General features: G+C 41.5%; 1 protein-coding gene across 8 annotated transcripts; it reads right to left on the bottom strand.

Moving 5' to 3' along the window:
• Positions 1 to 35,750: 35,750 nt before the first annotated feature.
• Positions 35,751 to 120,098, bottom strand: VRK1 (VRK serine/threonine kinase 1). 8 transcript variants are annotated; one of them, XM_023628357.2, is made up of 14 exons: positions 119,922 to 120,085; positions 85,796 to 85,960; positions 81,184 to 81,239; positions 72,490 to 72,559; positions 71,495 to 71,582; positions 66,446 to 66,554; positions 66,234 to 66,326; positions 64,076 to 64,208; positions 63,177 to 63,297; positions 62,823 to 62,881; positions 59,017 to 59,195; positions 40,937 to 41,024; positions 39,583 to 39,654; positions 35,751 to 35,916 (listed from the first exon to the last, which is right to left on the bottom strand). In XM_023628357.2, the coding sequence occupies exons 2-14, from the start codon at positions 85,953 to 85,955 to the stop codon at positions 35,885 to 35,887; spliced, it is 1,260 nt and encodes a 419-aa protein (XP_023484125.2). In that variant the 5' UTR covers positions 85,956 to 85,960; positions 119,922 to 120,085; the 3' UTR covers positions 35,751 to 35,884. The 8 variants fall into 8 exon arrangements, with proteins under 8 accessions (XP_023484125.2, XP_023484124.2, XP_070106438.1 ...); XM_023628356.2 differs by having other exon boundaries at positions 40,937 to 41,027; positions 119,922 to 120,047; XM_070250337.1 differs by lacking the exon at positions 119,922 to 120,085 and adding an exon at positions 119,502 to 119,646.
• Between the last annotated feature and the right edge of the window lie 24,081 nt (positions 120,099 to 144,179).

Genomic DNA, 144,179 nt, shown 5'->3' with positions numbered 1-144,179 from the left:
CAGACAGTGGGAAGAGCCACTCCCACGGGGACATGGCCTTGCCCTCCAGCCCCAGCAGGACAGGAGCCTCAGAACCACCCAACAGTTGGACATTTGGCCTGGGTGCGAATACATGACGACTTCCACAGGAGGCTCCTTCCAGGTCAGCGGCAGCATGGCGAGGAGCAGGCAGGCACACGGGACAGACCAGGGCAGAGCTAGAAATCCTGGGACTCTCTGAGTACGCTTGCCAAACTCAACCCTGGCAGGGGTGAGATTCCAACCGAGAGAGGCTTGTGAAGGCTCCGGTCCACCTAATTAATTTCAAGTGTTTGGGGAAATCAGAGAAAATTTGCTGAAGACAAATCCCAGACCTCCAATTGGACAACTGCTCCCGCTGCTCATTCTCCCTTAAGTCTAGTTCTCATGCAAATATAGCCCCAGCCAGCCCATCGCCTCCTGTCAGGGGTGCCCCCCCCCCCCCACCGACCCCGCTCAACCTCCCTGCCTGCCGCCTGCCCTCCGCTGGAGGAAGTCCCCCTGCCAGGCCTCAGACATGGAAAGTGCGGAGGCCCCAGGCTCCCAGGCCTCCTCCTCAGCAACAAGTGAGTCTGCATGTTTCCTTTGTGTGACTGGGTGTGGATGGGACTCATTGACCTGGAAGCTGAGACCCTCCGGGTGCAATTGCGGGGGTCCCGGTTGGGGGAAGCTGTTGCAGGGGCACAGGGCAAATACTGACTACGTGATGGGCACCGTTCTGGGCACGGGGGAAAGAGCAGAGACCAGACTAAATGGTCCCAGGCTCTGAGCTGGCGGAAGAGACACACCATGCAAAACAAGTAGACACGCAAGACTGATAAAGAGAACGATGACCAGCTTGAACACACAGAACCCTGGAGTCCCTGGGGGAGCTGCAGAAGCTGGTCACTGAGGCAGGGGCAGGGGTGAACTCCCTGAGGAGGTGGCCCGAGGGCAGAGGGAGCGGGCAGGGGACCTCTACACAGGCCATAGCTGCAGATGAAAATGAGCTGGAGTGTTGAGACACAGGAGAAACTCAGAGCAGCTGGGGCAGAGGGCGCCAGGAGGAGGGAGGGACCCAAGAGGCTGGAGAGGTGAAGGGGCCGGGGTGGGAATTTACTCTGATGCCAGTGGAAGCCATTGGGGGTGTTAGCACAGGGACAACCGGATCACTGGGGCAAGTGTGGGAGGAGGAACTCACGCTTTATTCACATCTAAAATTTCCAATTACCAAACAGTGAACAGGCAAACCACACATTGGGAGAGGACGTATAACCTGGTATAACCGCTGGGGAGATGAACCAGAACATGTGTAAAGAACGTCCACGAATCAGTGGGAAAAAGGCAGAAACAATCCGAGAGGATTGACTGTGAACAGAATTTTCACAGAAGAACCGCCAAGAGGCCACAGGCACATAAAAAGAGGCTCTGCCTCGCCATCACTGGGAGATGCAAATTTGATGCCCGTGGGTACCAGAAGATGTGCAGGGCCCAGCGGGGTCACACATCCCATAAGGAAGCATTTGTGGTTATTTAAAAATAAAATAAGAATATGTTTTTTCAATTTGTATGTATTTCTTTCGTGTGGCTGCTAAGTCATTAGGACGTGAATATGTATGAGGTTGTTTGGTCCTAATACTTAACAAGCGGAACTGTTAGGTGTTTCTTTTCATTGAGGACTGTATGGAAAAATTCCCGAGACACTACGGGTGCCGTGAACTGAGGACATTTGTGGGTGTCTGGGTTAGAGATGATGGGACTGTCCTGGAACAAGTCTAAGAGGCTGCCCCCCAGGATCCCGAGGGTGGGAGAAGGCAGGAGTGGACAAAGCAGGGGCGGTGAGGGAAGAACGAACAGTCTTCTTCCTCGGTGGCCATACAGGGCCTCTAAATAGTTCCTGTCAAACCGCTTCTCGCCCCTGTCTCAGGAGGGGATGGGCACAGGAGGCCTGACACAGCTCAGAGGCAATGAATGGTCCAAGCCCTGTATAGTGGGTTGAATTGTGTCCCCCAAAAAAGATACGTCCAAGTCCTGACCGCAGGACTCTGTGAAAGGGAACTTACTTAGAATTAAGGGTCTTCAAAGATATATTTAATTTGAGAATCTTGATATGAGATCATCCTGGATGTTGGGTGGGCCCTAAACTCATGACTGGTGTCCTCATAGGAGAAAGGCAGAGGGAGATTTGAGCCCCAGACAGGCACAGGGAGACGGATGACGTGCAGACAAAGACAGAGACTGGGGTGACGCTGCCACAAGCCGAGGGGCGCTCCGGAGCCACCAGATGCTGGAAGAGACAAGGGAGACCCTCCCCAGAGCCTTCGGAGGCCACACAGCCCTGCGGACGCCTCGACTTTGGAGTCTGGCCTCCAGAGCTGCGAGAGGACAAATTCCCATTGTTTTAAGTCACCCAGATTGTGGTAATTTGTGGTGGCAGCCCCAGGAAATTAGTACACCCTGTTTAGCCACTGCAGAGGGCCAGCAACACCCAGATCCAGCCACCACCCAGAAGTGGGGAGTCGGCTTTGCTCAGAATTCCAGGTGGGGCTGTCACATCACAACTGCAAACAAACCGACCAGATGGATCCAGCCGTGGCTTGCACACCGTACGCCACTCTGGGTCTTGGCATGATGGCTCACTTATTTTCCCCAAGGCCAACAGTTTATCTGGGGGAAGTAATGGGCATACACGCAGCCTTGTTAGGCACGAGGAGACAAGGCAGCAGTGGGGGAGCCCCGTGTTGGTTCTCATTCCAGTTCCACCATTCTGTGCTGTGTGGTCATGGGTCTGTCATTTCCCCTTCTGGGCGCCTGTTGAGCATGTGCCAGTGGCCGTGTGAGAAATGAGTTATCAATCGGATCTTTAAAACCATCTGCCAAGGCCCTAGTTTGTGTCGTTAGCTGTAGACAGCTCTGAGTCCGGTGGGGGCGCTTCCTGGATGTATTAGCTATCTGGGGCTGCCATCACGAAGGCCCACACCCTAGGGGGCTTGAGCAACGGAAATGTTTTGTCTCACAGTTCTGGAGCCCAGAAGTCTGAGCTCAAGTCATCTGCAGGGTTGGCTCATGGGTGCCGTGAAGGAGAACCTGTTCGTGCCTCTCCCCCAGCTTCTGGAATCCTCGAGCCTCCTTGGCTTGTCGGTGGCTGTCTTCTCCTTGTGTCTTCACATGTCTTCCCTCTGTGGGTATCTCTGGGTCCCAATTTCCCCCTTTTGTAAGGACACCAGTCACTTGCATTAGGGTCCACCCTGACGACCTCGTTTCAACTCAGTTACCTCTGTAAAGACCGACTCTCCGAATAAGGCGACATTTGGCGGTACTAGAGAACTTCGGCAGATCTTTTGTTGGGGGGGCAAAATTCATCCTGTAACCCTGGAACAGCAACAAGATGTGTTGACCCAGCTCCTCCTCACTTCTAACCAACTAGAGGGCATGGATCCTTCCAGAAGTCAGTCAACCGTCTATTGCTGGGGAGGTGGAGAGAGTGGCGTTTGTTGAACCCTCGTGGTGAGAGGTCAAGTGCGTGACCTCACTGCCTGGGTTTGAATCCCCAGCTTTGTTCTTTACTAACTCTGTGTTCTTAGGCAATTTTCTTCAACCCTGTAAGCCACAGCTTCTTCTTCTATAAAATGAGTATAAAACCGCAGTCCCTGTCCCATAGGGTGATTGTGAGAATTGGAGATGAGGACGCATCTAAACGCCCAGTACGGCGCCAGCACACGGTCAGCCCTCAAGAAACAATAATTGTTATTACTGTCTTCTGTCCCAGTTTCTGGCCTACTGTGGGGGTTTAATTCATTGGTGGGGAGTAAATGAGTGAATCGGAGAATACATAAATAGAAACCAACAAGCTGGCGTAATTTTTACAGGCTTAGAGATGACCACTAGTCTTCCTTGCTGAGGGGAAGAGCAGAGGCGCTGGGAGAGTTGAGAAGGTTGCTGACGACATTGCGTGTTTCCCCCGGGCGGGCTCCTCCGTGGGAGAAAACGGCTTCACGGTTTCTCCCACTGTAGAGACTGGTAAATGTTTTATACTTATTTACAAGGCAGAGCAATTATGTGTAATTATTCCGTAATGCAAACACATTATGAATACTTACGGCACCATTTTTCCCCTCCTCCTAGAGAATCTGGCTGAATTGTGCGTTGAAGATGGTTGTGCAATTGAAATTTGGCACAGGTGTAGGAAGGGAACAAGCGCCCCCCTGACCGGGGTGAAGGAAACCGCAATAAGCTCTCTTGTTAAAATAGGAAAGCTATTCTAGGAAGGATCGAGAAGGGCTCTGTCGTGGAAGAATCCCGAATATGAGAGCATCAGACACAGGTGTTCCGAGGACTCAAGGGCTGCAGTGCGAGGTCCACACACCCCTGGGCCTCTGATACAGCACCTTTCTATTCCTGTACAGCACGTGCTCCCGGAAAATCTCTTCATTTCTTAGCTTGGTCCTGGCCCACCTCCCCGCTAGAAGGGGACAATTTTGGGCTTGTGAACCAGCGTGCCCTGCAGCCACAGCACCCAGATGAGGGCCAGGCACACAGTAGGCATTCAATAAATACTTGCTGAATAAGCAAGTGAATCAATGAATAAGTCACCCCCTGGAGGCAAGGAGCAAGAGGGAAAGGAATTAGTGTTAAACGACACTTACCCTATGGGACCGTCACACCACAGGGTTGAACCCTCATGAACACTCTTGGGGTTTGGTATGTCACCCCCCCATGCACCGGTGGTGAGACTGAGGCTCAGAGACATGAAGTGGTGAGCCCAGACCACACAGGGCCGAGCTGTGGAGACGAGGTTCTCACTCAGTCCGCTGCACCCGGCCCGGCTTCTGCATGGAACCCCCATGCTTGAGAGAAGGAGCATTCCGTATGGGCGGCCTGAGCATCATAAATCACCCAAGGGAACAATCCTACAGGGATCAAGAAGGAGCCATCAGATACGAGAGCTGTTATCAGAGAGGAAAAGGGGATCCGAGTGGCCGGGGGGTGCCATCCATCAGGGGAGCTCATGTTCCCGACAGCTGAATGGAAACTTGAACTGCAGCCTCTCACCCTGAACTTCGACTTGGCCCAAGTCCGTATCGGGTGACAGCAGTTTGCCATCTGTCCTGGGTCTGGCCCGTGGAGGACCTCAAAGGGCAGATCTGATCTCCCTCGCTTGGCCTTGACATACAAATCCTATCTATTCCCAGTTACGAAACAATAACAGCATTTATTCCCCAGCTCCTCACAGATGGCTGCACAGTCGCCTGCTCCCCTGTCTGCCCCTCCATCTGAGAGAGTCAGGGGTGGGGACGGTCACCTTAAAGTGAGGGCAAGGCTGACAAAAGCCCGCATAGACAGAGGGCATTTTGATCAGGGCATGACAGATGAAACTCACACATCTCTGCCCTAAGTGTCGACTCGAGGAGCCACATGGGGAGAATACGGACTTGGGGGTCAGACAGTGGCTTGGATCCTGGCTCCCTCACATACGAGGTGTGTGACGTTGGACAAGTCACTTTACTTCTCTGTGCAGCTGTCTCGGCTATAGATAGAGCCCCTTCCCCATGGAGTTCCTGTGAAGACTTCATTCCATGGGATAAGGTGTGTAAATCACCTCAGATCTGACACAGCAGCGGCTTCTCAAACAGCAGGGTTGTTAGTAACAGATGACGTGGACCCTCAGCACGTGTCTCTGACCAAAGAAGGCTCCAGCAATATGGCTGCAAATCTTCTTCTCTGTGGAACGAACCTCTTCCCATAATTCGTCCAGAAGTTCAGTTCATCACCGGCCATGAGAGACCTTGGAGGTCATGGGATCCACCTGCTTACAGATGGGGACACCAAGGCCCAGAGAGGGGAAAAGAGTTGGCCAAGGCCACCCAGTGAGACAATGGCAGAGCCAGGAGTAGAAGTCCAGGTGCCCGAGTTTTCGCTCTGACTTCCCGGGCTCCATACATTCTGCACCAGTTACCTTTGCTGCATAACACATGTCACCACAGCTGAGTGGTTTAAAACAGCAGTCATCGTGTTCTTCGCTGTGGTCGTTTGCTGGGGCCGCCATTACAAAATACCACAGACTGGGGCTTAAGCAACAGACGCTTATTTTCTCCCAGTTCTGGAGGATGGAAGTCCAAGGTCAAGGTGTCGGCAGGTTTGGTTTCTCCTGCTGGGCCCCTCTCCTTGGCTTGCAGATAGCCACCTTCTCTCTGTGTCCTCACATGGCCTTCCTCTGTGCACCCACATCCCTGATGTCTCTTCCTCTTCTTATAAGAACACCAGTCATGTTGAATGAGGGCCCCACACTCAGGACCTCATTGAACCCTAACCACCTCTCTTTTTTTTTGGTGAAGAAGACTGGCCCCGAGCTAACGACTATTGCCAATCTTCCTGTGTTTGTTTGAGGAGGATTGTTACTGAGCTGACATCTGTGCCCATCTTCCTCTATTTTGTAAGTGGGTTGCCACCACCGCAGGGCTTGAGGAGCAGTGTAGGTCCACACCCAGGATCTGAACCCACAAACCTCAGGCCACCAAAGCGGAACACATGAACCCAACCACCAAGCCACTTGACTGGCACATCCTAACTGCCTCTTTAAAGGCCCTATCTCCAAATACAGTCGCATTCTAAGGTACTACGGGTTAGAGCTTCAACATATGAATTTGCTAGAGGGGGACACAGTTCAGCCTGTGACGTTCTCTCACTGTTCTTGCAGGTTAGGAATTTGGGAGGGCTCGGCTGCACGTTCTGGCTAAGGGTCCCTGATGCTGTTGTGGTCAGATGGTGACTGGAGATGGAATGGCAGGGGGCCCGAGCATCGGGGGGCTGGCCGGGCGTTTCCTTCTCTCCACATAGTCTCCGGGTTTCTCCAGGCAGTCCCTCCACGGGGACCAGCTTGGGCTTACTTGGGCCACAGGGCTGTGTACAGGCTCCAACACAAGTGATCCGGCCAGCAAGCCGGCGGACATGCAGCCAGGCAGGCGCCTCACTCCTCCTCCTTCTGCTGTTACAAGTCCCGAGCTGTACTGGGTTGAAGAGCGTCCCCCCAAAATCCATGTACACCCAGAACCTCACGATGTCACCTTATTCGGAAATCGGGCCTTTGCAGATGTAACTAGTCAAAATGAGGTCATACCAGAGTAGGGTGGGACCGGTGTCCTTGTAAGTAAAAAGAGATTCAGACACAGAGACCCAGAGGAGCCTCAGGGAGGCCATGCGATCACAGAGGCAGAGACTGGAGCGACGCAGCCACAAGCCAAAGACTGCTGGCAGCCACCAGCAACGAAGAAGATGCCAGAAAGACCCTCCCCTAGAGCCTTCAGAAGGAGCCCAGCCCTGCGGACGCCTTCGTTTCGGCTTCTGGCCCCCAGAACCGTGAGAGAATAAATTCCCGTTGTTTTTAGTCAGCTAGTTTCTGGTAATTTGCTACAGCAGCCACAAGAAACTAACACACGATCCACCCAGATTCAAAGGGAAGGGAATTAGACTCCACTTCTGGAAGGAAAGTTCTAGAAGAGCACATGAAATACTGCAGGGACCACCTTGAGAATACAGTCTGCTGCAAACTCCGAGTTGATTAGAGGAGTGACTGTAAGTCACAGGCCTCCGGACCCCTCTGAGCCAACCTGAGCTCTCTGGGTTGACCACCCCCAGCCTGGAGAGCTCCTGAGGGTGTCAGATGGCAGCCGGACCTGGGGCAGGAATGGGGGTTGGTTCAGGCGGCCTGAGAAGCTAGACAGGGATGTCCTGGATCAGCATGAAGCAAACCAACACCCCACGGCCCTTGAGGCCTGAATGGGGACGTTTACAAGGCAACACCAGGACTCTGTCTGAGTTGTAGGGAACTCTCATCTTCTCAAGGCCACTGAGGTCTGAGGGGAGGGTCCCTCTGCTTCTAGAGGCACTCTGCCAGCTGCTCTAGGCTGCCCGGCCCAAGCCCGCTGTCCTGCCCTCTTACCCCCTGTGCCCTTCACTGGGGCCAGAGGGAATTGCATTTCGCATTTCAAAAGCCAACTGGACTCCGAGGGTTAGGGTTGGGGTGGAAGGACGGTGAGGAAGACCTCCAGTTGCCCAGGGCTGCTTGCTGAGGCCACTCGTCAGAGGTCTTAACAGTGAATCCCAACAGTTTAATCAGCTGGGATGCTAAAGGCGGTGAGAACCAGAAGCTCTGCCTTGAGCTGCCTTGATCTCAAAGGAAGGGTTTGCCTCCTGCAAGTGCAGACCGGAAGTAGGGTAAACCGCAGGCACAGCGCGTCAGAGAAAGAACCCCAGCAGCAAGCACAAGTTAATGGCTCCGAGCACAGTGAGGTTTATTTCTCGTTTGTGTAAAGCCGGAAGCAGGGTTCTGACTGGCAGGTGTCTCTTCTCCACGCTGTGGTTCAGGGACCCAGGCTCCTTCCACCCCATGGCTTCTCTCTCTTCAAGATGTGCTTCCCGCGTCTCCACACTCCACACAAAGGAAAAAGCAAAGATGATGGGCTAGGGGCCATGGTCCGTCTACTTCCTGTCTCCCTGACAAGAAGGCAAGTCCCATGGGGGGAGAAAGTGGAGTCGATCGTATTCCCTAACGTATCACCAACTCCACGAACAATGCTCAGAACACGGCAGACCCTCATTGAGTCTTGGTTGGACCAATGAATAAAAGGGCTCCCAGGGCAATCAGGATTCTATGCCTCCCGACTCAAAGGACAAGAAGGGATTAAAAAAAAAATGTTCCTCCAGCCATGAAATATAGGCCCTCCTTTTCTGGCTCTTGAATTGACCAGGCCAATTTAGGGGGCATGTCACCCCCAGAGTAGGACACACCATCCTCACTGAGTTAGCTCTTGTTTTCAGGCTTATCCCTCAGGGTTGCAAGATGGCTGCCATAGCCCCAAGCATTGCATCTTCACTCTGTAGCATCCACAGCAAGAAACAAAAAGGGGAACTTCTAGCAAAAGGAACTGCCCATATACACCTCTCTCTTCTTGTCAGAGAGGAAAATCTTTCCCAGAAGCTTTGCCATGCATCTCATAATCCAAAATTGGAACACATGACCACCCCTAGCTGCAAGGGAGTGTGGCAAAGGGAATATCAGGATTTTTGAGGCTCCAGTGTGAAGGTGGGCAGGGGTGAGGGAAGTCTGGAATAGGCGCTGGGAAGACAGCCAGTTGGGTTTGCCACGCAGCTGACTCAAGACCAGCTCAGAAGTGGGCACTCCAGAGGCTGCCTGGTGGAGATGCCCAGGCCAACCAGGGAGAAGTGCCGGGTGAGGCCAGAAGGGCTCGAGCCGCACAGATCTCTAGCTACCCAGAGCAGAGACGGACCCCGCACCCAAGTCTTCTGTGGCCCAGGCCGTCGTCAGCCCCCTGCAGTAGCCCCAGTCCATGGGAAGTGAGCAGGAAGGTCCTGGAAACAGCCCCTGAGTAGAGTCAGAGGTGCTCTCCTCCCATAAGCAGAAGTGCAAGGAGGGCAATAAAACATCTGGCTGACAATAATAATCGCCCCTTTTGATGACCCCCTGCATTTCTGCAATGGCTCCTCTCTGAAGTGGGCAGCGCCCTGATGAAGGCAGAAACACCCAACATCACCGTCCACCCACCCACCACACACCTAAGTCCTCCCAACGCGGTTTCCTCTTAGTTAATGTCCCCCTTTTTTGGCCACTTGATAAAATATGGTACAATCTTTTTTTTCCTGGAAAGGACAGCGACCTTATCAGTATCACAAAGCACCTTCAGTTTGAACTCAACTCGTAACCACAGCCGAAGACTATTTTGCTGTTAGTTGCTATTGTGTGCAATGTTATTCATTACTTTTTTTTCTAGCAATATGTTTTCTATCAGTGTGCATCTTTTGTAATTTTTTTTCACATGAATGAATTTTTCTCTACTGCAATATTACACGAGGAGACAGCGGGCAAACTAAACTCCAGCGTGTCTTTGACTTCTTGGAAAGGAAAAGCACAACAGGACTGAATTAAATCTCTTCCTCCTGGGCGCATCCGACTTCCCCCATGCTCACCCGCCTACTGGGGCCAGGGCTCCGTGGGGCCCACAGGGCAGGCTCAGTCTTCCTGGTTATCCCAGGCTTTGCAGCTCAGTGGGCTGGACAAGCCCGAGGATAGAGAGGAGACTGGGGACTCTGGACACTCAGTCCCATGTGGGAGAAGGCCCCCTGAGGCCAAGGAAGCAGTTACATACAAGAGCAGCATTGGCGGGAAGGACAGTCAGGGGCTGGGTGTGGAGCACCATTTTCTGAGTGGGCGACCTTGGGGAAGTCACAGGCCCACTAAGCCCCGCCTGGTGAGCCTCAGTGGCCGTCTCTGCAAAGTGGGGTCATCCCCTAGTGCTGTGTGAGGGTGGCAGCCTCTCCTTGTCACCGTGCGTGGCCACCTCTGAAGGGCGGGGCTCTCTGCATGAGAGTCATAGTTGGAAGCAGAAGCCCCGACATAATCACTGCCCCTAGGACCTTACAGTCTGGACAGGAAGAAAGGCAAGAAATGCTTCTTATCCTCAAAGTCCCCTTCCAATGCCGCTTCCTCCAGGAAGCCTTCCCGAGCCGGCCACCCCGGCTCTGCGCCCTGTGAGCACGTGGCGAGTAGACTGTCTCACATTAGGCTTTGTGGGTCTGGGTGCCTCTGCCACGTCTGAGCTTCCCTTGCTCATCTCTGAAAGCCCAGAGCCTGATTTCTACTCAGTGCTCAGAAACCACTAGCTGACTTGCTTGAGCCACCCGGGGGCGCAGACACTGGTAACCATGAAGTTCAGACGCACCAGCCCCTGCAGCTGCAGGTGGGTCTGTGAGCAGCGTGAGAGCTCCCTCAAAACGCAGCTCCTTGAAGACCTGATTCAGAGGCAGGCGAGGCACGGGGAAGGGCCAGAGCAGGGCCAAGTGAGTGTGGTCATTTCCACATCTCATGGAGAGCCTGTAATGAACCAGCATCCAGAAGGCACATCACGGTTTGCAAAGAGTTCAGGGGAACAGAAAGGAAAAATATATGTGAAACATCTAAGCTAGCAATGGGTTAGCATCTAGAACGTGCAAGAAACTCCTGCAAATCAGTAAGAAAAAGAGCAGACCTAATAGAAAAAGGGACAAAAAAAAAAAAAAAAGAGCCACAACTTAGAGGAAAAGAATGAGAGGACCAACAAGTACGTGAAGAGATGCTCCAGCACATTAGTAATAGAGAAACATTTGAAACAAAGATGGCATGTTAGACCTATTAGCCTGGCGAAAATTAGAAAGCCGAGTTTTGCCAAGTGTTGGTAAGGATATGAGCCAAAGAATCACTTAGTCAAATTAGATGCCCCGTGACTGGAACAATCTCACTTCTGAGTTTACGGCCCAAAGCAATTCCCCCTGACCCACAGGGGGAACGTGAGGGCGTTCCCAGCAGCATCACAGTGGTTCACCGAAGCAAAGCCTCACTCCATTGTGAGAAGCACCAATATTTTATGGATGTCCAAGAAAGGAAAAAAAATGCTGCCAAGGAAACAATGACGAAGTGCTTCCTTATCGCTTAGAATTTTTATCCTCATTGAAAGGGCTCTTTTAGACTTGCTTAGACATAGCTCTCTTTTAGAAATCATTTTTTACTCTTAGGCACATATAAAAAAGAAAATATATGTGAGACGAATGGAATGACGTCTTCCCAGCACTTCTTCACATCCAGGGCCCAGCTCTTCTGAACCAGCTTTTGACCCAGAGCCGGCAGAGTCCATCTTGTCCCAAATTGCGCCACCTTCACAGTGGGAATCATGAGGTGCTCCCTGGAAGACTCAGCATCTCCCAACGTTCTCTTAGGCTGCAGTTGTCCTTGCACGAGTCCAACACAGGGACTGATAACGTGGGCGGGAGGGGCAATGACATCACTACAGCCAATAGCAAGCATAAGAGGCTACCCCATTTCAGAGACATTAAAACAACCAAAAACTTGCATCTCAGGATCCCTGAGATACAGTGCCTGTGGATTTGGAGGCCGGCTGGGAACCACGGGAGCATGAGGAGCAGACGCCGGGGAGAAATATGCAGCAGCTGGAAGCCTGGACGGGATGCACACACACGATTGTTTGTGTCAATCACAACAAGAATTCTCCTGAAACTGTTGGAATGGTTGTCTATGTGGAGGGAAGGATAAAGGAGAGGGGATGGGAAGAAAGGGGAATAATTAACTAAAGTCATTAACAATAGGAGCAGTCGTGATGAAAACAAGAGAGGGGTCTTGAAAATACCAGGAGGGGTCACATGCTCAGCTCATTTAATCTTCATTACTCTGACCATCCCCAGTTCACAGGTGGTGAAACTGAGGATCTAAGAGGGAGGGACAGAGAACTGGGTCCAGGGGAGAGAACTACCTCTTATTGAGCACCCACTGTGTGCCAGGTGCTCATTTAACCTCATAACAATCCACCAAGGCAGGCATGATTGCCCTCACTTTAAGATGGGGAAACTGAGGCTCAGAGAGGGAAGCTCTCTTGCCTGGGGACACACAGCTTAGAAGGACCAGGCTGAGATTTGAGCCTGGGCATGAGACTCCAAAAGTCAGTCTCCCCACAATTTGCCTATTTCCTCATGTGCCCACAAAAGGCTCAGGCCAGGAGAGGGAGGCGGAAGACATGGTAAGGAATTGGAAGCCCAGGCCATACCTGCAGGGAGTAGAAAGCCTCTACACGTTGGGAGAGGATGGCGAGGGGAGTGCCAGCCAGTGGAGGAGACACAGCCCATCTCACACCGTGAGACAACGCGGCCATCAGGCGGCTTCACTCACCGAGAGGTAAACATGCGGACAAACAGGAGTGGCCAAGGACAGCCGCTGCCACAGGGGCCGGCTTGGTGGACAGACCACTGCAGGCGTCTCTGCCACATCCACCCACTGCCCTGACCTCCAGGCAAGGCTCAGAGCATCTGTGCCTGAGCCCCTGTCTGTCCTTCCTAGAAACATCTAGAAACATGTATGTGCGCAGTCTGGGGGAAGAAGACTGATGCCCCAAAGATGGTTCTGATACATCAGGGTTGCTGTTAAATTACATGCCAGTTGGGAGCCAAGGAGGCTTCTCAGGAGACGCGATCACTGCACTGGTGGAAAGAAGGCCAGCAGCACCTCGCCAAGGTGGGGAGGACCCCTCACGGAGTGTGAACCCCAGATGCTGTACCCGTGCTTTGACACCCACGACCATCCTGTGCCATGGGGAGTTTCCCTGATGAGAGGTCTGAGTCTCAGAGACGTATAAAAACCCGCTCGGGTCTGGCTAACCTCAAAACCTACACCCCTTCTGCTAAGCCACGATGCCCCGCAGAGAGTCAAGGACAGACAACCTCTGGGGCCAAGATGGCTGTCGAAAAGCAAGGCCGGCTGGGGGAACGTGGAATAGCTCCATGGAACTGGAGCAGAGGGGCCAAGTGGAGAAGGTGGGACTGAGACGGGTGGGAGGGCAGGGGCTCTGTTCAAAGCTCTGACGAGTCCACCCTGACCCGCTACATAAAACGCAGCCCCATCTCCCATCCTAGCATCCCCCTTTCCATTCCAGCCTGTGAGGTGGATAAACCCCAACTCACGCGGTGAAACGACCCAGCAGTCAGGCAGCTCACTTCCCCTCGGAATTTCTGTCCTTCCAACGTCCTATTTATTTTACTTATTTCCTTGCGCACTCTGCTTCCCCCCAGTAGACTGCAGCCTCAAGGAGGGCAGGGATTTTTGTCTGCTTTCTTCTCTGCAGCCCCAGTGTCTACCACAGCGTTTGCATAGCGCAGCTCTCAGTAAAAGCTCGAGCGAATGCATGAAATTCAGAACGTGTTACATACACACTAAGGAGTGTGGTAGCTTCTTTCCCCAGGCACTGGAGCAGCCACCGGAGGGGTCTGAGCAGGGTTGGGACATGCTCAGATCTGCAGGAGAGCAGCAGAAGGAGTAACGGTTAGGAGAGGAGATGCTGGAGCCAGGCGGCCAGGGTGTGGCTCCTTGCCTGCAACACACCAGCCTTGTCATCTGATGCAAGTCACTTAACCTCAGCTTCCTCCTGTGTACCATGAGGATGGACAATAATACCTCCTTCATCCAGTTTTGTGAGGATGAAACGAATTAATACATGTGTTTAATACAATGCCTGGCACATAGATGCTATCTAAGCATTAGCCATGTATCAGTTAGTGTTTGCTGTGTAACAAACTCACCAAAATCAGTGGCTTCAAACAGCAATCACTTATTTAACTCACAATTCTGTCACTTTTCAATTTGGGTGGACACCAATGATGAGGCTCTTCTCCTGGTCTTGGTGGGGCTCGCTCGTGCGTGTGCTGGCAATCTGTGACCTCGGATAGTCAGCTGGATGCAGCTGGGGCTCCAGGGCTGTCTGGGCCATGTGTCTCTCCCATCTCCCAGCAGGCCACCCCAGGCTTGTTCACGTGGCGGCAGTCACAGGGATCCCAAGAGCAGACAGAGAAGGTAAGGCTTTCCAAGCTTCCGCTTGCATCATTTTGCCAATATCCTGCTGAGCCAAAGCAGGTCACATGGCCAACCTAACTCCAGGGAGTAGAAAAACAGACTCCACCTCTTGATGGGAGGGGAGGAATTTGTGGCTACTTTCACAATCTAACGCTGCCCTTATTTTTTCAGAAATGACAAAGGCATCTAAAGAGAATTCAGAAAGCCTTTGCCAATGGCTAGACGTGATGGAAGCCTGGAAGCCCTCATAGGCGTGAGAAATGGGAAACCAGCCTGTCCCATCTCTTATTCCTACTTTCAGTCCACTATGATAAAACCAGTTATTTTGAGCGCTAAGTGAGCTAATACAAGACATTGATTTCTGCTCTGTCTCAAATGGCCCTTAATCTTTCAGGGATGGAGATGCAGCACACGCTTAGAGCTCTCTGCCTGAGGCATCCTTCTGAGGGCGGGTTCCCACCCCTCAGCCTCCACAGTCCAGGCTGTAAGAGCCTGATCTCACGTACCACCTCCTCAACCATCATTTGAAATCAACGAATTCTGCTCTGATGCGCTCCTCCCCTGTGATTACCGAGCTCTAGACATGGGAAACAGACATTTCTCCACTGAGCTCTCCATCGCTGATTACCATTATTGCATAATTGGGGACATCAGAAGCAACAGAGTGCGGTGGGCTGCCAGGCCCAAGCTCCCGCTCAAGTGACACTGCGAGTTCAGCCGCCGGAAGACGGGTAAACGCAGCTAATTGAGGCTAAAGACTGTGCTGAGTAGCTTTCTAATTTTCCACTGTTAGTTCCTTTTTGTTCTGCAGTGGTATCCTTTTGGTAATTGACTTTCAAATACTACTTGTTACATATCACACTGAAATGGGAGTATTTCTGGCAGGGTTGAGCTGCACGAAGGATCTAGAAGTGGATTTCATCAGGGGAACCAGCTCTACAGATCTGGGGCACCCCCAACAGGGCCCGCCACACACGGATGCTCAAGAAACCAAGCCCACGAAACACGTTGACACAGTCATCAGAGTACAGAAATCACGTATCATCTATGTGTACTTAGAGCAAGAACACACACGATCACAGAATTCTCACATCTTTTCTCTCACAAGTTTAGAAGGACCGGTGATAATGAAGAAACGGAGGCTCATCAAAGTTGGATCGGTCATTCACGATGCACTTTATTGCACACCCGCTATATGCCAAGCGTTGGAAATACAGATACGAAAAAGGCAACTCCTGCCTTCAAGATGTTCCCAGTGTAGGGGGCGGGGATGGGGGACATAAAAAGCAAACCAATTGTAATAATGCAGTGGGAACGTCTACATAACAGAGATTTATACAAATGCAAAGTGAGGCAGAGAGGAGAGTAACTCTGTGAGGACTGAGGAAGTGAAAGTCAAGTTGAGTCCTGAGATCAAGCACGAGGAGAGGTTAAGTCCCTGGCCTCCACTCAGCATCCATGGCTTTTTGTGGTTGGGTGCTATCCAATTGTTTGGCAAATAACCCCACTTCCATGCTGGCATGGAACATTTCATAATATCCCCTGGGGAAGCCACATCCTCATTTCACTGGGGCTGTCATCGCTCCAACCTCATTTGGATTCTCATCTTAGAGTTGCCACTGGAGTCCATTTGTAAACCATATAATGGGTTTGTTTTTATAGTAATACATTGTTTTTGATCCCAAGTGCTATATTCCTCAGTACAACTATCCATTTTATTTCTAGATTTGGCTCCAAAGAATTTGGAACGATCTCCAAAGATTAAATCTATCCTTAAAAGTTGACGATGTCCTCCGCACCGAGCATGTTCAAAGACATATGTCCTTGTGGGCAGGCGTACCTCAGTCCGCCACCTTCTTCACCTCTGCCCAAGGGAAAGGAACCTCCATCTGATCAGTTAGCCGCCAGGACACTAACTGGACTACTCTGGGCAGGGAACCTGGTGCCCAAAGGCCAAGGACCCTGAGTGTCCATAGGTGGCACTTGTCCTTCATTCAGCCTTGTCCCCACCTCCACCTTAGGGGTTCACCCAACTTATTCGCTCTTGTCTAAATATGCTCATTTTCACTTCAGATTCTTGTAACAGAAGGTCAGCCAGAGGAGCCTGAGACCCCAAGATTTGGACTCGGGGTTAGAAGACTACAGGAGGCTCTGCCTACTTTGACAGACAACATACTCACTAAGATACACACAACGTGGACGTTTGTTTCAGAAAGTCTGATGGCTCAGTAAAAGCCACACCTTGTATGCAGACAGTCCCGGGGAGAGTAACAAAGCCCTTCCCATTAAAAACGGTGGCAAATTCTTTTTCAAGGCAACACGATTCTGAACCCAGATACATGATACATACAAAGAACCCCTTTCTAGGCCAGCATGCCAGTCTCAAGATGCTCCTCCTGTCTTCATGCGCCTCCCCCTAGGCTGGGGTGTCAGCCCCTGGCCCAGAACCATCACCTCAAAGAGGCCACTGCGGGTGAGAACGCGCACCTTGGCTCTGGACATTACATGCTGAGAACTATTGAAAATAAGCCCCCGGGACTGCACAGGGCATCCGAAAGAAGAACTGGCATTTCCGGGCTGCGAATTAGATTGAGGCTCCTCGGGCGGGCTCTGCGGTTCCTGCTCCTGAGGGTGACCAGGGCGGCTGGCTGCCCTGCTTTCCACGGGAGCTGGCGAGCACTGTGACACCGTCACTCACCAGGAAAAGTTCATTTCCCAAAATACCACACGCTGCAGGTAAACGGGAGAAAGGTCAGAATGATGTAGGTGTGCGTGTTATAAACCATCTCGTACATAAAAATTGCCTAATTACTGGGAAGATATGGAAGAGCATATATTACTCTGAGCAGCTAACCCTCGGGGCTGTAGACGAGGGGAGCACAGCTCGGGGCTGCGGAGAGCCACCAGACCTCAGCACTGCTCCAGTTGCAGAGAAAATGTCAAAATTCTTTATGCCCCCGCCCCCGCCACATTATTACATATAAAGCAATGTCTGTACAAACAGCATGAAAACGTCATATATATGTGAATCTTTTGTATTCATTTCATACTTAAATAATGTGACTAATCATTGCTTTTTATTCTTTGCTTCTGAATTTTCATTATGAAGATTCAAAAGGTATAAATTTCACCCATTAGGTTTGGAAGCATGCATAGTACATTATTTGAATGAATTAAATTTTGTTGACTTCTGTCTATTTCAATCAGATTTTGAAATAAGATGGGTGAACCTCATGTCCTCCACCATCTCATATCTTCAATCTGTCTGTACCCCAAACTCTGTGAATAGGGGTTTTTTGTCATTCAAAGATCAAAGCCCTTTTGAAGCAATACAATTCTTTTTAAAAAAAAATAACTTCGTAATCCATTTATCCCACAAAAAAATACCATTTCTTGAGTGTGTCTTCTGTTCTAGACATTGGACATCAAGGATTAAGTCAGCAGACAATTATCATTCCAGTATTTCTGTAAGTTTTTCAGAACAAGACAACATATAAATATTTAACCATAAAAATAGTGTTTATAAATGTAAAACAGGAAGCAAACAGGAGGGATAGCTAAGCCAGATTGATGGGATCACGGAAGGCTTCCTGGAGGAAGTGAAGGCAGACTCTTGAAAAACTAATAGGAACGAGTTGAATGTAAAACAGGAGAGTGGGCTTTTGGGCAGAGCGAGTGCCACGTGCAGGGACACAGAAGCTTCACAGAGCAGTTCATTTGAAGAAATGCAAGTCATTCCTTTAAGACGCGTCAACGTGAAGTGTGAGCGGCAAGACCTTTATTTCCAATCGGTTTTTCTGCCCAATAAATAGAGCACCTTCTTGAATCTCCCTTCCTTTTCCCCCTTGGGGAGTGATCGTGAATCAATGTCATAAGTCTATCCCCATAGCAAATATCAGAGAGCATACCTAAGCCAGGGCAACAGCAATTTCTGGAGACGGGTGGGAACCGGAGGACCGGGAGGCAGTAAGGTTCTTGGCGAAGGCTTGGTGATGCGAGCACCCAGAGGCCACACAGGAAGTCACTCTGACCATCACGGGAGAAATGGCAGATGCAAAATCAACCACTACAAGGGGCTGGATTCTGCCATCCCATCTCCCCATTTGCATACCTGCGCGCACACACACACAAAACTAGGGGACATCTGAGATGGTTCTCAGGTCATTTATTCAGGTCGGGGGTTGAACAGACCAGCAACAGTGCTCGCATGTCCTGGAGAAGAAATCCGAGAAATCAGGGCTACTTCGTCAGAAAGGAATAATGGCAGATGAGACACTGAGTTGTGTACATACCAGGAATCACCAGGATGCTAGTCACAGAATGGAAGGCACCCCCAGGATCCCGCCTGTCCACTCAGGAAAGAAAGTGTCTGTGACTATGCTGGAGGGCAACGACTCTGACCTCTTGAGGTCTTCCAGAAATGCTGCTTCCTTGTGGTGCCCATCCACGTAACGCGGAATGCAAATATCATCCAGGGCTTCCCGTTCACTGGAATCCTTAACCTGGGAGTAACTTCAAACTATTTTCTTAATTTCCAATATTCCCATTTTCCCAGAGAAAAGGGAAATACAACCCAGAACTCTTCTGAAAAGTCGGTTTACCCAAAGGAAACTCCTTATCAAATGCACTGATGATGCTAATCCGCTAGCTCCCTACTCCGTCAATCTCTCTTACTGGTGAACAACAGCCAGGCTAGCTGCTCTGTGGATCACAGGAGAAAGAGAGGGCGTGGGCCCAGTGCAAATGAACTCATAATCCCAGGTGGGGGAATGAGATCTCACATAGGAAATAACAGATCACAACAGCATGCAGGCAAGAGCCGGAAACGTGTGCTGAACTGGAGCGTCAGTCACCAGATCTTTACTGAACATTCATTCAATCACTGGTTCATCCATCTATCCATTATCAGATGTTTGCCAAGCACCTTCCAGGTGCCAAGAACCATGGGGAATACAGGGGTGAAGCAGAAGCAACGTGTTTCTTGCTGATGAAGAGCACGAAGTGAGGATAAGACATGACTGTCATGTGAGATTGCAGCTTACCAGGGCTGCACCTATGGTGCTTTGGGAATTCAGAGGAAGAAGAGCACCCCACCTACCCACCCATGGAGCACCACCAGGCAGCCTATATCTAATGGCAGGTCCATATGGGAGGAGAGTGTACAAAGGTTCAGCCCCTCAACTCAATCTGGGACCACCCCGAAGGGCCATCCCAGCCTCCCTGGGATTGCAGAGGACTCGACTGTGACTGCAGCACAGTTTCACGTCCCCCTCAGCCTGGTCCTGTTTCCCTCTCTCCCCTCAGGCAGAGGTGGGCTGGAGCCGGCTGCCACCACTTGTGGAGCCGATTCTGAGCATCCTTCCCAACTCTGCATTCAGTCACATCAGGTTGGTAGCTAGAAATCGGCCATGGTGGGAGAATTTACACCATGGAAATTGGCAAACTATGAATCAGGACTCCTCCTGCTCAGAAAATGGTTATTAAACATTTACCAGCACACTGCTGCCCACGCTGTCAATCCCAAGGCAGGCCTCAGTAAACTCCCTGAGCGCAACACCTCTCCATCTCAGGGTCAGTTTCCTGGAGACTTGATTTAAGACTCTAGGTGACCATAGGCGGGGCACCTCTGCAAGCCAAGGCAACCCCCAGGACCTTGGGCATTTCACCTAATCTCACTGAGCCTTAGTTTCCCCACCTCAAATGAGAGGCTTGGCCAACATCTGTGAGTTTTTGGCTGTGTTGCGTGGAGCGCTAGATGCCCAGGTTGTCTGTAAGGTCATGGAAAGGATGTCAAGTCCCAGGGAGGCCTAGAATCCTTGTGTATAAAATGGGACAAGTCTCTCAGGATATTATGAGGATTAGATGAGACCAGTGAAAACCTCCCAGGGCAGTGCTCTGCCTGGGACCACCTCTCGGCCAGTCAATGAAAGGCTCCTAGACTCTCCTGGGCAGTGCTCCTGGACTGTGGTCCCCTGAGAGCAGGATTCATTTCTCACCCAGAACTAGTGGCTCAAAAATGTGTCAGATGATTAGATGAAATGAATTGCTATCCGTTACACAGGAACACACAGCATGGAAAGAAATGATAAGCAGCCAATCCAAATGTAAGGTTTCCACTCACATTTTTTCCTCTCTGTTGCCACCATAAACAGAAGACAATTAGAGAATTCTAGGGGAGGCTTTTAATGGCCAAATAGATAAATTAAACCACCTCTTTAGAACACTCCGTTTCGCTTCCCGCTATTAGGTTACTGTCTAGGGCGCTGGAAAGGGTCTGCCTTGGGTTTTGGCATCACACACTTACTTCCTAGAAGAGATTCATTTTACCCTTTCTGCTTTTGTCCAGCTACGGCTGAGGGCTAATTGTCACCACAGAGCGTCTGCTGCTGCCGTTCTCTCCTTGTGGAGGGCAATCGAGAGGATTTCTAGTAACCCAAGACGCAGAACCATGCCTTTCTTGGAAGCAGATGAAAGCCACTTGTCTTTAACATTCTGGCATCCACCTTACCGATTCCCAAATTACATGTTCGGGAACACAATCTGAGACGTGGCTTCCATGTAGCTGTTTGGCAATGTGCTTTCCTGGGCTCTCTCTCGTGTATTTGAGCATGAGCAGCAGTTGCATTTCAGGTGAGGTTTAGCGAGTAGAAATACAGGACGCCCAGTCACATTTGAATTTCAGATAAATAAATCATTTCTTAGTAGGAACATGTCCCAAATATTGCCTGAGACATGCTTATCCTAAAAACATTACTCATTATTTATCTGAAACTCAAATGTAACTGGGAATTCTGTATTTCATCTGGCAACCCTAATTTTAGGGAACTTTCAGAAATCAAAAAAGAGTGAGAGAAATCTATGAAGTTCAACTTGAAGCAGCCGCAGCCAGCTTTCTGATCTGTGTCACGGGAGATGCTATGTAGTGGCTAGTGGAGGGCCATCCGTGAGGGGAGATGGGGTATGGCAATGTTCTCATGACTTGAGATTAGAACTTCCCAGCTTTGAAACATCGTGAGTTTTAGAGGTATTGCTGGAGTAGTGAGGAAAAATCAGGGGAAAACGTTTCCCCAAACTCTACACACATCAGACAGAGCTTCCGTCGTCTGGAACATCTTGTAATTGATCTCGAATACTGTCCCATGAGTAGGTCCTGCCACTTTGCCCATCATCTCCATATTCTTCTGAAAACGGAGGGAATCTATGAGTCAAGATAAGAACCTCTGCCTTTTTACAAGTTACTTTATTTCTGGATTTGGTGTCTGACTTTTCAAAAAAGGACAGGGAACTATGTTATACTTGGACCAGGGGGAGAGATCTGGAACTGTGTGCAGCACAGGACTTGCCTGGCTGTAGACGGAAGATGCTTGATGGATTCCCACCTGCGTTCCTGGACCAATGCCCAAAGAAAGGGGTGGGGTGGGGCTGCCAGGTGGTGTAGTGGTTAAATTTGCACGCTCCACTTTGGTGCCCCGGGGTTCGAGGATTCAGATCCTGGGTGTGGATCTATGCACCGCTCATCAAGCCATGCTATGGCAGCATCCCACATACAAAATAGAGGAAGATGTGCACCAATGTTAGCTCAGGTCTAATCTTCCTCACCAAAAAAAAAGAAGATGAAAAAAAAGAAAGGGATGGGTGCATCTGAAAGTTTCCACACTCCTGTTAACTATAGCAGCAGTGCTGTCATGGCTCACTTTCACCATCGAGGCCTGCACGCCAGGCTGTTGTGAATGAGAAAGTCCTCACGGTCCTTGGCAATTACAGAACAAGGTCTCCTTCTCTAAGCTATAAGGGAATTCGAGTCTCGTTACTTAACATTCATGTCATTTATGTCATGATCTGACACCAATAATTTATTGTTATTTTTAACTTCCTATTGCATGGGTGTGAAAGCCATTCATGTTGGTCACCAAATATTTCCAGTTCTCCTTCTCGGTGCAGCCTGGGTCATGGAACATGGAAAAGAAGCAAATCTCTGTGGCTGTGGTTTTTAAGCCACTGCGATTTGAGAATTCTTCGTTACTGCAGCATGACCTAGCCTACACTGACTAATACAGTCAGGGCTGAAGATATTTGGGGTGGTGCAAGGGCCAGGTTGCAATGGCTGAGCATGGTATCAAGTTACTCACAGAGGTTGTGGCCATGGGAGACAGTAGCAAAAAGGGTGGCTCTGGAGCTAGACAAGTTTGGGCTCAGATCTCATTTACAACTCACTAACTATGTGACTTTGGGCAAGTCACTTGCCCTCTCTAAGTATTAGATTCCTGGAAACTCATAGCACCATTGTCACAGGGTCACTGTGAAGATTAAATGAGATAATGCATATAAAAGAGCACAGTGCCTGAAACACAGTAACTTCTAGTGCCTGGAACTTTCACTTAATGAAAGTTAGTTAATCTTATTAACTAACTAATGAACTATAATTAATTAATATAATTAATGTATTAGTTATTATTACAAGATGGCGGTTCTAGTATAAGAATCCCCTCAACAATATATTTAGCAGTCTCTGCTTGAGGTTTCCAGAGATGAGGAGTTCACTGCCTCACAGGGCTGCTGCTTCCACCTGGCCTTAAATAACTATCAGTCACTTCTCGGTATCGGCCACCTCCCTTTAGCTTCCACCTCATTAGGCCTGTTCTGTCTTCTCCAGTGACTCAAAGAAGCCTTACTCTTTCCCAGGACAGATTTTCAAATATTTGTGGACACTGACCTTCACCGCCTCACTCCCATGACCAGTTCTGTCTTCTTCTCCAGACTAAATAGTCCCACAATTCCAATTTTCCCTGTGTGGCATGGTTTCTTAACCATTCTCCATCCTTCCCATCCTCATTTGGAAGCAGCTAAATTTGTCTAGGTCCATGCAAATGGGGGCACCAAGATGTGGTCTATTGGGTGCCAAGTACAGTGAGTCGGCCACACAGCCTCCAACAGGCATTACCCTCCTGTTGACCCGGCCCAGGAGATGGGCATTAACTAAAGCTTCCAGCCCCTCCCCATGACCTGATGCGGGGTCATGTCTCCTTCATCCTGTTCTTGGGTAACTGATATTTTTTACTTCCTATAAATGCTTGGCAAATTAATTTCCTTGTCTTCCAACCATTCTTTCATTCGTTCAGCAAATATTTATCCCACATCAACCATGGGCCACTGCTTAGTACTGAGGCTGCAAAGACCAAGATCACAAGAAGTTCACAGACTGCTGGGGAAACCGGTAATTGGAAAGACTGTCCAGACTCTTCCGACTGTTGATATCATCCCAAGTATACATTGCTACTCTTAGTAAATCGTTTCATCTGTAAACATGATAAGCAGATTTCTAAGTCTTCATGTAAAAGATGATTAAAATGTGGAAGGACGGACTGAGCATCAGAGCCGGGCAGGCAGACTCCTCTGGGCGAGCTGTCAGCCAGCTCTGCCACGACTCCACCTGACCGTACCACGCCAATAGTCTGCACTTTTCCTACTTTTCCCAGGACCCTTTGCCTTGCTAAAATAAAGTTTCACTCTTTTTATTCCTCCTAACTTTTGGCAAAGTAAATATACAAGAAGAAAGCAAGCAAGGAGGGAGAGAGGGACAAAAAGAAAAGAAAACTTTAAAAATGAAGAAAAGAAAAGAAAAAGATTTAGGTTAGCATCATCTGTTTAAATAACTAAATCCAGAATACGGTGTGGCGCTGACGTGTGAAGATTTGCCCATTGCAGGTCTCTGGCATCTTTTACTTTTTCCACGAGTACTCAAGAAACACCAGCAGTGTTTCTGCCAGCACACGCTAGCTGTCCCCTAGCATGCCGCAGGCCAGTGCTTGGACACTTGGACTCATTTGAAGTCTGTGACTCTTCCTGCTGACTCCGCACTTCTCTTGAGCTTTGAGCAGCCCTTGGAAGTATTTTCCTTTATTAGGAAAACTGAAACAAATTAACAGGTAAATAGTTCTGCTGGCCCTTTCATCTGGCAACATTAACACAGTGCCTGGCAGATAGTGGGTGCCCAATAAGCATTTGTCAAATAAGTGAATTTTTTGAAGAGAGGAGAGGGTGGAGGCAGAGGAAGGCCCTGGAGGACCCCCTGGGCAGCACAGGACCCCAGGTTCCTTGGGGAGCTGGGGACAGGGGCAGGGCCGAACACGAGGGAGCTCGTTGGGACCCTCGCCTCCCTTCCCACTCAGCATGGCCTAGCAGCTCCAGAAATTTCAAAGACATCTCCAAAGATGTGGAAGGATACAATGAAGAAAACCTCTCAAAAACTGGAATGAAAAAATAGGAGAAAGGTCCAAGAAGTAACTGCCAAGAGGTCCAGAACCGTCAGCGAAGTTGGAGGGGAGGACATAATCAAACACAGGAATGCTTCCCACAACTGACAAAGTCCTCTGGCCTGAACGGGCTGCCAAGGCAATTCAGCGGAGGAAGGACAGTCTTTCCAAAACATGGTCCTGGAACAGCCAGACATCTAGAGCAAAAAACTGAACCTTGACTTAGAGTTCAGAACTCACACAAAAATTAACTCAATGGATGACAGACAAATGTAAAACCCCAAACTATAAAACTTTTAGGAAAAACAGAAAATCTTTGGAATCTGAGTTCGTAGACTTGACATCAAATCACAATCCAGACAAGGCAAAGTCAATACACTGGGTGAGTGCTATGGACTGGATGTCTGTGGCCCTCCCCAGTCATATGTTGCACCCTACCACTAAATATGATGATATCGGGAGCTGGGGCCTTTGCAGGCAACTAGGATTAGAGGAAGTCATGAGGATGGAGCCCTCAGGAATGAGATTACAGCAGTCCCCCCTTATCCATGGGGGGATTTATTCCAAGACCCCCGGAGGATGCCTGAAACCACGGATAGTACTGAACCCTAGACACACTTGTTTTTTCCTATTCATACATACCTTCCAGCCTCCAGAACTTCAAGAAATAAATTTATGTTGTTTATAACCCAGTCTATGGTATCTTTGTTATAACACAATGGAGTTCTCTTAACTTTAGCATTCATAATTCAACCTTTGGGCAAAGGAAGCTTCTCTAGGGAAGTCAACGAGTCCAAAAGGAAAGACCTGAGGATAACTACATGGCAGTGCGTGGGGTACCTCTTGTGCATTGCTTCAAATCCTCTCTCACTCCAGCCCAGGCCACAGTGACTAACTCCACACAGGCCTTCACCAGCTCCTGAGCGTAACCTGAGGGCCCCTCCTGTTTCCTCTCTGGGATTTGCATGGGATGCCTGCCAGGAACAGTGGACATTCCACAGGTGCGACTCAGGAGTGTGGGAAAGCTGGCAGCCAAAGAAAGGGAGATGGGATGGAGACTGGGAGATGCATTTCACTGGGCTCCTTGGAAGGTCCTGCAACACGTGAGTGCTGGCTGCTCTCAGTTGTAGCCAACTTGATGACACACCCTGTCACTGTGCTCCCCTCTGCCGTTTCCATTCCCTTGTCTCTCACATCTCCTCTCCGGGATCACCTTCACAGATTAACTTCTTGCACACAAGCCTTTGCTCAGGCTCCATTTTCTGAAGACCCCAGGTAAAGAGATGGGGTTCTTCTAAAAACAACCCACCCAAGTCACTCCACAGGGGAGCCAAAAAATGGTAGGTCCAAACCCCTCCCCCTCACACACGGACTCAGAACTCCCAGTCACCTTTTTGGTGGCTCCTGCTTGTATATGAACAGACAGCCAAGGAGTGCCAGACATTTGAGAAAACCATCAAAAATGAAGGACAAAGACCAAACAAACAGGATGAGGAAATGGGAACGTAACTTGGAGAAACAGACTACGCAGGAAAAGCTTCCAAATATTATAATTTAAATCCTCAGAGATATAAGAAGATCCTGCACCCATGAACTAAGACCAAGATATTGAAAAAAAAAAGAAAAACAAAAGAAAAAAAAGAACACTTGAAGAACAAAGAGCTCTTGGAAATTAAAAACATGACTGTGGAAATTCTAAAAAGTCAGAAGACAGAAGAACATATTGAGGAAATTTCCCAGGAAGTAGAGGGAAAAAGACAGACAAAAGTAGGTGATGAGGAGAAGGAAAAACGGCTTAGAAGATCAGCCTATGATTCCCAACATCTGAATAATATGTTTCAGAGAGAACAGAAAGACTCAAGTGTGCCCAACAGCAACGCTGGAACCTAGAAGGTATCAGAGTAACGCCTTCAAAACACCGAAGGGAAATTATTACTGACCTATAATTCTCTCTGAGTCAAACCATCAGTCAAGAGGAAAGGTGGAACAAGGACACTTTCAGATACAAAAGATTTCAAAACATTTACCTCCCACATAGCTTCTTCTCAGGCAACTAACGAAGGATGTGCTCCACCAGATAGGAGGAGTAAATCAAGAAAGAGGGACACTGGACGAGGAAACAGGTGATCCCCACAGGAGAGATGCTGAGGGAACCCGAGCAGTGGAGAAGGAGCGACCCTGGAAGACTGCTGTGCAGACGGGCGAGGCTTGGAAAATCTGCGCCCGACGACGGCGCTGGGCTCCAGAGTCACTTGTCTCCAGCGGGGAGAGGCGAGGCCTAAGTCTCTCCTATTGACGGAATCAAGAGATCCCAAAGACGATGACGTAAAACTGAGACTGAATGATGAGACAACATATTCCCTAACATCATGAGTAGTTACATTAAAATTTGGTATTTGACCCTGTAGCTTGGCTAGAGCCCTTATCCCAACAAATGGCAATACAAAAAAAATAGCTTTCATTCTCTTTCGCCCTCTCTCTCTCTCTCTCTCACACACACACACACACACACACAGACACACACACACACACACAAACGGATACCCATATTGTGGCTTTGGAAGGCTATCCAAACCTGTAACAGTTGTTATTTCTGGAGAGGGGAAGTATGACTGGGAAAAGGGAAAAGGAAACGTTCTCCATTTGTTTACCATAGATTCTTTCGATTTTTAATGCAACAAATAAAAACAGGATTATTGTCTATCTAGATTCCTTGGAGGCCCATGATCTGCAATCTAAGACTTTTCACTATTTACCTATATTCCTATTGACTTTTGTATCAGGTACCATTTAAATGTATTACCTATTTGAAAAATGAGTATTTCCTAAAAATTAGTTTAAAATGCTGTCCAGGTAGGGGAGGGCCAATATACAATGCATTCACTTAAAGCCCACAAAGGTCGTCCATCAGCAGCTGGTGGGCTCCCTGTTCCTGCCTTCGGTCTTCCAGGGGAGAAGCCGTCAATTCCCGACCTTAGAGAACCTGTGATGTGACTTTCAAAGCCAGTTCTATTTTTATCAAAGGCCAATTAGTTACATATACATTTTTAAGTATATGAATTTTACTGCATATAACCTAACACTGGATAAAACGGCCCCTCTTGCCCTCTTTCATCAGCTTCGGGCAGAGAAGAGAAATCACCAAAGAGGCCCTCCAGCATTTCTGCTCCTTTGCTAAGGCAGGGGAAGCTCTGCGCCTTTGTCAAGGAGGCCACACTTGCATCACTTGCATTGATGGCGCCTTTGCCATCTAGCCAAAGCCTGGAGAAGCAAATCCGGATGAAGGATCCCATGTGAATGTGGGCTTCTAACCATATTTAAAAAGGACATAGAATAAATGCCTGGGTTTCACTAGAATTTGTCAGGCAGGTGGCCTTCGGTAGGGAAGACAGCACCATCAAAGCTGAAGCCTGACAGCACGTCTGAGGGTGTAAGAGAAAGTAACTAGGTGGGCAGACACTGGGGAATGGAAAGCGTTCAAACCCACTTACTGCTTTAAAGATTGAAGATTAAACTACAATTCCTAATATCTCCTGAAGGGAGAAAGTGAAAAAGCCACCATTTGGAGTTTTTAAAAATCTGTGTATTTTTGAAGTAGAAAAACTATTCACTTCAAAACAAGACACTGGCAAAATTGGCAGGGTGGGGGCGAGTAACTGCTTCGGATGCACTCGGCTGAGTCAAGGTGACAAGACCCACTTGCCTACTGGTTTCTCTCCACGTCTTCATTCCCAGGGTTCTAATGATTCAGAGATGAAATGTCAACTGAACACACCCTGTACTCGTCTAATTTCTTTTGACAGCCTGCTTCACAAATTGTAAAAATTTTTGAAATTCAGTATCTTTGAAAATGTGAAACAGACCCACTGTCCCAATCTGGAGGGAGGAAGACGAAATGCAGAAAGTAAAATCAGGATAAACTAATTTGCAAAGGGTGGTGGGGGTTACTGTTAGAAGCGGTCTTCCACATGTAAAAAATAACAACAATGGAGACCATCAATCAGGAATCAGGCAGCGAGTGCTCAGAGCCTATGTGCTGGCTCAGCTACAATTTTTTTTTTTTTTTAATGTCTGGCAGAATGTTTTACAAACTAAACCCAGCAAGACTACAATTCTACCAGAAGGTGCCTCAGATGGTTTTGCTAATAATTTCGATCAGCTGAAATGGAGAAAAACATCATTTCAATTATTCACTTTTCAAAAATCGTCAATTTCATGTTGGAATATTAAATGCCCCTTTCATCCTCCCTCCATCAACACCAACCAACTAAAACCAAACCCCGAAAGAACCCTCACAAAAGGAAAGGGGGTAGGCAGTGACATTTGTGAATATGTTAAGGTCCTAAAAATCTTGTCAACATTAATTTCTTGTCACTGGGAAGCAGAGTCCAGCTTTTGTGTAACTTTGTTCAAGGAAAGCAAGTTCCTTTAAAGAACTCGGGGGAGGCTGGCATTGTGACTGCTGCAAAGATGTAAGTGCAAACCACCATATATTGGCTTTTGTTTTAATAGCCTTTTAACCAACTTTGTTAATGGACTGAATGCAATTTAGATATGGAACTTGGCTAAAACGTAGCTTCAATTGGCTATTAAAATTTAAGAGCCAACTAAGATAGCTAATTACAAAAAAAGCTCCAGTGATAATGCTAAGCAGAATTAGTAATAGCAAATGACAGTCTGTCTAGTCTTATTCCCATAGGGAAAGAAACTCTTAACTGAGAAGTCAACCAGACAATGTGCAGCAAACCGAATTGCATTACTGGTATGATGGCATACAAATCTGGCAGCTCACTGGGACAAAACACAGAGTAGAGTCTGTCAAACTCGAGTCAGAAAGCAACTGACCATCCTTTACATACCAGTCAGAGCAGATTCCAGGAAATTTTATCTTTATTCACAGTTGGGGTAAGTGCTATTTCATGGAGGGACATTTCGCAAAACCCTAGTGGGGACTGAGGAATGAGGATGGAAGGGACAGACCCTCCAAAAAGCACAGATCTAGGGTAAAGATCCTTCGCCTATACAGAAGTAGATTCTCCCTTTAGATACTTAGGTCTGAAAAGGACAACCATAAATATCTGACTGCTAAAAAGTTGAGCTTAGAGGGAAAAAAAGGCTCTCCCTTCTTTGCTTCATTACAGATACCCTCATTACCGCATCAGCTGAAGTGCAGACTTGCTCTCCTGTGAAGATTTATCATGTGTGGTGGCCACTTTGAATCGGAGGTACTGGAGTCTTTAACATTCCCTAGTCAAGTGTCTCCCTGCTGTGCCTGTAAATGTCAGTCCAGTTTTTTCACGGCTGTGCGCACAGATTAGAAACAGCGGGAGAGCTCGGGAGTATGACTACAATACCAGTAAGGACACTTGTCTTCGTGGCACCGCTCAAGTGATTCTTGGAATGCAGGACCCCGCTGTTTTCTAATATTTACACACAACTGGAGTCATCAAGAGCAGTAAATGCAGTCTAAAGGCAGCTTGCTTCTTTTGTTAGGGACTTTACATTCAAATAGGGGTATCAACAATAACACCAAAAAGGAAAAAATCCACCATTTAAAAAAGTTTATTTCTCCCAATTTTGCTGCTAGAAGACCAACCAGGTATTATCCTGACTGTTCACTTAGCTCGAGCCTCCCCTCCAAACATTTTCTGTGTGCATCACACAGTTCATTGGGAACAGCAGGTGTTCAGGATTTTTGACCTCGAATCGTGTCTTTGCAGGCTGTGGTTTCTCTGACCTCTACAGAACAGATGGGGCCTTGGAAACCATTCTGATGTAATTTCAGCCACCTTTGCTTTCTGAACACTTTGCATGACATATCAACGACTTATTTGGGGGCTGTGGCATCTGGAATACAGACTTCTTTCAAAAGCCTAGTTAGGAACTTAAAAGCCCACTGTGACTGTATGTGTATCTTAAGAAAACTTGAAATGATCCTTCTTTAAATTATAAACGGTAGGGTAAATTACATATTTTTGTCATAAGCTTTTAATTATCTCCCAATCGTCTGTTTGGACTAGAAACTTGAGGGGGCTAGCGAGCGGAGTGTTGCACAGGGACTAGACCACATACCTTTGCAACCACAGCCTCAAACAGATCAGGATGTGCGCCAGACTTCTCCAGCTGAACTGACGCATGCACCAAACCTTCTAGACAAGTTAATGAAGTAAATGAAGACAAAAGAGTAAAGCTTTTTCTGGGGGGGGGTGGGGACACTAAAATGCCCAGAACACAAAGGTCTTCTCAAGGATCTTGAAGGCACATTTCTGTATCTAGAAAAGTTCAAGAGTAAACTTCTACTCTCTTCCCTCTTCACCAGGCACCCCAACAGGTTCAGTACGTACTTCCCAGCTGTTAACTTTCCCAGTGAGATGTGCCCCAGAACTTTCCAGCGTTCAAGACCAGTGGACCCTTTAGTTGCTTTATTCTCATTTTTAATACTAACATACATTGGACCCTCATAAGGAAAGTTTGAGAAAATGTGTAGGGGCATCTCTCACACAAGAATTACACCAAGAAGGACCATAGTGAACTTCTGTACTAAGATTTGTGTGTCAAGGTAAGAAAACATTGAAGATGGCAACTTTTCAGTTTTTAAACAAACTGTAGCCCAGGCGTTACAAAGTGTTCATTTACCTAATTGTGATCATTTTTCACTTGCTTCTAAAAAGATATCAGAAGCAGAAAGACAACCTACAGAAAAATAGGAACAGGTTTCAGACTACTACGCCCCCTTCTCTTCCCTCCAAACTCTGGATTCACAACTTTAAAGCTCCGGGCACAAAGATTATCTTGCAGGTCATCTCCACTCATACTCTTGGTAATTCAGACTTCTAACAAATGTTGGACTTGAGGTCGAAAACAGGAGAGTTTCTCGATCATTCACAGTGGTTCATAAATAAAACTGTAATTTGCTAAATGCAGAAATTTTTCAGGTAACTTCATGATGAGCCAAAATCAGAAAAATTCAGAACTACTACTAAGTTTCAAAATGCTACTGCCATAATAAAAGAAAAATCATCATTATATGAATAACGCATCTTTAGCACAGTGGAAATGGTACGCAGTTTATTTGTGAAATAACACCTTATTGACAGAGTTGCCGAACCATCTGGTCAGCGGTCTACTGCACAGAATCAGTAACACAAGGTGTGAGCCTGTATTTACCTAAAGACCCTTTTCTAATATTATTTCTTCAGTGTGTCCTGCACACTTTATACTAGTAGAACTTAATGAATGAGGGGGTACAGAATAACCTGCAGAACTTTAAAAAAATGAAAACCACAAAACTTTACGCAACCGTTATAACCACAAAAAATTATGCAGGCATGAAACAGGACTAAAAGATAACACAGCCAAAGGACAGGAGTTTGAATTTTGTACTGGTGGTGAGATTGTAAGTGAATTTTTTCTTTCATTTTGATTTCTGTTCATGTGGTTTGGGCAATAAGTAAGTTAAATGGCGTTAATTAAATCAGTGTGGTGCAGACAAAAGAACACACAGACATATCAATGAAATGGAAGGCACAGTCCAGAAACAGACCCTGGTGTAAGAAGTGATAAGTAATAAAGCAGGCACCACAAACAAACCCAGGTGGAAGGGTGTGGGGAAGAGAATTTATCTAACAAACGGTACTGGAGCCACCAGTTAGCTATTTGGAAGAAAATCCATTGTGATCCTTACAGGGCATACATACACCAAAATAAATCTCACGTGGATTAAAATCTAGAAGCATTAAAACAAAAAACCTAGAAAAAGCCAAGGTAAATATTTCTGATTCCAGGATGGGGAATATTTTAAAGCAGTGATGGAAATTACAATGAAAACGATCAACAGAGTAACACGATAAAAATTAAACTTTATAAAAATAAAAAATATATCAACAAAAATAAACTGAAAAAGTCAGCAACAAACATGACAGGGTTAACATTGTTAGAAACAGTACAAACAAATACATCAAGGAGAACACAGAACGATTAGTTTACAAATAAAAATTTCTCAGCTTCACTAGTGATTAAAAAAATTACCTTATCAAATTATAAAAATTAGTAATACTCAAGGATGACAAAAATGTAAGTTGAGCACTTTGATTCACTAGGAAAAGTGTTAACGGACAGATTTTTCAAGGCAAGTTGATGATATGCACAATAATCTTCCATTTTTATAGTCTTTGACCCAGTGGTTCCTTTTCAAAAATCTATGGAAATAGGGGCTGGCCCCGTGGCCGAGTGGTTAAGTTCGCGCGCTCCGCTGCAGGCGGCCCAGTGTTTCGGCGGTTCGAATCCTGGGCGCAGACATGGCACTGCTCGTCAGACCACGCTGAGGCAGCGTCCCACATGCCACAACTAGAGGAACCCACAACGAAGAATACACAACTATGTACCGGGGGGCTTTGGGGAGAAAAAGGAAAAAATAAAATCTTTAAAAAAAAAAAAAAAAAAAAAAAAAAAAATCTATGGAAATATTTGTACACGTAGACCCAAGATTTCTGCCCAGTTTTATTCAAGAATATTGTTTATAATATCCTGATACTTAAAACAAATGTCCAATATTAAGGAAATGGTCACAAAAGTACCATAAACCCATAAGAAAAAATATAATGGAAACAAAAATTATATTTATGAAGTATCTGTAATAACATGGAAAGTATTTAATGTTAGCTTTAAAAGTAAAATATAAAGCTTTATACAAAAAGTATGATAATTATTCAAAGATAAAAATGCACAGAAAAGACTGGAAGAAAATGTGTCAAAACATTAACAGTGGTTGCCGGTGGGGGTAGTAATATGGCTAGTTTGTCTTTTGACACTTTATTCTAAATTTTCTACAATGACCACGTATTACTAATACACCTTGATAACTAGAATACAGAACACTAAAAATAGAATTTTAAAGAATAAATAAGCATATCATGCTCAATTATATATACGCAGACATATAAATACATATAATTTATTTATATTTCCATGACTAATTTATTGCTGAGCAACTAACGTCTTTATACACACATTCAATTTAGTAATTCAAAGAAATAACTGGGGTTTTGTAGCTCTGGCCTATTAACGTTTTATTTGTCTTAAGAGATCACTATTGAAGAACACCTAGAAGCTATTTCACTTTCGGGCTTAGTTGGTTACCAAAGATTGTCCCTTTCTGGAAATGCAGACCACACACAGCTCCTGTTGCGTGAAGGACAAGGACTTGGCACAGGAGTCGATCCTCAGTACACCAGAACACCTCGGCTCGCCGAGGACCTCAGACAGTGACAGAGGAGGCCGGACAAAATGGTGCTGGGAATATGTGGAGAGGGAAGTTGGACTGTGAAGGGAGAACACAGACCGCCAGAACCCACTGAATGCAGGGATTGGAAAGAAAATAAAAATGACACAAAATTAAAACAGTAACTATAGAACTGAAAAAGGAAAGGAAAAGAATCCTGACTCCGAATAACAAGGAGGTTATTTAACAGAGAAGAGCAGAACAAGGGGGCAGATGACGCATCCAACTGGCTACTATGGCTACTAGTTTCCCATCCTGCAGTCCTGCCAATAAAGTAACATTCGAGAAAACGCCAGCACTTGTTACAAACAATATGTGAGGAAATATTTGTTTTCTTAATATTTAACCAACAGGTTTGGCTATGTTTTTTTGCTTTGAAAAATAAAAAAGGCTTAGGCATATACACAAAAACACACCACACACATTTCATCCTATTTTAAGCGTCAAATGTGTTTGAAACAGAACTTGAGAGTTGATTTAGGTGTTGCAAATAAACTTGGGACCGTTACACTGATGAGCACTAAATCCAACGTTCTACGGAAAATAGGAGGAGTGTCTGCCCCAAACCTACTTCTCGATTCTGTACACACACAGCCCCAGAACGTCAGGAGCGTTTGCAGGATGGACCTTCAAAGGCCCGCAGGTCTGCTCTGCGTGCTTCAGCATCTGACCACTGTGGGGACAGTGCTTCCCGAGACGACGCCACACCCAGGTCAGGGCCCAAAGGCACAGCCTGGTGTTGCTTCTGAGCTGCTCACACTCGGGAGAAGCTTGACAATTTTTGATACGTCTGCATCCCACCTGTACTATTATTTATGTAATATTTTCTTCAAATCAACTTGCTTCTTTAAACACTGAAATACCTACTTTGGGCTTGTCCTAAACAGTAGAGAAATCAGCAGTTTAACGTCTACTTCTATTTTGAATACACATTAAAATAAATGCTTAAATACTTGAATAAAAGTGTGTCTCTACACCATCTAAAACATGGTACATGCTACAAGCGGTAAGGTGTACCACCCTTTAGAAAATACAATCCAATCTCAATTTCGCTAACAAAGTAAATCTTGAAATTGTCCATAAATGTTTAAATTCCAAGCTTTTGTTCCCAAGGCAAGTATAAAAAGTTCACATTTAAAAATTTTTAATCACTAAAACTCTAAAGTGCTTGGTTTATTGTACAAATATTATATACTACAAAAAATTAAACTTGTAAGAAAAATAACCTGTAAATGACAATAAGATACATATTTTTCCCCCATAGGACTTCCTTAAAGGAAGTCAGTCCATAAAATCTTTGATCATGCCACCACTTGATAATTTATCATCTGTTTTCTTATCATATAGTTTGCATACTTACATAATTCTTATGTAATCTAACTTCCAAATACATACATTTTATCTCTCACAGATATACTTATTACTCCGCTTTTTCTTTCATAATCCTTTCCCTTCCTTGTACTTCTTGTTTCATAAAGCAAGTGCTTAATAAATGCTTGCTGAACTGAACAAAATTAATAGAAACCAAATCTTAGGGCCACAATAATTTGTGTATTTGTATCAAGCATAAAGAGATCTTTATTTTAAGTTCTGTATTTCCTTAAAAGCACTTTGTCAAACATTTTATATATTTTGGGAAATATACAATTATTAGAAAATAAAGCTACATGTCATACTAACTTTTCTTATATATACTCCAGAACCTCAAACACACACAGCATGGGACACCTTAAAGAATATAACCTAAAGATTTTGAAATTTGATAAATTAGCCTCGAAAAAACTGTACAAAGTATTTATTTCAATAAAAAAGTATGTTTTTCAAAGACATAGGTACTTTATTGTTACTCCCACCCCACAAGACTCACATGAAAAAAAAACACATAAAACAGAAAAAAAGGAAAAAATCAAATGAAAGGAAGAAAAGAAAAACTGGTTCACAGCTTTTGATCTACTTCTGGACTCTCTTTCTGGTTTTTGAACCTTAAAGAGAAAACAAAGAAATTTAAATCACTAATTATTAATTTACAAAAGCAAAAGAAGAACAGAAATATAAGTATTTCCATGTATTATTATTAATATTAAAAATCTAATTGATTATGATGATTTGTGGAGATGAAATTCATACACAAAGACATAACTGTTAGTACCCTGAAAATCTTAGGAAATTCTGTCAATTTTTTACGATGTCAAAAAATATGCTAACAAAGACTCCCAGTCTTACATTACATCAGCACTCTCGCACTGGTCAAACAGACCCGATTTACACTGGTACTGAAATCTCTCTCCCTCTAATTTTTAGTGTACAATTTAAAGCGTTAACTCCTAATGTAAACTACAGCAGCAAGATAAGTATTCATCCCTTGGGGGAAGTGACGAGGTTATGCATATTATGAAAAGCAAGAAATTTTAATCTAAATGTGTCACTTTTTAAAGCCTGTTACCTATAGTCTGTAGGCTGGAGAGCACTGGGCTATTCCAAAACGCAGTGTTTTCCACTAGGAGTTAAACAGATCCCAACTGAGCAGCCTTCCAGAAAAGCATCACATCTGATATTGGTCTATCTTATGACAGTTCCTATCCAACTACTCCTGAGTCGGAATAAATCAGTGATTCTTTCTTGGGGGCATGGGAGTTCCGCTTCACCAAGGAGATTCCATTCCCAACCACCATCCCCAACTCCACCTCCACCTCCACCTCGAGCACAGCAGAGTCAGGTGGACACAATGAAGACTGATCACGACTGCCTAGCGCTGGCAAAGGAAGTGTGCCTTCCCAGTGCCTCACGCTTCCGTCTGCCAGGAATGAGCAACGGTACCAGTGTGAGGGGCAGCACGGAGCCCCTAACTAATCAATGAAGGCACGAAACAACAGAGATCAATACTTCTTGTCTGAAATGTACAAAACATTCTTAGAATCTAGGACAAAATATCTACCACATACCTAATAATAAACAGTTTCTAAAGGTTTTCTGATTACAGGTTTATTTAGTTCCTTAATTGGAAGATCTGTTTAAAAATTAGTTTTTTATTTTTCCAAGTTCAATTCAATTGCCATACACTTCAATTAAAGCAAACTTCAAACTTATATGAATATCTTTTTTCTTCTGCCATTCATGATCCACGGCCTATGTATACTATGGTTGGCATGCATTATGCATACTATGGTTGGTTTAAACTTCTGAGTTTTTTCTTCAATTTGTGTGATATAGCCTTCTTGTAAAAATATCCCATGATAGATTTTCAGGTTTTTATTTTAAGAATTTCAAAATTAATTTTGCAGAGAAAACTGAGAATATTGTGATCGTCTGAGACTGGCATAATGGAATATCACATAACCAAGGTCAATAATCAAAATTAGAGCACCTTTCCCTTTCGATAAATCTTGAATCTACAGTCACATTACGAAGGACACTAAAGTTAACAATTTAGGTATATTCAAGTAGCATTATTCTCATTAACATCCTAATTTGACATTTTACTCTTAAATACCATTGCTGCTTATCCCATCCAATCTAGAGTTAAAGCTTCTCACTGCAACTAAAAATGTTATCACCCCCGGAATTTATTATATAATCGGTATTAGGCAACTCTGAGACTTTGCTGGATGTATCAACTCAATATTTTCCCTAATAATCAATTCTGATTGTTGTAGAAAAAAATCTATTTCTCTTCTCATCTCTTCAAAAAATATACTCATTTTCATAATATACTATTATTGGTAAAAGGTCCAATCATAAGACTAATATTTAAAATTTAATACTTGAAAAATAAAATATACACGTTTGGGATATTCTTCTGTGATTTTATACTGCAGAAGGAAAAAAGACAAGTGGGAAATTTCTCGGTAGGTTGCCCTTAAAAAAATCTCTTTCTTGGGGCTGGCCCAGTGGCACAGCTGTTAAGTGCACACATTCCACTTTGGTGGCCCTGGCTTCACCAGTTCGGATCCCGGGTGCAAACCAACACACTGATTACCAATGCCATGTTGTGGCAGGCATCCCACATATAAAATAGAGGAAGGTGAGCACGGATGTTAGCTCAAGGCCAATCTTCCTCAGCAAAAAGCAGAGGATCGGGGGTGGATGTTAGCTCAGGACTAATCTTCCTCAAAAACAAAACAAAACAAAAACAAAAACCTCTTTCTTGACTAGACCATAGATATTCAAGAGCTAAAGATAAATCATGTTTTCTTCAAAGAATCCTCAAGAATGGTACAAAATCCAAGGTACTTCAAAAATAACACCAACAGGAGTAGGCTGTTGAGTACTGCCCATTTTATGAACAGAAGGGACAAAGTACACTAGCCATAAATATCATGGCTACGTTAACTAATTTTTAGTACAATTCTGAAATATTGGCATGGTTTTGAAGTGCCAGAATATGCATGGTTTTTTAAGGCTTATCATTTTGTGGGGGAAAAAATTACTTGCAGCAAACAACCAAATTTTCTCAATTGGTAAAAATTACGCCTTGCATAAAAATAAAAGGATTAGAGGTCTCTGTTCTTCTTGAAAACCACCCCGTCACCCCCTCTCTTTCTTTGAGAAAACCTACACAATACACATTTTGAAAGCTTTCAGAATGTGTTCTTACACAATAGACCCCCAACTAGTCAAAATGAGTTTAGGTGTATCAAGAAAATTATACACGTTTTTAAAATGGTCTAAATAGATATTAAAGGAAAGTTGCTCCCATTTTGCTAGGCACAGCATTCTGAAAGATCACACAGTGAGAAAAATCTCTCACCATATTGTAAACCATAAATTGTGTTTGAAAATAAAATTGTTAATGAAGAAACTGACATTTCTAAAGCTGCTGTTAGAGGTAACCATTATTGAAACACGTTCATGACACAAAATCTTAAAGCTCTAAAACACAGAATTCACTGAATTATACTATATATTTCTTTAAAAAAAAATCAATATAATAATGTACCTTCTCCTTCAAGTTATTTTCAACTGATGAACACAAGTACATACATTTTCATGAACCTTTGTTTTTGTTTTTTCTTTTTTTGCTAGAAGCAATAACATTTTACCATCTCAGGTAATCATGTACTATTTCTCCCATTTTTGAATATTTAGATAGTAAAATAGCTTAACTGGACTCCTGCTTTAGGGAAGAAGTGAATTACAGCAGAAAATCAACAGTGTGAAGTAAAGCGATTCGGCGTTTGCATGACTAAGGCAGACTGTGATTGTTCTTTCACTTTTTTTATGTAAAAACAATCGGGATTGTTCTCCTTAAATTAGCAATGAAGCCTGTTCTCTTGCCATTACAAAAACATAGACTAATATATTTTCTCACAGTAAAAACCATCAGTATAAGGACCTCAAATTAAAATTTTAGGTAAAAAAACATTTCTCATAATTATAGTGGAATTTAAAATCATTTATGTATCAACACAAATACCTCTGCTGCTCATTAAGGAAAGTTCATGTAACAAATGGCCTCCGAGCAGGCAAGAGAGGCGTGAGTGGTCGCCACGCCCAGCTGTGAATTTGCTGTGGTCTGAATGGGGATTGAGCTTACTCAAACAGTGCGGGACCTTTCCTAAACTAACACCGCTGGTTTTAAAATTTAAGGGATTTTTCTTTTAAGTAAGCATATTACTCTATAAATGCTCCTTAATTTTGCTCCCACTCACTGTCACAGCTGCTGCTGCTAGCCTCTGGCTCAGACATGCCTCCATGTACTGCTCCTCGGGACTCCTCACTTCCTAATAACAAAATGAACAAGACAGGAGAGGAGGACAAAAAGAGAAAAGAGGAGGGAATGGAAGACGGCAGCCGCAAAGAGAGAGGAACTACTTCAAACCCGGTAGCCTCCAGAACGAAGCGACACACTCCCTCTGCAAATGACCCAAGTATTCTCTTGGGTAAATTCAGATAAACCTAGGGATGTCCTATCCATAACATATAATGAAGAAAATGGTAAAAAAATCAGGACAAAGATGATTCTCCTTGAAAGGGAAATTTTCGATTTCCACAAACACGCACCAGTGCCACTTGTCAAAGGGTAGGTAAAATATATCATTGGTCTGACTCAATAGGGCACTTACGCTTCAATGAAATTTTTACCAAAAATAAGCCTTTCCTATTAGAAATCAAGAAATATTTCAGGACTGACAAAATAATAAATAACCAAAGGCAGACAAAGAGAGATTATCTAAAAAAAAAAAAAAAAAAAAGGAAAAAATGGTATTATGGTATTATAGCCAGCAGTGCATCTTTCTTCATAGAGTCAAGTAAATCATCTCTCATGAAATCTGGAACACATTCTTCGTCCTTCCGAGCCACCCCCAGGTGAGCCTACATACCACGGACTGGCGTTTACTAACCACACCCCAGTTCAACCTCGTTCCGCCCTTTGCAGAGCTGCCTTTGCTAATGTCAGTTAGGGACCTACTCCGTACTGGAAGCGCCTGCAGCACCATGTACGAGCCATCTAAGAAGTGACTGTATTCCTTGCTTTTTGCTTTAAGGGCTTTGAAAAGTGCTGATTCGAGGCTTTAATTCCTTGGTCCCACCTCGTTGAGAGATAAGAAGAGTTGGCAGACTTTGTGGGGAATGATCAGGCAGCTACAGTAAGCCGCGTACTCACCGCCTGACTCCTGACGTTCACTACCATGCCCAGAGTATAGACACGCATATGTGGATCAGCGTGCAGAAATGGAAAGACACTGGCCTGGGAGTTAAGAGTGCTGGTCTCTACATCTAACCCTTCACAACGGCTCTGTTATTTAAACACTGAGTGTCTTGGGCTCCATATCTGCAAAATGAGAGTAGCTCCCAACTTCCTGATTATTGTGAACAGTAAATAACACAATGTGTGTACAAAAGACTATGATACAAACTACACAAATATAAGATCATCTTATATGATATTCTATTATAACATAAAAATGTTATGACCCAAGTTTTAACTCCTTATCTAGTGGAAGGAGATGAAATTTGCATTTATATATGGAAGAAGTTAATAAGCAAGACTGTTCAACTTACGAGTTTGCGTGGCCTCCTCTGTCTGTGTATTTGAGCATTCCATATCTTCAACAGTAGATTCTGTGCTGCCCTCAATTTCCTTCTTTCTCTTCTTACATTTAAAAGATAAAAAAAAAGAGAGAGAGAGAGAGATGTGCTCTGACGGTCAAATGAGTAAATATACAATCGTACCATCTATTAGTATATATATGAATCTATACATGTGTGAGTTTGTCAAAACATACAGAAAGACTATACAGAACTTCAGGGTAGTGGTAATTTAAGGGAAGGGGTGAGGGATGGAAGAAAATGCGATTAAGAGGACCTTCAACTATACAGTTGGTCTGGACGGTGGGTATGTTGGCTACATCCACCTCTAACTTTTTATGCTTCATATAGTTAGTTCATCAACGAAAGCCATGTTGTAACCATCAGGACTGATTACATAGAAACTCTCTTTTAAAAACATATGTTTTACAAATTTGATATCACCACTCAGGCCAATGATACTTACTCTTCCATCTTACAATGTGTGTGTGGGAGGGTGTAAATCTATTTGATAAATGGGAAAATATATGCCTTGTCCCACACATTGTGTCAGTGGTTATACTCTATAAATTGGTAGTAACATTCTATTCATGAATCAATAATGGCAAACTTCTAACAAATGTTTTCTTTTGGTATATTTTTTATTAAAAGTTTAAGAGGGCCATAAATCTTGCTGTAAAGGAAGAGTCTGAAAAGGACCTAGCTCTACTAAAATCTCAAAAACAGGCTGGATTTTCCCCATCCTCTCAGGTCTTTCCTATTTTCTATTTACTTTTCTAGTGAGTGTCACTTAGGAGTTAATGTTGACATTCTGTCACCATCCATTCTTCCCAAGTGGTCATTTGATTTCTTTTTATTACTTTCTATCACTACAGCATTTTCTAACTGGTTAGGTCCTGTGTAAACTCTTTAAATTACTTAACATCTCTGTATGCAGGCATAACTACAGAAGGACATTAGTAATAAATTTAAAAATTTGTATTTTTCATATAACTGTATCCCACGTAGTCTCAAATTTAAATGTGTTAACAACCAAATTATAACTCAAAGCTTCTCTAGGTTGCCTAAAATAAGTCGGTATCATTTAGAAAATCATCTGATACTTCTCAAATTTCTGATTCACAATGCAACAGAACGTCCTTGTTTATATTTTCTAACCATTAGCATTAAGTTAAACTTCATCTAGAATTTTCCCTGCTTCAGGCCATTCTGTGTACAGCTATAAAAGCACATAATACCTGCTGAGAGCACACTGTTCTTTGTGCTAATGACAACCATGGGTTCTGTTCCAGAGAGAACTACATGGAAAAGCTCAGCTCTATTCAAACCACAGTAACTTAAAGCCTCCAAATGGTCAGAACTGTTATTTTCTATGTATTACAATTAATCCCACTGTTTCAAAATATTCTTAAGGTGACTGTGGAAAGACTAGAACTCAGAGATACCCACCATGTTCCTAAAGAAAATGCTGCACATATACAAAAATAACAACTTGACTAAACCTTAAGAACTTTAAAAGGCAATCATTTAGCAGATTTGTATATGGAGGTATTGCTTCTCAAAAATAGCTGTAAGAGTATCTGTAACTTCATATAACTGATGAGAGAAGGGGAGAGTGCCTTACATCTTTCTTTTCCAAAGTGTTGCTTCATGATTACCATCTAAACCCTGCTGGGCTGAACAGATTGGTTCGATAATTACATACAATAACTGCAGTGGGCAGGTAACCCTCAGCTGGCACAGGGCAGCTCCCCTGTGAGAACTTCCATATGCAAACTGCACTGATGGAGTGCATTAGGTACATCTTTCCTGCCGGTGCACAGGCCTGATTAACGCCAGCCAAGACTCCAAGGTTAGCATGTCAGCAGATTTGTGATGCATTAGGCAGGAATAAACACAGACACTTTTGTTCATTCGGACCAAAATTAAGGAGGAATATTTCAGCACTATATTGCTTTCCATACAGGAGAGAATGCATTTTCCAGTTTCAGGAGGGCAGGTTTTTAAATGCTCATCATAAAGGGAGCCTTCCAATACATTCTACCCAAGAACCTAGTGCATTCATCTTGTTTTCAAGCTTATTTAATAAAAAGGAGCTTTCTTAATCTCCATGCAGGTAAATTACATAGGAATGAAAATCAGACAGTATTCAACCAACAAAAGAAACACCTGTGTTTTAAGCAGTACACATTAGGTAAAGCACTGAATTTCATTAATCCACACTTCAGCTGGGTATCTCCCGCCCAACTTTTCTGACAATGTATGTAGTCTGGGTAGAAAGGGCCAATGATCTACAGACTAAGACCAATTTAAAAAAAACAAACCCTGCAAGTTTAATAGTATCTAAGTATGTTACTCATTTTATAAAACAATGAGTAACATTCCAAACAATTTGCTGCCAGCTTCTTTCTCCTGATTATCTCTAAATGCTTCATTTTTTTATCTGTCAATATCTTAGGCTTCAGATAGTGCATATTTTGGTTCTCTCTGAACTGAAAACGGCTTTGCAAAGTGACTATGCTAATCTCTGAGTCTGTCATATTCCATACCAGGTCTCACAGGTGCCTTTATTTGCATTTATAAATGAAACCAAAACATTGTATGACACACAACAGTAACTTATAAAATAAATTTAGGATAGAGTTTTCTTTTAATTCAACACAGCTAAAATAGCTTCAAAAAATTAGGTTTATTTCAAAGGGCATTAGTGCATATATTACATATCGTATTTTTGAAGTGTTCAGATATGTTAGGCTAAAATTTAGTTAGCAGCTTCTCACTTCTAATTTAGAAACAGAAAGACAAATCAGCTAGATACGCTTGGACTGCTAACTTACTAGCAGTATAAACACTGATTGGAGACCAGTTATAGACTTACAACTGTTTTAAAGGAAGAGAGAATAAAAATCTTCAGAGGCAAAAACCAAAGACCAATTTTTTGCTTCCCAGGCCAAACATCAAAAGATCACCTCTAGAAGCTTTCAAGAGCCTCTCAGAAGAGCCACTCAGATTCACAGTTACATCAAAGGAGATGAGTACCCAGGGACTGTTGTTGGTTTTTTCCTCTTTTTTACTAAAGTCATAAATGTTTATTATGAAAACTTAGAATACATAGCTTACAATTTTTTAATGTTTGGTACTGCATATGAGTCAAAGAACCAAGAAGTCTAAACACAAACACGTGACTGTACTAATCAGTTAGTCTTATTTTATTTATCTGATTAAGGCCACCTGAAATCACCATGCAGCTCTATACAATTTACAAACTATTATTAACTTCCTTAATGGTAATCAAAAATAGAACATTTGTTACTCAACAGTAACTAAAAAACAAAGATAGACTATATCTTCTACGAAGGTAAAGCGAACACATGTTACACCACAATATTTACAAAACCAGTGTATTTAGTTATTCACTATATAGACAGGAAAAACTGAGGCTGAGGACAGAAGAAAGCTAAGGGAATTTGCTCAGCGTTTCTCAGCAGGTGACAGTGAAAGACTAGAACTGAGAGCTCTGTGTCCTCCTATGTGACCTGTTGGGAGGGGCACCAGGTCCCAGCTCTTGTGCTTTCGTTTGAACCTACCCCTTCCTAAGGAGTGACAGTGTACATACACGTGCACTTAGTGCAGCTTATTCCACGCTCTTCTCAACTTCTCTCCTACTTCTCTCCTTCTTTCTGCTCCCTGAGGGCGAGGAGTACGGTTTCCCTCATTTGTCAAACCCTCACTGAGCTTAGCATGGTATTTTACACATAAATATCTATGGATCTGCACCTGTTGAGCAACTATGTGACTATTATTGTAATAATAAAGAGATAACTTCATATTTTACCCAAGCCTCTCAAAAACTGTGCAATATTTAAATGGACACAAAGTAACTACAGATATGTTTTGAGGAAAAGGTCAGACATAATTGGAAGGAGAAGAAATGAAAAGATGGGAAGTGGGTTAGGAAATGAATAAGTAACTTAAAAAGAGGGGCAGATGAATTTGAAGAATAATCTAAAAGTACTCTGCTAGAATGCAGTAAAGTGACTATTTTAAATGACTTTCAGTGACAAAGGCTGTAATAAGAATAATGAATACTGCAATTTCCTTCCACAATAACACGGCCCTCCATCTTCACAGAGGTGAAGAGCACCACACATGTTTACTAAGCAGCCACTGTGTGCCTGGCACTGTTACAGGCTTCACTCTCTAGTTGAAAACCAGACACTAAATAGATTAAAGCAAGAGAGTAATTTTAGCTTTTATAAAAACATTAAACACACACAAGTTGAATTTCTAAAACTGTTTGTATTTATATAAGCCCTATAAGGAACCACTTCAGAGTTCTGTATATGAGTATTCCTAAGTAAGTGCCCAATGTAATCGCACGTACACGGAACTCCTTCCTGAAGTGCCAGTCCACAGTTAAACATCACACATGCATGATGACCTCATGGTCAAATTTTTACTTTATTTGTTGTTGCTGTTGTTTAATTGTTTGTTTAAATTTCTATTTCTCTCCTGTCAACACTTTTAGTTATCTACTCTGAAATAAAGAAGGGAAGTACAACTCAAGTAATTTTCTAATTATTAACAGGTCTGGGGGAAAGAGTTTAGCAAAAGAAAATGTTTAAATACATGACTAACGAAAGTTTGGAATATCTATATTCTTCACCAGGTCAAGCTATCCCAATCTTATACCATGAAGAATGAAGAATTTACTGTAATTATCTGAAAATGGTACATCAGAAATTACTGCTAATTCATGAATGTAGCAAAAAACACTGATGTATTTGTAGACTCTATCAGAAAAAATAAATAAATGAAAAAAATTTCATCTAGTTGGCAGTCAGAATCGATACTGGGCAATACATTGTTTAACAAAAGCATTGCTTTAGCAAAGTAAGCATAATTTGTCTACTCGCTTATTCGGAGCGTCAGTGTGTCTCTTCCGAAGCTGGGCCGACTGAAGCACGAGAGGAGGAGCTGCCTTGGACCCCTACTGTCACTCATCCTCCCAGAAAAACCACTCAGTTAATGAGCCGAGAAACACCTTGAACCTTGATCACATGGTCTACAGGAGGACGACATGCAGGAGAACTTACGCGCATCAAATTTTCACATAATAATGGCAATCACAGCCTGGAAAGATCTCCCAATAGCACTTCTGAAAACGGTAAATCCAGCTTCAAACTCGTCGGCAACAATGGCCTTTCATGATTCTAACATCACTCATATCACAAGGACCACGAAACTTCCAACATGATCAAACATGTAGTCACTTAACAACTGAAAGATGTTTCCAGAATTCAGTAAACTAAGGTCTGGAAGACTAATCTGTCGCTGTATTCTCCTCTACATTGGAATTAGTATGACACCGCTTCATTCATATATTCCATGGCCTACACCATTAATGTCAAAAACGTTAGCAAAGTTAAGGTGTTTCAAGGGCAATTTATGGAGAGAGGCAAATGGGTAGGTAGCTATGCTTTAATTGTCTTTAATATTTTATGCCTAAAATCCCTAGGAGATCTTTAAGTGCTCTGAGCTCCTCTGAGAAACAAAGCTTATCTAAATGCATAATAATAATAACGAATGGTTGCATAGCCCTGGACAAGTCACCTAACCTCTTTTAAATTTTAGTTTCATCGTTTGTAAGCAGACGTATCTCACAGCAGTGCTGTAAAGTATACATAAAATAATATAAAAGCACTGACAGAATATAAAGTCAGTACTACATAAACGCTCAATGATAACCTAAAATTGAAAGAGGCGATATCCTATTACCAGTACCACACACCATAAAGACCCCAGGGGAATTCTCAAAATAAGAATTAAAAGTACAAGACTGTGAAGCTAAAATACTGCAAACTAAAGAGGCCAATATTTATAAAGATAAATATTTCAATTTAAACCAAACCCTGTATTGAGTACTAGCGGGGAATTCAATCATCTCAAGCCATACATGAAGAAGTTTCTTACAAAGTAAATCAGGCCACACTAGAGCTCCTATTAAGAACAGACTGCCTGACCTCACCCAATAAGTCTACGTCCACAGAATACCCAACTCCCGAATGCACAAGTAGAAAATGGCAGACGGAGAATTCTTTGGCACCCAGAAGTCCTCTGCTTTATGCTAATTACCTATTATCCTTTAGTATCAATCAACAGCCTCAGGGAAAAAAGTTAACTTCAAACTCATTAATTTGATTTACATGTTTTTAATATGAGTTAGTTATGGAGCTGCATTTTGGAGTCTGTATTTCACAATAATTACTATCTCGCCTTTTGTTGCAAAATCAACTTTTACCAATTCCCAATTATTTACTATTCAAAACAATCTATTTAACACACACACACCCCAAGCAAAACGTAAGACCATCTTCACTCACATCTGCCTAATATACGCTACTTCATAAACTGAACTTTTAAGGATGAGATCTTAGTTCAAAAGAAGGCGTTAACTGATTCAAATTAAAACATTCCACATGCTATTTTCTTGTCATCAAGAATCCAGAAAGACTTGAGAAAACTTAGTCAGTGAAAATAACGGCATTAACAATATTGCAGTTAACATCTACTGATCACTTGTTACGGGTCTAGCACAGTTCTAAGCACTTTATATACCTCATTTAATCCTCACAACAATCTTATGAGCAAGACAGACAACATTATTATTTCCATAGAAAGAAAGCTTTAAAAAAATTCATCCCTTATTAAAAAGAAATTCACACAAACAGTTAACAAAATTCCTACAAATCTGGCATTATATCAAAGAAAAATGGAATCTTGGTCTAATACCATCCTCTAGATCTAAGTTTTGAACATATCTCATAAGCATGTCCTTTTGTTACATCAACTAATAAATTCTCCTGCACACCATTCAAGGCATGTACATGGTACCAAATTTCCGTCTCTCTCTCCTATAGCAAAGATCAAAGCACAGCATATGTGAGTCACTGCTCACATATAAAAACTGGTCATATGGTTGATAACTGCTATTATTTAAAGTCTTTCAAACTTGAATGCCCTACGTCTGCTTTGTCTTCTACATAGAAGCTAGAATTCAAATACTCAAATTTTGGTTTGCAGTGATTCTCAACTATGTCTGCACAATGCAATTAGCTAGGAAACTTGTAAAAAACCCTGAGGCCCAAGGTCACCTTCATAGCTTTTGACTTCATTTAATGAAAACTAAAATAAACTAACAGGCATTCCAATTTCGGCTGAGGAAACTATTAAAATTAGTCAATTGACAAAAAATATAAATAGATAATAAAGATTGCCAAGATCTAAGAAAAGTCACAGAACCAAAAAAGACACTGTACCAAAAAAGTTAATAAAAAAATTATCATAATTACTATTCTCAAAGAGACTTAAGAGGTTATCACATCAATAAAATAAGAATAAGCTGACAGGTAAAGAAAATAACCAGTTTCCTTAAAATATGACTGAAAAACAGAACAGATGAAACTAGTAAGCTAGAAGAAGCCCATAGATCCACCCAGTATAGTGTTAACACAGGAAAAAATTTGGTAGAAGAGCTAAGAGATGTGAAGAAAAGAAGCTGGATTCTGAAGGTCCCAGATTCACATAGTAGGAGTTTCCGAGGGAGAGAACAGAGATGGATGGAAAGGAAATACTCAAATACATTAAGAGGATAAATTTTTTGAGAGTCAAAGATGGGCATTAAGTCTTTAGATGAAAAGGTTCCATATAAAGTACAGAGAAGGATCAACAAGGTTTAAAAAAAAACAAAAAAGGGGCGGAGCCCATGCCCTAGTGGTTAAGTACAGTGCAGTCCACTTCAGCTGCCCAGGTTCAGTTCCCAAGCACAGATCTCCACCACCCATCAGTGGCCATGCTGTGGCAGCATCCCATATACAAAACAGAAGAAGACTGGCTCTGCGGCGCGGGGGAAGGCTCCAGGGCCCCGCATCTCCCCAGCAGGGAAAGCCTCTGCTCGCCATTAGGAGGGAGGCCATGCCCAGAATCCAGGACAAAGGGAAGCTCCAGTGGGAGGATCCCCTGGGGCGGCTCAGGCCGCAAGCTGCGGCTGGGCTCACAGGCTCCTGCACACGGGTCGGTGCAGGGGGTGCCCGGACTTCCCGTGGACACGCTTGGAGACTGGGTGGAGCTCCAACACCCAGCTCTGTGGCCCGGGGGGTTGCTCCAGGGTCCTGCACCCCCCCAGCAGGGAGGGCCTCTGCTCGCCATTGGCAGGGAGGCCCCGCCCAGCATTCAGAGCAACAGGAAGCTCCCCAGAGCAGAATTCCCCACAGGGCAGCAGCTTACAAGCCACCGCCAGGCCCACAGACTGTGGCCGTGTCCCAGAGGAGGCAAGGGGCTCCCAGAGATCCCATGAGAGTGAAGTGGGGCAGAGTAGAGCTCCGGTGAAATGGCTACGTAGCCCAGGGAGGATCTCCAGGTTCTTACAGCAGCCTCAGCAAAAGCCCCTGCACAGCACTAGTGGAGAGGTCCCGACTGGCAATTGCAAGGCGGGAAGGCCCTGGGGCAAAAGCAGCACAGGTGAGCTAACGAGAGACTGCAGAAGATACCCATAGCTCTGCTGGGACCTATAGTGGACAAGCGTGATCTGGTGGGCTCTATTAGGGACAAATCGGAGATTATAGGTGATCCTGCTCCTGGCTGATGGGAAAGCCCACAACACTGCTGCAGACCACAAGGAGGGAGCGCGTCTAGGTGGGCTGCAGCAGTAGGCACCAGCAGCCTGAGGCCCCCTTCCGACTGCCCCCACAACCAACGAGGGACCCCACAGGACCACTGTGACTACGAGGAGGGGTCCAGGCCCAGTCAGTAACAGCTGACAGGGTTCCTGGTTGGGGCAGTCTAAACAGCTGCCACCCCCATACACCAGACGCAACAAATGGAAGCAGCGACTAAACTCTATCTCTATGAGGAGGCACAAATCCACACTATCAAGCAGTATGAAAAATATATTAAATCTCCAGAACAGAAGGAAAATGATAAGCACCCAGAAAACAATCCCAAAGACAATGAAATCTATAACCTAAATGACGATGATTTCAAAACTGCCATTTTGAAAAAACTCAACGATCTAAAAGAGAGTTAAGATAGACAACTCAATGAGTTCAGGAGCTACGTCACAAAAGAGCTTGACACTATAAAGAAGAACCAATTAGAAATACTGGACATGAAGAACACAATGGAGGAGATTAAGAAAAATCTGGACTCTCTGAACAGTAGGGTTGATAATATGGAGGACAGAATTAGCAATTTGGAGGATAGGAATATAGAAATGCTGCAGGCAGAGGAGGAGAGAGAATTAAGACTAAAAAGAAATGAAGAAACTCTCCAAGAATTATCCGACTCAATTAGGAGATGCAACATGAGGATTATAGGTATACCAGAGGGAGAAGAGAAGGAGAAGGGGGCAGAAGGCCCGTTCAAAGAAATAATAGCTGAGAACTTTCCAAACTTGGGAAGAGAGATAGAACTTCACATCACAGAAGCCAATAGATCTCCAAACTTTATTAACGCAAGAAGACCAACCCCAAGACATATAGCAGTGAAACTAGCAAAAGTCAACGACAAAGAGAAAATACTAAGGGCAGCCAGGCAGAAGAAAATAACTTACAAAGGAAACCCCATAAGGCTATCAGCAGATTTCTCAGGAGAGACGTTACAGGCTAGAAGAGATTGGAATGAAATATTCAAAACTCTGAAGGACAAAAATCTGCAGCCAAGAATACTCCACCCAGTGAAAATATCCTTCAACTACAATGGAGAAATAAAAACTTTCTCAGATAAACAAAAGTTAAGGGAGTTCATCACCACAAAACCTCCTCTTCAAGAATTGCTCAGGAAGAAACTCATTCCTGAAAAATCAAAAAAAGGAAAGGGGTTACAAAATCCAGAACAAAGGAGATAAGCAGAAGGACAATAACACAAAGTAACAGCTCTCCATCAGGACAAAATGCAAAAGAACCGGAAAACAAGTGATAAAATTGCAACAGTAGGCCCCCACATTTCAATAATCACACTAAATGTGAATGGATTGAACTCTCCAATCAAAAGACACAGAGTGGCAGGATGGATCAAAGAACAAGATCCAACAATATGCTGCCTCCAGGAAACACACCTCAGCCCCAAAGACAAACACAGACTCACGGTGAAGGGATGGAAGACAGTACTCCAAGCCAATAATGAACAAAAGCAAGCAGGTGTTGCCATACTTATATCAGACAAAGTAGACTTCAAAGCAAAACAGACAAAGAAAGACAAAGAGGGGCAGTATATAATGATAAAAGGGATGCTCCACCAAGATGACATAACAGTTATAAATATATACGCACCCAACACAGGAGCACCACAATTCGTAAAGAAACTATTAACAAAACTAAAAGGAGACATCAACAGCAATACAATAATAGTAGGGGACCTCAACACCCCATCAACACCAATGGACAGATCATCCAGACAGAAAATCAACAAGGAAATTACAGAATTAAATGAAAAATTAGATCAGATGGACCTAACAGATATATATAGGACACTTCATCCAAAAACAGCAGGTTACACATTCTTCTCAAGCGCGCATGGAACATTCTCAAGGACAGACCATATCTTGGGAAACAAAGCAAGCATCAGTAAGTTCAAGAGGGTTGAAATAATATCAAGCATCTTTTCTGATCACAATGCTATGAAACTAGAAGTCAACTACAAGAATAAAGCTGGGAAAGGGCCAAAAGTGTGGAGACTAAACAACATGCTACTGAACAAACAATGGATTATTGAAGAAATTAAAGAAGAAATCAAATATTATCAGGAGACAAATGAAAATGAAAACACACCGTACCAAATTATTTGGGATGCAGCAGAGGCAGTCCTAAGAGGGAAATTCATTGCAATACAGGCTCACCTCAATAAGCAAGAAAAATCTTACATAAACAACCTCAAACGACACCTAATGGAATTAGAAAAAGAAGAACAAACAAAGCCCAAAGTCAGCAGAAGGAGGGAAATAATAAGAATTAGAGCAGAAATAAATGATATTGAAACAAAAAAGACAGTAGAAAGGATCAATGAAACAAAGAGTTGGTTCTTGGAAAAAATTAACAAAATCGACAAACCCTTAGCCAGACTCACTAAAAAAAAAGAAAGAGAGAAGTCTCAAATAAATAAAATTAGAAAGGAGAGAGGAGAAATCACAACAGATACCGAAGAAATACAAAGGATCGTAAGAGAATACTATGAAAAACTATATGCCAACAAATTGAACAACCTAGAAGAAATGGATAAATTCCTAGCCTCATACAACCTACCCAAACTGAATCAGAAAGAAATAGAGAATCTGAATAGACCAATCAGAAGTAAAGAAATAGAAACAATAATAAAAAACCTCCCCAAAAATAAGAGTCCAGGACCAGACAGCTTCTCTGGAGAATTCTACCAAACATTCAAAGAAGATTTAATACCTATCCTTCTCAAACTGTTCCAGAAAATAGAGGAAGATGGAGCACTCCCTAATACATTCTATGAAGCCAACATCACCCTGATCCCCAAACCTGAGAAAGGCAACACAAAGAAGGAAAACTACAGGCCAATATCACCGATGAACATAGATGCAAAAATCCTCAACAAAATTTTGGCAAACCAAATACAGCAATATATCAAAAAGATTATACACCATGATCAAGTGGGATTTATACCAGGGACACAGGGATGGTTCAACATCCGCAAGTCAATCAACGTGATTCACTACATTAACAATATGAGAACAAAAACCACATGATCTTCTCAATAGATGCAGAGAAAGCATTCGACAAGATCCAACATCCATTTATGATAAAAACCCTCAATAAAACAGGTATAGAAGGAAAGTACCTCAACATAATAAAGGCCATATATGACAAACCCACAGTCAACATCATACTCAACGGACAAAAACTGAAACCCATCCCTCTCAGAACAGGAAGAAGACAAGGGTGTCCACTTTCACCACTCTTATTCAACACAGTACTGGAGGTGTTGGCCAGAGCTATTCAGCAGGAAAAAGAAATAAAAGGAATCCAAATAGGCAACGAAGAAGTAAAACTCTCGCTCTTTGCAGACGACATGATCTTATATATAGAAAACCCCAAAGAATCCATAGAAAAACTATTAGAAACAATCAACAACTACAGCAAAGTTGCAGGGTATAAAATCAACATACACAAATCAGTAGCATTTCTATATGCTAACAATGAACTAACAGAAAAAGATATCAAGGACTCAATCCCATTCACGATCGCAACAAAAAGAATAAAATACCTTGAGATAAATTTAACCAAGGAAGTGAAAGATCTATACAACGAAAACTACAAGACCTTCTTGAAAGAAATCGACAACGACATAAAGAGATGGAAAGACATTCCATGCACATGGATTGGAAGAATAAACATAGTTAAAATGTCCATACTACCTAAAGCAATCTAAAGATTAAATGCTATCCCAATCAGAATTCCAATGTCATTCTTTACAGAAATTGAACAAAGAATCCAAAAATTCATATCGGGCAACAAAAGACCCCGAATTGCTAAAGCAATCCTGAGAAAGAAGAACAAAGCTGGAAGCATCACAATCCCTGACTTCAAAACATACTACAAAGCCACAGTAATCAAAACAGCATGGTACTGGTACAAAAACAGATACACAGATCAATGGAACAGAATTGAAAGCCCAGAAATAAAACCACACATCTATGGACAACTAATCTTTGACAAAGGAGCTGAGGGCCTACAATGGAGGAAAGAAAGTCTCTTCAACAAATGGTGCTGGGAAAACTGGACAGCCACATGTAAAAGAACGAAAATCAACCATTCTTTTTCACCATTCACAAAAATAAACTCAAAATGGATCAAAGACCTAAAGATCAGGCCTGAAACAATAAGTCTTCTAGAAGAGAATATCGGCAGCACACTCTTTGACATCAGCTTCAAAAGAATCTTTTCGGACACCATAACGCCTCACATGAGGGAAACAATAGAAAGAATAAACAAATGGGACTTCATCAGGCTAAAGAGCTTCTTCAAGGCAAGGGAAAACTGGATTGAAACAAAAAAACACCCCACTAATTGGGAAAAAACATTCACAAGTTATTTATCCGACAAAGGGTTAATCTCCATAATATACAAAGAACTCACACGACTCAACAATAAAAAATCAAATAACCCAATTACAAAATGGGCAGGGGACATGAACAGACATTTCTCCAAAGAAGATATACAGATGGCCAATAGACACATGAAAAGATGCTCATCATCACTAATCATCAGGGAAATGCAAATCAAAACTACACTAAGATATCACCTTACACCTGTTAGAATGGCAAAAATATCCAAAACCAAGAGTGACAAACATTGGAGAGGCTGTGGAGAAAAGGGAACCCTCATACACTGTTGGTGGGAATGCAAACTGGTGCAGCCACTATGGAAAACAGTATGGAGATTCCTCAAAAAGTTAAGAATAGAAATACCTTATGACCCAGCCATCCCATTACTGGGTATACATCCTAAGAACATGAAATCAGCAATTCCAGAAGTTCCACGCACCCCTATCTTCATTGCAGCATTATTCACAATAGCTAAGTCATGGAACCAACCTAAGTGCCCAGCAACTGACGACTGGATAAAGAAGTTGTGGTACATATATACAATGGAATACTACTCAGCCATAAAAAAGGACAAAGTCGTCTCATTCACAACAACATGGACAGACCTTGAGAGTATTATGTTGAGTGAAATAAGCCAGACAGAGAAAGATGAACTCTGTATGACTCCACTCATAGGTGGCAGTTAACATATGGACAAAGAGAACTGATCGGTGGTTGCCAGGGGAAAGGGGGATGGAGGGAGGGCACTAGGGGTGAAGTGGTGTACCTACAACATGACTAATAATAAGGTACAACTGTAATTTCACAAGGATGTTAACTTTTATAACCTTAATAAAACAAACAAACAAACAAACAAACAAAAATTTAGAGAGAAAAAGCTACTTGAAAAAATCCAGCCAAATAAGATGAGATTCAAAACAATGAACTCAACAATGGGGGACTAAAGGAAAAGATTTGTCAGTAAACACTGAATCCTCTTCAATATAGAACTATGGCTACACTATCATTACAAAACAGAACAAAAGGTATCAACCTCAACAATCTAAATGTACATACTTAAAATATGGTTTCTCTCGACTACTCTATCACGCTAAAAAAGCTAGATAGATTTCCCCCAAATTCAGAGGGTATATTTGGGGTAATGTGACTTAAACTATAGACTACATGTTATGAATTAAATACTGCATGAAGTGCAATCGCCTCAAAGAGATAGGAATCCATCCACCAGGGCAGCCGTAGGCCACTGACTTGCAGTGGGAAGTCTTTGCTCTTGTTCAACTCTTTGAACCACATTCCAGGCTAAGTGCTAGCAGGGATTTATTTAACAATGGTTAATAATTTTTCAGAGAAACTCTAGAAAAGCCAACTAGCACAATATAACTTGGAAAACCAAAAAACTTGGGAGGTGGAAAGAACGGTAACGCGCACATCATTCATGGGGAACAACATATATTGTTATATATATGGTCTGAAAAAGAAAATAAAATGCAAACCGCAGGGCCACAGTCTAGACCTACACAAAGACTCTCCAGGGATGAGCCCCAAGAGAGTCTAATAAACAGCCCTTTTTGCTGGCTTGGGCAAGCAACTTAATGAAAACCCTACAAGAAAACAGCTAATGGAGGCATTAATGTCCTTTTAACTTCCTTCCTTCCAGTAAATTAAGCTGTTCTTAACCCAGATGGGACAGGGAGGAATTCTTTAAGGATGGAACTACATGTTATTGATCTTTGTGGCCCCAGGGACCAAGCCTAGACCAGGTACATAAATTAGACCTTATACATAATTGTTGAATGTTGATTTAAGAGTACACCCTGAATCCAATAACTGTTGGAACCACAGTGCCAGATTCCAAAGACACTCATCAACAGTGAACATCTTTGGCTGTGTACTTCTCGAGGGGAGATTGATAATTCGACTCTTTGGTTTTTTTTTTCTTTTCCTGCTTTATCTCCCCAAATCCCCCCGGTACATAGTTGTACATCTTAGCTGCAGGTCCTTCTAGTTGTGGCATATGGGATGCCACCTCAACACGGCCTGACGAGTGATGCCATGTCCGCGCCCAGAATCCGAACCCTGGGCCACCGCAGCGGAGCGTGCGAACTTAACCACTCGGCCACGGGGCCGGCCCCTCGACTCTTTCTTCTTCAGCTTTATGTCAGCCCAAGATTCTGTACTTTAAATAAAACTCTTAGGGTCCTGAGGATGAAAACGCTTCCAAGTGGATAAATTCATATTTCACTCTAGTTTCCAAATACACTGTAACATAATCAAGCATGGCTGTAAAAAAAGTGGACAGAAAAACCTTGCTTCATTCCATTGTTGATCAATTCTTATAGGTTTTACCATAATGGATATCTCTTAGGAACAGAAAGAGAAATCTATATTGAATTGTTTAAACTACCCCTTTCCAAAAGAGATTTGAGACTGACAAATACAAACAACATCTATTTTAACTTATTTTTTTCCTAAACTCATTGTGGCAATCATTTCACGATATATGTAAGTCAAATCATTATGCTGTACAACTTAAATATATACAGTGCTGTATGTCAATTATGTTTCAATAAAACTGGAAAAAATAAAAAAAATAAGGCATTAGCAAAGATTTTTATAAATAAATCATCTATTGAGTTGGAGGAAGTGGTGTATAATGAAAAGAGAGTTAAAAAACTTCAGTTCAAATGCTCGAATTTGTACAATTCATGTAATGATATCTAAGGTCCTTTGCAATTCTAAAAATGGATTTGTAAGACAGGAATGGGTTCCAAAACAAAAACTACAGTTAAATATGGATTATCTGAATAATAAATCTGAAAAAAACCAAATTATAACAAAGAGAAAAAGGAGGGAGCAAATATGCTAATTATAAGGATTAACATAGTTTCTATGATTAAGCATCATATTTAGCTCTGAGCTTCCTGGTAACCAGAGCAAAAAAAGACATCTTGATTATATACCCCTTGCTAAAAAAGAAATGGAATACTAACTTCTCAGAAGAGAATGCTTTTCCTTATAGGGAGCCCCCAACTTTCCAGTCAGTGGAGCTCTGCTTTTATCTGTTTTAGATATGGGGTATCTACAATTTATTTGAAGAAAATGTTCTGGGGCTTAAAAAAGAAAAAAAGAGAATCTTAAAAGAAAAAGAAAGAAACTGGTCTGGTTCAACTCTTTCACTTTATAAACAAAAAGACAAAAGGCCAACAAAATTAATAACTCATCTACAGTTACATGGCTACCAAGCAGCTTCATGATCTTACCTAATCTTAACTTTTAATTTCCTTTTAATACAAAACATAGTGCTGTGTCAGCCACAAGGACCAAAAAAAAGCAGTAAACTAATAAAGGAAACCTCCTAATAGTTCAACTTGGTATTCATTTCCCCCTCTAAACGAAGCTTTACACATAGGGAATGATCCAACAGGAAATTTCCACTTCTGAACTACCCAAGGACACAGGAGAATTACAAAGTCACAGATGCCAGCTCTGCAGCAGACTGACCTATTCAGCTGTAAAGTCAGCCAACCTGCAGAAACCAAATTTCCTCCAGCACAAAGGTCCAAATCGTGAATTGCAAAGGAAGGGGAATGGCAGTGGACAAGTTCTCACTGTAACAGAGATCTTTACTTCTCAGTCACAAAATTCTAGAGAAAAACACTACAGAAGCTCGCTATAAATATTGATGTAAAGAAATCTGTCCTGAGCAAGAAGATGCAGGCTGAACGTTTATATATGCATGCAGACTGAAGTTTACTACCCCCCTGTAAAATTCCACTCAGGCTTCCATTCATCCTCTCCATTTCAAAGCTGGATGTGGCTTTCAGCACGCTTGTTGACCACAAAAATGGAGCAGATGCAATTAAGACAAAACTTGCGAAAGAAAAAAATGTATATGTAGATGCATGTGTATAATTTCAGATTCTGTGATGAAATTACAAAGTGACCTACTATTTGCCAAAAAGTCAAATTCATGATCCAATTTCAAAACTCCTAGCTTCTTTGTTAGAAAGAATTATGAAAATCTTTTAATACACTGTTTATGTTAAAGAGAGAAAATTTGTTTTTAACTCTTTTTCTCATAGTTTGGAATATGAGATTTCCAAAGAAATCTACTGGAACTTAGAGTTAATGACAGTAAAGCAGGTCAATAATGTAAAAAGATCTTTCTTCTAAAAGTAGTTTTCCTTTTTTGTATAAAAGCAGCTAACACATTTTATTAAATAATTTCAGATTGTAAAGGAAATCAATAGGTTGATCAATAATTATTAAAAATAACCAATAATAAACCAGTAAGTTAATGTATACCTATAAAATCTAAATATAAAGTGATACTAGGAGTTATTTACATGCCTGCATAATACTTCTACCATGAAGTTCACTATTTCTTAACATTTCTCTCCAGAAAGTTAATCCCCTTATATACAGATACATAGATTTACATAATGACATTTCTGTAAAAAGCAAAATAATGTTCAAATGGTAAACACACCACACCAACAAACAAAGAAACTTTCAAATGGTAATTTTTCAAACACCAATGGTTCAAATGACCACACCAACAAAGAAAGAAAACCTGAGATTCAGATCTATCTAGGGGGCGACTTGGAAGAAAAGGACACAAACTATGCACTTAGCATCCTGTCAAATCCCTCTGCCAGATCTTAGCATCCCAAGTTAGAATCTTTTTAGGAATTTAATAACTGCTACTGTACAAAAGAAACATATAAATATTCATTTTTCTACAACCCTCTATATGATTTTCTGTATCATAAAGAGTTTGCCTTTATAGAATGAAAATAAATATTTAATTGCCAAGAAATCTGTTATTATTTTCTTTACTGAGCTACTGACTTACTTCTCTAAAATTAGTATTTGTTGCAATTATAATCACAGGAAGTCCAAAGGATAATTCGATAACAAAATTCACCTTTGTTATAGTTTTGGTTTTCAAACCTCCATTCTCCACAACACTGAAGTCCAGTTTGCCATCATCCTTACTTCCTATCGCTTTGAGTCCTTGCAAAAGAATATCTCGTAAATTCTGATAAAGAGGTTTTTCGGCATAGTCCAGTAATTTCACTGTTTCCATGTATTTAGCAATTTCATCTAAAAGAATAACACAATTATTTTGTAAGTTTTTAATCATAAATACAACATATTTATCTCTTCTAAGAAAATAATCTGTGGTTATAGTAAAATTAGAATGCAAGTGTATATCTTGTTAAAATATGGTTTTTTCCCCAATCACTTCTTCAATGTAAAGTATGCTTTTTCAGTCAGGAATTGTCGGGCAAGTCAAATAAAAAATGTATTTTGAGATACGATGTAAAAACATTTTTGTAATTGTGAGAGACAATAAAAGAAATACTTAAAATTTAAACATTTGCAAAAATAACTGCTGTAGTTTTAAAGATATAAAAAAGTATGAAAGGACCTAGAATAAAGATTATGAAGTAAAATGTGCTTAAGAATAATGTATATTATGGTCAATATTTTTTTTCCATGGAAGCCACTAGTTCCATAGAAGATAGATGCATTCTTTGTATAAATGAAAAATAAAACATACCAAAAACACGCTGAAGAAAAAAGGCCTTATTTTCCCATAAAAGAGAAAAACCAGCTTCTGCATGATAAAAGGTTTACTGTACACTGCGGCAGAACCACATCCATAAAAAGAAATCTTCCATCAAGATCAACACTTCCTGACATTAAAAACCCATCTTTAGGCTAATGACTCACACAGGTACATCCCCAGCCTAGCCCCTTCTCCTGACCTCAAGACTTGTATATCCACTGCCTCATATATTGGTCCTTGGATACAAAGCGTCATCTCAAATCCCAACAAATCCAAATCTAAACTCCTGACCGACGACCCAAACCTGCTCCCCCTGTGCTTTTCCCTGTCTCGGTTACTGGGAATTCCACCCTTCCAGCTCCACAAACCTGCAATCTTCTCTTCCCACAGCCCACATCCAGTAAGTCAAGAAATCCCATCAGTGCTACATACACACATATAGATACACACGCATTCATTCCAATATTTCATAAGCTCCTACTATGTGCCAGGCACAATTCCAGATACTTGGGATACAGGAGGACAAAAGAGACCGAAGATCTGTCCCTTCCACTTTCTTAATCTGATAAAGGGGCTCTACAGAAAGCCTGAAGCGAACATCAAGTCTGGTAAAATACTGAAAACCTTCCCTCTGAGGGAGGAAAACGGCAGGGATGTCCACTTTCATCACTTCTGTTCAGTACAACACTCATGTACACTTTCCACCCACAGTAAGGCAAGAAAAGAAATAGAAGGCATAAAGAGTGGGATGGAAGACATAAGACAGTTTATTCACAAACATGATAGTATATGTAGAAAATCCTAAGGAATCTATAAAAAACAACTAGAATAGATATATTTAACAAGGTCACAGGATGCAAGGTAAATATATAAAAATCTATTTCTATATATTAGCAACAAGCAATTGGAAAATGAAATTTAAAAAAATATGTATCACAATAGCATCAAAAAGCATCTAGTACAATGAAAGATGGGTAAGATTTTTTTGCAGAGAAAACTATAAAACATAGTTGAGAGAAATTAAGTGAGACCAAATTAAATGAAGGCTACGCCACGTTACTGGATTGGAAGACTCAACGGTACAAAGATGTGGACGTCCCCACTCAGTCTACAGGGTCGACGCAACCCCATTCCAAGTTCCAGCAAACTGGAGAAGGAGGGAGGAGTGTGCAACTGACAAGGTGATGCTAAAATTTACCTAGATATGCAAAATGCCAAGAAGAGCAAAATAGCAGGGTCAAGTTTAAAGAATGACAGTGCAGGAGGAATGGAACTATCGGATATCAAGACTGAAGATAAAGCTACAGAAATTAAGACCCAAGAATAGACCAAAAAAACAATGAAAGAAACGAGTGCAGACACAGATCCACAGATCCACACCTGACTTAAGACAAAGGTGGCAGCATAGGGAAAGAATGGTCTTTTCAAGAAAAGCTGCTGGGTCAACTGGATATAACTATGGGGTGGGGAAGAAATATGACCCCCCCTCATATAATACATAATAATCAATTGCAGGTAGACTATACATCTATACATGTAATTGGCAATCTGTAATTACTAAAGATTGGAAACAATCCAACATAGATGAACAATAGTATATAAACATAATGGAATACTATACAGAAACGAGAATAAACTACTGTTAAATATGCAGCAGTGGCGTTCTGAGGTTCTGAAGTACAGCATGGTGACTATAGTCCAGAACACGGTATTGCATACTTAAAAGCTGCTGAGAGTAGATCTTAAGCATTCTCATCATAAAAAAAATGTTTATTATGTTAACCATGTGAGGTAATGGACATGTTAATTATCTCGATCTCGTAATCATTCTACAATGCATATGTATATCAAATCAACATGTTGTACACTTGAATATATACAATTATATTTGTCAATTATTCCTCAATAAAGTTAAAAAACGAATGAAAACATTAAAAAAAACCCATGCAACAATGGGAATGAATTTCACAAATACAATACTGAGTGAAAGAAAAAGGACTGGAACAGAACTAGAATGTCCATTTCATGAGGGCGGGGATTTTTATCTGTTGCGTTGACTCTGATTCCACTTCCATATAGTTCAAAAACAAATCCCTGGTGCTGGAAGTGAGGCTAGTGATTCATCAGGCCAGAGGGCTTGTGACCGGCAGGAGGCACAAGGGGGATTCTGAGAAGCCTATAAGGTGCTATTTCTTGACGTGGTTGGCAGGTTGCAATTTTAAACAGAATAAGGTCAGGGTGGACCTCCCTGAAAAGAAGACCGCTGAGCAAAGGCTTGAGAATACTTCTAAGTACATCCAGATGGGTCCCTTCTCACCGCCTGCACTGCTAACTCTCTTGCTTGGATTATCGCAGCGGCCTCCTAACCCACTCCACTTATACCCTGTCTTGCTCCCTTGGCAGTCTATCCTTAAAACAGAAGCTGGGGAGACTTCCATTCAAGATAGATGGTTCATGTCACTCTTCTACTCCAAGCCTTACACTCTTGCTCAAAGTAAAAGCCAAAGCCCTTTTGATGGCCTGAAAGGATGCATTCCTCAAATACACTGGCACTTCCTTCCTTCTGCCTAGAACACTCTTCGCCAGACTTCCACATAAGTCACTCCCTATCTCCTTCCTACAACTGCTCAAATGTCACCTCCTCGATCAGGCCAGCCCTGGCCACCCTAATTAAAATTCCAATCCTCTTCTCCACCCCATCCCCACCCCCTAATTCTATTCCCCTGCTTTCTTCTATTTTTCCATAGTAATGGCCACATAATATACTGTAAAATTCACTCATTTGTTTACTGTCTCTCCCTCCCAACTAGAGCATTAGCTACATGAGGACAGGAATTTTTATTTGTTTTGTTTACTGGTGTATCCCTAGTGCCTAGAATGGTCCCTGGCACATAATAAAGCCTCAATGAAAATACAGTGGAAATGATGAATGAAATTTGGTTCCTTTCCTGAAAGGACTGAATAATAATTGAATGAAGCTCCAGTATTCACGCAGCCCACCTTGGGAAAGGAAAGCGCTTTTGATGAAAGCAGGACCCGATACAATGATTACACCTAAAATACCCAGCTCTTACATTAAGGGATAGTCCATGGACATCATAACTCTTTTCTCTCCAAGAAAACAAATCACTACGAACATTTAAGAAGTCTTTTCCTACCTGGCTTGTTTTTCTCAGGAAAACATTTGTCCATCAACCCTGCAATATTTTCTCTATATCTGTTAAAAATTAAAGAATAAGTCATTGTTTGAAGCTTGATGCCACAGAAAGTCATTAATGTTTAATAACAGTAAATAGCACATTAAGCAGCATTGTGCTACATCCTAAACATGCTTACAGACATTCTTCTAAAGTAAACTGAAACAAAAACCAAAGAATCTTACTGTTTAAGAGTACTTTCTTATTTCTACATTAGTATCCAATAAAACTATAGTTCTCGTCAAGAAATTCTGACTAAAAAACACTTGCCTTATCGTGATTTTGCCCAAAATAAATTATTATGTTTTCTTTTACCTAATTTTGGAATCTCTAACGTAGTTAGGATCTTTCAAATTATCCTCCCAAGGAAGATGCCCACTGAGCCACTGGATCATGCAGTATCCAAGTATTTCCAAGTCACCACGTCGCGACGGGGCTATGCACACAAAAGAGGCAGCTTAGGAATACTGACATCATTTTTAAGTATATATAAAGCAATAAGGTAAAACAGTCAACTTTATAGTCTTGTTTGTCATCATAAAATTCTGACTGCATTTAATAAAAGCATTGAATATCGAGCAATATAAAAGAAATAATTTACCTCCAACTAATAATTTACTTTAAAATCCAAACTGGCAAACTCTAGAGTTTCAAACTGAGACTACTAGTCTAGGAAATAAATTATAAAACAATGACACATTTAACATTGCCCTTGGAAAACTTAAAGATATTAAAAACGCTAAAAGCTATTAAGAGGCCCACAGAACTAGGAGTTTTAGCTCCTCCGCGTGTTGGGCACAGAAAAAAGAAACAAATGCTGAGGAAACAGCCTAACCTAATAGGTGACAAAATAAAAGTTTACCTGTTACAAAGTTGTAGCTACATAAGAAACTTCCACAATTTTAGGGGGAAAGACCCCCAACATTCTGATTAAGCTAAATAAAACCAAAAAAGACCTTTGCTGCAGCTGACTGAACTACCTTCTCAGCTAAGACCCTGGTAATCTTTGAAGGGTGGGAGGAAGACGGCAAGAGAACACAGTGGCCCTGTTACAGAACTGCAGGAGTCTAACTTGTCCCTTCTTTCTCCAGCTTCTTCGATTCTTATTCATTTATCTACTTATTTATTTATGCAGAATTAAGAATCGTGTAGGAATTCAGCTGAAAACATTAGCAGTGTATTTCTTATTTCTTGTTCAAGTGCTGCTGACATACCCACACCATTGTGCGCATCGATGCTGGTGAATTCAATAGTGCCATCATGACATCTTTTGGGGTCTTCTTTGTATTCTTTGTGAATTCCTTCTGGGCAATACCGATAAGCAAGGCCATAATCTACCAAGTACACCTATAAATGTCCAAGCACCAAGACACAGTAAAGCCCAAATGACTGCACATATTCCCCTTTAAAGCCCTGAAACAAAATACTGTCATTTGAGGGTGACATACCACAGCACCCAAACGAGTTAGATCCAATATGCAAAGAACAGCAAATACTTAATTCTCAAAGACTTGATTCATTTATTTAACAGGGTTAAATGACCATGTAGCTATAGTCCAGATAACATCATCTGACTTTATATACTTTGCAGACAAGTATGTGTCATGCTTGCAAGTAATCTTGTCTTCAACTTGAGCAAAGATTGTAAACCTCATACTTTTTCTTACAGTCTAAACCAAAATTAACCACAGAATAAACCATCAATACTTGTTGCAAAACAATTGCCACATACCAAGTATAAGACTGCAAACACATAATACATTAGTTATCTTCTATTCCTCTGCGTCTTCACTTATGAAATCATCAAATATCAATTCACTCCATAAAAACATTTCATAAATTATAATAATGATCTGAAAAACTTTTAGATAAGGCTCTTACCTACATTTACATATTATATATCAAAGTCAAATCTTTATAATTAAAACTAAATTTTAATACTGTATACAGACATACCTGTGGGCACATACATGTGGGTCTGATTAGCATACAAAGCTAATAAATTTGGTTTTCTTCTATTCCATAGCCATATATTACATCTCTAATTCTGGGTAACTGACTCAGAAATGTATGTATTTGGTCACAAGAGGGAACTGAAGTAGAAATATAGGGACGGATCTAGCACACACATCTAGTAATAGAAAAATAATCCCATCCAAAGCATACGCCCAAAGGATAACATAGCTGCAAAAAAATTTCGGTATAAATAAAAGGCAGCATGTTTTAGTCAACTGCAAACTGAAATAAACTGCATTTTTATTTATTATATTGTACAAGTCCAGTCTACTTGAATTAATGGAATCCTTATCGTTCAGGTTCTTAGCTATGCTTTGTTTGTCTTCTTGTTTTTAACCTAAAAACATCTAAAACCAACATGTCTGGAAATTCTGTGACCACCTTTACAATTTTTCCATTAGCATGCTATAGTATAGCATCTTTCTTCCGTCGCACGTATACAGATCTCTTACAGCCACCATAACGGAACGGGGAAGGGGGAGCAAACATCCAACATGAGAGAAAAAGAAAAGGGAGCCAAAGAAAAGGAAAAACTACACAAGAGGAAGTTAATGATAGGCTTGAGAAAAAGAAGAACCAAGTATGGAGGATCGACATAAAAACACTTAAAATGTTTAAATACTCCTTTCTTATACAAGATCAAGTAAGAAAAGAGAATACACATGGAACAGATTAAGTACAGTGGCCTAACTATGAGTGCCAACTAAACCTTACTTTTATCAAAATCATGGAAACAGCTTGAAGAAAATTGTATAAATCCCTTCACTCCAACTAAACTGACCCAAATAAAGGTATAATAGTATTAGTTTTTCCCCGTTCCTTAAAAAGTAAAAATTACTGAGGGCATGTAAATGTAATAAACTAAACAAATGCACATTTGGATTCCAAACACTAAGGGCATACAAATTTAGACAGCTAAGATATTTCTGTAAACCAACTGATTTGAATAATCAACATGTTAAAGACCAAATTTTCCAAGTAACAGAACACTTACATTTGATGGATTTCTTGAACAAAAGAAATAAAAAAAATGACAAAGCAGACAAGCAAACATAATTCATTGGTGCACTATATAATTTTAAGCTTCCACCCCCAAATAGCTATTTGAAATTCATTTTGTATCACGAGCACTTCTCCTGAATATTATTTAGGGAAAAATAGCCAACTTGATAAAGTGCCAACAAATCGCATCAAAAATGGAGAATGTTAACTAGATAAAAGTGTCAAGAAGAAATATTATTATTACCATATCTACTTCAAAAAGTAAAACTTCTGCATGGGTTCAAAAGTTCAAAGCAACCATATTTGTTTTCAAACAACAGGTTTCAAATGGTAGGAATTAAGTTATAAAGCTACCTGGTCAGGATTCTTGTGGCTCAGAAGAAGATTTGAGGCCTTGATATCTCCATGTACATACTCGTGCTCATGAATATATTCCAGAATATCCAGCTACAAAAGTATCATATAGAATAAATCAATGCAGTACCTAACACCAACCAGCAGAGGACCGAGCTTCAACACAACAACTAGCCTTTAGTGGATTAAAAACAAGAATGTAGCTCACATACAATTCTTAAGCTTAGCTGCAAGACAGTTTTCCGAGAAAACCTTTTCGCATTTGCTTCATATATTTTCTGAAGGTCACTCCCAAAGCGATCCATTATCATAAACCTGTAACTAAAGACAAACAAGAGAAATCAATGAACAAAATATAATTCAGGAAAACCTACTTCACAATGAGTGCTAAAAGTAAGATTTGTAATTTTTTTTGTTGAGGAAGATTCGCCCTGAGCTAACATCTGTGCCAATCTTTCTCTATTTTGTATGTGGGTTACTGCCACAGCACGACTGCCAACAAGTGGTGTAGGTCCACACCCAGGAACCAAACCTGGGCCACCAAAGCGGAGTGCACCAAACTTAACCACTAGGCCACGGGGCTGGCCCCTAAAAAGTAATTTTTTCAAGGCAGTGTTTATAAGAAAGTTGAACGAAAGAAAAGAAAAGGAAAACATTTGAAACAATTTCTTCAGACCAGAAATCTCAAGAGTCGAGAGTCCTTTCCTGTTGTGCATTTTACCTTGAGGGCCTCCTCCTCGTCTTAGTAGGCAAGGTCCACAGAGAGAACCCAACAGATTCATTCACAGTAAAGACAAAACTCTCTGAGTAAGATTGACATCACTGATTTTTCATAGAGCTAATTTATGTTTCTGGATATTAGCTTCCTGCCTGTGACTGTTTTTCTCAATTTTTAAGGCACATGTTAGCAGTGTTAACATTCTGTTAAAATCAAGACTGTCAAGAAATGCTGTAACAATAGCTAATTTCAATAAAACTGCTTAAATTGTGTAAAAGGATTGTACACTAACTACTCAACAGACAAGATTTGAGGGAAGAGCAAATATCCTAGAAAAATGTGAAGACTTTTGGTTTTGCCACAAAACAAGTGTATCACCTTGGCCAAGTCCATTCCTTCTTTGGGCCCCAGTTTCCATAGGCATCAAACGAGAAAGTGGGGCTGCATGCTCTCTAAGGTCTTTCCCAGCACTGAAGTTCTAAGATTCAATAACCACTCGTCCTATTTCGGGGTGCACTGAAAAGCATCACCTGGCTGCAGTGACACGGTTCATCTTTTGCTCGGAAGACCGCTTTTATCTTTGTAAAGTTTTCCAGATTCTCACTTGTCTAGTTTAATCACTCAAAACAACACTATACTCAAAATATACCAAGATATCTTCCAATGTGGATAAGATTAATAATCATCGTAACAAGAGCCAGCAGTCTAGGAAGCTTAGGCACGAGCACGGGACTACTCTAAGCGCTCTGGATGAATCAGTGCACTTGGCGCACGTCACCCTTACGAGGTGGGTGCTCCTATGAGCCCCATTTTACAGCAGAAGAAAACTGATGATTTGTAATTTGTCCTCTAGCAAACGGTGGCCGTGCTTTCAACCACTCCACTAAAAGTACTGAAATAAAAAACATCTGTAGGACACAAAAATCCCCTTCTATGTTGTAGGCTTCTAAGATAAAAAACAATATGACAAGTTCAATAGGAAAGGAAGAGCTAACATTAAAAGACAACATGCCAGATGAAAAGTTCAGGTTTCTATTCATTTCCAACTGGAAGAGAATTAGAGATCATCTCGCCTAAACATCTTTTAATAAATAAAATAATTAACGTCTACAGAGGTAAAGTGATTTGTCCAAAGTTAACACAATTAGTCAGTGGCAAAGCGTATTTATTCATGTAAGATTTTCCAACACCCTGACCTCTAAGATAATAAAGAGAGAACGATAATTTTTACTTCCTGATTTCCTTTGTACAACAGGTTTTGAAAGGTTAAGGGATGAGACCAAGGACACGTGTACATGTTTGTTTTCACAAATAAGTGATGTGTGTAATTATTACAAACTAATATATGGGTAACAAAAATACCACCTCTGTTGACAGTCTGAAAGAGGGCTTAATTCAACGTGTGATCTATTAACACATCACACTATGTGGATCTTTGTTTTCATTCATAGATCCCTCCACCACTTCTCTAAACAATCCCTTAATTGCCTCACCATTTCTAAACTATACACATCAACTGAAGCACGATTCTGTACATTGCATAGAAATTCATACCACATTCTTCCACAAGGATATTTCTACCACTGAGTAGTAAAAGGAAAGTTATTTCTAAGTAACTCTTCTAAAGTAAAACCATCAACGTCTACTTTCCTGGGGACTAACATTTTTACAATCCTTACTGTTCTAAGTACTATATATATTATTTCAAATGAGTCACAGGGAAAAGTAAGGATTTCTGGCAAGGGAGAAAGACTAGAAGGAAAATCTTACTTCCTATTTCTCTACTTTTGTAAGAACTAAAACGATTATTTTTAAGACCTTTAACCTACAAAGTAAATCAATACCGCACAGGTGATTAACACTCCCTTTTAGAAGGAGACACTCCTACAACTCCATGTTACAGAAGAAACAGGCTGAGAGGTAAGTCACCAGTAGGAAGTGGTGAGCTCAGATATAACCCAAGTGTGTCTGGTTCCAGAGTCCCTGCACTTACAGCATCCTCTGGTCCACGAAGCGGAGCTCTCTCCTGCCCACTCCCATCAGACAGCTCAGAGAGTCAACCCAATCCCCACCATCTCTCCAGGCCCTGAGCACTTCACAGGAGCAACACACACAAGCCCTGTTCAACTGGCTCTGTGATTTTATCACAAAATAGGTGATAAGAATGTAAAAGGAAAAATGTGCTATGACAGTGTTGACAACTTTAAGAAAAGTCACAAATCCCAAACAAAAAAATGAATAAATAAAACCAATAATGATGATAATAATGTTGACTGCAACTAACATTTACCGAGCATGTACTATGTGCCAGAAAATCCCCCTTATGATTTACATGTTTTCATTTCATCTTCACAATAACTCCATAAAGTAAATGCTATTACCCTCACCTTACAGGTGAGGAAAGACGAGACACTGAAAGTGACTAGCCCAGGACCACATCTGACAGAGTCGAGTGTAAACCAGCTCAGTGAGGTTTAGGTTTTACTGTGATATACTTTAGTTGTTTAAAAAAAAAAAAGAACTTCAAGTTTATACTGAAATTCTGGAACAAGGGACAAAACCCAGTTATTCCAAGTCTAAAGTGCTCTAGCCTCAGCCACATTTCTCCTCCACTTATTTCTACAAAACGTGGTTTGACAGTGTACGGTTTCTTAGGAACACAACTACTGTGCACTGGAGTACACTCGAACTGCCTCTGCTTTCCAGCAAGTCATCTGTAAAGGTTTTCCCTTCCCAAGTCCCTTCCAGATGGGCCCCAAGTCACCACATAAACCAATTCTCAAATGCCACTTTCAGCAGCATGTCAATGGCCCTTGTTCAGAGCGTGCACTAGCTTCTGACTACCCACTACACTTCGGTTTCAACATGCTCTTTCCTCCCCAGTCTTCATTACCTGCCTCAGTCTCTTTCTCCAAGTTTATTTCCTCTTCTCTCTCACATGCATGCCCTCTTCCTTTATTAAAGAAAAATGGCCAAAAGCCCACACAGCAGGCCAGAGCCTATCCTGCCCCATGTTCATGTGACTCTCCCACTTGAGAGGCTATTCCTCCTTATCAATGATTTTCTAAACCAGTAGTTCTTAACATTTAAGGGATTAAAGTCCCCTTCGAGAGTAAAAGCTAACACTTACATATATTTTACATATATTCTAACAGCTTTCTGTTTAATCCCTCTTGTTAAGTGGGTCTGTTCCTCTATTTCACAGACAAGGAAACTGAAGCAAAAAGGGGTAACTTACCCGCTCACACACATTTTAAGGGACAAAGCATAGATTTGAAAGCAAGCAGTCTGGCTATAGAATTCTTGCACTTAACTCAATTAATCCTTGCTCTATACCATTTCTCCAGAAAATTGCATAAAAACTACAGAAACTTGTCCCAGCAAAACCAAAGATAACAAAATGTCATATATCATTTCAGGAAGTTCCAACATTCCCTAACAGATGCATGGATTCTGGGATAAGAACGTCCATATTGTTTGGTTCCCCGTCCAACAACTACCTCTCCGCTCCATCTTTTCTAACAGAGCAACGATTCGGCATAGGCGTTCCATCCTCTTCCAGATGGCCATGTGCTTCACCATGCTCATCACTGTGATCACTTTGCCTCTGCCATGACTGGTGTAAGAATGAGCACTAGTAAAACTCTGACCAAGAAAACATGAGAGGAAGTCTGCCATGAGACTCCTGGGAAAGGTTTCCTTGCCAGGAAAGTGAAACTCACAAGAAGCAATACCATTTTTCTCTGTTGGGCACCTAGAAATGGGGCAGCCACCTTGAGACCATACAATGGAGAATTAATAGAGAACAAAGCCAAGATGAGGGCAAATGGGCAAGAAAAAGGAGTCTGGGCCCTTGATGATTACTCAAGAGAGCTGAGTCAAAGCTTTCCTTTACTTGCAGCTGAAAGCATCCTTACCAATCCCCCCTAGTTCCAAACTAAATCTACTCTCCAAACCTCAGCTACCAGCCTTACTCCATTCATTCATTCATTTATTCATGCAAATATTTTAAAAGTGTCAATTACGCATCAAAGTATTGGAGGTTTTCTCCAACTCAACTATGTCAACAACATTCTCTCCATTCTCTCAACTCCTAGGACATATGAGTCAGAATCACACAGTTTAGCACCTAACTGTTCTCTAATTGTTTGATGCATGTTTGTTTTTTCATAAAGAGCAGGACTCTACAGTGAGCAGATTATATATCTAACATGAAAAAAACGAATTGAAACCTGAAGGGCTCCTTTTTACATAAACGACATAGAGTTGTTTGTTTGTTTGCTTGTTTATTTTTAACGGCAAAAACACCCTTCGGGGCACGTTTAGCTTTGCTCCCACTTGTCAGCTGGGTTCCAGTCAGTTGCTGCTGCTCTGTACAAGTCCTCCAGACCGGAGACAGCATCTCTTCACCTCTGTCAAACACACCCCACGCAGCCCAGATCCAGGCCTAGCAGTGTTGCGCTCAGTAAATAATCCTTGACTAAAAAACTCAACAGTGAAGGCTCAAAAGGGGAGAAGAAAAACAAAACACGCATATTTTTACCTTTTTCCATTTTTATCATGTAGACCAGACCCCCAATACTTAGGAACACCCAGGTACTTCAGTTTATGGGTACGGATCCATTTCTGAACTGTAAGTTAAAACACGTGTTTGTAATTCCAATTTTGTTATACATAAGAAGTTTTTTTTAAAAATCATTACGAACAAAATGTACTTATACATGCATTAAGATTTCACTTTTATTCATAAAAAAGGAAGTGAATAGTACATTATAAACAACAAATGAAAAGTACTTTACAATCAAAATATTTTTATTAACCCACAAAATTTTGTTATCCTGCCCTAAACATTGTCTTTTAAATGAAAAATCTACAAAAAATATTTTTAAAAAAATCAAATCACAGTACTGCAGCTGCAATTAATATCTCTATTTCACAGAAAGACTTATCTTTTACTCCAATCTACAAGGTTTTTACTCATTCTAAAAGTCGTCAGCTAGGAAATCAAACTCTAGGAGAGATGGAAGACTTCCTTGAGAAATCGCCACGCCTGATACCATCCCACTGGGGGACTCCTGGGATCCTGGGAGTGCAGAGGAGAGGAGGGGACGGCAGAAAGGACCATGGTAGCTAGAAGAGGTCCTGCTCTCTCCCTTGATAGTCTGTTCTGTATCATTACTTATGGCATCCCCCCACATCATGTTCTCCAGAATTTAGAAAAATCCTCAAAAAGATTTGGAGATCCTTGAGCCACACCCATGGATTAGGGTTAAGTCTCAATTTCTAACAATATTTCCTGAATCATATATCATTTATTGACTTTATTCTATATATCAATATAGGTGAAATCTTATCATAACAAATTCATTAAGAGATCAGAATTCTTTCATACAAATCTCATTTAAATGGAATTTATTTATAAAGTAAGAAATAACAAAGCATTATAATATAAGATCCAATGCTCCAGTCTTGGGTTAAACAAAACAAAACAAACAGTCGTCATTTTAAAAGTATAAACACATGTATTATATTTCTTACTTTGCTCTGGTTTGGCAGCTCGCTGGTAGAACTTTAATTCAGTAAAAAGAGGTCCATTGTCACTGGGTTCCTTAAAAGATAAGCATTAATTAACACTAGCAGTAGTTAAAACTAGAGTTATTTTCAGTGAACCCTCAAAAAAGACTAACATATCAATTTTTCTTTCCAATTTTTTCAAACAAAAAAAATTCAAATCAATTTTTCCAAACAATGTAATTTTGTTACTTAAGTTTATAACTGATTTAAGATTTAAGATTTAACTAAGACTTAAGTTTAAGTCAATTGCTTTAGAAATGTTTTAGACATTCTCAGAACAGTCTGTGTTATATTTCTTTCAAGCTCCACTTCTGTAAGTGATAAACTATAGAAAATCAGACATACAGCTCAGGCTTTGCAGAAGTTTAAGAAAAATCTTTAAACTTATTTTCATTTTTATTAAGCTATCTCTTAAGCAAAAATCAGCAACCATGTTAACTGTTTCACCAAGGGGCTACAGATATTTCTGAGATTTAATAAAATTTCAATATCTGCTTTAACCAATTAATGGAAAATCCCACTCTTTCCCTGGTTTTCATTACAGTTAGATCTAGTTTATCAGGACTGGCAGAAACTAACCTTACCACAAACAAGAATATTCTGGAACTCCAGAGTGGGGAAGCACTGTCCATTTAACTGCATCCTTTCCTTTCTGACACTGATTCCCATGTTTTTCAAACTAAGGAGCCATACAATTTACTTCCCACAGGATAATTTAAAGACAGGAGGAAAATGGAGTTCTATGACAGTTGTTTTCCACCAACTTTACCGGACTATGTTTGTTTCACATTTTAAGAGATATTAATAGTTAAAATTATTTGTAAAGAGGCATATACTCACAAAAAGGTATCTGACAAACAAGGGACATTAGCCTGTCGGGGGTTTGCCCTGTCAAACAAACATGGAAGGGTGGGAAAGATATTATAATTTTGTGGACTTTTTATATAGTAAACTTTTCCTCATTAAAACTGGTTTGTATTTATTTAATGTTTGTGTTGGTATTATCTTGTTTATTGAGAGTCTGAGAAAAATTGTGAAAAGCGGTGAAAACTTCAAATGAAGAAGCTAACATTTCCAAACAAATTTTAGGATGGCTTTTCTTTTAGGAAGTACGGGAAGAAAGTTATTTTGGACAGAATATCTGTGTCGCTGGAGTTCAAGGGTCGGTAGAGCATTAGGAGAAGTGATAAATGAGGCCCACTACGTTAACTGAGAGAAAACTTGTGAAAAGATGAAGTTTTCAACTACTGGAGATGACTTTTACAAATACTTAAAATATGTTCACTTTTTTTTCATTCAAGACATCCTCCCTGTCATAAAAGCTAATTTTGCTCCTTGAGGTTTAAATAAAGCCACTCCATACATACAGTTCTAACACCTCACATTTCTTGTAATTCAGAAAAACAGGGATCCCCTGTTAAAGGACTTACAGGAAGACTGATTAGCCCACCTGCAAAGCGTCAGGCAGGACCTGGTTAAGAACGAGCACTCAACATCAAACGGGCAACACAGACAACACTTGGAGCAGAACCTGAACGTAAGCTTGCCTTATTGGTGACAGTTAAGTCTACTTTTCAGCCCAACCTTGGAAGAGAAGGTGCACAACGGTTTGGCATGTGGTCGCCTCTTAAGAAGCAGAAACTAAACAATATACTAAGGTCTAAGTGCCACATCCGTAATTTGTGGACTCAGTATCTCAAGTTTCACCATAACCTGTGACTCCTGCCCAGCAATGGTAGCTAGACAGACACCTGTGAATGTTCAGAGCTTGTGGCTGAGAACAGGCCTTCGGCAGGAGTAAAAGACTCAGTGTAAGAAATGAAGAAAGAAACAGAAATTGAAGAGAAGGAATTTTGGTAAAGTTACTCTCCAAAGGCTAACCTGTAGAAGAGCTCATTAATATAATTCAGGTTTGAAAGAGGTTTTCCTAAGACAAATTCTGGCTTATTACCATCAGTATAAAATTCTGATTTATTCAGTTTCAACCTATGTCATATCAACTTTAATTTTCAAGCTTTCCTTCAGGCAATAATTTATTAAACTCATAATAATGAGAATCAACCTATATAAGTCAGGCTATTATAATGAAAGACCTACTGCAATGAAGGCTCTTTGAGCTCATTTCATATTTTTTCTAATCCAGAAAGATTCCATTATAACAAAATAAAGGAGCTACTTCCTTGGCATTGCACTCTAGCCAAAGCTAGCTATTTCTGCTGAAGAAAATACCTTAACTCATAACTAAAATTTTATTAACATATTTCAAATCTAAAATACTTTGCCAACTCTATAATAGCCAAGATTTAGAAAAGAAATTGGGACTGACATTTTAACTAGAATATCACTAAACGTTTCTTTAAGACTTCTAAGTGTCAAAATGAAGATGACAACAGAAAAAAAATTAAAATGTGATATATTTCAATGGCACCATCTAAAAGCAACTGGCTGCCATTTAAAAATGAAGCTGTATAAAGTTTCTCCTTCCTACCAAAAAATTATGATATATGAATTGAAAATTCAGGTCACTTCTCATAACATCAGTAAGGGAAAGTAAACATCAGTCTGCAAACTTCTTTCCAGGGAACTTCAAAATACAGATTTATATCACTTCATACTGGAAAGTGACCACCATGTAAAGAACTGTTAGGATATAAGACTGAAAAGCCTGACTTCCACCTCCAGTTCTGCTAATAGCTCACTGACATGACTGCAAAGGGTGAGTGTCATTGGAAGAACGAATTCACTACAAAGTCTGTTAACAAGAAAATGCAAAAGAGAATTTTTTCTCCTTGTATTATCCAACCTACTATTCTCAATTACCATTTCTCTCTGTACATTTACTTTCCTGACATAAAATACAGATAGTGTCTCCCAGCTATCTAGAGGCAGACAATACAAGTTTACCATCTCTGGTGACCCAGCACCACAACTCCAAGACTGTTTCCTTAAGTCAATAAGGATCAAGGCCCTAAACAAAACCAGACTCCGTCATTTGGTAGAAGAGAGAATATATTTAGTGTGTACCTAAACATCTGTCTTGAATATGTGTGTCTTAACTCCATTTCAAGGTCAAAGGTAAGAAATTTGTGGGTTAACTATTTGGAGCTCTTTCATTGAGCAGATATGCATATTAGCAGCCACCAAACCTTTTGCCAAATCTTCTACATTACAGCAGCACGTACCTGCACGGCTTTATTGAATAAAAAGATCCCCAGATAAAGATGGACATGGGCATGCACACATGATTCCACTGAAAATACTCAAGGTGCTCTGGGTGCCAGACTCCGTCAGTGGTTCTCAACCCCAATGCACGAAAGAATCCCCTGGGGAGCTTTACTTACCATAGCAATGCCTAGGCCCTGCACCCAGAGATTCTGACAACTGGGGCTGAGAACCACTGTTTGAGTTGGTATGCTATTACATTAATTATTACACTATTAAGTATAACTTCACACTAAAAATCAATTTGCCTTTGATTATTTCTTAAATAACATTTACTGAGCTTTTTCTCTAAAAGTAGAATATGTGCTCATTTTAGAAAATTTGGAAATATTTTGATATATTTTCTTCACACAAATAGCTATTTCATAAAATTATCTCCATATTATACATAGTTTTGTATCTTGCCTTTTTTTTTTTTTTTTTTTGGTGAGGAAGATTGGCCCTGAGCTAACACCTGTTGCCAATCTTCCTCTTTTTGTTTGAGGAAGATTGTCACTGAGCTAACATCTGTTGCCAATCCTCCTCTATTTTGTATGAAGGATGCCATCACAGCATGGCTTGATAAGCAGTGTGTAGGTCTGTGCCAGGGATCCAAACCTGCAAACCCTGGGCTACCAAAGCAGAGCACGTGAACTTCACCACCACGCCACCAGCCAGCCCTTCTCGCTTTTTTTTCCAGTAATGAATTATGAAATTTCCCCAAAGAGTAGTAGTTGTTCTTTGAAAACATGAATTTTATTTTTTTTTAAAGATTGGCACCTGAGCTAACATATGTTGCCAATCTTTTTTTTTTTTTAAGATTTTATTTTTCCTTTTTCTCCCAAAGTGCCCCCGTACAGAGTTGCATATTTTTAGCTGAGGGTCCTTCTAGTTGTGGCATCTGGGATGCCGCCTCAGCATGGCCTGACGAGTGGTGCCATGTCCATGCCTAGGATCCGAACTGGTGAAACCCTGGGCCACCAAAGTGGAGCGTGCACACTTAACCACTTGCCATGGGACCAGCCCCAAAAGGAGCTCCTTTTTTTTTTTCTCCTGCATTTTCTCCCCAAATCCTCCCAGTACATAGCTGTATATTTTAGTTGTGGGTCCTTCTAGTTGCGGCATGTGGGACACTGCCTCACCATGACCTAGTGAGCAGTGCCATGTTGGCGCCCAGGATCCAAACCAGCAAAACCCTGGGCCCCAGAAGCAGAGCACGTGAACTTAACCACTCGGCCACGGGGCCAGCCCTGTTGCCAATCTTCTTTTTTTTTCCTCCTTCTTCTTCTTCTTCTCTCCAAAACCCCCTAATACATAGCTGTATATTCTAGTTATAAGTGCCTCTGGGTGTGCTATTTGGGACGCCCAGTCAGCATGGTTTGATGAGCGGTGCCATGTCCGCACCCAGGATCCGATGAACCATTTCAAGTTTTAACATTATAAAGCTCTGAGAATAAAAGATGCAGAATAGTAATGGACAGAGCTATGGCAGAGCATACCACAAGTGAAGGCAAATTATGAATGGGCCTACTGTGAAATGCACAGACAAGAGATGCAAGTGTGTGGTATCGAGAAGTTAACACATGGTGGGGAATTATGGCTAAAAAGGTTCCAAAAGAATAGGCATTTAAGGGCGGTGTACAGAAAATAAACTTTAAAACAAGGTTCTTATCATCAAATAACTTAAAACCTACTTAGGGAGATAAACACATAAAAAACTAAAAATAACTGGTAGCATGAGAAGGATATTAGCATGTGAAATTGTAAAATAAATAGCAATAGAATGAGTGCTACAGGAGTTTAAAGGAGTTCCGAAAAGACAGGTATCAGGGAAGAAAGAAGCAAAGAATAGTTACTAAATGCTCCCTCAGAGAGGAAAGTCAATAACACAGTTTTGTTTATGGCATTCTTCCAGGATCACAGACAAACTATGACACTGAAAATGTTACTGAAATATTAAATGCAAAAGAGAAATCAACTGAATATTTATCACTGTCTTAATTACAAAGAGAGGGAGTAATATAGGATAATGGAAACAGAACTGAATTAGGAGACAGAAGATGCAGAGTACCAAATCAGGTTTGATAACAAATGGCTTTAAACTTAGAAATATAATTTGCTGCCTTAAGCACTTAGGAAATACTTGTTCCTACCCATTTTTTTAATAACTCTATAAGTAAAAAAGGTAGTAAAAGTAAAGTTACACTGAATAAGATAATTCTAAATATCATAATTCTAAAGAAGAGTATCATAATTCTAAAATAAAACACAATTTAAAGCAGCTCAGGCTATACAGAAGCATAAAGATGTGGTTACACACCAGGCCCACCTCTAAGACATGGCACCAGCACACTTTCCTTCCAAGACCCGGAAATGACTGTGCAGATTAACCAACCGCAAAGCAGCCCGAGGTAACCATATTTTTGAACCTTAAGATTATGAGAAGTCCCAAGGGGACTTGATTTCTTCTCACAATGGAAACTTCTGAAAGTTCCTAAGAAGAAACTAATCTCACCCACAGATTTTAGTATTTTAATTTGTCATATCAAAGACAAATGCAGATAATATTCTGCACTTCCACGCAAATAACCCAATTTAATGGTAAGATCTTTCATTCCTCTGATACAGCAGCAAACTATTTCAAAAGGAGTATTACTTCACAAGTGAAAAAAAAGAAAAACCCAAAATGAAAGGGCATGAAGAAAAGTGAAACAGCAGAGGAAACAAACCAATGGCACACGCTTTAAAGTTACCAACTCCACATACCCTTATAGGCGCGACGGAGCAACTGGGACCAATCAGCCCTCTCACTGTGACCAAATACAAACATTCCACAAAATACAGGAAACTGCCATCTTCAGACATCAGACAGAACAGGCAGTACAGGACCGCGACCTCTACAAGATAGGAAAGAAAGTGAGCCCCGGGACAGCCCCAGCTTTCTCCAGAGGCACCGGGAGGAGAAAGGAGACTCAGGATACTGCAGGGCAGGACAGGGGCAACCAAACACAGCATGCCAGCAAATCTGACACCAAAACCAAACGAGATGAGAAATTTTTTAAATTTAGAAATACTAGAAAAAATTAAACACCAATATCCCTCATGAACAAAGATGTAAAAATCCTTAAGAAAATATTAGCAAATCAATTCCAGCATTATGAAAAAAGCATAATATACCGTAACTCAGTGGAGTAAATGTTAAGAATACAAAGTTACTCCAACACTCAAATATCAGTCAATATAACTGCCACATTAACAGAATAAAGGAGAAAAACCCTATGATCTATCTCACTAGATGCAGAAAAAGCACTCGGAAAATCAATAGGTAAACTACAAACTAGGTGAAAATATTTACAACAAAGATATCTGCAAAAAGGCTCGCATCCAGAGCAACTCTCTTACTACTCAATTATAAAAAGCAAAACAACCTAGTTACTGGGGCCAGCACAGTGGCGCAGTGGTTAAGTTCGCGCACTCCGCTTCGGTGGCCTGGGGTTCACCAGTTCCGATCCTGGGGGGTGACCTACGCACCGCTGGGCAAGCCATGCTGTGGCAGGCGTCCCACATATAAAATAGAGGAAAATGGACACGGATGTTAGCTCAGGGCCAGTCTTCCTCAGCAAAAAGAGGAGCATTGGCAGCAGATGTTAGTTCAGGGCTAATTTTCCTCAAAAAAAATTTTTTTAAACTAGTTATTAAAAAAGGGGGGAGGGCAGAGCATGCAAAAGATTGAGGAGGCACTCCACAAAGGAAGATATGAATGGCCAAGACGCACAGAGAAAAAGTGCTCAAAATCAGTCATCAAGTAAATATAAACTAAAACTATGAGACACTACTGCACTCTCAATATCATGGCTAAAAACAAACCACCTGACGACACCAAACGTTGCAGAGGATGTGGCGCAATAAGAACTCTCACACATTACTGGTGGGTGTGCAACACGGTACAACCACTTTGGAAATCCGTCTGGTACTTTCCTATAAATTTAAATATACACCTTCCCTATAAAGCCGTAACTCTACTTCTAGCTATTTATCCAAGAGAAATAAAAACCTACATCCATAAAAACACTTGTACAAGAATGTTTATAGAAGCTTTATTCATAACAGACAAAACTGGAAACAATCCAAATGTCTATCAACAGGAAGTGGAAAACAAATTACAGTATGTCTACACGACACACTACTACTGAGCAAGAAGACTAAAACAGGAAGATACGCCAACAATGTGGACGAACCTTTAAAACATTATGCTGAGCATAAAAAGTCAGAGACAGAACAGTACATCCTGTATAACACGATTTATGTGACGTTCTAGAACAGGAATAACTAATCCACAGCAAAAAACCAGACAAGTGCTTGTCTCCAGGGCTGCAGGAAGTAGGGGTGTGACCAGAAAAGGACACAAGGAATCTTTCTGGGGTGACGGAAACAGTCTACATTTTAATAGGGGTGGGAGTTACAGAGTATAATGCTCCTGTCAAAGTCTTTAAATTATTTAATATCTTTGTATTTCCCTGTAAAAACTATGCCTGAATAAAAAATGTTAAAAACAATCACTAAAACAATTCAGGTCCAAAAAAGTTAACTCATAAGGGATCAAATATGTTCCTTTTTGAAAAGAGAGTAAAATAAACCAAAACAGAAAACCTTGGAGTAATTCTAATTCTAGAGTTTGGTAGCCTTTAGGAGTGGGGGACTTACGTGGTAATTTGCCAAAATAACAGACCCTGTTACCTCTTCTATTGAACAGAAACATGTTCTTCACATGTGTTAAGGAACTTTGAGAGAGGGAAGTCATAAATGCTGGTGAGCAAAACGATATATAATATATTGATAACAAAAAAAAAATAGTAGCTAAAATGTCTTTTTATACACCAATATATAAACTGGCTATTCAAAGTATGCTTATGTCAGGTGGAATCTTGTCAACCTTCACTCATTACAAACTAATTTCCACAAGAGTATAGCAAAAAGAGGTTCAAAGCGATCATAATTAAATAAATAATGTAATTTACTAAAGCGGAAGGGGAAGGGAACAAACCTAAAAAAAGAAAAAGAAAAAATTGACCAAGTGGAAGTTCAGAAGCAAATGCAAGATAAAATACAGTAACATTTCATTAAAGTAGCCTAGTCTTGTGAGCTATAAATATAAAAAGCATCCCATGCACTGTAAGTATGGCTGAACTGCATGTCTGCACCCGCATGTGCACACCCCACGCTTTCCTTCACTTCCCCAACACCAGTGCCCCTATAGTTCGAGAGAGGAGACTTTTTGAACTCAAATGACTTCAAACTATAAAGCTACTTTTGTGTCTTATTAAATATGCATGAAACATTATTAAAAATGTAATACCTTATGTTTAATTAGTTCTAGTTATCAAAAAGGATGTTTTATAAAATAAATACTACACTAAATCAACAGATAAGAAAAAATCAGCTAAAATATTTTCTTACCACTTTTACAACGCAGGGTGCATCGTTGCCCACCGACTTTGAAGAATTCATATCAGCTGTTTGAAAGAGTGATATATGTACTATCAGAACAAGAAGTACCATTATTATAAATAGCCTGTTACTAACCCTTTATTAATATTTGGGTCTGCATATCTATAACCCCTTGATAGAATAAATTTCAGTTCCCAATATGTATTTCAGGATATCATTACAGTATATTTAATAATTTTAAGACTTTTTTTCATGTTTTAAAATATGTCTGAAACTGGAATGTATCTTACAATTGCTGGTATCTTCAATATGATCCTCAGTTAAGTATGGAAAACTCTGAGTTAAAGATTTAATTCAAAAGTACGCATGACCTTTGGTATGCTAATGTATGTGGTGCACTCCCAAGAGGATAATAACTGATGCAATTTCTTAAATTTAACAAACTAGGGAATCTTTTTAAGAAGAAGCATCAGGAAGCTAAGAAAAGAGAGAGCTAAAGTTCCAAAAAGCACTAGTTTAGGAGAAAAAAACTCATCTAGATCAGGATGTTCAGGATGTTGGCACTAGAACTTTGAACTGACAACTAGAATAATTTTAATGTGGCTGTCATTTTATTTCATGCAAATACAGAAGCACAGCTGCCCTGGAATACTGACTCAGGAACATAAGTGGTATAGAGGAAAAATTAAGGAAGCGAGACAGTGCTGCGAGGCAGTAAGAGAAACCTCACTGACAGGGTGTCATTGGAGCAGCGGTCTGCAGGCCGTGAGGGAATGTACCTTGCAAGTGTCTGCGGTAAGAACATTCCAGGCCGACCAGCACAAAGCTCCTGATGTGGGAACCTCTGACATGTTTGAGGGAAGGAAGTCAAAGCAGCTGGAAAGGAAGAAGTGAGGTGAGAGTAACAGGGGGCAGATCACAAGAGCAGCAGGGAACAAACACGACAAGCTCGATGGGTGACACAAAGCTGGTGCTATGAATGAGATGGAGAGCCACTGGACGTTCTGAGAAGAGTGGCAAGACCAGACATTGATTTTCAAAAGATTCTTCAGGGTGCTTTGTGAAGAAATGCAGCATAGAGGGCAAGGGCAGAAGCCAGGAGATCAGGATATGACAGTACTCCAGGTGAGAGGTGGGGGCCTGAACCGGAGCGGAGCAGACAAGGTGGTGGTAGGTGGTCAGACTGTGGACATATTTTCCAAGAAGAGCCAACAGGACTTGCTGATGAATCAGACACAGAGGGTAAGAGGGGAAATGAGGTAAGGACGGCTCCAGGGTTTTGGCCTGAGCAACTAGGAAGAGGAAGCTGCTACTTACTAAGGTGGAGAGAACCACAGAAGGAGCCGGTGCTTTGGGGTGTCTTAAGTTTGAGATGTTTATTAAACATCCAAGTTCAGATAATACACAGGCAGTTCATATACAAGTCTTGAGTTCAGAAGAGTGGCCAAGTTGGAGAAATAAATTTGAGAGTCATCAACATAGAAACACTACTTACTTAAAGCCACGAAACTGGAAGAGACCTTCTGGGGAATGAGTGCAGAGAGAGAAAAGAAGACACCCTAGGACTGAGCCCTAAGGCTTTCTCACATTAGAAGCAGAAGAGAAACCAAGAAACCACCAAGCAGCTGGGAAGCAGCAGCACTGTGAAAAGGCTGCAGCTAGAATACTTCAGACTAAAGGAACATCAGGTAACAAAACTGGCCAAAAGGGGGAAATGAAGAGTTCTGAGCTCCTTAAGGACGAGCCCCAAGGAACGGCACTTAGATACTGAATTAGTAATAAAGCAAGGTCAGATTTTTTAAAATAAGCATTTAGTGTACAAAATATTACAATGAGGACAGTATCCTAATAATACTGCACAATTCAAATAAGAAAAGGGAGGAAAAGGAAACAATAATTCACTCAAACAACAAGTACTGCGAAATATGCCAGGCACTAGGAATACAGTAAGAAGAGCTGTCCCATGAGCAAGAAGCACATGTTTATTATGGAAAAATGAAAAGTAATTTCACTGCAGCATGGAACATATCATGAAAGGGTTAACGCAAGGACTATAAACAGATAGTACCTGCCCTAAACTCAGCTTTGTAAAAATGAGGCAAAGGGCAGCATGATGGCCAAGGCACAGATTTTGAGGAAATAAAGGGATGCACACAAAAGTTACACGGGACCAGACTATGAAGGTCTTGTATGGCATTCTCGAAAGTTTGGCACTTTATCCTAATGGCACTGGGGAACCATTCAAGAAGTTTAATTAGGCTAGGTCCCTCAAGTGACAATGTGAACAGTGGGATGCAAGGGGCAAGACCGAGCAGAGAAGATTGACCACTAGAGTGAGAATCTAGGCAAGACATGAAAATGAGAGGCACTAAGACAGTGTCAGCAAACATGGAGAGAAATGAATGGAACTGAGAAATCACACAGCTAAACCAACAGGACTAGATGAAGTACTAGGGATATTAGAGAAGGAATACTGGAGAATGCCTTCCCAGTGTCTGCCCTGAGGGGTGTCATTCATTCAACTAATTCTCTCCTGATCACGAGAAAATCAAGAGATAGAAGAGGATGACACAAGCTTTAGAGATGCCTGTATGGCATCCAAGTAGAGATCCCTTGTAGGCCATTGGCTATGGGCCTGGACTCAGGAGATCAAGTCCTGGGCTACAGATCAAAGTCACGGAAATCAACAGCAAAGACAGTAACAGAAGCCATGAGACTCCATGAGATCAATCAGAGAGAATGAAAAGTGAGCCAGGAAGGAAGGCTGGAGAACATGTTAGTACCTATCAAGATGACCAAGCATATCCAGAGAGGTAGGAGGAAAACCAGAGGTGAAGTATGTTATCGTGAAAGACATGGAAGCAATTTTTATGAGAAGGAAAGACAAACAGCATCAAATGCTGCAGAAAATATCCAAAGAAAATTCAAAAGCAATCTTTTTAATTCATTAGCAGAAATTGCTGATAATCTTGAATATGGCTGTTTTGTTCTATCAGTAGGCACAGAGACATAAACTGGAGGCAGCAATATTAAAGCAAATTCCTACTCTAGATTGATCAATTCAGTTTTACAGAAGCAAAGTTTTATTACAGATATCTGTCAAACCATTGGATATTAAAAATACTATTAGATGGCACTTTCTGATAATAAATACAAATAGAAATAAAACACATACTGCACACACGCAAAGCAAATTGCGAATTTGCCAAAGATTACAAAAGCAAATTAACTAATGCAAAATGAAGAACATACTTGCCTAAAGACAAGTTCCCATTCCTAATATGGGATGTCAAAAGTCCACACGTTCTGCAGTAGAGACAGTTTATATAATCTACCATCTCTAAATCACAAGGTCAAAATATACATACCTAGCTAACACAGCTACTGACCTTTTATGGTTTATGAGGATTTTCACCTTAAGTCAGAGATAGCCCAGTTCACTGGAATGGGTTGGCTCTGAACAAAACTAAAGAATCAACACGTATTTTCCAAAGGTGAGTGCCACTGACCCAGAGGAATCATATTTATTATATAGCAAAGCACTGCTTTTTCAGCTGTATTTCATGAAATATCTCCAGAGGCTGGAGCTGACCAATCAGACCCCACTGGTCCTGGAGGAGGTTTAGCCGGACCGTCTGAGTAACAGCAGCTGCTCACTTCACGTCAGTGGTTCTCTAACCACAGCACGCATCTGAATCACTGGAGGACTCACTCGATCACATTGCTGGGCCCTCCCTACAGTTTCAGCTTCATAGGTCTGGGGTGGGACCCGAGAATCTGCAATTCTAACAAGTTTCATGTGGTGCTAATCTAGTATCTAATATTAGAATTCTGAGTAAGATGGTGCTTGAAAGAAAATAACAGTCCCACTACTAAAAATAAAACTTTATAAACCTCATGGCAGAAATTAAATAATTAACTAAATTAAATCAAGATTAAAGGTGGTAAGCACATATAATGGAAGAGTTAGAAATATCAAAACCGAACATGAAACACACTGTGTCGCTACTCACAGTCTTAGAGAAACAGACAGCTTTAGAAGCAATCAGGTAACACATTTTTTAAATCAACAAGTTAGTTAACCCACAGAATCTCAGGTTCTACAATGGGTCCCCCAAAATTTCAGGATAAGTGTGCTAATTAATAGTACATTTAATCAGGCCTCATATACAATTTCTAGGTTGTTCCCCTAATTCCACTATAACTATTAGGGTTGTAGAGAAAGGAAAAAAACCCACAGTTGTTAAAGATCTGAAAATCTCCATATTAAACCAAAATAGAAGAAATAAATCCTAATTGGGTGGAGGCAAGGAAAGAAAGATGTACATGGCTCTCTTTGGGTCTCAAAAAAGATCAAGATTATATAGAATATCTTAAAAATCTAAAGCCATAGTGCTCACTAGTGACAATATTACAGATAATTATCATCCTTTTATATTGTGATTAAATCATCCATCTTCTTTTCCACTCCTATGTCAGAGATGCATTTCTGCCTAACCTACAATGATTAGTTGACTGTAGATTATTAGGAACATCCTGTAAAAGCTCACAATTGAGAAACTATTTTGATAAGAAAGCACATAATCTTTGGATTGACAATTAGAAGTAGTCATACACTTACCCAGATATATACAACCAAAGCCACCTTGGCCAACGGGTAATCCTAGTTTCCATTCCTTTTTTGTGAGGTCAGTGATTATCTCCCCAGCTGCAAAGTGTTCTGCAAGACGTCTCTTTGCAGGGCCCTGTCTTACAGCTTGAGCTGCTTTTACACGAGGCATTTTCACTATAATGTAAAACAAAGTAACACTCAGAATTATAATCTTGGAAATGTGGAAAACATTTGTCACTAAGGAAAGCTTCTGTGCAACAAAGATGCTGTTCAAATTCCCACTTACACCAAAACTTAAAATAAAACTTAAAAAAACCTAAATAAAGGACAGCTGTTAATTCTGATGTATAATTGCTCAAATCTTATTCATCTCTTAACTTTGTAGAGGACAATAAATAAAATGATCTAATCAATTATTTCAAGAAATAACTCTTTAAGTTTTAAGTTTCAGTGGTATAATATCACTCATGACTAAAAATGTTCTTTAACAACAACAAAAATTGCTGTATGAAGTTGAGGGGAAAAGGTGCATCCAATTAGAATGCACACTTTATAGTAACGCAATGAGGAGTTTATAAAGGTCCATACTGATGTGACAGGAACATAATACAGAGGTTGAAAACACAGGACAATTCACAGGAGGGGAAGGGGAAGGAGTATTTATGGGATGACAGTTGATCCTTTACACAGAGGCTCCCATCCATCCTCACGACTCTGTGAAGATTACGTTGTCATCCCCATTTTATAGATGAGGGAATTAAGGCTCAGCAAAGTTAAGCAACCTGTCCAGGGTTTTATGCCCAGTGAGTGGGAGAACGAGAGAAACCTGCACTGAGGACTACCCAGCTCCAAAGCCTCCCCAACGCGCCCCACAATTCCAGACACCCCCACGAAGGAGGAGCAGACTTTCAAAGAGTGACAAGGAGAAACTGTGGTTGCTTAGTCGTCTGGGTTCACAGGAAAGGCAAAGCTGGTGACACCCAGCATTCTATGCTTCCCTTCTCAATTGTATTCTTGAAATACCATTTCCTGTTAAATGAAACCAGGTTCCTTAAAGAAATAACTGATTTCAGGACTAGAGCTGCAAATTTACAACATAAACTTGGAACATCTTGTCATTTCTAGACATCAAGGAAACTATCGAAAACTGCTAGAGTTACATCAAATACGTCTAAGGAGCCAGCTTGGAAGATGTTCCCACTGACCAAAGACGGGCCAATTTGAGCCAATAAAGATGATAACCACAATGGATTAAAACACATAAAATAGACAAATCCAAGAGTTTATAACAGTAAGAAAACCTAGTGGTCACCTCTAAAGGATAACAGAAAACCACTCAATTTTGAAAACTAGCAAATGAAGAAAAAGAATCAAGCATTTATCCTTTCTTTCTTACATGAATTGTATCATTGGATAACCAAATAGAAGATGAAGAGAAATTTCTCCTTCTAGAAAAATCTCAGCTAAGAAATGAATAAGCATGGTTTTCGGTTAACACCATTTCCACCTCCTAATGAACTGATGGATCCAGACATTGAGCACTGACAGCTACTAACATCAAATGTAAAAGATATCCAGATGTTATGTGCCTCCCAATAAAAGAACACACCACTGCCCATGAAGTAATCTTGCCGAAAAAATAAAGAAAAAATAAACAGACTCTGAATCTGATCAAGCCTACCAATTCACAGGCTATGAAGAAGACAGAAGAACAAGGTAAACTATAGCACAGGAACGCAATCAGCAAAATCCTAGCTGGGGGAAACCTACAGGACATCTCATCCCATTTCTTCAACAAATAAAGGGAAAAAAAGAAGAGAAGTGAGAGACAAAAACTAGATTTAAAAAGATTTAAAATAACATATCTGAAACAAAACAAAATCAGGCAAATAAAAACTACATGTTTAGGGATGCACATCTGAGTGATAAAACCATCAAGCAAAGGAAAGGATTACCACAAAAGATAGAACTCACTATAAGGCAGCGTAAGCAAGTTGTGGTTAGGATGGGGCACCTGTTGGGCAAGTTCTACTCTCAACCTAAGTGGTGGTTCCAAAAGCACCCTTATAACTCGTCAAGGCTACATTTGCTTGATAAGGTTTTCTGTATTGTAAAATATTTTATGGTTTTAAACATTAAAAAATTACTGTTCCTATAATTAACAATCACCAAGGGATCAAAACTGGAAATCTTTTCATACTCCATGAGCTTGTCCAATCATACACCCACAGAAAAAGAAAAAAAGAGACTGCTAAGCGACATCTGTACTTTATTTGCTGTGAATTGGTAGCCTTTTGTTTTTTTATTTATACACTTTTATATATTCTATATTAAAGAAATTAGCTTTTTGTATTGTAAATAATCTTCCCAATTTACATGTCTTTTGATATCATTTATTTTTAGCTTTTACATTTTGTCATCCTTAGAAAGACCTTTCTCAGTCAAATTACTTTTTTCAAATATCTCCCGTTTTCTTTTAGTTATTTTATGATTTCATATTTTGCTGGTAAAATTTTGATCTGTCTACACTTACATTGGTATAAGATATGAGGTGGGAATCCAGCTTTTCCCAAATGGTTCCCCAGTTTTTTTTTCCTTTTCTGCAGTCATTCACACACATTAGGGAGAGCCACAGTATTTAAGGAACTTAACATATCATACCAACGCAAGTCGCTAAGTACAAAAAAAGCTCAATGTTCAATAATGTCACTCAATGTAGGTCCTAGATCACCAGCTTCTTTGCGAACAAACAACAACAAAAAAGAAAAATACATTAATTAGTATTTGAAACTAACTTTGCGCTTGCTTTAAAACTTTCCTCACACTTACATCTACTCCACGTGAATGTGAAGAAGTCACTGAAATCTACTCTGCTGCTCTGATAGAAAGAGGCCACTACAACACAAATATTTCTTTAAAATGTCGCCAGATGAAACTGCCTTCCTCCTGCGGCTTCTCACAGAGATAGATGCGGAGGCCTCCCTTCTGTCAGCCCCTAAGATCTCAGGCGGGCCTCAGGCAACCAACGACCATGTCAGTGATCAAGGGCTGGCTGCTGCTGGGTGCCAGGGAGGCCAAAGGCAGTGGATTAATAAACAAACATTGGATCAATAACCCATCTTTTAAAATGCTGACAGACACAAGAGACTTAAACAAGTGCAGCCAGTACCACACACTTGCACAGGGCAATTTAACATAACAACCATCCCTAAAAAAAATAAAACCTGATAATGCTTATGATGCTTACAGTGCGCTGCTGGATTCTATTTGCTAATATTTTATTTAGGAATAAAATTGAAATTCCTAAGTAAGATTGGTCCACAATTTTCTTTTATTCTACTATATTTACCTGTTTTGATATCAATATTATATTTACTTCATAAAAAGACTTTTAGAAGCTTTTCTTCTTTTACCAACTACAAAGAGTTTAAACAGTATTCGAGTGATCTATTCCTTAAAGATTTTGAAGTCCTCAGCTGTGAAGCCTGACAAAACCAAGTGTTGATAAGGACGTGGAGCAAACGACTTCTGACACTGTACACTGTGTCAGCCACTCTGAAAATCGTTCTGCAGTAACTGCTAACTGACCCAACAATACCTCTTCTACGTGTATACTAAGAGAAATGAAAACCTGTCCACCAAGACATGCACAAGAATGATCACAGCAGCTTTATTCAAAATAGCCAAACACTAGAAACCCACAGGTCCATCAACAGGAAAATGGATAAAATAAAACAGATGAATCTACCAAACACTATGTTGAGAAAAAGAAGCTAGACACTAGAAAAACATACTGTACGACTCCATTTATATGAAGTGTAATAATAAACAAAACTAATCCACGATCATAGAAGTCAAATAGCGGATACCATCTGGGTGAGGAAACGACTCGGAGTTAGAAGAGGAAGGTTTCTGGAGATTTGGTAACGTCGTATATCCCAACACGGGTGATACTTAAACTGTATGTGCCCTTCACAAAAATTAATCAAGTTGTATACTAATGATTTATTTCACTTTTTTCTATTTATGTAAAATTAACAGTAAATTACATAAATCATAGGTGTTATAAGTCAGAGTCCAGTCAGGAGATAAAAATACACAAGTAACTTAAAAAGGAAAATTTAACATAAAAAATTATTAATTTGTAAAAGGTGACTGACTACTAAAAGGGGCAGAAGAGAAGTCTCAGGAGTGCAGGCAGAGCAAATACAGGGAGGAGTTACAATCCACAAGGCTAAGGGAGAGCACACAAGAAAGGAACACTTCACCGGACGGGCTGTGGCTCCAGCCCAGTGGCTAGCAGAGTTCTCTGGGGTGCCAGTGGGCTGGAGCCGGTCCACAGCAATCTGCCCTCTGGGTTTCCGGTGGGACCAAGAAGCTGCCTACAGGGGTGCTAAAGAAAGTCAGCAAGTAAGCAGGGCTGGCACCCACCGTTAAGAGAGAGAGAGAAAAACAAACAGACTGCACAGCCCACTGTGCCTTGCAGTGTCCCTCCCTCAACTCTACTGACAAAACCTAGGACTGTGCTGGAATGGAGAAAACGTTTCCAGAACCTAGCTCAAGTATCACAGAGCAAAGAAAGGTGCATTTGAAGTTGAGAGGCAAAAAATTGGTAACATGCACAAGTGTACACACAGATTGACAAATTTTTACATATACGTATACACTTGAGCAACAACCAACTGGATCAAGATACAGATCACTTTCATCACACCATAAAGTTTCCTAGAGCCCTGTTCTGCCAACATCCATTCCTGTTCTTCTAAGCAAAGACTTTTTGGTTGTGCCCCTCAGGGTGTGCCACTTACTCTGGAGAACACTACTCTGCCTGCTTTGTCTGAGATCTGCGGCCCAATCTCAGTGTCCCTTTCAGCACCCTCCTGCACCTCTATTTGACCTTCGCTGCACTTGGCAGCCCCTCTTATTTTCTGGTTCAAGGTTACAGAACTCTCCTAGTTTCAGAGAATATGAAATCTGTGTTTCTCAATCTCCTTGTTCCTTTTCAGGTGATTTCTGAAAAGAAAGGAGAATAATTTAAAACCAAAAGTCCCTGCTCAAAATCTATATAAATAACATAACCACAATCATTTGCCTCAGTAAGCTAGTGAATTTTCTAAACAACTTAAAACACTAACTTGAATTAAACAATTGCTTTAGTACATTATAGGTTTCCTCTAATAATAAAACAAATACCTACATTAAGGCTTCTATTAAAGAATACACTGGAGGGCACAAACCTCAACCAAATTAAATCTTTCCGCATAATTTCTGCCCACTTGGAGCAAAGCAAATCCACTGTTATGATAGCCAATCCAACAGAGAGGTTTCAAAGAAAGTAAGTTTACCACTGCATAATCCATTACATAATCTAACCACTTCTTTTCCCACTGATATTAAATGAAATTCAGAAACAAGTGAAAAGCACATCAAAATGCAAATCAACATTGCCCTTTGTTGAAATCACTCACTGGTATATTTCATATTAGCATATTCACCAAAATTTAATTGTAAACAGAGTAATTATGGCACTAAAGTTATTAAATACACAAAGCAGGCTTGGAACTATACATATTCAAATAGAATTTCAGTGGCAGATCAAATTTTACATCTGAAACAATACCCTAATTAATAGTCAGCTCTGATAATGGTCCTGTTTTTCAGATAACATTCCAAAAAAACTTATGCTATGAATATTAAAATAAAGTTTTGTGAAGAGATTTTTTAAATTTCAATAGCTATATTTATCACAATATGGTACTGTATTTAGATAAGTGGCCTTTCTCAAGTCCTGGATTCAAATTTGACATAATTTTTTTTAATCTGCTGAAGAGAGAAAAAAGCTTGAATGAATCAAATAATGCCACTTATACTTAATGAGCTCTACGAATTCATCATACCCAGACTAGGAAATTACAATGCTGTATAAAGCTTGTCACACACTGGATGACTGATCATAAATTTTCCCTAAAATAGGTATGTACAAAAGTTCCTTAGAGGGGGTCATATAGAGAGAGAGAGAGAGAGAGAGAGAGAGAGAGAGAGAGAGAGAGAGAGGGAGAGAGGGAGAGGGAGAGAGAGAGTGTGAGAGTGTGAGTGTGAGAGTGTGTGTGTGTGTGTGTGTGTGTGAAGATTCGCCCTGAGCTAACATCATTGCCAATCCTCCTCTTTTTTTGCTTGAGGAAGATTAACCCTGAGCTAACGTCTGTGCCAATCTTCCTCTACTTTGTATGTGGGATGACAAGTGGAGTAGGTCCACACCAAGGATCTGAATCCATGAACCCGGGCCACTGAAGCCAAGCGCACAGAACTTTCACCACTTGGCCACAGGGCTGGCCCCGAGGGGGAAGGAGGGGCATATATTTTTATGAAATTTCCTTTAATGTCATAAGCTTCTCTGATGTTTTTAAACTGCGTAGAGACACAATGATTCAAGGGTAATTTTGAACAAGCTGGACTGCTCACCATTCCAGTAACATGGAACCAACATATTCTTATCTCCACTCTTGGCAATGTCAAGTTTTTTCTCACTCTCCCCCATCTACGTTTCCTGAAATCTTTTTCATGCCTAAAGATCTCTCTCTTCCTCAGTCAGATATGACCTCTGAAGTTCCAGTGCTGTTCCACCCTCTTACTGCATTTGATAAAGGTTCCCTGTAAATTTACAAGCTCCCTGGGTACGAGAACTGTCTTACTCACAATATACTGCACTTGGGAGGAATGCAATAAACGTGTAAAATTAAACAGCAAGAAGGTTAAGTTTTTTTTTTCCTTCAAGTATGCTTGAAGTATGTTATGTTCTATGAAGTATGTTCTTCAAGTATGCTTGAAGTTTATGCTTAAAGTATGTTAAGCATAAAGACATCTAACTTTATGCTTAACATGCATCACCCAACTGCAGTGGATACAGCTACGCCTTTTAAAGACCAGCAACTGAAATCTCTTACCATCCTCTACACTGACTTTGCAAACCCTGTTTATTCTCCTCAAAACTATAATTCTGCTTCCTAACTCATAATTCTCAACAGATGACCTCATCTCCTAGTTTACAGAACGAAACAGAAGCTTTAGGTAGAAATTCCCATATCTTTCCAAGACCCAAACCTACAAACCACCTGCACCTACTTCAAGCCCAATTTTGCATCCATCCTGCCTTCCTTACCTCTTCTCACAATTTAGGAAAACTATTCTCCTCTATCGAACATCAGGTCCTTCTTTGCCTTGTATCCATCCCCTCGAACCTCCTCAGGATAAACTATTAATTATCCCTTCTCTCACATACTCGGCATCTCCCTCAACTAGATCCTTCCCATCAGCTTACAAATCTGTTCACAGCTCATCCATTTAAAAACCAATGTTCTTTAACCCCCTCCAGTGTCATCCTATCTTCTCCCTGTCCATGCCAAATGTCTTAATAATTGTCTGCACTTCCTAACATTTCCTTTCTCCTCACTCTCCCACAACTCACTCCACCTGTACTCTACCTTCTTGAGTCCACTCGAACTACTCTTGTTATGGTCACTAAATGCAAATGACACTGAATCATCTCGTTTGCCTGCTCACCAGCACTCAGCACAGTTGTCCATTCTTTCTTTCTGGAACCATTCTCTTCCTTTTGCTTTCACAATACAATAGTGTCCTGGTTTTCATTCTACTGTTTAGGCCACTCGCAGTCTAGATAATTTGGGAGATACAACGAGTAACAGCTCATTCTTTCAAGGAGTTTGTTCCACTTTTTGAGGTACAGTTTTCCATGACTGTATCACGTTAAAAAAGCAGACCACCTTTACTTCCATAGCTTACACCAAAATATGAATTTTATTATATAAGAATAAATTATATAAAATAAAAACAAGCTGTTAAATAAAATTCAGGTCTTTGGAAATAAAATTAAGAGTTTTAAAATCAAGACATAAGCATATACTGAAAATATAACTGATTGATCTGTTTATTCCTTTAAGTTAACAGATCTTAAGAAAAGAGTTTATGGCCTCAAAAAGATATGTGCACACCCATGTTCATAGCAGCACTATTCACAGCAAAAAGGTGGAAGCAACCCAAGTGGCCATCCATGGATGAATGGATAAACAAAATGTGGTATATATATAATAATGCAATATTATTTCAGCCTTAAAAAGGAAGGAAATTCTGACACATGCTACAACGTGGATGAACCTTGAGGACATTAAGTAAAATAAGCCAGTCACAAAAGACAAACATTGTAGGATCTCACCAACATGAGGTACCCACAGGAGGCAAATTCAGAGAGACAGACAGCAGAATGGGGGTCAGGGGCTGGGGGAGGGGAAGAGGGCAGTTGTTGTGCAATCTGTATAGTCCCAAATCAGAAGACTGCTTACACAACAACGTGAATGCACTTAACACTACTGAACTGCACATTAAAAAATAGTTAAGACGCTAAATTTTATGCTGTGTGCTTTCTCCTACAATTAAAAAAACAAAGTGGGGGCTGGCCCTGTCGCACAGCGGTTAAGTTCAGTGTGTCCCGCTTCGGCGGCCCAAGTTCCCAGGTTCAGATCACAGGTGCAGACCTACACCACTCATCAGCCATGCTGTGGCAGCAACCCACATATAAAGTGGAGAAAGACTAGCACTGATGTTAGCTCAGGGCTAATTTTCCTCAAGCAATAAAAGAGGAAGATTGGCAACAGATGTCATTAGCTCAGGGCAAATGTTCCTCAGGAAACAACAACAAAAAGCAGTTTATAAATGCAATAGATAAAACAGACACAGAAATTAACCTAATTTCTATCAAATAATTATACTTTCTATAATTTTGAACCAAAATAATAGCAATATATTCTTGGTGATTATGGAGTCACCTCCCCTCCACCATCACCACACACACACACACACACACACACACACAACTGGAAAAGCACTACAAGTGGTATTATTTCAAAGATTGTTCTCACAGATGCTAATTAGATAAGTCTACTCTTACCACAGCAATAAATAAAGGTTAACTGTGAATTTATGAAAAAGAGTAATGGTTTGTTCATTCACTCACTCAACAAATTATTGATAATCTGTCATGTGTCAAGCACTGTTCTGGACACTTGCTATACTTCAAGGAACAAACAAAGCTCCTACCCTTTGACACATTCTAGCAGAAAGTGCCAGACGATAAAAACATAATAAGCAAATGATGTAATATTGTAGAAAATGTATGTGCTATGTTTAGAAAAATCCTAAAGTAAAGCAGGTCAAGGGGGACAGAGGACTGAGAGTGCAAGGTGGCAGGGGGCAGCCTGCAGTATTAGCAGAGTGGTCACAGTCAGCCTCACTGGGAAGGTAGACCTGAGCAGACCTGAAGGAAGTGAGGAAGCTGACCACGTGAGTACCTGGAGTAGACAGTCCAGGCAGAGGCATGAGTAGTGCGAAGACCCTAAGGTAGGAGTATGCCGGGCAACAAAGAAGAGTAGGGACACCAGTGTGGCAGGTGTGCAGTGAGCAAGGGGGAAGTAGGAGGGAAACTCAGAGAGGTGGCACGGGAGCAAGGATCAAATAGAGCCCAGAAGGTCACTGTAAGGACTCGGACTTGAGCAAAAGTGAAAACATACTTCTGCAAGGTTTTAGAGCTTGTCCTATACTTGCACGTTAACTCGCAATACTTCAATCAAAATAAAAATCATTCTGAACACTTGAGTCAAGAATTTTCCCATTGAGCAATTTCTCACCATAGATTTTACATCTTTTTATATTTCTTGCTAACACGTATTATTTCATTCTCAAAATCCATTCCATCTATAGACTGAGATACATAAACTTGATACATATCCAAAATTTTAAGTGCCTTTGTCACAAAAGTCACCTCAAAGTAGGAATGGCTTTATAATGGATCTAATTCCATCCCTAGAAAGGAGAGAATATGATTAGGTCCTATTCTCCCCTTAAATAATTTGATAGTGCTACTAGAGTAAATGGTCTCCAACTTTTTGACAGGAAATATAAAAACTTTTACCATGCTACACCCCCTTTTTAATTTAAAATAAAAATAATACTGAGTCCCATTGACTTCAATATCATTACAATGTACAGCACCTGCTTCATTAATTCATTTGTTCAACAAATATCTAGTGAGCACATACTCTATGCCAGGAAATGTTCTAGCAGACGGGAATAAAGCAGTGAACAAAACAGACAAAAACCCTCCCCTCACTGGGCTTATAGTCTATTTAGGAGAGAGAGATAATTTTTTTTAAAATTAAAACATGTGCCATGTCCAACGGTAAAAAGTGCTGAGGAAAAGAAATAGTAAAGTGGGGACAGCAAGAGAGGGGCAGGGGAGTGAAATTTAAAAGATGATCTGGTAAAACCTCACAAAAGAAAGTGACATCTAAGCAAAGACCTGGGAAAAAAGCAAGAGAAGCTAGCCACATGGTTACCTAGAGAAAGAGCACCCACACTGAGGGAGCAGCAAGCACAAGGGCCTTACGGCAAGAGCATGCCTGGCTTATTCTAGAAGCAGCAAGCAGGGTGGTGCAGCTGGCAGACAGTTAGCCAGGGGAGAGCAATGGCTGATGTCAGAGATGTAAAAGGGGACAATGTGACGATCACCCCAACACACAGGGCCACTGCAAGGACAGTGACTTTACCTCTGGGTGAGAGGGGAAATGATGGGAAGCTTTTGAGCAGAGGAGTGGCATGCTGTGACTTACATTTTCAAAGGACCACTCTGGTGGATGCATCAAATAGACTGGAAGGGGGCAAGGCAGACACAACTACCAGTTGTTACAATGGTGTTGCTACTGGTATAACCAATGACTGCACTAATCCTCACTGACTAAGAAGAATGTCAGTTTTTTAAAAAAATGCACTGACTTTTAGCTACTAAACAGAGGGGTGCAGAATAATCTAAGAGGTTTTGTTGTTTTTTTAACTTTACACAAGCTTCCCTCACCCAAAAAACAAATCTTCAGTGCCAACTAGAAACAATTGATATTAGTGACAGATGGTCTAGGAAGCATGTTAATCATCTCTTACTCTAGATTTCATAAGCTCTATCTTTATGGGAATTTAGTTCACCAGGAAATTAAACACTTGAACTCATTTATCCCAAAGGCATTTATAAACCATCTCCAAAATATGTGCCGGAAACTGCGCTAGGGGCTGGAAACAAAAATATGAATAAAATACAACCTTTGGCCTCAAGAAGCTACACTTAGCTTCACGCAGAAACAACATCACACAGTTATGATTTAATATTATCCCATCAGCTTCAAACAAGGATCAATAAAAAGCCCTGCAGGTACAAAATGTTTCTGAATCCTTTGATGAAACTATTTATTAAAAAAGTGAGCAGTTGTAGACATCTACAAAATCAAATTGTTACTTTCACGGTGGGAAAACAGTGCCCCTTTCAGTGACGTAAGTTTTTAAGATATTAAGAGCTATGAAACTCCTGTTTCTTCTTTTTCAATGAATGCCAGAAGTTCAGAGCAAAATTATAAACCCAATTACATACTACCCATCATCTGAGGCAGTAATTTTCAATTTTGGCTATATTTCATAATTACCAGTGGAACTTTGAAACAATAAAGGCCCACTCCACAAGAGCTCTAGCATCTGTATATTTTAATGCTGCACAGGCACTATGATGCACAGAATGAACCACTGATCTGGATATTCCGGTGCATCTTCTTTTCTTCATTAAGTTATTCATTTTCAATGTAATGGCTCTATTACATACAACTTTACTGTATTAGAGGATTTTAATAAAATATCCCTTCAGTTCACTTTAGAAGTTGGGTAAAAAATATAAATTAGTGAATGAATGACTCAAGAGAAGCCCAAAAAATTGCCCTTTTCTCATTACATTGTTTCCCAGGCCAAAATCACTCATTTGTATTTCAAACTTATTTGGGATTAAGAAGTAATTACATATTTTGGTGTAAATGGCTTCCTGCCAAAGTACAGTAAGTCAAAGAATAAAATCAAACACGAGATAATCGGTCAACAAAGAACTTCATCACCTCTTTTGCTAAATTACATCAGGAACAACGTGAAAGCAATACATCTACAGATAATTCTCCTACAAATGAGCCAGCTAATCAGAAGCTGATTAATGCATCCGATTACCGCTAAGAAATCATCTGAAAAATAAAACACAAAATCTTGAGTTTATATAACCACCTCCCATCAATACAGAGGGTCTTCATATATTTACTTCATTTTGTCCTCACAAATCCTACTGTTGCAACAGAAGTGTAAGGATATCCATGGAATAAAAACATAGTTATTACCCATACCATTTAACATAAAAACCTGTGACACAGGCTAACTGAATGCATGTGAGGGACACCCAATCAGTCCCCTGGTTTCACGCAGAGAACCACGCATATCAATAAAAGCATGAAAAACATTCAGGGCTATATGGAACCTTTAGTAACATAACAAACCAAGAGCCAAACATAACACAACAAACCATGAGAATATAGAAACCTCCAAAGATAATGATCCTATAAATTCCCAGGTTTATTCCCAAAAAACATTAAGCCAAACTCAAACTGTGATACAATCTTTAGAAGCAATTGTCACACTAGTCATGTTTTCACACTTAAGCTGGAAAGAGCTAGGTGAAGACTCGTCTAACTCTGAAAAAGCAAGTATCTACAGAGAAGAAAAATTTCTTCCTAGTCAGAATATTTTTACTTGTATTAGAAAACTGATTAAAGTTAGATTATAAAATCTTGTGGTAGAGTGAATAAAATGTTTAAAATACAGTGTCAAATGTCCTTCCTCAACTTTTACTTCCTTTAAATGATTTCTAAAAGTTCTAAAAGAGGAACACTAACTGCAGAATTAATTTTCACCTGAGAACACGCAGCATGGTACCATTCCAAACACCAGCCCAAGATCCTTCACCGCCACCACTTCCCCTCAAAGGGGACCGATTCCAGGAAGTCCCTGCTGTGCACCTCTCTCTGACTTTTGATGCAGTGATCAAAAGATCCTTCCATGGGGTCCTAACTCGTCCAGGAACCAATCATGAAGAAGACACTACAGTAACATTCACTCATCCATCCTACAGAGAGTAGAAACCAGAAACCTCCTGCTCTGCCTACACAGAGGCACCAAACCTAAGAGAGGAGCTGGCCTGAAAACGCCGACGTCAAAGGGAGGTGATGCCTGGCTCCTTGACCCATAAGCCCTACAAAAAGAAGTAGAAGGAATGCTTCTTTCTGTAAAACAAACACTGAAACTTTTCTAAAATTAGAAATTTTAACTATACTGTAATATCTTTATATAACATTTAGTATAGTATTTTGACAATTTTGTAAATGATAGACTTCCCATTAGTTCTTCTATTTGGGAGGCAAAATTAACTACCAAACTTTCTTCCAAGCTTTTTCTCTAGGTGTTCTCTGAAATCTACACGGGACAGCTACTGAACATTTTTCCTTAATTATCCTTGCAGCAGGGCTCAAAGAGAGAACATTTCTATATACTGTAAACGGAAATTAAGATGACCGAATAGTCAAAGTATATCAGAAGTGTAGTACCACAGCCATTAAAAATTCTTCATGAAAACATAAAAGAACTTTTTAGAATCTCAGAGACAGGAAGATTTTTCCAAGAAAAACACAAAATGAAACAAAAAGAAAATTGATAAATTAGACAAAATAAAAATAAAAATTCTCCACAGGTTAAAAAATACCATAAACTCAAAAGACAAATGAAAAAATCTACAAAACATAACAAAAGGCTAATTTTCCTAGTATTTAAAGAATCACTTAAATTGTAAAAAAAAAAAAAAAAAAGACAAAAGCTCAACAGAAAAATGGAAAAGTGATATGGAGAGGCAAATTCACAGAAAAATACAAATAGGTTTAAAAAACCTTGTTATTAGGGGAATTTTCAAATACATACAAAGTAGAGAAGTGATATAGTGAACTCCTATGTACACATCACCCACTTTCAACAATTATTAACACACTGTCAATTTGTTTCTTCTGTATACCCAAACCACCAGCCCCTCCCAAGATTATTTTAAAGCAAACCCAAAATATCATTATCATTTCATATTTAAAATATAACCACCATATATCATTGACACATCTAAGAAAATTAGTAATTCCTTAATATCATCTAATAATTGTCTCAAAAAAAAGAGTCTTCTTATAGTTGACTTTTTAGTTACTGCATCTGGCTGATGTGTCTTTAAGCTCTTTAATGGACAAGGGTCACCTCCCTCTTTTATTTGTTTCCTTCCCCTAGTCATTTGTCCTGTAAAATTTCCCACATTTTGAGTTTTGCTGATTATGTCCTAATTTTATTGTCACTTAACCTGTTTCCCTGTATTTTTTGTTGTTCTTGCTCAAACTGTCCTATCTCTGGTGTCAATGCCCTTCAGCAAAAAAACACCAGGAACATTACATACCTGCAGTTAAAGAAGCTGGGAGAACACACACCATGGGGAACGGTGAGGCATCTCAGTAAGACACTTAGTAACCTCAATAAGATTCTAAAGAATCCATTAGAAGATTTGGGCTTTGGTTGGGTAATTTGGGGGAGGGTCTAAGGAAGCAGGAGTTTCTCTAAATTGGATACTCTAAGAAAGTGGGGTGATTCTATGATTGGGCATCTCAATAAATCTTATCTAATGGAGGGGAGAGTAGAACAAAGAAAAAGCTGTAATTGGTAAAGAAGCTGCAGTCACTCATTCTCGCCAAGTATTTTGTGGGTAGCACAGTGACCTTGGTTTTGTTTGTGCTAGGTCTCATTTTATCATGATCTCAGAGAAACCTCGTCTGAGATTTCTGTGAGACTGCTTACATATAACTGGAGAACATGGCCTATCTGTGAGTGCCAGGCCAGCTTCTGAGAGCCAGGCCTGCTCTTTTCTTTTCTTCCACACTAAGCAATGGAAGCCCTTCAAGTTGGCCACTGTGTCTTCCTGACATGACCCAATAGTCTTGGATATTTTCCTTGTTCTCTAGTACTAGAGGTTCCAGGTTCCTCGTGTACATTTTTCTGTCCCAAAACTAAAGTCAATCACTTCTATAAAGAGCCTGTCTCCTTTCAGTAGAAAATTACATTTGGAGACCAAAATCTGGGTGCTAGGATATTCACTACTTTGTTATTTCTAGGTTGTCATTATTTCTAGGCCTTTTGAGTGGACAGAGCTAGGAGAATTCTTTCTAAAGAGAAAATATATCATGAGTTTATACTGATATTTCCTGTTCAAATTCAGGCTTATAGGATTTTTGCTTAACTTCTTTGACTTTATATTCTCTTTTCCCTTTCATTAAAAATCTTGGTTCCTAACAACATTAACCTAAATATTTAACTGATCTATATTTTTTCTCTTTATATTTTCATAATTTTGTAAAACACTTACATTTCCAAAGCCAAAACACAAAAACATAAAACATGGGGTGGGGGGGTGGGGAGAAGAAGAATGTTGAGCTTTACAATGGAATCAAATTTAAGTTGTTATGCATTTAAAATAGACTGTTACAGATATGAGTTGTTACACGTAAGCCTCATGGTAACCACAAAGCAAAAACCTATAGTAAATACACAAGAGAGAAAAAGAAAGGAATATAAGCATACGTTTAAAGAAAGTCATAAAACCACAAAGGAAGAGAGCAAGAGAAGAAGCAAGGAACAGAAGGAACTACAAAAACAGTCAGAAAACAATTAACAAAATGGCAATAAGCACATATTTATCAACAATCAGGTTAAATGTACAGGGACTAAATTCTCCAATCAAAAGACACAGAGTGGCTGAATGGATTAAAAACATGACCCATCTATATGCTGCCTACAAGAGACTCACTTTAGAGGTAAGGACACACCCAGACTGAAAAGGGAAGGATGGAAAAAATATTCCATGCAAATGGAAACCAAAAGAAAGAAAGCTGGAGTAGCTACATTTGTACCAGACAAAATTATCTTTAAAACAAAGACATAATAAGAGACAAAGAAAGGCATTACATAATGATAAAGGAGTCAATCCAGCAAGAAGATATAACATCAGTAAATATTTATGCACCCAACACAGGAGCACCTAAATACATAAAGCAACTATTAACATACTTAAAAGGAGAAATAGCAATACAATAACAGCAGGGGACTTTAAAGATCCCACTTAAATCACTGGATAGATCATGCAGACAGAAAATCAACAAGAAAACAATGGCCTTAAATGACACATTAGACCAGATGGACTTAGCAGACACAGAACATCCCATCTAAAAGCAACAGAAAACACAGGATCTTCAAGTGCACATGGCACATTTTCCAAGATAGATCAGATGTTAGGCCAGAAGACAAGTCTTAACAAATTTAAGAGGACTGAAATCATATCAAGCATCTTTTCTGACCACAATCGTAAGAAACCAGAAGTTAATTACATGAAGACAACTAGAAAATTCACAAGTATGTGGAGATTAAACAACAAGCTACTAAACAATCAATGAGTCAAAGAAGAAATCAAAAGAGAAATCAAAAGATATCTTGACAGAAATGGAAATGGAACATAAAATTTATGGATGCAGCAAAAGTAGTTCTAAGAGGGAAGTTCATAGCTATAAATGCCTACCACAAGAAACAAAAAAAGTCTCACATAAACAACCCAACTTTACACCTAAAGGACTAGGGAAAAAAATAACAAAGCCCAAAGTCAGTAGAAGAGAGGAAGTAACAAAGATTAGAGCAGAGATAAATGAAATAAAGACTAAACAGACAACAGAAAAAATCCATGAAAGAAGTGGTTCTTTTAAAAGATAAACAAAACTGACAAACCTTTAGCAAGACTCACCAAGACAAAAGAGGACTCAAGTAAATAAAATCAGAAAGGAATGAAAAGGGGCCGGCCCACTGGCACAGCAGTTAAGTTCGTACGTTCCACTACTCAGCGGCCTGGGGTTCACCGGTTCGGATCCTGGATGCGGACATGGCAACACATGGCACGCCATGCTGTGGTAGGCGTCCCACATATAAAGTAGAAGAAGATGGGCACGGATGTTAGCTCAGGGCCAGGCTTCCTAAGCAAAAAAGAGGAGGACTGGCAGAAGTTAGCTCAAGGCTAATCGTCCTCAAAAAAAAAAAGAAATGAAAGAGGAAATGTTAGAACTGATGCCACAGGAATACAAACGATCATAAGACTACTATGAACAATTATACATCAACAAATTGGACAACCTAGAAAAAATGGATAAGTTAGTAGAAACATACAACTTACCAAGACTGAATCATGAAGAGACAGAAAATTGGAACAGACCAATTATTAGTAAGGAGACTGAATCAGTAATCAAAAACCTGCCAACAAACAAAAGTCCAAGACTAGATGGCTTCGCTGATGAATTCTACCAAACATACAAACAAGAATTAATACCAATCCTTCTCAAACTCTTCCAAAAATTAGAAGAGGGAGGGAACTCTTCCAAACTCATTTTACAAGGCTAGCATTACCCTGATACCAAAACCAGATGAGGATGCCAGAAGAAAATTACAGGCTACCATCTCTGACGAACACAGATGCAAAAATCCTCAACAAAATATTAGCAAACCAAACTCAACAATACATTAAAGGGATCATACATCGTGATCAAGTGAGACTTATTCCATGGATGCAAGAATGGTTCAACATCCACAAATCAGTCACTGTGATAGACCACATTAACACAATGAAGGATAAAAATCATAAGATCATCTCAATAAATGCAGAAAAGCATTTGACAAAACTCAACATCCATTTATGATAACTCTCAATAAAGCAGGTATAGAGGGAATGTACCTCATCATAATAAAGGCCATATATGACAAGTACACAGCTATCATCATACTCAATGGTGAAAAGCTGAAAGCTTTTCCTCTAAAATTAGGAACAAGCAAGGATGCCCACTCATGCCACTTTCATTCAACCCAGTATTGGAAATCCTAGTCAGAGCAATTATGCAAGAAAAATGAATAAAAGGCATCCAAATTGGAAAGGAAGGAGAACTGTCACTATGTGCAGATGACATGTCATATTTAGAAAACCCTAAAGAGTCCATCAAAAACTGTTAGAACTAATAAATCCAGTAAAGTTGCAGGAGATACAATCAAGACACAAAAATCTGTTGCATTTTTATACACTAATAATGAACTATCAGAAAGAGAACTTAAGAAAACAATCCCATTTACAACTGCATCAAAAAGAATAAAATACCTAGGAATAAATTTAACCAAGGAGGTGAAAGACCTGTATATTGAAAACCACAAGACATTAACGAAAGAAATTGAAGAAACAAATAAATGGAAAGATATTCCAAGTTCATGGACTGGAAGAACTAATATTGTTAAAACGTCCATACTACCCAAAGCACCATACAGATTCAATTCTTATCAATTCTTATCAAAATTTTAATGGCATTTTTCACAGAAATAGAACAAACAATCCTAAAATTTACATGGAATCACAAAAGACCCCAAATCCCAAAGCAATCTTGAGAAAGAACAAAGCTGGAGGCATCATGCTCCCTGATTTTAAACTATATACAAGGTTATAGTAATTAAAACAGTATAGTCTTGGGATAAAAATAGACACATAGATCAATGCAACAGAATAGAGAGCCCAGAAATAAACACACACATATATGGTCAATTAATTTACAACAAATGAGCCAAGAATATACAATGGGGAAACGACAGCCGCTTCAAAAAAGGGTGTTGGGAAAATTGTACAGCCACATGCAAAATATGCAACTGGACCACTATCTGAATGTTAAGACCTGAAACCATAAACTCCTAGAAGAAAATACAGGTGGTAAGCTCCTTGACATAGGTCTCGGCAATGATTTTTCTAATCTGACACCAAAAACAAGAGAAACAAAAGCAAAAATAAGTGGGATACAGCAAATGAAAAAGCTCTGCACAGCAAAGAAAACCATTAACAAAATGAAAAGGCAACCTACTGAATGGGAGAAAATATCTGCAAATCATATATCTGATAAGAGGCTAATATGCAAAATATATAAAGAACTCATACAGCTCAGAAGCAAAAAACAAACAATACAATTAAAAAATGCACAGAAGGGGGTGGCCCGGTGGCATAGTGGTTAAGTTTTGCACACTCTGCTTCGGCGGCATGGGGTTTTCGGGTTCAGATCCCGGGTGCAGACCTACACATCACTCATCAAGCCATGCTGTGGCAGCATCCCACATACAAAATAGAGGAAGATCGGCACACACATTAACCCAGGGTCAATCTTCCTCATAAAAAAAAAAGGGCAGAAGATCTGAATAGACGTTTCCAAAGAAGACATACAGACAGCCAACATTAAAGATGCCCCACATCATTGATCACGAGAGAAATGAAAATCAAAACTACAATGAGACATCACACCACACCTGTTAGAATGGATATTATCGAAAAGACTAGAAATAACAAGTGTTGGTGAGGATGCGGTGAAAAGGGAACCCTTGTGCACTGTTGGTGGAATTGTAAATTGGTGCAGCCACTATGGAAAACCGTATGGAGGTTCCTCAAAAATTAAAAATAGAACTACCATATGATCGAGCAATTCCACCTCTGGGTATTTAACTGAAAAAAACAAAAACACTAAATCAAAAAGATATATGCAACCCCATGTTCATTGCAGCATTATTTACAATAGCCAAGATATGGAAACAACCTAAGTGTCCATCAACAGATGAATGGATAAAGAAATTGTGGTATATACATACCGTGGAATGTTATTCAACCATAAAAAAGAATGAAATCTTGCCATTTGTGACAACATGGATGGACCTCAAGGGTCTTATGCTAAGTGAAGTCAGAAAAGGACAAATACCATATGATCTCTCTTATATGTGGAATCTAAAAATAAATTAATTTTTTAAAAAACAAGCTCATAGATGAAGAAAATAGATTGGTGGTTGCCAGAGGCAGGGGTTGGAGAGTTAGAAAAATGGGAGAACTGTTTTGGTGAGTTTTTTCAGTTTAAATAAATTGAATTTACAAAGTAACAATACAAGGTGTGTTCAGAAGTCTAGATTCCATTTCTCCCCCACCTTTTGGTTCCTTCCCTCCCCATAAGTAATTGCTTTCACTAGTTTTTACTTTATCCTTCCTTTTTTCTCTTTTTAAGTAAGAAATAAAATACTTTATCTGCATCCCCTGCTTCTCAGATAATAGGTAGATTATACAGCTTGTTCTTCACCATGATTTCTTTCACCAACACTATATCCTGGAACTCAATAGCAAATAGACTCAGCTTCATCCAATAATAAAATTAAAATGCAAAATAAAATTATGAGACAATTTATGATTAAAATTACATTTTTCCACTATCAGAATAGCCAAGTTCAAAGAGTTAGAAAATGTACTGAGTTAGTAAAAGTATGTGAAAAAGGCACATCAATTTAGCATTATCTATCAAAATTTTAAATGTATACCCACTTTGTCTCAGCAATTCCCCTTCTAGCAATTTATCCTATAGATGTACTCACATGCTGTCAAATGTACACAGATCTTCACTGCAGCACTGTATATAATAACAAAAGACTAGAAACATCCTTAATTTACAACAAGAGAACTTATTAAATGAATGACGGCATATCCACAGAATAGAATATTATGCAATTTAAAAAATGAGGCAGATCTACATATACTGATATGGAATGGTCTCCAAGGTATAGTTAACTGAAAAATGAATGGGAGAAACCATGTATAAAACATTCCTACTTATATAAAATAAAGGGATCTATTATACATATGCCACATATGCTTGAACACACATGAATAGCATTGCCAGGGAACTGGACAAGGGACCGCCCCCCACATGTGTATATGCAGCATGTTACTAGTAGCAGATGATACATTTGGGCTGGGAGGTTTACTTTTCATTCTTTATCTTTTTTATATTGTTTAAATTTATTATTGTGTGTATGTTTTAATTTTTCAATTAAAATATTTTTTAAGAATTCTTCATGAATAATGAAAGAGCTTTATTAAATAAAACACCAAGTAACTCTTTCCAGTGTGGTTTATCTGGAATTTGCCAGTGCTTCCTTCACATCAGGATCAGCACAAGTTAGCCCCAGCAACTATCTCAAATTAAAAACACCACAATCAACTCTGTAGAAAACAATTCTCAATAGCTTCATTTGCAGACAAGACCATACCTTCATGTTTTGATGTAAAGACCAGGTCAGTCTTTAAAGATCAACAGAATCTCTAGTCTTCAGAGAGTGAAAGACTATGAATTCAAAGGGAATACTGACATGAGGTTCTTACATTAATGTGATCATTTATTTTTGCCCAATTAATCCCAAATAAGTAAAAATGTGAATAAACGATAAATAAATATGAATATATCTATACCAGAAAGAATCAGTTAACCATTAATTTTAACTTACAGCTCTTACATACAAATGAACTAACGTGTAACAACAACTGCTACCATCACTGTTAAGCAGCCATGTGGCAGGCTCTACAGTGGGTGATTTAAATGCATTATTTCTGATTCTTACAATAACAAAAAAAAATAGGTATTATTGTACCGACTGTACAAGGATACTGAGGATAAGAGAATTTGTCCATGGCCTCACAACCAGTAAGTTAATAGTGTCAAGATTCAAAAAATACGTACGGAAAGTGTAATTTTTGGAAAAATGCCTTTTTGATAATTAAAGAAACACTACAGGAGAGCACATACTGCAGAATCATTTGCCGAGACTAGAGCTCATTGATCATGAATAACTTCTGCTGACTCCTGGAAGTCTACCTTGTTTCTGTGATTCTTACAAGTTCAAGTAGGAAACTGAAGGAAGGGACAAGTAACATGAATAGTATACGCAAATAACCTTCAGAAATGGAACTGGTGTCCTGAGCCACGGCTACAAAGCAGAATGAGGAGCTCCTGGCAAGGGAAACAGCACACCAAGAAGACCAAAAGAACATGTTTGGGCAGGGACTTGCCAACGTGGTCAAGAGAGCTGTCTTTCATCAGTAGCCTGGATGAAGATCTAGATGGCATACTCAACCTGACTGATGACAACATAAAGCTGGGAGATCATGAATCACTAGATAACAGAATCCAGATCCAAGAAGACTATCACAAGCCTAAGTGAAACTGTAAAACTAGGTAGAATGATCTAACAAACCAGAGCCAGAATGAAAAACAGAACACACTGCATTCAAATCTTTCATTTTACAGACGAAGCTGAGCGTGAAGGGTTTAATAACACGCCCAAGTTCAGAAGGTACACTAAAGGTACACTACATTAAGGCTGAGAACACAGGACCCCTAGCTCCCAGGCTTGTGTCCATGTGCTACCTGCTGTTTTTGTATAGATAAGCACACAGACAAAAAAAGCAACCTTGACCGTTAGCCCACAACACACAAAAATCAATTCCAGGAGACTTAGACATAAATGTGAAAGGTAAAACAATAAAGCTTCTAGAAGATAAAGAAAGAAAATGTCTTCACGGCTATAGGGTAGCAAAAACTGCTTAAACAGGACACAAAAAAAACACTAGCCATAAAGGAAAAACTGGTAAACCAGAAGTGATTAAAATTTAGAACTTCAGTTCATCAAAAGACACATTGCAAAGGGGCCAGCCCAGTTAAGTGTGTGCACTCCACTTTGGCAGCCTGGGGTTCGTGGATTTGAATCTCAAGCACAGACCTACACACCACTTGTCCAGCCATGCTGTGGCAGTGTCCCACATACAAAATAGAGGAAGACTGCCACAGATGTTAGCTCAGCAACAATCTTCTTCAAGCAAAAAGAGGAAGATTGGCAATACATGTTAGCTCAGGGTCAGTCTTCTTCATGAAAAAAAAAAAAAGACACATTACAAGAGTGCAATGGCAAACCATAGGATGGGAAGAGATTTTTAGAACTCCTATATTCAACAAAGGATTCATATCCAGAATATATAAAAACTCCAACACTTAAATAAGAAAAAGGATAACCCAATCTGTTAAAAATGAGCAAAAGACTTGAACAGGCACTTCACAACAGAGAATATCCAAATGGCTAACCAGCATAGGAAAAGGTTTAGCTTAAATCACTAGTTAGCAGGGAAATGCCAATTCAAACCACACTGAGATCTTCTACACAACCACGGAATGGCTAAAAAAAAATTTTTAATGTTTGACAGTACCAAGCGGAGGTGAGGCTGCAGAGCAACTGGAACACTCACACTTTGCTAGCAGGAGTAGGAATTGGTATAACCACTTTGGAAAACCATTTGGCAGAAACAGTCTATTAAAGCTGAAGACACACATTAACTATGAACAGCAATTCTACTCTTAGATATGTACTCAACTAAAATAAACATACAGGTGAACCAAGAGACAGGAACAAGGATGATTACAGCAGCATTATGCATAATCGCTCTGAAGCAGAAACTACTCAAGTAACCATCTACAATAGAACACATCAATTGTAGTATATAATTTGTGGTGGTTTTAAAAAACAGTCACAAATTTTTTGACACACCTCCCAGAAAGATGTGAGGTCTAAGTTCCAGGCAGGCGTTTGTCTACTTCAATCAATAGAATAGAGTGGAAATGATATTATGTGACTTATGAGGGTAAGTCACTCTCAGGAAGCTTCCGCTGGGAAGCCAGCTAACATGCTGTGAAGAGCCAAGGCCTCGTGGAGAATCTCCCAGTGGAGAATCTGCAACCAGGGCACAGCCACTTTCATAGCAACCACTATGCTGGTGATAAGGTGATAAGGCTTATTCCCAAAACAGAAGAGAAAGCATCTGCACCGAAGAAAATATGCCACCAACATAAGCCCCTACACACGCCATGTCCAGTTTAAGCTTGGTGTCTCAGGACAAGGGCCCAGAAGGAGGATGCAGGAGCTCACCCTGCCCCAAACCGGGCTTATTTTATCCAGTCCCAGAACGACTGTGCTCGCCAGGCATCTCCTAAACCTCCTCTCCTCTTCGAAGGAATCTCTGCTACTGGATATCGACATTAACCTTCCTCTGGTCATATACGATCACCAAGCCCATTACAGCCTTTTCAGCAGCAATAACTGAACACTACCTAAACCGTCCACCAGGGACTGTTGCAAAGAAGGTGCAAAAAAGCACAGAAGTTTCAGGGAGAAGTTTCCATCTCCACTGAAACCGTGTTTTAGTACACCATCTGTAGTCCCAGATGATCCTGGTCTTCAAGACATCCCAGCCAAGGCACCATCCATGTGAATGAAGGAGACTCTAAATGATTCTAGATCCCAACCAACACAGAGAAGGGAAAGCTCTCCCCACCCAATTCCTAACCCACAGAAGCCATGAGCACAATAAAATCATTGTTATTTTACTCCACTAAGTTTGGAGTGGTGTGTTATGCAGTAATCAATAACCAAAACAAACGTGGCATGCAAGAAGAGACAACCAGAACGATAGAGCTGTAAAACAAAAAAAAAACTACATGCAACAACACGGATGATTCTCAGACACAATGCTGAACAAAAGAAGCTTGGTAGAAAGGAGTACATATGGCATAATTCCATTTACATATGAGTTCGAAACCAGGCAAAAGTAAGCTATAGTTATAGAAGTCAGAAGAGTGGTTACCTTGGGTGGGAGTAATTACTGGAAAGGGGAACAAGAGACTGCTAGAACAGTAAATGTTTTGATCTGGGAAGTGGTTATTATAGTGTTTGCTTTGTTAAAAAAAATCATTGAGCTAGATACTGAAGATTTGTGCAGTTTTTCTAGTATGTATGTTATACTTCAAAAAAAATTTTTTTTTAATCAGTAGAACTTGGTAACCCAACAGATGATGCAAGGGTGTGGAGAAAGAAATGATGACAAGTTCTCAGGCATGATTGACTAGGCAGTGCCAGTAAGTGCATGTGGGGCAAATAAAAACAGGAGCAGAAAGCAGAGGCCCGGTCTTATTCATTTTGTATCCAAGTATCAACCATAATACTTCACACATAGCCACTCCAGCTTCCAAGATACTCCTCTCATTTTCTTCCCACCCCTTCTTGGTGTCTTTTGTTGCCTCTTTTCTCCCAGCTGCCTCTTAATGCTGGGATTACCCAGGCTTCCATCCCCAATCCTCTCTTCACGCACGCACACACATCCCTTTCTCCTGTATTTTCAACCTCAGTTGATGGCATAATCACCTACTTATTCTTTTAACCTAGAAACTTCAGAGTCGACCAAGAATTAGGATTGCAATTAGCCAAATCTAATAAAAAGAAATCTAACAGGATAAACATAAGCTCCCATGGTTGGACCCTGAAACTAATGCATAAAACAGGGCGAAGATACGGCTTAGACAGATCTAGGGATTTTATTTGACTCTTGGTTCAGTGTATGATGTGATTATCAGAAGAATATACCTAATAATAAGAATACAGGATACAGAAGAAATTCCTATATAATGGAAGAAAAGTGCTATATCTCAAACAAGAGAAGCCACTCTACTTCTTACTATCAAACCATACCTGGAGTACTGCATTCCAGTCTAAGCACTACAGCCTAAAGATGGAACTAAATCAAAGGAAAGCCACCAGTGCGGTGAACTGACATGAAGTCATGTCTTGGAAGGAACAGTTAATGAACTGGACATGTTTCAACTCAAAAAGACTGAGAAGCGGGGCTGGCCCTGTGGAGCAGAGGTTAAGTTCACATGTTCCAGTTCCGCTTTGACGGCCCAGGGTTCACAGGTTCGGATCCCAGGTATGGACCTATGCACTGCTTGTCAAGTCATGCTGTGGCCCGTGTCCCACATATAAAGTAGAGGAAGATGGGCACGGATGTTAGCTCAGGGCCAGTCTTCCCCAGCAAAAAGAGGAGGATTGGCAGCAGTTAGCTCAGGGCTGATCTTCCTCAAAAAAAGAGACTGAGAAGACCTGATGAGCACCTGCATGTATGTGAAAGGATGTTCTGTGGAACAGGGCTTCAGCTAGTTCTACACGTCTCCACAGGACAGAACTGGGTAGAAATACAAAAGCAGACTTCTACTCAATATGAGAACTTACTAACAGTCAAAACTTTACTAAAAACAGAGAGGCTGTCTCTAGAGCAGTGTTTCTCAACTGGGGACGATTTTGTCCCCCTGGCCAGGGATGCTGCCAAACATCACACAATTAAGAGAACAACCCTCCACAACAAGGAATGACCCATCTAAAATGTCACTAGTCCCACGGTTGAAAAACCTTGTTCGAAAGGTAATGAGTTCCCTGTCATTGGAGGCATTCCATTATGCACCAGACAGCATGATCCAATACATGACTTTTAAGAATGGTGGGAAATGAGTTGAAAAAGATTTTCTGTTTGAGATAACTCTCCACAGAAAAACACCCTCAGGTACGTTAAAGTGGTGATGATGACAAACATTTATTGAACGCTTACTGTGGGCCAGACGTTATAACACGTGGTTTAGGTACACATTTCACAGTTAATCCTCACAACCACCCTAAGAAACAGGTACTATTTCACCTTAATTTGATGGTAAAATTAGGCTGCCCTAATGTCACACAGCAGTCAATACCGGAACTCAGATCTACCTGACTCCAACGATATGCATAGCTGTCCAAAGCAGAAACGTGAAATGACTTTCAAAGCTTCTGTACTCTAGAAAACAAATGAAGCAGCACATATTCTAGAAGGATCAGGACAATGTCTGAACAGGTTTGTACTCATTGCAAACCTAGTTGGCTAGGAAAAAGAGGAAAGGACTATTTGAAGTAGTCCTGTGAAGAAGGAGAGAACAATTATCCTGATTGTCCCCAAGTGCCTACTTCTGTAAGAGCCAAGAAGCTCTTATATACCCATGGAATCTCAGTCAGAAGCTGAGATTAATGATGACATCCCTTTATCCATAGGCGTGAAAGCTCAGGATGGACAGACGTTTGAACATCCCCGACTGGGAATCCTGCCCTTAACAAATACACTAGATGCAGATACATGGTTTCTTGGCTGCCTATACTCAGGCCCATCTGTCACGATGGCAGTGTGCCTGCTCACATGTTGGTCAAACTGTCACTAGGGCATAGGTGCCAAGCAATGATAGTTTTAAATGGGCAGCTTGCATAGCACTGTAAGAGCTTGCTCTTCTGCAGAAGAAAAAGAATTCTGTGATAATACCGAAGGGTTACAATCACAAGTGAAACATTCTTGGTCAATCTCAACATTACAGTAGAAAACGACCTAGACTAGTAGAAAAGAATCAGACTAAAGAAGTTCGATCAAACAGAAAAGGTCATTTGAAGACAAATAAGCGGTTGCATTAAAGCTTTTCACACTGCCAATCTTACCCTAATACACATCGTGGTAATCTCTCATGCAGCAAAATCCTTTGCTCAACAAGTCATCACTGATTTTTCTTTAAAAATGGGATGATATGTGTCTCTACGTTCTAAATAAAAAAGCAGAAACGCATTGATATTTAGGAGTTTGTCTGACATTAAGTAAGTTATATTTGTTGGCGGTTACTTTAAAAATAACCAGAAGTCTAATCTATATCCAAGATAATCTTTTAGATGCACAAAAGAAAGCAGAAACCAAATGAGACTCTAAGAGATGAAAAGAAAAAAGTATAATTTGTTCAGAGAAAGAAATCAAGAACTAAAATGGGTGATAAGGAAACAGAAACTATTTTCAGTCACAAATTAATAAATTAGGACTCAAGGACTGTCACCTGTCACATCCCCCGTACTATAAGCAAAATGTTCCTAAACTGCACTAGGTTCCTGTTCCATCTTTAAACATCTCCTGGACCACTGGCATTAGACATCTAATATCCTCACTGCCTGGAAATCCTTCCCTCAGACTAAAACCCTCATGCTGCAATTTGAGCCTTTTGTCCTGTTCCGTCCTCGGCAATTCTGAAGAACAGCTGGTCCTCATCGTTCTCTGCATAGGTCTTCATAAACAAGTATCAGGACATACTCATTAAATAACCCCTGAGTCTCCTCTTTGCCATGATAAATAAAAGTGAACCATTAACTTGTCCTCGCTGAACCAATCAACTCTTATGTTTTTATCATCTCAGTTGCTCACCTCTTAAACCCTTTAGGCCTGATAAGAAATGTCATCCACATCAACAAGGAGCCAATAGAAACTACTCTTCTTCCCACAGGTACAACTTATTAAAAGTAGCACTAACACAAAAGAGTTTGCAAGTCCAGCAGAGTTATCAGTATCCGTCACCAAAGAGAGTGGCCAAGTCTGAAATCTAGTGTAATTCTTCTAGGAACGGCTAAGGACTTAATATTTTGAGGGGACACCAGTTTTTTAGCTTTATGGTAGACATCTGTAACACAAAGTGGTAAGTCAAGTCAAGGATCATGGTTCTACCCTGTTGTTCCTGCAAACTACCACGCCATACATGGCCCTAAAACAACTTCTCTTGAATACCATTTCTGCCATATCATTTTCCTGCTCAAGAACCTACAGCACCTTTCTAGAGGCCAATGAAACAGATTGCCAACTCTGCGACCTAGCCAGCAGCTTCTGCACTCTTGAACTAACTACCCTTCCTTTACTTCCTTCCTCCCCTTCACTCACATCACAGCAGCCAGTTCTTACTCCTTTCTCTAAGACATGTCTTTGCTCAGACTATTCTCTAAAATGTTTTCCCACTTCCTCTCAAATCTATACACGCTTTTTTCAAGACTAAAGTCATGTCATACCTTCCTAAGTCTGTATTAATTTTCATACTTAATCACTTACTCATTTCCTCCAATCTTCATTTTGGTGTGCAGTTTCGAGTGTATGGCCAAGTGATTTTTCATAAAGGTAAAAAAAGTGACTCAGGGGCCGGCCTGGTGGCAGAGTAGTTAAGTTTGCACACTCTGCTTCAGTGGCCTGGGGGTTCATGGGTTTGGATCCCGGACACAGACCTACACACCACACATCAAGCCATGCTGTAGCCGTGTGCCACATACAAAATAGAGGAAGACTGGCAAAAGGTGTTAGCTCAGGGCCAATCTTCCTCACCGGAAAAAAAAAAGTGATTCAATGGGATCATTTTGGGTTCACTTTTGCAAAGGATATGAGGTTTAGATCTTGGTTCTTTTTTTTCTTTTCCTTTTGCCTATGGATGTCCAACTGTTCCAAAACCATTTGTTGAAAACAACAGTTGCACTCCTGGCATTTACTCTAGAACAATGAAAACACAGATTCACACTAAAACCTGTACACGAGTGTTCACAGCAGCTTTATTTGTAATAGTCAAAACTAGAAACAACCCACATGTCCTTCAATGGTGAATGGTTAAACAAAATGTGGTAGAGCCACACACTGGACGAGCATAATACAATGATCAAAACTAGGAAATTGACATGGATATAGTATTAGTAACTAAACTACTTATTCGAATTTCAGTTTTTAATTCTTTTTGTTTGTGTGTGCAGAGACACTTTATCATGTCTAAAAATTCGTGTAACCACCCCAACAATCAGGACAGAGAAGTGTGCTATCGCCCCAAAGAAACTCCCTCGTGCTACGCCTTTACAGTCACATCTCACCCCACCCACAGCCCACCCTGGCAAGAACTGACCTCTTCTCCATTTCTACAATTGCATCATTACGAGAAGGCCATATAAACGGAATAACCCAATCATCCATTCTTTGTACATTGGCTTTTTTCACTCAGTGCAATACCTTAAGCTCCAGCCAAACTGCTGTATGTGTCAATAATCTGTTCCTTTTTGTCATGAGTGGTGTTCCATTATATGGCCGCACCATTTTATTTAACCATTTACCGACTGAAGGACGTGTGGGGTTGTTTCTGGTTTTTGGCTACTATAAACAAAGCTGCTATGAACACTCAAGTACAGATCTCTGCGTGAACATAAGTTTTTATTTCTCTAGGATAAATGCCCAGGAGTGCAATTGCTGGGTCGTATGTTTAAGCGTTTTGTTTAACTTTTTAAGAGACTGCCAAATCTATTTCTAGAGTGGCTGTACCATTTGACATTCCTACCAGAAACATGAGAAGTAATATAAGTTTGAAAGTCACTATTTATAAAATATTTTGAAGCCCCCCCAAAATAAGATTAAGCCTCTTAAACGTTATAATCTGACCTTAGTTTTTAGAAAATGAATTTTAAAAACTTTTTTCCTGATTCCCAAATAATACTTTTTTCTTATTACTTCTAACAAAGAATTTATAATTAGACATAATCTGTATGTTGATAGCTCTGCTGTCATATTATATAGTACACTGCAGTAAGAAGTGCAAAAAAGCAACACTGCCCCTAGAAACAGTAAAAGTTTCTGTTTCTATGTCTTGCAGACATAGTCTATGAAGACTACAGGTTTAACAGCACTTTCTAACGCTTAGTATTGTGAAATGTGATCGCAATTCATTTACACATAGAATCACCAAACAACGGCATTTGTTCAGCTGTTACTTGGTAAAACAATTTGAGAAAAGCAATTAACCTGAAATAAAGCTGAAGTTATCTTAGCTATAAAATTTCTAACTTGACGATTTTTTTTTTGATTGTAGATATAACTGACAATTAGATAGATAGGGTCTCTTTCAGGTTCTTGAAACAAGGAGCTGGGTCTGGAGCAGACTTATCTGCCCCACATGCAAACAGCAGCAAGATAGCCAGCCTGCCAAGAGAAAGTGAAATAAACGCACAGAATGAAACTGTAAAGCCCCCAAGAGTGGGATGGTGCTGCCCTTGATCCTAATGACTTCTCAGTTCTTATCAGTTCCTTGCAGAACCAACTATAGTGTTCTGGATATTGAGCTCCATAAGACAAATGAGTCCTTCCAATAAAGTCTCCTAGTTATTTAAAAAGAATATGACAGAACATTCCCAAATCTCAAACTAGTAACCTTGCAACTTAATTATATGATTCAACCTAGTATATCTTCCCCCTTCATGTATATGGCTTTACTGATAAACATTTTAGTGTGTGTATATATTTAATATTCATCCTAAATATCTGCCAGTGTGAACAGCGTCTGTCTTCATTCTCAAATCCTAGAGTACTGGTTCCCATCCTACGGGCCAGAGACCCATAGAGAGACAGGAGTTATAGCAAAGAAACATCAAACTCCACGCACCTACATGACGACTAAATAAATAATACGATTCACGATGTATTTTTCCAAATTGACAAAGACACTGTCTAATAAAATTCTAAATAAATTTACCGAAGAATGTTACTAAAAGAGGAGTTCTTGTCAACAGTATTTATTGGTGAGTACTAAAATCTAACTCCTATTGGGGGGAAGGGCACACCTCATACCTGTCTAGGCTCTGTAGAGAACTTTTCTCTTTTAAAGTATTGTCCATAGGGCATCCAGAACAAGAATAAGTAGAAGGTGCTTGAGTTTGAGTGCAGAGACTTAAGACAACATTGGGAGAGAGCAGGAGTTACTGGGAAAGTGCATGAGTACTTCAAAACAGCAACCTTGGAATGTCAGGCACTTATCACTCAGGAGCCCGGGGGAGGGGGGAATCTAAGGGTACAGCCCTCTGCATCTTCATAATGGCAAGTGGGAACATATTCACAGGAATATTGGTCAAAAGGACCAAACATATCCTAGGGTACAAACCCATCTTGGTCCACCACCTAGCCAGATGCATTGTCAGGATTCTATCACCTCTCTAAATTAATCTTACATCCTCATTAAAAATTCCATACTTTCTTCAAATGTGCAGGGCACATTAGAAGTCAATAATGACTTCTTGTGCACTGGAGGCTAGATAAAAAACATAAAAAAAAAATGACCTCTACTAATTGAAAACTTGCTTCAACAAAATGCTATAACAGCAAGAACAGACTGCACCTAGCAATTCCTAACACAGAGCAAGCACGAGGTATCTGGTGAATAAAGGAGTCCATTTCTACTCATGCTTAAATAACTTCCGCAAGCACACATAATATCCTACCAGTCTGAAAAATATTCTCCAGTCCCATTCAGTTACCAATCCATTCTCAAACCCATCAAGACCAATATTCATGAACACCTCACCCACACACACAAAGAGGCAGCATGTAACTCCCATTAGGGTCATGCCTGGTATGTGGAGATAGCAGCAGGTGCATATTTACATAAATTCAGGAGTCATCTTTCATTTGATATAAGGGAAATTTTAATGCTTTGCTTCATTTCCAGGAAGTTTTACTTTTCAAATCAAAACTATTTTCAAAGTTTTATTTTTCAAATCAAAATTTTATTCAGAGTACATTATATCTTATTAAAGATGGCTTTAAGGAAAAAATATATAGTTGTCAAAATTAAAATCTTGTTTTTTCTTTTTAGACATCTGGGACATTCATTTATATATTTATTATTATTTCACATGAGTTCTCAAATCCAAAAAAAAAAAAGCTGTCCTAATTAACAAATTTAATTTTAGGGTCTGTCAACATTTTGAATGCCATTACTGTTATTTTTAAAATATACACTTGCATCCTGGAATAAAACTTCGCATAAGCTTTCCATGTAACCATTTCCTGGGCACTTACTAACTTACTACATGCCAGGTTCTATGCTTGACACATTACTCCATTATCTCATTTGTTTAACAAATATCCTCTCACAATTTTTGCAGCACTGAACATAAGAAGCCAATACACTATACACCTGATATTTGTACTAGACACTAGCGCTAACCTGACAGTAATGCTTAACACAAGTTTATTGTTATTAAATCTAAGTTGTGTTACTGTATTAACACAGAATCTGATCAGCAATGCTGAGATGCACAGAGAATACCATCTGTGGTAGTTTCAGCGCAGAAAGCTATTAAGTGACTACTTAAGTTACATTCTCTTCTACATGTATAAGAATATACTCTCATCTACTCAGAAATTTAATTCCAATTACCACATGCCATTTTGAACACTATAAACACAATCTGAATAAAACAACTATACAAAGAAACTTTGCTTTCCTCTGAAATTGCCTTAAAATTACCATTTTTTAAATGGAGAATTAAAATTAAAAAATTACCATTTTTTAAATCTACCATTAAACTCTCTCCAAAAGTATCACGCTCAGCATGTCATAAAAAGTAAACCGCCTTTATTCTGAACTCTCAAAAATAAATGCTGCCCTACATTTTTTTTCCTTTTGCAAATTTCAGACTCAACAGATGGGCAATGCCAGCAAAGGAAAAAAAAAAAACAGGAATAATTAATGAGGCTCTTCAACAGTTCCCTAAAACCAACACCCTCCCAAAGGCAAAACTCGTATTTCCAAGTTGTTGCAAGAAAGGGAGATGGGGGAGGGAAAGGAACAGTCGATACAAAGTGAGACAAAAATCGGTGACTTCATAGGAAAGAAGTTAGAAAATTGGGCGGCCTCAATAGGAGCCTAGCTTCTGCCTCCCCTCCCTCTCCCTGTCTCTCAACCCAGAGACTCTGGTGTTGTTTGTCGAATTTCACTAAATCACCTAAGAGTTCTGAGACCAGAGCCAAAAGCTATCTCGACAGTAGGAAAGACTATCTGTTGCCCTTGAATACAGCTGCATCAGTAAAGGGTGCCGCCCTGTCAGCTGGGGAGAGAGAACGGAGGAGGGACTATCAGAGAGACACGAAAATCCCTCCCAAAACTCCCCCACGGAGCTCCACCGCCTGGCACCTTGCTCCCAAGGGCAGGCTCTCCCCGGGCCTCACTGCGGTGGACAGGCAAGCAAGAGGCGGTCTCCTGCTGCCCGGAACTGGAAGGCTATCCCCAGGGCGGCAGGCTCCTTCTCCCCTCTCAGGTCTCAAGTCACACATCACCTGCTCTGCGATGCCCTCCCTCACCCCCATCACGCCGGCGACAATCGTCCCTCCTCGAGTTAAGGGCGCTTTTCACGATCTGCCAATTATCTTCTTCGCTTCTACTCTGTTGCCGTCCAGAGCGTGAACTCCATGACAGCGGAAGGACCTCGTCGGTCCAGGCTGGCACGGACCCCATCTCCCAGACCCGGGCGCCCGGGTGCAAGTCTGCCCGCGCCGAAACGCCGTGCAGAACGTGGAGCCAGGCCCGGGGTCGGCCTGGACCGTGCAGGCAGCCCGGGACCGCAGCGCGGCCTGAGGGACACCAGGCAGGAAGGGAAGCCCGCGCCGCGCCGCCGCAGCCCTCGGCGCCGCCCGGGGTCACCGGCGCTCGGCTGCCCCGTGCCGGCCCAGGCCCCCGCCGCCCCCTCCGCGGCCCCCGCTCGGCCCCCGCGGTCGCCCTACCCCGAGCCGCAGACCCGTCGCCTTCTGCCCACTACGAACTTCCCGCCGCTTTCGCCGACTCGCAATTCCGCAGCGGCGCCGGCCCCGTCACACCCCGCAGTATGGGGCCTTCCTATTGGCTCAGGGCGAGCGGGGGAGGCGGGGCGAGCCGGAACGTCGCGTATGGGGGCGGAGCCCGCGCTGGCGCCTGCCGCCTCCGCAGGAATGCCGGGAGCCGTGGGCAGGCGCTGCCGCTGCATGCTGGGAAATGGAGTCTTTTACAAGGAAAGTAAGAACCCGGTCTCTGCCCCCGTGGGCTTCTGAGGAATGTGGTCCACAGCCTCTGAGTCGGTTCTTGCGATCAGATGCTGTACCCATCAGTGCTCTAGGAAGCGAAATAAATGTTGCCAATGTTCACAGTGGCTTGATTTATTAAATAAGTGTGTTGACAAAAGGTTGGATGTAAAAGTCCTATGTTCTTGTTGGCTGTCTCTCCTGCCCACTTGCACTTGTGTTTTCCCACCTTGTGGTCCGCTACCCTGGAATGCAGCTTGGTTCAGTATACCATGGCCTGGTTCCGGAAGCAAACAGCCCCCAGTTCAAATCCCAGCTCTTCCACTTTGTAGCTTTGTGACGTAAGTTGGTTAACCCCTATGAGTCTCAGTTTCCTATTCCTGTCAGGATTAAATGATCTAATTTATAGACAGTGTTCTGCACATAGTAGGTGCTCAATAAATAGTAGATTGTGTTAACGTTACTCTGCCCATCCATTGCCATGTGTCTAAATCCTGTCTTTCAAAGCCTATTTCAATGTCTATGTAACCTTCTGTAGTATTTCATTGCTTTGCATTTATAAACAGTTGTCTAAGCCTCCATCACTCCTGAGACTATAAGCTTATTGCAGACTGGGACACTGTTTTAGATCAATATCATCAAAGCCATAGGCAGAGGGAGATTTACAATGAAGCTAATAAAGCATTAAGCTCATGGCCTCACTTGCATGGGTCACTTCCAAAGTCCTAGGGAGGGCCTTAACAATGCGTTCACATAGGGATTTGGGGGGTGGGGGGACGGGCGAGCCAGTTATTTGCCAAAGTTAGATATTTTTGTATGATTTTTCTTAAGGTGGACCCCCAAAATTGTGCGAGCTTCAGTCCTCACAAAACCTAGATTCACTCTGTCCATTGGACAGTGCAGCATTGTGCCCAACGGCTTACATCTGCCCCTCCAGATACCCTCCCCTGCTCCTGATATTTCTCCAGCCTGCCCTTGATCCCAGGAGGCTGTGCTGTACAAACCACTTCAAGGTTCCTGTGCCCCTGGCTTCCGATGGCTTTGGCTGGTAGGAAATCCCACAGAGGATTGGAAGGAAGGAGAAAGGTTGCGAAGGGTAGGTATTCCTCTGGATCCTTGTTCGCAAGGTCACCTCCAGGTGGCTGGGTCTCTTGGCTGAAGGTCCCTGCTCCCTGGCCCTCCCCTCCAGCTTGCAGTGACAGCTCCCTCCCTTTGTGCCTCAGATCTGCAGGTGATAATACCACGACTGCTGCTGAGCCACAAGTTACTGCTCCACTCCTGTGGTTCCCATCCCTACACCTGTTGATAGTCTCATTGCCAGTAAACCCACCTCAGATTATCCTGCGTCAAATGCGTCATCTGCTTCCTGTTGAGACCCTGACGGAAACACATGCACAAGGTGAGCACTTGATGAGTCTTTGTTGGCAAGGAGGTCTCAAGAGTCACACATCTCCTGGGTGTGGAATTCTGCAGCAAGACTCTGTGGGCAGAATCCATTAAAAGAGACATTCCACACACACACACATGCATGCACACACACTAAGAAGACTTGGAACAGGACTTATCTGTCACATTGAACCATGTTCCCCTAACCTCACCGTACACATGCAGAGGAAATGTCCCTGCTTCCACACTGGGTTAACAACGAGCTGGCCTTAAAGCGCAGTTAAATCAGCAGTAGTGCATTGAGTATTCCAAGGTGAGACCAGAATGTGTTCATTCTGGAGCTCATGCTTACATCACCCTCAGTCAGATGGCTTACTGTTAAATGCGACTTAAATGCAGTTGCAAGGCAGTTGCCAACACCTCCAACACCACCCACACATGCTGAGATGTCCTACGAGTGCAGAGTATGCGGGAGATCAGTCCAAGCTCCGTCACAGAGACAGCGTGCCTGAAATGCTGTAGGTGGGGATACAATTCTGAGACATACGAGACCCTTGATGAATTTTGATGAGTTGATAACTCGGTATCAAGATCAAGACTACAGAAGGTTGACCAGTGAAGACTTGCTGTGGCTGGGCTTTAGAACTTAAGAATTGAACCAGGGAGGAAAGGTTCATGAATATAGCCCTGCCATATAGTCCAAAATATCTAGACAGTTCAAACAAATGTTCACTGAGCACTCACTGTGAGTCGGGGATTGGACTAACCTCTGGGACTCTTGGGATTCTTGTTTAAATAATGTTTAAGGAGGTCTTACTGTGTGGCAGGCTCTGTGCTTTTTCACTTACATTATCTCAACTCTTAAAGGGAAAAAAATATCTCAAAGAGTTTAAATTATTCCAGGCCCCCTGAATCTACTCCTGAGTGTTGTTTTTACTACCCCTTAATGTACGGGCTCAGTACCTGAGGAAACTTCTAATAAAAAAAAATCATTTCAATGCAGGGATAGAGATTTTTACAAAATGCTGTCATAGTCAGGTAATGGGATTCCTGGCTCACGGGTCATCATGGATAAAGCAGCGTGACCCTTGAGTGACCCAACAAATAAAAGTTTTCTAGCCGCCTAGCAAGGGCAGACAAGCTAAAAATCTGTGCACGGCATCTCTATTGATTTGCCACATAGTCAGATCCCGGAGTGCCCTTTTTATTTCCAGGAGCCCTTCCAACTCTGGTAACCCTAGCATCAAGACACAGAAAGGTAATAAGAGTACAGGGCACTTTGGGAAAGGGAGAGGAGTTGGTATTGGCTAGACCATGGCAGAAACTCAGTCTGTGAAGTTCAAACAAACACGATAGTCATTGGAAGCAACTGCCCTGGCCGGTTGCCCAGCAGATGCTGGTTCTACCCATGAGTCAATTCATGAGTCCTGGTCCTTGTTGTTTTCACCTGTAGAATGGGAACAATCATCCTGGGCCAACCAGTTCTCTGCCTCCCCCGGCTGATGGGAGGGAGATGAGGCAATGTCTGAGAAGGGCTTTGATCTACCTGGAACAACACTGCTGGGCTGGCGTTACTCGGTGTAAGTGGCCTAACAACAACCCAAGGAAATATTCCCTTCTGGGAGGCGGGAAAGGGGACAGGAGTGAGGACCAGAATGTGTTCAGGGGTCTTCTGAGTCCCCTGCCCCTGGTTTTGTACTGTCATCTCATCCCAGGGGCCCAGAGCCCTTATTTCCATTTTAGCAAGGACTTTTGACCATCTACCATGTGCCAGGCACAGTGTCCTGAAAGATTTCTCATCCGGTAGGAGATCCAGACATGTCCACAAATTCTAGTAACTATGGTCTTTATGAGCAATTATTCTGTGCTGGGAAAACCATCCCATGTAACCCTGAGAAGTGGGTAACATGGTCCCCAGGGTACAGATGAGGAGACAAGGCCCCAGAGAAATGAACGGATTTGCTCAGCTTTACTGCTGGTGACCAATAGAGCTGTCTGACTCCATATCCCTCCTGGTATCTATCACAGCTGCTGATATCGGAAAATGTCATGAGATAAGAGCTAACTGGTGGCACATAGACTCTGGGAAGTGAGAATGCAGGAAGAAGAGTAAGTTGTTTTGCCTGGCTTCATAGACAAGGTAACATTGACCCAGATACTCTGCTGAACTTACCTAGCGACTCCCACAGTAGTGGAGACATGGCCTTTTAGATTTAATGACACAAAAATTGATGATTATAGTTATCCTGAGGTCAGAAGTCGATGGATAGGGTTTTAAAGGCCTAGGAAAATGTTTCCTCCTTCTTCTTTTCTTCATCCTGGTAATAGTGACATCAATAATAATGATGATGATGATGATGATAATGATGATGATGACAGCTTCCATTTATTAAGTTTTCAGCATTTTCCAGGAATTGTGCTAGTACTTTACAAACAACATTTCAGGAAATCTTCACAATAACCCTTGGTGGTTGCTATTATCCCCTCCCCCAATGCAGAGATAAGGAAACTGAAGCTCAGAGAAGGTAAGTAACTGGCTCAAGGTCACACAGCTAGTAAGTGATGCGGTTGGGCTTTAAGCCAAGGTTTCTACTAACTTGGCAGACCAAATGTCTAACCACTCTCCATGCAGTGCACCAACCATTCATCTTTTCATGTGTTAATATCTCCTTAGCAGGTTTTCAAGATGCCATAGTTTTTTGTCTTCCCCATGTTTTGAGAGATTAGCGGTACAGGAAAATTTAATACGTGTGCCTGCAAGAATGACTGAATTGTTTCACAGTGTGCTGGTGAAACTCTGAGCTGAGGGTGATATAAGCTGCATATGGATGTGTTGCTTTCTGCCCACTTGCTGTGAGGAGTGGCAGATATGGTCTGCAGACATTCAGCACACATTTCTACCACCTTCTACTGTCCCTTCCTACTGCAGTGACTGCAAAGCTAAACGGTGCATTTTCCAGGCTCCCTACTGCTTAGGGCTCTGCATGCAAATTAGGTTCCACTAGTTAGATTCCTCAGGGAAGATTTGGAAGGCAGAAGTGAGGTGTCAACAAAGTCTTGAAGTCTTGGGATTTTTCCGCAGCATTGTTTCCAGTGCCAGGTGTCTAATTTCATGAGTGTCAGAAGACAGTTGTGTTGATGGCAGTAGCAGCTTCTTGATCTCTGGGTGGCAGGTACACCCATGAGTTTGTATAGTAAAGAATTTAACCTTGCCCCAAAAGAGCTCTGGCCTTTGCCATGAGCTTCTGGGAGGTGATTTCTAAGACCTTGAAATGTCATGCCTAATAGGAGTGCCTTTGTCTGCCTAGGAGCCTTGGACCAGCAGATGGTCTAACAATGTGATTTAGGGTGCAGGCTGGCCATACCAGATAGTCTTAAGGTGGTGGCCGACCACGCTGGAAGGACCAACAATTCAATTTATTATGAGTGTTTTGGGTCACGCAGTATCAGTCAACCTCCGGGGGACTGGAGACTGAGATCAACCACATGGGCAATCAATCATACCTTTATGATGGAGCCCCAGTAAAAACTCTGGACACTGAGGCTTAGGTGACCGGTTGACAATACTCCATGCATATTGTCACACACTGATACTGGGAAAGGAAAGCTGTTCTGACTCCACAGGGAAAGGACAACAGAAGCTCCATATTTGGAACCCTCCTGGCCTCTGCTTCTGCCCTTGGCAATTTTAGTCTGTATCCTTTCCCTGCAATAAACTGTACTTATGAGTACAACAGCTTTCAGTGAGCTCTGTGAATCCTTCTAGCAAATTATCAAAACTGAGGGTGGTTTGGGAAACCACTCCCAAACTTGCACTTGTTGTCAAAAGTGAAGGTGGTGGACCATGTTCCTTCTAACTGTGCAGTTGGCTGGAACTCTCAAAGTGTTCCTAAACTCTGTAGTCCCAGTGGTGGACTCCTCATTCTTTCCTTTTTGATTGTGGCCAGACTAGTGGCTTCCTCAGCAAGGCAGTTCTGCAGTGCTCTAGCAAAAGCCTACTAGTCCAGCCCGTCAGCCATTTTATAAGTTCCTAACTCCCTGTATTAGATCCATTTGTGCTTAAAATACCTAGAATGGTTATTGTCTCCTGCATTAAACTTTAATACAAGAGAGGAGCTGGTCCTGATAACTGACATCTCGTATCAATTCTAACATGTGAACTTTTCACATTTTAATGTCCCTGAAATCAGGATGTGTCTTACAATCAATGCCAACTGTAATTGGAAGCAGTTCCTAAAATAATAGGGCATCTCACAATTGATGGACTCTTAGATTGATTAAATTCTAGGATGTCCTGTGCTTGCTTTGTTAGAACTTCTCTCCAGATCATCTCTCCCCTTCATTCCACTTCCCACATTGCACACTGGATCTGACACTCCCAAACTCCCAAGAGCATGGACCTTTCCTCCTTTCTCCCACTCAATACTTTTTGCCAGTGAAGACAAATGTCCTCAGAGAAAGAGAGAAGCAGTGTGGTCCTGTGATGGGAACATGGGCTTTGTGAATGAGACAGACCTGAGTTGGAACCTTCTCCTGGCGCCTAATTGCTGTGTGACCTTGTAGAAATGATTAATCTTGCTGAGCCTCCCTCCTCGCCTGTAAATGCTAGTAGTTGTTGGGATTAAACAAGATAGCATATGTAAAGTTCTTGGCCCCTAGGAGGCACTCAGCAAAGGTTGTTCCCTCCTCCTTCTGCTCATCCCTCTCTTATTTTCCTCCTTCAAAATGTCATGAAGTCCATCTCACACATCACTCTGTCTCCAGGACCCAGCTTCAAACAGCTGTCATCATTTATTGGCAGTGGCTCGTCATAGACTCAGGTCAAATATACGTACATGTTCATTCCCAGCTGCCAAGTTGCAAACTGGGAAAGGAAGGAGAGCTTTTCCAAAAACAAAAGCAAATTGTTGCTTTTATTTTTGCAACCATCCAACTCTTGTTATGTTTTGATTTCAGGGATGCTCCAAGATTCTGGAACAAAAGGCACTATATATACACATTATTGTGAGACTCAAAGGGACTTTCAGCAAAACAAAATCCTTTCATCACAAGAAAATTGGAGAGACTTGTTGCCAAATATAGTCACTGCATGGAAAATGCATTTTTCCTTTTCTCCACACATCATCACCTTGCTTGAACAAAACCCATAGCACATCAATTAATCTATAGGCAAATATTTTTAAATGATTTTTAAATAATATTTTTAAATACTAATAATTGACGTATTGACACAGGCAACCTGCCCAAAGTCATACAGATGAGAAGTGGTGTAGGCAGGATTTGAACTCAGCTAGATGATGTCAGTGATTATACTGTTGCTCTCTGTCAAAGGGAATATTGGATCATACAGTGAAGAACTGGCACGTGGCCTCTGATCTTCAGGAATCTGGGATCTGATCATTGATATTAGTGTCAAGCTCAGGTGTGGAAGAGATCTTAGTGGGCCAGGGTTCTTTAAGAAGACAGAGTGCAGGGGGCTATATTTTGTTAATGAATCACTTTATCCCCCTCCTCTTCCCTCCATCAATTTCTCTGTACCCTGTGGTTTCTCCCCAGATCAGACAACAAGGATATTCCAGTTCTGTGCCTCCAAGTAGGAACGCCACCAGGAAGCGAACCAGAGAACAAAGATGGCAATTCTCACCTTTTGAATTTTAAAATATGCTTTTGAAACTCATGGCAGAAGCAGTATAATTCAGAGAGGATTTGTGAGTTTCAAAAATCTCGGCTTCAAGTCACAGGTCAAGGCCTCGGGGGCCTTGGAGGAAAGGCCAGAGCACAGCAGAAGTTTCAGCAGAGCCCTGTGGAGTCCAACACCGAGAGTGGGGAAGGGGAGAAGGAAGGGGGAAGTTAAAAGGTGAGGGTGCCACGGGATCCCTGAGAAGGGCCCTGTGTGTATCTCGCCCCTTCTCCACCCCAGATAGTGGTGTTGAGAGAACCCCGGCTGGGACACATCTGATCTGTCTCAGAGGACGGGGTCTCGCCGTGTCTCCCAGACTCTGGGCTGCCCCTCTGCTTCCACAGTATTATGGGCTGAACTGTGTCCCCCCCAAAGTCTGTGTGTTAAAGTCCTAACCCCCGATAGCTCAGAATGTGACTGCATTACAGATAGGGTCTTTTAAGAGGAGATTGAGTTAAATGGGGCTGTTGGGGTAGGCCTCGGTCCAACCTGATGGTGTCCTCGTGAGAAGAGGAGATTAGACACAGACAGACACCACCTGAAAACACAGGGAGAAGACGGGCATCTACAAGCCAAGGAAAGAGTCTCAGAAGGAACCCACCTTGCCAACGCTGATCTTGGACTTTCAGAGAAAACGAATGTCTGCTGTTGAAGCCACCCGGTCTGTGGCATTCTGTTACAGCAGGCTAAGCAAACTAACATGCACGGTGACCCAAACTGAGGGCTGCAGAGCTGGGTTGCTCTGCATGTAAGCCCATCCCCACGCCCCCAGAGTCTGCTCCTCCGGCCCTCCCGAGGCCTGGATCCCGCTCCGGCTCAGCGCTCCATCCCTATCACGCACCAACATTTTGCATCAACCTGCTGTGCACCAGCCCGGAGCACTTTTTTCTTCTGTCACTCTGTTTAGAGGGAAACTTCTATGAGGCCAAAAATGTGAACCAAAGGAGAGATGCTGGGACTTTAAAATGTAAACTAGATGGACAGAATTCCTAGAAAATAGCAAAAGGAAATAGGAATGAACATGTGTTTCACTTCTATGACGGGAGGCCTTGGGAGGGGATTTATGTAATCCTCATTATCAGCGCTGAAAGGGAGGTCTGAGTATCATTACCTTACAGGTGACAAACAGGGTCTTTAACTGTGGTTGTGCCTAGTTAGTGACAGAATGGGGTTTTGTACCGGGACTGTCTGACTCCAGAACCATGATAACTCCACACTGCCTACTAAAACTAGGTAAATGGACATTTTTTTCTCTCTTTATCTGCCTAACTGTCTCTGGCTAATACCTTGAGAGAGAATGAATTATCAGCAAGTTGATAAATTATACTCACTTCAAGCAAACAAGCCAATTGCGGGTTTGCCTCTAACAGGTGTGGCTTGATTGCAGACCATTAGTGACCATTAATAAAAGAAACCCAGGCTGCAATTCACCAGTATGTTTGAATTTCCCAGGATTTGCATTTCACACCAGGGAGCTGAGCTCAGCCAATATTTTCATAAGCTAACACCTGCGATAGAGGCATAAAGCACGATTTAACGGAGGTAACGTTTATCTTTGGGAATTTAAACATAAACCAAAGGATAATTTGTGAACTTGATCATTCTTTCCCCTGTCATGGGTCTTAGCTTAGCATAGAGAGAAGACCTCAAGTGTTTTTAAAAATCTGGTAAGCAGCTTTAAGAGGATTCGGGACATATGGCAGAGCCCTTTGGTGCATTCACTAGCTAACTTGAAGTTTATTCATTTCCTGTGGAACAAGACTTTCCTGAGCACCTACTATGCCCCAGGTGCTGTGCTAGGTTCTAGGATGGGGATGAACAAGACGAGATTGCTGTCTCTAAGAGGCCACACTCTACTGGGACAGGTGGACACAAAGTGACCATTACAGGGTGGGGATGGTTGCATTATGGGAGGCGAATGCTGTTCTCACCCTCAAGTTCCCATAAGGAAAATTCCATTCCACACCCCAGGGGAAGAAGCACTGTAAGAAAGGAATTTCAGCCCTTCTCCCACTCACTCCTCCTAAATGAGAAGTGACTTGGATTGGTAAGACCGGGAGAAGCACCTCAGTATGGGGGCGCGGGGGGAGACACAGAATGAAGGGAGCCACAGGAGCAACCCCAAAACCTCCATATAAACACGCCTGAAATCCTTGGCTGATTAATGAATTGCACCCGCGTGAGCAAGACTTTAGGCAGCCCAAGCAGGACGCAGCAGTTGGGAGCGCTGAAAGAGCAGGCAGAGGAGCAGCAGCCCATGGCAGAGGAGACCACTTTTGGAATTTGGGCCCTTCTAAGTTAGAGGAGCTTGATCGACATTTCAGGCTGTCCATTGAAATCCAAAGAAAGACCATGGCTTCAGAGGAAAGGGTATGTCCAAGGACTAGGGAACTAAGAAACGGAGCCCAGCCATGTCAGTAGCTTGTCCAAGGCATGCAGCTAATGAGCGGCTGGGCTAGGATTCAAACCCAAGGGGTGTGGCTCCAGGGCCCATGCCCTCAACCACTGCATCCAACCATGTCTCCCTCAGCACCCCGCATCCTTCCTTCAAAGCACTCCTCACCAAATTCAATATCGAATGTCGCTGCACATTCAGCTGTTTGTCTCCTGCACTAGACTGAAGATCCATAAGAGCAGAGGGCTTTCGCAGTGCCTGGCACACAGTCCAATGAGAATTTACTGAGTGAATAAATGATTAGTTTGGGATGGCTGACTCACCAACGCCTATGCGTGTATAATGTATTAATATATTTTCTATTATTAAAGACATATCATTATAAATGCATTCCTGCCACATGACTTCACATCCCCCCTTATGATCCTGGAGTGAATTAAATCACCAATAATTCCTCTGCTTTGTAGCTGGGTTTGTTTGTAGGTATCTGTTACTGACTATTTTTAAGCACGATCAGGAATTTCTAAGTGTAGTATGAATGACTCAGTATTTTGATTACTCAGCTCAGTAAGGAAAATATCTATGGGTAATCAGACTGAACATAAAGATGGGACACATGCTGAGAATGAATGGAGAGGAGGGGAAAGAGGGAGCGAGAAAGAGAGAGAGAAGAATTTTTTGTAGTCGGAAAGGCAGTTTGAGTCAACCCTCCAGAACTCACAAAGTTTCTGTTTTATCATAAACTTAGGTTGGCAGCTGTGTTAGTTTTCTGTGGCTGCCACCGCAAATGATCACTAATGGTGACCTAAAAGAACAAAAATGTATTCCTTCACAGTTCTGAAGGCCCCAAGTCCGAAACCAAAGTGACAGCAAGGTCCCGTCACCCCAAAGGCTCTAGCAGAGAATCCTTTCTGGCCTCTGCCGGCTTCTGGTGGCTCCAGGCGTTTCTTGGCTGTGGCGGCATCACTCCAATCTCTGCATCCATCTTCACGTAGTCTTCTTCTCTGTGTGCATCCAACCTCCCTCTCCTTTCTCTGTGAAGGACACTGGTCATTGGATTTAGGGCCCACCCGAAATCCAGAATGATCTCATCTCAAAATCTTTAACTTGATTACATCTGCAAAGACTCTATTTCCAAAAAAGGTCACATTCACAGGTATGGGGCTTAGGACTTGGACATCTTTTAGAGAGACATGATTCAACCCAGCACAGCAGCCATGGCCGATGTTGCTGCTATGCTCCCTTTAATGGAATTAGAGAGGAGGCCGCGCTGACAATTTCCCGCTGACCTCAGGTGTCGCTGGGCACGTCTCCTGCTGCAACGTGTCCTCCCCAAGTTGGAGCCCGCTCTAACCCAAGTGCAACCACTCTGCAAGGCCCCTACTCCCCAGACAAGGAAACAGAGGCCTGAAAAGGTGAACTCAGCTGCTCAAGGTCACACACATGGAGCGGTCAAGGTCTGAACTCAGGTGAGTCTTCTCCAAAGCCAGGCGTATGCCATCCCACCCGCCAGAAACACTCTTCTTGTTTCTTGGTTCCTCAGAACCACCGTATCCTTAAGCTCCTTTGTTAAAACACAAACACCTCCTGAGAAAGGGAACCCTAGCCTTCATGGAAACCCAGATTGGAAGAGTGTATTACATTGCCTTCTAGAACAGATCCCCATCTGGGATCTAGAGATCCCAGGGGTATGCATGTGGGGAAAGAGGCAATAAATAGGAGGGTAAACTTACAAATTGAGAAACTGATGCCCAGAGACGGTAAGTGACTTGACTAAGAGTATGCGGCAAATCAGTAGCATGATCAGAAATCACACCTGGGGGTCCTAACTCTGCATAAGGAAACTTGGAAGTTTGAAATCTCCTACAGTGGTTGTGTCAGTGGAAGAAGTTTAAATAGCAAAGTCCTCGCCAGACTCTGCCAAGAGGCTCCCTTGGGTCAACCCTTCCCAGGAGGTCCCCCTAGCTGCATAGTTCAAGGAGGAGAGGTAAAGAGCATGGCGCTGAGGGTAGGAGACCCGAGTTTTAGTGATAGGTTTGCTAAAAAGCGCCTCTAGCACTAAGCATTTATTATTCATAAGCTTCTAGAGCTTGGATGAGCCTCAAGGCCAGTTAGAGCTCATTCAAATCCCAAACAGATATCTGCTGTTTCCATTACCTGACATCCTTTCCTCCGCCCTCTATCAGCAGCTTCCCACTGTTCCAAGGGGGACCCGTCCTCTATCACTTTTACCTTACAGTTGCAATGGGCTGACCCCACTCCCAGCTCTGCTCTAGAGTGGGCATGTGACCCAGCCCTGGCCAATCAGTGTAGTTTGCGTTGTGAAAATGGTGATTGGTTCAGGGATAGACGCGTGAACCAATCTGAGCCAATGAGGTTCACTCCAGGGGCTTTTGTTGACAATAGTGGGAGAAAGTTGCCCTCTTGCTGGCATTTGCCAAGCACTGAGAACGTGAACCTGGAACAAAGGGAGGGCAGCATGAAGAGGGAGCCTGACTGACAGTGATGTCAAGAGGCAGAGGGAAGCCAAGTCCTGGTAACGTTGCTGGAGCATCCGGAGGCACCCTTGCCCGAACCCAGACATCGCTGAGATTTTTGGTTAATGAGCCATTATAGTTCCCCCCCACACTTTTTTTTTTTTTTTGGTTTAAGCCACTTTGAGTTATCACTTGCAACTAAAAGTTTTCTGATTGATATAAAAGCCCGCATGTTAAGGATGAGGAAATGGAAACTCAGAGTGGAAAAATGTCTCTTCCATACAATCTGACAGCAGGAAGCACCTCAGAGTACATCAGGTCCAATTCTCACTATTTCCAGGTAAAGAAACTGGTGTCCAGAATGAGATGTGATTTGTTATGTGTGTATAACACACACACACATACCCTGCAGTGTGAGTTGCCTTATTACAATGCTGAGAAACTTGGTTTATCATCAAACATTTCATACATCCTATTACACGTGAGAGAATTATTATCTAGCCTGGTGCCGTGAAATGCTTTTTCCCGTAATGGAATTTTACTCTGGAAGTGTATTTTGGTATTAAAAGGTTCCACTTTATAACGTCTACGGTTCAATCTTTGATCTGAAAGGCACTTAAATGCTTTGAACAAGAAGCATAAAAAGCTTTGACTGCAGAAGCCTTGCCAGAGCTACCAATTTTGCCGTCGATCCTTTTCCCCAGAAGGCTGCTCCAGAGGCAGCCCATGACAGTAGCAAAGCCCCTGGCCGGCTTGGACCTCCAGCCAATGAGTAAGACACGTCTCAGAGAGCTGCACCTTCCATGCCCCCGTTTGCAGACATCAAAACCATTCCAATGGACTGCAGCGAGCTTCTCCAGGCACTTCCCTCAGCCATCCAGAAAGCCCATGGTGTTTACTTCGACGCCCCTCCTTATGCCAGTGTGTTTCCTTGGTTGGGTCACTTCATCTATAGCATAAGTTCAATCATACCTGCTCCCAGTGTTCTTGTGAGGGGTCAGTTAATTGCAGTTGCTAAGAAGCCTGATACATGCAGGTGCTCAGTGTATGTAGCTTCCATGACCCTGGTTGATGTGATTCTTCCGTAAGTGAGGGATTCAGGTCCCACAGAGAGCAGTGGTGCAGTGGGAAGAACCCCACACTTAGAGCCCAGAAACCGCTGATCTCTCAGCTCTACCCCGGGCAAGTCACTCGCTTCTCCAAGCCTTCACTTCCTTGTTGTAAAGGGGCATTTGAATACGTCACAGAACTGTCATGGCCACTTAGGTTGTGCCTGGACCAATACGGTTGCCTCCACCCCGATTCCATGTGACCTTTCAGCTCAGTCACCTGCCATGGAAAAGAGAATGTGATTGGCACCTTTGGTCACTGACTCATCCTTTGCCAATAGCTGGGGTCCAGGGACATTTGCTCCACTGGTTGTCAGGGACTAAGGGCAGGAGTATCCGCTGAAATGGGCCGTGGATGGAGCAGCGGTGAGAAGCCAGAATAATAGAATAACATTTCCCAGAGCGTGTGCCATGGACCAGTGGCCCTACCAGAGATCCAGAGTGAAATAAGTTTGGGAAAGATGGCACCCTGTACTTTCTGTGAGGAGGTTTCCAAGACCCATCCTCATATTTAACTCCTACAAAGGTGTCAAAGGGAAAAGTTTTAATTTTGTTTAATCTTGGGCTTCCCAAACATATTCCATCGCAGAACATCTTCCCCCCAAGCAACGTCCAGCACCATTCTACCGCACATACAGCCGTGTAATGGAAGGCAGAGCACACTTGGGGCTCCAAGGTTCCAGAAGCTGAATGGAATTTTTTAGCTATTTCTTAGCGCTGATATTTCCGCTGATACTTCATGTGCTTCCATTCGGGTATTCCAACATATAGCCATTCCTCAGGCCACACCATCCACCTGTTCTCAAAGCATTCATTCATGCATGTATCCCACGTTCACAAAGTGTGCTTCGCTTCCCATGTCCCCTTCTAGGCAGAGAGAATGCCCTCCAAAATACGGCTCCTGGCTGCAAAGAACTCATTGTGTAAAAGGGAAGCTAGACACTTAAACAGACAAAGTGACAAGGCCCATAAGATAAATGTGCACCTCGTAGGCTGGTATGGAGTGGCGCAAATGTCAGAGAAGCATTGTTAGAAAGATGAGTTGCTGCCCGAGGAAATAGTTGAGGGAGGCGGGAATGCTGCAGGGGCAGTACGTGCAAAGACCCAGAAGGAAGACATGGGCATTTCTGGAATTACCAGGAATTAAATTAGGACGGAAAATAGGAGCTGAGAGGAGAGAAGTAGAAAGGTAAGTGGGAGCCAGGCCATGAAGAATTTACTGAGCTTGTGTTCCAAGGAGCTTAGGTATCCTTCCGAGGAACTGACGGCTGTATGTGTGTGTGTGTGCATGCACACGCATGGGGAAGGGGATAACATGGTTAGATTTACAGTTGAGAATGATATTTCTGAGACCCCCATGGAGGAGGACTTGGAGAGACCACTTGGAGCATTAGATAATGGCTGATAGGCAGGATGAGCTTTAGAGGTTAAAGATGACTGCAAATTCGCTGTCAATCTTCTGATCGACAGGTAGAGTTGGTTTCCCATCCTCTTGAGTCAGGACTGGCCTTAGTGACTTGCCTGGCCAATACACTATGGGAGAAGGGACACTGTGTGAATTCTAAGGCTAGGTCACAAGAACCTTTAGAGTTTCCACTTAACCTTCTTGGAATACTCACTCTAGAGGGAGGCCAGCTATCCAATTCCCCTAAGACCATCAGACTGAAGGAAGCTCAAGCTGGCCACAAGGAGAGCTGTGTATTGAGAGTGAGATGGCCAGCCAGCCTGCCCCAGCTCTTCTGGTTGTCGCAGTCCAGTCATTGACATGTGAGTACGAATGCCATCTTGGGTAATCCAGCCCCAACAGACACAATGTGAAGAATCAAGGAGCCCAGCCAGCAGCCAGGACCAAGTTCCCAGCATTGAAGCCCCAGTTGAGCTGCGCAGCCGTCTCCAGTTGTTCAAGACATCCGAGCCAAGGCCAAGCCATGGTGGAGCAGAGGCCAGTTGTCCCTCGTGCAGCTCTGCCTCAATTCCTAACCCATAAAATTGTGCATGTAATTAAACAGCTATTGTCTTCTGCCACTAAGTTTTGGGGTAGTTTGTTACACGGCAGGAGATAAACAGAACACTAGACAAGCTCCAAGCATCAAATCTAGTAAAAAATATCTTGTAAAAAAACATGCACACATACTCACAAACATACAGCTCTCCAGTTCCTCAGAAGGATACCTAAGCTACTTGGCATGTGCGGCTCATAAAAAAAGATAAGTGCTGAGCGCACGCCTGTGCGTACACACACACTTCTCAGACACATCTCCTGTTTCATAGTGCCTTCTCACCCTGTCTCCTGCTCCAGCTTGTGTCACTTCATAGCTACAATTCTGAAGGCACAGAGATCGTGGTCCATTTGAGAAAGAGCATGGCATAAATATGGAGAACATCATTAGTAGGTGGATTTCGTTAACTAATGAGAATTTAATGCAATTCCAGGAGCCAAGCAATAACACCATGTCAGTCGGTGTTTCGTTCCTGTGGCAGAATCATCTCTGCAGCAATTTCTTCTGTTCCTGGGTCAAATCCAAGACCTGACTGCAAAGCCAGCAAAAACCTCCCTTCGAGGAAGGCATCTGGGGGACTCTCAAGCCATTCATCTCCTTCCAAGGCTCGAAGTCTACCTAGAACAGAAGTGCGGGGACAGAGAGCAGCCTAGCGAAGGGGAGGCCACTCTGCAGGAAGGAGAAAGACAGCCCTGGAGGGCCCCAGAGAGAGCATCCTTGCCAGCACACTCCCTGAGAGGCCCCGCCTGCCCTGGGGTCAGGGGACCTGCGCTCAGATCCTGACTCGGAACCTGAGAGTCCCTGAATGTGACAGCTGTTTATCTGTCTCAGCGGGCATTGTGGGGCCACAGTGAGGGGGTAAACTTGCAAACGATCTGTCAAGTCTGGGAGAAGGAGCCTGCGATCAGCTTTCTAAAAGAGTTCTTGTTAGTTGAATTGTGTCTCCCCCAAATTTATGTGTTCGAGTCCTAACTCCCAGCACCTACAAAAATGGCCTTATTTGGAAATAGGGTCATTGTAGATGTAATTTGTTATGATGTGGTCAATTGGAGTAGGGTGGGCCCCCAGTCAAATGTGACTGGTGTCCTCAGAAAAAGGGGAAATATGGACACAGACACACACACACACACACTCCATGTGAAGAGTAGAGTTATGCTGCCACAAGCCAGGAACCACCAGAAGTTAGGAGAGAGGGCTAGAAGAAGCTAGGTCCTTCCCCAGCATCTTCAGAAGGAACGTAGCCCTGCCGACACCTTCCTCTCAGACCTCCAGCCTCCAGAACTGGGAGAGAATAAATTTCTATTGGTGTACACCACCCGGTCTGTGGCACTTTGTTATGGCAGCCCTGGGAAACTGTCGCAATGGCCCATTCATTTAACAAACATGAATTCATCAGGCTCCTTCTATGTCCTGGGCCTCATACAGAGAGATGAATAAGACACAGTCCTTCCTTGTACTCAAGGGCCTTCTGGAGAGAAAAACTCATGACCCAGCAACGTGCTAAGTCCAAAATAATGGCAGTGCCAAGGTGCGGAGAAGAGGCTCCGGACCCAGCCCAGGGAATCAGGGAAGGCTTCTGAGAAGTGACATCTAAGATTTGGGTAGCCCACAGGGCTGGGAAGGACAAGTTCCTCGTTTGACAAGGGCCACTGTTATGTTTCACCTGGAGGATTCTGGCACTTGACTCATGCTCTCCTATCCAAGAGTAAAACCCCAAATGGCAGGGTGTGGCCGAGACAAGAACCCTGTTTTCCACATAGGAGTTGTTGTTAGCAGAAGAGCAGCTAGGTGTGTTGGAGAAGGGCAGTGAGGTCTTCTTGTGACTTCACAATTCTGTCTGAACTCCACGCGGCAGAGAAGTCTTGTATTTCATGGACAAGATCAGAGCCTGGCAGCTAAGAGTTTCTCTGAAAGTGTTTATTGAACTGAAATGAGAGCAGAACTGAACCCCAGTCCAGCCCATTCCCGGGGCCATCAGGCTCCGAGGCAGCCTTGGAGTGTTTGCACAGCTCTGGAGACCACTGTGACCACCAGCTCCTTCACATCAGGCAGTGGACCTACTCATCAAGTCCACTCATCTGAGGCCAATGCGATGAGTCAGCAGTGGGAGGGAGGGGTCACAGTATACAGAATGGCAGCCAGCTGGCCTTCTGACGGAAGCTGAGCCATTACCTCCCTTCTTCCAAGGACTTTGAATTGAATAAGTGAGGAATAGAGATGATGGAAGAGACAGAGGGACACCAAGAGCGTCCAAGACAGAGAGTAAGACAGAGAAAGAAAGAAAGAGAGAAAGAGAGAATTTGATCCGTCTTTGTTCCTGGTTCTGGTCCCTTCCTGAAGCTGGCAAAGTTCTCCAGTAGAGACAAAAGCTGAGGATTCCTTTTATCCCTGCCTCCAATCCCATTGGCTCCTCTAAGGAAGAATACTAAGGACGCCTACCACCAGGTGCCTCGGTGGGTTATTTCACAACGACACAATGAAAAACAAGAGAAATCTTGGCAAACTTTAAAGAAAATACAGTTAATTGCCACTGACATTCTCCCTTTAGTTACACAAGCAAGCCCTGGGTTTAATCACATGCATTATTGTAATCAGCCTGCCAATCACATTTTGAAATATTTCATTTTTGACATAATTACAGTAGAATACCCACAACCCATCAATAATATGGATAAGGCAAGATTGATATTGTGTTTCCAAATGGGACCTGACAAAGCCGTCACAGCTTTTGTTCGGAGGAAAAAAGGTAGGACGGACAGCGTCTCCCTCTCACGTTATGACTGGCTTTAGCGAGACTGTCTAGCTCGTCACTCAGACGCGGCTGGAAAACCCCACCCGTCGGATCTGTAATTGGGAATTTTCAATTATTCAAGCCTCATACATGTTGTTCTTACTGAGTAACAAATTCAAAATGAATGCTCTAACCTGGGACCTTTGTGCATAGACGGTACCGTGAAATGGAGGCCTATTGTGAATTGCTCTCTTATGTTAATTTACCTGATTTTACTCATTAGTTCCTTGCTGCATCTCAGTGTATTTGTGTAGTACTCTCAAAAGGAAAACACGTGCGGGAGAAATCGTGGAATTTGGACCTCCTACTTTTCCCGGTAGTTTGGCCATGAATACCCCCCTCCCTCACCTACACATTTTTGTCTTTTCATTTCAAGGTAGAACTTTGCCTTTATTCCCAACAGTGAATATTAGAAGCCCCAGACAAATTCTCAGATAAATTGTTCAAGAATGGCTTTTTTTTTTTTTTTTTTTGCACACAGGGTTCTGTTCTTTCAGGAGAAGCCCCTTTACCCACTTACTTGAAGTGCTGAAGTTGAGAGGAAAAGGAGGAACTCAGGTCCGAGGCGAGCATGTCCTAACTCAAACCTCTTCTCTAGAAGCATCCTTTATTAAAGACATAACCTTGGGCATGTTTGACCAACAGAGGGGATGTGAAATAGCTCAAAGGCAAATCCCTAGGGGTCGAGGATGGAGGCGCAGGTGGGTCAGCAGTGTGGCTCTGAGGTGACCATACCTCAAATAACTTCATGCAGCGCGAACGCCCACCCAGGGAAGCACATTCTTCTCAGCAAGGTCAGGGCACCTGCAAACTGCAGCTGGCACCCACACCCTGACCTCTGACTTCTGGTCTCCAGAACTGGGAGGTAATACCTTTCTGCTGTTTAAGCAGCCCAGTTGGTGACATTTTGTTATGGCAGCCCTGCCGGATTAACACACTCAGTAAGGAAAATCACTGGATTAACCTTCATTCCCCCCTGCCCCTCCTCTCCCAGTAAGTCAAGGCCAACCTGCTTTGAGGCTAGAAGATATTGTCTTGTATCACTTGATGCAGGCACCTGAGTGTGCCTTCTGTGGCCTCCCTCCCAGAGCTGTGACCATTTTAATGGCAACCTGGGGTCCAGTATGGTGTCTCATGTAATATGACCTGGGAAAGAGAAAGAAGAAAGAGGGAGGGGGGATCAGGAAGGGAGGGAAGAAGGTAGTTTTGTAGGTCAGAAGACACCGATGGTGTGGCTGGTCTCTCTGCTCAGGGTCTCACATGGCTGAAATGAAGATGTTGGCCTGTTGCCTTCTCATCTGGAGTTCAGGTCTTCTTCCAAGCTGTTCCTGTTATTGGCAGAACTCAGTTCCTTGTGGTTCTAAGTCTGAGAACCCCATTTTCTTGTTGGCTATGAACTCGGGTCCTGTCAGATTGTTGCAGCTGTTCTCTGGTCCTTGTCTGGGGTCCCCTCCATCATCAAATCAGCAACAGCAAATCAAATCCTTCCTCTGCTTCAGATCTCTCTGTCTGCTTCTTCTGCCACCAGCCTTAGAAAACTCTCTGCTTTTAAAGACCCTTTTTATCTCCCTTTTGTTATATAAAGCAACATAATCATGGGAATGATATCTCACCATATTTGCAGGTTCCATCCACACTCAAGGAGCATTATACAGGACAAGAGTCATGAGAGGTCACGCTTAGAATTCTATCTACCACGGACAGGAACATATATATGTGTATAAGTACACAGACAAGGTTCCAGAGGGACACATATCAAATGACAACAGTTCTTGTCTTGTGTGGAAGGAGAATATTCATTCTAGTTGATGCTAGGAATATATGTTTAAATGTATGTGCTAATAATTAAAGGGTAAAAGCTTATGAATATGAACAAGATGTATAACTATAAATGCTAAGAAAAAAAAATTAGTGGAACAAAGAACACTCAATCTTTCCAAAAAAAGGCCGGAAAGAGGAGGAAAAGAGATACCATAAAGTATGGTAACTAGAAAACATAAAATAATCTCAGTAGAAAAATAATTGTGAATGCATTAAATTCTTACATTAAAAGTCAGCAACTCAAACTGAGGTTTTTTTAAAAAAAATCCAGATATATACAATTTATACAAGCCATAACTTAAAAAAAGACACAAAAAGACTGAAAATAAATGCATGAGAAAAGATGTAGCAAATGTTGGAAAAAGAGGCAGTTTTTGTAATGTTAATATAAGGCTACATCGAATACATTGCAAAAGTAATATTTCATATTGATAAAAAGTACGGTTTAAAGAAAATGTAATAGCTATGAAATTTTTGTACCTGACAACATTATTAAAATTTTAGTTAAAAAGATGGAAATAAAGCAGGAAATTTACTCATATGAAATCATAGTATAAGTCTTTCACAAACTTTACTCAAAAATGAATGGATCAAATAGAGAAAGAAAGAAACATATGGAAGACTTAGCATAATTAACAAGCTTGATGTAATAGAAAATGTAATCTTGAATCCAGTAATCATAAAATTTATATTCTTATATTGGAATACTCATAAAATCTGGCCATATAGTAAAACAAATAGAAAGTGTTTTTTTAAAAAGAGAAACAAAAAAGGAGAAATGATGCCAACACATTTCTGACCATAATTCAATAAAATTGGGAATTAACAACAACAATGAAGACAGCCAAATAAAGTCTATGTGCCTCAAAATGTTAAAATGTCATTCTTAACAACTTCTGGGTTAAAGAGAAAAGCAAACTGAAATTAAAAACTATTTAGAAATGAACGCTAATGAGAGTACTACATATAAAAACTTATGGATTGCAGCCAAATTAATACTCAGAGGAAAACCTATAGCCTTTAATCTTCTATTTGAAATTAAGAAAAATTGAAAATAAATGAGCTAAGCATTTAACTCAGGAAACTGAGGAGGTGGGCAGAACAATGAAATAAACCTGAAGATGGTAGAAGGAAGAAATTAATAAACATAAAAGCAGAAATTGATTCAATAGAAAATCAGAAAACAGAGAACCAGTAAAAACAAAAGCTCACACTTTAAGAGACAAATAATGTAGACATACTGTCAGCAAGTATGTTTTATCACGGATTCACTGAAAATTTCTGCAGTACTCGTTATGTGCCGGGCGCTGTTCTAGGCACTGGGAAAATAAAGTGCACAAAACAGAAAGATCCCTGCCCTCGCAGAGATTACCCTCTGGTGGAGGTGCGGAGATAATAAGTAAACACACAAGTAAAATCCAAATATGTCTGGTGATGATGAGTGTTACAGAGAGGAGTAAAGCATAGAAGAGAGGTACTGAGTCCCACGTTGGGGTTGGTTTGCAATTATAAATAGGATGGTGGAGGCGGACCTCACTGAGAAGGCACGTTTGGGAAAAGACCAAGAGGAGGCCATGGAATAAAGTCATGCAGCCAGCTGGAGAAGAGCATTCTGGGCACTGAGAGCAGGAAGAGCTAACACCCTGAGGGCGGAGTATGCCTGATGTGTTTGCAAAAGAGGCAAGAAAGATACTGATGAGGGAGAGAGGGAGGAAGGAGAGGGACGAGTTATTGAATACATGGCTTATATCAATGAGATGTGCGGTCAGTGGTTGTAGTAAGAACTTAAAATAAATGGCTTAAACAAAAGAGAAGTCAGTTTTCCACTTGGCATGGAAGCTGGCCTGGTGCTAAGGACTCAGGCTCCTTCTGCTTCATTGATCTGCCGTCCTAGCTCATTGCCAGCTGCCTCACCTCTAGGGCCTCCTTCTAGGCAGCACACTGAGGGAGGAAGCGCAACACTTCCACGTGCCAGAAGTTTCACCCAAACGTCACTTCCTTTACAACCTGAATTCTGAAATCTTCCACAATCCGAACTTTGGAACTTGGGCACGTCTAGCCACAAGAGAAGCCGGGAAAAGTTGTCTCATTCCAGGCATTTATACCCAGCTACAAATTGAGAGTTCTCTCATCTTAGAAAAAGGAGAAAACAGATATCGTGGACAATTGGCATTCTCTGCTACAGTAGCTAAAGATCTATCTCTAAAAAATCACCATGCCAGATGGTTTTCAGAAAAAAATGCTCTCAAGACTTAAAAAAATAGGTAGTTTCATGATATATCAACTATTATAGAGCATAGAAAAGAACAGAAACTTTCCTAGTTTATCTTTTCAGGTTGGCACGGCCCTGAAACTGAAAACAGGAATAGTGCACACATAAAAACTATAGGTCAATATCGTTTATAAATATAAAAGCAAATCCTAAATAAAACACGGTCAACAGTCTGTTTAGGGAATAATGCAACTTCGTTGAGAAGAGTCGAATCCCAAAAATGCAAAATGGTGCAGCATTAGGAAGTCCACTTCATTAACAGATTAAAGGAGAAAATCACATGGTCATCACAAAAGATGTTGAAAAATAATCTGGTGAAATTAAGCATCTAATCCTTGATTTAAAAATAAAACCAATTGCTTGTTAGCTAGAAATAGAAGGAGATTTATTTAAGTTGATAAAGAATATTATGGCAGAAATTGTTCTAGTTCATCCATTCTCTCTTTCCGTCTTTTTGTAATTGTACCTTACCCCAAATTTTAGCTGGCAATACGGCCCCTGAGCCAGAGACTACATTTCCCAGCATTCCTTGCAGTTGAGTGTGATCAGGTGATTAAGTTCAAGCCAATGGGATATGAATAGAAATGATACCTACAATTGCCAGGTGGTTGTTCTAAAGAGAAAGCTGTTTTCCTTAGACTTTCCTTTCCTTCTAGCTGGCTGGAAAATGGCAATGATTGGAGCAAGTTTGGAAGCTACCTGAGAGAATGGCAGAACCAGCCCCAGGCTACTTATGCTCAACTATCACTGTGAACTCTTATGTAAGTGAGAAATTAGCTTCTATCTTATTTAAGCTGTAGCTTTTGGAGTCTCTTTGTTGTGCCATTTAGCCTATGCTCTAACTGGTACACTAATACAGTAGTTACCAGAAATCACCACAAACATAATTTCCAGTGATGAATCATAGAAGTGTTCTCATTAAAGTCAGGAACAAGGAAATGATAACTGCTATGTTCTTTATCATTCATCATTTTTGCTGGATGTCCTAGCCAAAGCAATTAGGTGAGAATAAAATAAGAAAGATTAAGATGTCCGTTATGTGCAGGCACTATTATTATCTGCTTTCTTACTAAAAAAGTACTAGAAATAATAATAGATGTCAATAAGTGACTGGCATACGTGTACATATATATATATACATATATATGTATATACACATATGTATATATATGTACATACACATACATATATATATACATATATATATATATATATATATACAGAGAGAGAGAGACTCAATTTCCTATACTTAACAATGACCTATTATAAAATACAATAGGAAAAACTTCTATTCACCAAAAGTCAGACAATGGCCAACAAACAAACTTTACAAGAAATGTGCATATCCCATTTGAAAAAAAAAACTTTAAAAAAGTCAATGGCATACTGCTTTGAGATGGTAAACTGCTATAAAGATGTCAATACTCCCTAAGTTAACCTTTAAATGTTATGTATTCCCAATAAAAATTTTACGGCATTTGGCAAGCTGATTTCCAAGTCCATCTGTAAAAGAAAATACAAAAGAGAGTCCTAGAAAACGAAAGATTTCAAACATCTTAAAACGTTAAAGCAGCTAAATCAATATAGGATCAACACAGAAATAAACCAATAGATCAATGAAATGAGAGAGTGTGAAGAAAAGAACCGTTGTATCAATGACTAATTAGTTTGTGGGAAAGATGGCATTTGAAATCAATAGAAAGCATGGGCTATTCAATAAACGACTTTGGGATAATTGACTGTCCATTTAGAAATAATTTTAGAACCCTGTCTCACACCGTACACAATAACGGATTCAACATAGATCGAGGGGCTAAGGGTGAACTTCTAAACTATAAAAGCATAGGAATAAAACATCGGAGAACAGTTTTTAGAACGACGAATGGGTGAAACCTGCATAAGCAAGGTACAAAACCTAGAAGCAACAAGAGTGGATCTCAAACCCAAATCCCTCAGGGGTCTGGCAGATTACAGAACGTTATAAATCTGTTGGGGGTGAAGTTGATCAGGATGGTGGAGACTAGGTGAATAAAAGGAGTACGTGATCCCAGCCT

The sequence above is a fragment of the Equus caballus genome, chromosome 24 (assembly GCF_041296265.1).
Source record: "Equus caballus isolate H_3958 breed thoroughbred chromosome 24, TB-T2T, whole genome shotgun sequence".
In the NCBI taxonomy this organism is placed as follows: domain Eukaryota; kingdom Metazoa; phylum Chordata; class Mammalia; order Perissodactyla; family Equidae; genus Equus; species Equus caballus.
The sequence above is the reverse complement of the archived record's forward strand: the minus strand, read 5'-3'. Positions and strand labels throughout refer to the sequence as shown.

What these genes read in the sequence shown, in the direction of transcription:
- VRK1 (XM_023628356.2), bottom strand. Translation starts at nt 85,955, where the DNA reads ATGCCTCGTGTAAAAGCAGCTCAAGCTGTAAGACAGGGCCCTGCAAAG. An exon ending in GCCACAAGAATCCTGACCAG is followed by an intron (nt 64,209 to 66,233) that starts GTAGCTTTATAA and finishes GGACATTTATAG; the next exon opens with GTGTACTTGGTAGATTATGG. An exon ending in CGATGCGCACAATGGTGTGG is followed by an intron (nt 63,298 to 64,075) that starts GTATGTCAGCAG and finishes TTGTGTGCATAG; the next exon opens with CCCCGTCGCGACGTGGTGAC.